Consider the following 121,896-nt stretch of genomic DNA (forward strand, 5'->3'; position numbering starts at 1 on the left):
TTGTGTTGACTCTCATAAGTCAACATTGATATATCTTCATGTTTGTTGGTGAAATTATATATTGATCAAGTGCAAAGGAATCCTTAATTATTCTTCTACCGTGGAAGTCGAGTTTGTTTATTATAGTGAGGCCATGACATAGGGTATTTGATTAAAAAGTTTCATTTATGAGTTTAGACTTGTTAATTCTATCTCTAAGTCATTTAGGATATATTGTGATAATTCAGTCGTTGTGTTCTTGGCTAAGAATAATAAAAGTAAACATATCGACATTAAATAATTAGCCATAAGAGAGAATGTTAAGACAAATGAAGTGTTCATTGACACATTTATACTGAACTAAAGATCGTAAATCCTTAAACAATGGGTATACCACCAAAGTAGTTTAAGGATCATGTTGTGCAAACGAGACTTAGTTCTATTATGTCACCTTTTGTTTGATTTGTGATGTTGTATTTTAGCATACACTTGTCACACAATTATCTCAGGAGATTACAGAAAGGAGATCCATAGTTTTTGTCACACAATTTTACAGCAATAGATCACCTCACAACCAAAAGCTCTGTTAGAGCTTCGTGGAGAAGACGGTCAAAGACTTGGAGACCAACCTCTGTCCCGATCTCTTCAAATTCCTCTCCTTTCCACCTCTCTCTGAAAACCCAGTTTGTTTTCTTCACATCCTCTTCGAGGAACGTAGAAATTTCTGTACACAGATTTGATAATTCGGGTAGTTCACAGTTTAGCTTCTTCAGCTCCTTAACTTCGTTTTGTACTGGTTTCGGTATCCGCTCAGCCGTGAGTGATGACTGATGCGTATTCAAGGATGTGCGGTTGCACGAGCCTTGTCTTCTTGATTTTGATTTTTCTGGGCTTGAATCTTCTTCTGCATAAATTGATTCACGAAATTGTAAGTAAAACCAACGGTGTAATTGAATACCACTGAAGCAAAGAACTCAAAATAGTCTGGACAGCTATTAATGGTTACCAGATAAAAGAAAATCATTCTCTACTTGGAAGGGATGATCAAGAACAGAAACAGGGCTTGAATCCTCTGAGCTGCAGTCACAATCTGATTTCTTGCCTGCTGAAGCTTTGGTCTTTTTCTTCTTACTGATTTTGGTCGCTTGCGGGAATACGTTGTGATCAGTAACGGACTCGAGCGGTTTCCCTTGAAGAAGAACATGAGCAGGTTTTCTGAACTTCTCCCTGTTTTTCTTAATTTCTCCATTTCTCGGATCCCTTCCCGATAGCCTATCTTCGTTCCTTCTCTCCGGTATCTTCTCTTTACAAGATCCAGTTCCTGGACCAGTCTTCTTCTTCCCCTGTGATTCTAATTTTCTTCGGTTTTCTCTGCTCTTTCTATTACTTGCATCTACCCTCCTCTCCTCGATTCCTTTTCCACCCACTTGAGGTCTCAATATCTCTTCTCCTTTGTCCTCACATCCGAAACTCAGTAGCAGAAAATCCTCATTCTCTAGCTGCAAAAATGTAGGAATTTCACGGAAAGAAGTACAACTTTTCAGCCGTCGACGACCACAACGAGCTGGGTCCAGATCAATCCAATTATGGAGGGAATTGGCAGACCTGCTGCGACCGATGGTGTTAGGAGTTCTGGGAACCCAATCGAACTCCGGCATTGACTCCAGACCCATCAATCTAGCCACCAGATTGGGTGGAGGAACTTCAACCTTTTCTTTCGTTTCCTCGTATTGGAAAGGAGAGTAACCCGTATACGTCGTATCTTCAGTCACATGGGAGGAAACATTGTCGCCACACAGAAAACGTCTGAGAATTCCCGAGAGACATCCAGCGGTGGCTTTATCAGTAGTGTTCCCCAAATGAGCACTGGGAGAGAATATCTTCATGTTAAGAGCGAGCAGACGGAAGAAGAAGAAGAAGAAGAATATCGCATAAAGAAAGAGCCGATCTGCGCGCAAATAAAGTAAAAGCTTTGAAGCCTTCGTTTCGTGAATGAACATCCACCAGTAGAAGAGCATAAAAAGCCTGTGATCACTGATGAGCTAAGTGCCTTTCTGCACAAAAGTAAACACAGATTTGAATGAAGCAAAGGAGGGAACAAGGGAGAGAAATGTCGCAAGAAATTCAAAAAGGAATACCAACCGGAAGACTCATGGCCATCAAAGGTCGAACAGAAAAAGAGTAATATTTCCGAACCCTATAATGATTGAATCAAATGGGAAAGGGGAAAAAATCCGAGACGGGAAAGTAGGCGGATTTTGGATTTGAACGAGGAATGGCAACGGAGGTTGAGATTTAAGAATTCAAGATGTGGTGGGCGTGTTGGGGGGTCCAAGCTTTCACATTTGAAGAGCAGCTTTTTTTCCGTCTAGAGGTTCTCTTTAAGCCTTTTAGGGGCATGGGGGATGGGCTAAAAGGAATTTCAGAGAGAGAGAGAGTCCAGGTAGGGGAGGCACCGACATAAGGCAAAATCCTGTTGTCGGAAATCGGAAGTCTGGGCAGTCTGCGCCTGTGTTTGTTGCAGCCGAAGTTGCTGACTTTGGTTGCTGCTGCGCTGCGTGTTCATCCGTCTTAATCAGTTCGTCATCCACTGTATCCGCTTGAATTCGTGCTACCCAGTTGAGGTGCAGGCTCGTCAGTATCTGTCATAACTCATAACTATTTCAGAATTTCGATTTGTTACAGTATATCCTTGAAATATGACAAAACGCCTTTTTTTTTTTTAATCAACAAAGAGTATACTTATGAACAAAACTCCTTGTTCGAGCATTTTGAGTTTTTGATTCTAGCTAGACCTTATTCTCTCTTTCTCTGCATATTCATATTCGTGTAAAATTATGAATGACTACTTAGCTGAATGGATATTTTAACTTCGTTATCTCCCTTGTGGCTCCTCTCAGTGGGAAATTTAGGTTAAGCATGTATTGTTTATTGATTGAGGTCACCACCCTCCCCCAGCCTCCCACTGTGACAAGAATACATAAAGGTTAGAAAATATAATATAGGAAGTTGTGTTTGTTGTATTAATTAGGAACATAAATTTTCTCAAAGATATATTTTTTTCTTGGAGGAACATAAAGAATCAAATAAATATGACGTAAAGGATGCCCACAATATGAAAAATTGGCCTTAGTTGTGGAAACTTCATAACCATGGGGATAACTAGTCAAACAAATCTTGAAGTTGATGAAGATCTCCCTCCTATATCGAAAGGAGCATTAATTGAAAAGATATATGAAGTCGATGCAATTAGAGAGATTCCTAGGCCATACCCTAGAGGTACGGAGTCCTTAAAATGGAGATCAACAAATAGGCTATGCATCATCAAATTTTAAGTTTGGAGGGACTTTTGCTCATTACAGGAAGAGTTTCAGTGATCTTCTAACATTACTGAAAAGTTCATTGAGCTATTAATAATATGACATTAACATTTTTGGAGATTTTTTAAACCCAAAGATGTCAATGCAAAACTTGCTTGGTACGATGCTCTTCTAGAGGTACCTGATTTGCTTAAAGAAGTGAAATCTTGTGCCCCTTGGTTCTTGAACACCATAGGCAAGAAAGATATGTTCATTTGGATGGCTCCAAAAGAGCGGCATGCACGGCCCATATTTAACTTTAACACATTGTCATAGCTTGACACATGATTGTTAACAATGTTAACATTGATTTTGAGATATTACATATGATTTTGAATGAATGTTGTTTGTTATAATGTCATTATAAGACCTTTAATATGATTTTGAGTGAATGTTGATTTATTGAGAGACTTATTTAATGATATAAGTTGTGTTTTTGTGGTTAAGATATGGATATTGATTTGTATTTGATTTTTTTTCATTATAGTGCAATATTCATGAATAATCTAGGATTGCTTAGGATTTTGAAGAGTTGATGATTCTTATTTGTTACAAAAATAATTTAAGTGGAAGAACAACTTAGATTTTTTTATCTTATTGTTGGTCAATAACAATCATATAGTATTATTACCTTGGTGACGGTTGATAGATCAAATTGGACTATCTGTAAATATTTTAATAAGGCATTAGATGTTATTGTTAGATTATTGTTTGATTACTTTAAATAGTTTTTAAGACATACTCATTCGAATATTTTGAACAATGACATATACTAAAAGTAAGGTAAGTATAAAGGCATTTGATGAATAATTTTTTAGGTTAATATCAAATATGTGTTTATATTGATTAAATTTGTGTCATTATGATTATATTGGTGTTATTGATGGTACTCATTTTAAAGTATATATTCCATTTAATCAACAAGCAAGGTATTAGAATTTGAAGGGTTTTTTTATAAAAAAAATTGTAACAGTAGTTTGTACATTTGACATGTAATTTACTTATGTACTTACTAGATGGGCGGGATTAACAATTGATTGACATGTACTAAAGTAAACATTAAGAAGGTGAAATTGACTTTGGGTTCCTAAAAGTAAATGACATTTCATTATTTAGTTTATTTTTACCTTCTATTGTTTTCAATTAGTTCATATAAAATACATTCTTTGTGGTTGATGAATAGTATTTAGTAGATGTTATATATGTAAATATTATAGGGTTTTTTGGCTCCTTATTAAGGGACATGTTACCATTTGCAAAAAATTTGAGATAACCCTCCTAGAAATCAAAAGAATTGTTCAAATTGAATACAATCATCTTTAAAGATAACCGTTGAGCGTACTTTTGGGGCTTAAAAAGTTCGTTTTAAAATATTAAAAGATAATCTTCTTTGTTCTTTTGATATTCAAGTAAAAATTATGATTGTTTGTTATGTCTTACATAATTACATACACAAAATAAAAATAATGATAAAGTGATGTGTCTTGTGGAGAAAGTGATCAAGGTAATGATGTAAGTGAAGATGTTGCTGATTTTATTTATCATAAAGATCAACAAAGAATACTTAAAAGGAAGCATGCAACACAATCATCAAAAGTATCATATTTTCAAGACTTGTTAGCAATTCAAATATGGCAAAATTATTGATTATGGTATTTCAATGAAAGTCAAACATTTAGGTTGTGTTGCACATATACTAATTTGATGAATTTTAGATTAAATATTTAAATATATTAAACTTGTGTTATTTCATTTTTATTATTCAGTCATTTGGAAAACATATTGGACAATGATTCTAATATAATGATAAAAAAATTTACAAGTTCTCCACATTCATATAATTGAAATTAGCATTATATTGTTTTTGCTCCTAAGATAAATAATCAATATATTAATATTGACAATAAATATATTTTGGTAAATTTATATATGAATATGTGCTCTTTTACAAATAAGTGGTTTCTTAATTTATTATTATATTTTTAAAAAAATTAGAATATAATATATAAATGTTACATTATCATTAAATTATAACTACATAGTGTTATTCTTAGTCATTAATATAATAAATTGTCTATTTTTGTATTTATATGATTTCATGATTTTTTATATTTAATTACTAACTTAAGAGTAAGAATTTAGATATTTTTAGATTATAGGATTTCATTTCTAAAAAAGGCTAGAGTAAGAGAGAAGAATAAAAAGAGGAGAAGAGAAGGGGAGAAGATTAGGTTAAGAAGGAGAGAGCTCGAGTTGCAAGATAAGATTTTTCCACCACAAGGAGAGATTGTTGGATTATGAGCCAACTCTCCCTCACTTCTTATTTATAGATGAGGGTAAAAAACCCTAATCCAAGAAAAAAGATAACTTAAAGTATTTCATAATTACAAGTTGTGCCACTCATCTATTTAATTACAAGATATGTTACTTATGCTTCTTCAACACTCCCCCTTAAGCTAGTGCAAACACATATAATATTTCTAGCTTGGAGAAAGTGGTAAAGAGAGGGCCACAATGTGAATTACCGCTTGATTGCTACAATGGAGTTGCATGGACTTGGTCATTTTGAACCCATGTTATGTCATTAATGACTTAAGCCATAATTACTTCTTGTGTGTGCCATGACCTATATTTTGCCTAACACTTGATCTTACCAAAACACTTTGTTTCTAGTTTCTCAAAGTTTCCTCCTATAGTTGTACAATAACCAGAACTGGCCCAATCTGTATTTGCAAAACCTTCGATATTAGCACGTCTATGTCATTTATATAAGAATCCATGGCTTAGATTTTTCTTTAAATCTTGAAGAATCCTCTCCAATGCCATCTAATGAGCCTATCAAGGTTGATGCATAAATTGACTGATTACGCTTATTGAGATTTACAGAATAAAAAATATTTGGTCTCATAATTGTGAGATACATCAGTTTTCCAACAAAATGTTGGAAACTACCAACATTAACATTATTACCAGATTTAGCACATAGTTTTACATTAGGTTCCATGGCTGTATTGACGGGTTTACACCCCAGCATTCCAATTTCTATTAGTAGATTAAGAACATACTTCATTTGAGACAAAACTATGTCGTAACTGCATTGAAAAACTTCTAAATACCCACGAAATATTTGCGTAGTCCTAGGACTTTGGTTTAAAACTCCTTATTGAAATATTTCTTCACATGTAGACTCCCCTAGTGTCACTTCCTGTGATAATAATATCATCAACATAAACAACCATAAGAATAAAACATTAAAAAAATGCTCATTCAAGTGCACCTATAGTTGTCTTTGTTTCTACTGGTACATTCTCCTTTTTAAGTCTTAGTTCTTCACCTTAGATCATTGATTTCGAAACCTTTCAACACCTTACTGGTAAAGTTGGAGATTTATCCTCTTTGTCTCTTTATCCTATGGATAGATTTGTATCCATTATTGATGGGTCCGAAACGAAGGTTCAAGGTAAGGTACTACTACTATATCCTCATCCCTCTCTCTTTCCAATGTTTTATTTGTTCCACAATTTTCATTAAAAAAAAAACAACTAAACTATTCTGTCACTTTTTTTTCTTCTCATTTTGTTTTTCAAGACATCAAGACAAAATAGGTGATTGGTGGTAAGTTGGCATCAAACCGAGCTTGTTCGCGAACATTTCGAGTTTGGCTCGGTCCTGGTTCTGTTCGGCTCGAACAATCCCGAACTCAAGTCGAATTAGAGTTCTAGGTTGTGTTCGTTTAGTTACACGAGCCAAGCTAAACCCAGCCTCGATTCGGTTTGCGAGCTCACAAGTTGGCTCGGTAAGTTAAACAATTTCGGGCCTTCAGGCACTCATTTTCTTTGGGGAAAATCAAAAATGTAGAGATGGGACAAAAAAATCGCCGCTCTCGCCTCTCAGTCTCTCCTCCTCTCTCGTCCACTCTCTACAGCTCCAATTATCTCATCTTCTCTAACAAATCAAGAGAGTTAGTAAACTTACAGACTCTGCTTGGTGGGATGCCCTATTTCTTCTATTTTGTGTTAGTAATTTTCAATTTTTCCTCTTACTTTTTTGTTCAAATAGGTGTCCTGTCGAGATGAGTTGTTGTGTAGAGTTTACTCTACCACTTCGGATCACCACTGCAATTGCTTGGCCAAGCTCACCTATTTCCGTTTCTACCCGCTGTTTTGGTTGGGTTTTCAAAGGTATTCCATGACGGGCTAGCAATGTCTTGCAAGCTGACTTAGTTACTATTTATACTAGTGTGGCTTCAGTAGCTCCATTGAGCAAACTGTTTAAAATTTTCATATGCCTTGATTTCTCTCTTGTATAGAGTTTGCAAATAGTCTACCTATAAAATAGATGTTTAAAAGGCCATGGTTACAACTTACAACAAGAGCGGGGGGCATTAACTTAAAGTTGCATCTCCCATGTTTGTTAAAATAATGGTGGAAGATAGGGCTCAAGCCTACACGAGCAAAGAGAGCCCACATATCAAAGTGTGTTGGAAGATGGGCCCAAGCCCATAAGACCAAGGAAGACCTACACATCCAAGAGATGTGGAAGATGGGGTCAAGGCCCATAGATTAAGGAGAAGGCCTACAAGCCATACAATGATACCAGGATGGTAAATGAAGAGTCATCTCATAGAGGTGGTAATGATGTAATTAGGTTAAAATTCTAGGGTTAAAACCCTAAACCCTAAGTTCAGGGGTATTATTGTAATACAGTAGTTTTATTAATCTATAAATTGTGCTTCAGGGGGACGGTTAGGAAATCAAGTCCATAACCTCTTCTTCCCCTTTTTCTCCATGAGCTAAATCCATGGAGTCTTGAAAATCAACAAATACTTTAGAGGGAAATAGTGCTAAGAGGTGCATTCGATCTTTACACTAAGGCAACAATAAGTCCATGCATTTGATGATATGGCATTTACTTAAAGTTGCATCTCCCATGTTTGTTTAAATCCCTCATAGGGAAATAGTGCTGAGAATGAGAAGTGCATTATGTCTTTACGCAAATTGGCAACAATAGGTAGATGCAGCTGATGATATGTTCAAAACTTCAAGGAACGGGTTACTAGAAGCCAAATAACTTACCAAATATGTACATTTTTTGTTTGCTTTGGATGTTTTTGCATAGAGACATATTTAAATCAAACTCAACTCGAACATAGGGGTGGTGCCGAATTTTAGGTAGAGGTCATGCCAAATTTTAGGTAGAGGTAATGCCAAATTTTAGGTAGAGGTCGTGCCTAATTTTAGGTAGAGGTCATGCCTGATTTTAGGTAGAGGTGGTGCCCAATTTTAGGTAGAGGTCGTGCCTAATTTTAGGCAAAGGTCATGCCTATAAAATATATGCATTATTTTATATACAGTTTAGTTGACATGTATTCTATGTAAGTTTTAAATATAGATTGGAGCTCGAACTCAGTTAAAATTATTGGGCTCGAACTTTATTACAATTTTAGGCTCAAGGCTAGGCTCGGCTCGAGTTCGAGTTCAAAATATTTAAATCAAACCCAGGTCAAACTTAGGCAGGTTTAGGTTCGGCTCGATTCGATGCCACTCCTAGTTGTCTCATTGGACCACAATATTCCATAAGAAGAACTACCATATACATATTGAAGGCTTCTCTCTCCTATTGCACATCACTCACCTTTGGAGTCTCAAGATATTCTCAAGGTACACACTCTGCTACCTTCTCCTGTTGTGTATGGACTTCATTATGACTCTAAACCTATTGCTTTTTTGCCAAGAACGCTTTTCAAGTATTTCTCACTATATTGTGCATTTTTTATCCACTCATCGATTGTCTTCAAGTTGTGCTTCCTCTATCATACCTTCCACTCATGAAGATGGCTCAAAAGATATTTGAATTTATGATGGGGATTTGTGGCATGAATTTAACATAATTTGAAGCCATATGATCAACAATTCAAAATACTAGTTTTCAACCCTCTTGTAAGCCTCAAAAATGATTTTTTTTAGAAACTTGAAACTTCAATTTGAAGAACACTAAAGGAAGCTAAAACCTAGATTATTGAGAATTCAAAATGTTAGACTTGATGTCTAATAATAATAAAATAAACATCATAAAAATAGATATTAAATCCTCCATATTTCCATTATCATGAAAGCCATACATATATCATAGAATTGAAATAAGAAGAATAAAGGGAGTGTACCTTTCATCTTGAAGAATATAAATAGAACTTGAAGTGCACAAGATAACCTTTGATAATTCGTTTACAAGTGATAAGATTGCTCCTGGTCAGCCAGACTGGGTGTGCAAATAGCCTTAGCCTCACTTGTAAGACCATGGAGGAATTTATAGATTTCCAAAGGGTGTGACACTAATGACTATTCATAATGATATATCCCCTTAGGAGAGAGATATCCTCTAATGAGAGATACATCCTCTAAGGAGAGATACATCTCCTTATGCCCAAGGGATGTGTCCAGTCAATGCACCCCATGAATCTACCTCTACAGGGGGATGTGCTGGCCATTATTCCCTGTACTAAACATTCAATGACAAAACATCTAGAAGTGGGCCCCACGCCTCTAATATCATGGTAATTTTATTTTATAAATAATATATTTGAAACCATAATTCCAGCAAACTCCCACTTGGTTTCAAATTCATTTCAAATTCCGATTTTCAAAAAAACATGAAAAATCAATATTGACACATAAAACCATACCATGACCATAGGCATTACCTTAAGCACTTTAATATACATGTGTAGTTAACCCGGGCCTACACAATATATATCTTAGATATCCAAGGCTGGGGAATAAACCAAATCCATACTTGTCAAATTTGCCAGTTCAGCTGTTTCCATTCATAGAATACTCGGACTTGAACTCAGGGTAAAGCTCTATACCAGTTCGAGTATTAGCCACTAAAGTAACTGTACCTAATCAGTACCATAAGCCTGAATAATTTAGACATCCAACCCTACCTTCCTATTGAGACCCTTCTGAATATATATACAAGTATATACCTAATAGAAAACCTGGACATCAAGGCATCTCACCGTCCATAGCATACTCAGTACCTGAGGAGCTCAGGGTAAAGCTCTATACCAGCAGGAGTATTAGCCTTAAAGGAAACTGTGCCTATGCAGTCCTATTGGCCTGGACAATTTAGAGACTCAACCGTCATTCCCTATTGAGACCCTCACATATACACGCACAAGTGCAGACATGATAGGGAAGCTGAATCTCAAGTCATACACTGAGTACTCATATTATCACACAAAAGCATATGCATTCTTTCAAAATCATTCCATGGAATATAAATTACAATATCATGACATACATAGTATTACAAATCATTGAGACCACAATGCATACAAAACAATGTTCTCCCACTTGGTCTCATCAATTATAAACGAATCAAACCCATGTTCCCCACTTGGAAAGTGAAACTGGTCACGGGAAGACACTTGGTTAGTGGATCAACTAAGTTATCTGGAGAAGATATCTTATAAATAACAACTTCCTCCTTCCTCAGCATGTCTCGTATGTGGTGGTATTTCCCTTCGATATGTTTAGCCTTGGAGTGACACTTCGGATATTTCGTGATAGCAATAGCAGATGTATTATCACAAAAGAGAGGAATAGGTCGCTCCACACAGTCTACTACTAGAAGACTTCTCAAGAATTTTCAAAGATAGACAACCTCACTTGTAGCTAAGTTCATAGCCACATATTCTGCCTCCATGGTTGATTGAGCGACACAGTCTTGCTTCTTGCTTTTCCAAGAAATGGCACCTCCGCCAAACATAAAGATAAAACCAGAAGTAGACTTTCGGGTATCAATACATCCTTGATTATCTGAGTCGGAATAACCAACCAATTCCAACTTGTCCGATTGATAAGTCAAAGCATATGATTTTGTTCATTTTAGATAGTGCATTACCCATTTTACCCCTTCCCAGTGAATGAAACCTGGATTAGCCTGAAACCGGCTAAGAATCCCAACAGCATAAGTAAGATCAGGTCTTGTACATATAAGAGCATACATAAAACTCCCCACAGCAGAAGCGTATGGATACTTAGATTCGTCCAACTTATCTTGGAGGCGAGAAGGACAATCCACCTGGCTCATCTTTTTAGTGCTATCATAAGGTATTTTACCTTGTATATAGTTAGACATGTGAAACTGATCCAGAAGAGTGTCGATATACTTCTCTTGAGACAAACTCAATTTTCGCAAAGATCTATCCCATAGAATTTTAATGCCAAGAATATAAGAAGCTTCCCCAAGGTCTTTCATATCAAATGTCTGAAACAACCATGTCTTTATACCTTGGAGCAACTGAATATCATTCCCGGCTAATAAAATATCATCTACGTATAAAGTAAGAAAAGCAATGCGATCTCCCACTGTTTTTATATATACACAGTGATCTTCTGGATTCTAAGTAAAACCATACGCTGAAATTGCTTCATTGAACTTGATATTCCATAATCTTGAGGTTTGTTTCAAACCGTAAATAGACTTGTCCAACTTACACGCCTTTGTTCTATTCTAGGTCTAACAAATCCACGTGGTTGTTCCATATAAATCTTCTCATCCAAATTTCCATTTAGAAAAGAGATTTTAACATCCATTGGAACAACTCATAGTCATAATATGCAACCAATGCCAGGAGAGCTCAAATAGACTGTATTCTTGCAACAGGAGAGAATGTTTCATCATAATCAATCCCGTATTGTTGAGTAAAACCCTTGGCAACAAGACGAGCTTTGAATCTTTCAACTTTACCTTGAACATTTCTCTTCCTTGTAAAAATCCACTTGCACTTAATGGGCTTAACCGATGTAGGAGGATCAACAAGTTTCCAAACTTCATTTTTATACATAGAGTCCATCTCTTCTTCCATTGCCGACTTCCACTTGTCGGAATCCACATCAAGGAGTGCTTCCTCGTAAGTGTCAAGATTAGTAACATCTTCATTCAACCTTGTTCTTTCATAAGTTTCTCCAACATAGGTATAAAAATCTGAAGATGATAGGAGTTGACTAGGTTTTCTTTCTCTAGTCCCTCTTCGAATATCCGTTTGGGTGGAATTCTCGATATTAGAAGGAGATTCAGAAGAAGATATTTCAACATATTCTTCCAAGTGAGACTTCGTACCTAAATCTTCATAACAATCAAATCTATCCTCAATGAATTTTACATGTCTACTTTCAATAATCACCTTCTCCTTGGGATCATATAACCTATATCCTTTCGAATGTTCAGAGTACCTAACGAATAAACATCTTCAAGTCTTAGCCTTCAATTTTTCCTTAAGATCAAGTTTTAAAACATGAACAACACTTACCCATACTTTAAAATGGTTAAGACTAGGAGTTTTGCTTGACCATACCTCATAAGGTGTTTTCTCAACCGACATTGAAGGCACTCTATTTGAGATATAGGTAGTTGTTAATAGTGCTTCACCCCAAAAGGATATTGGCAAATTTGTAAGTACCATCATAGATCTTACCATCTCTAGTAAGGTTCGATTTCTCCTTTCAACAGTACCGTTCTGTTCAGGTGTATAAGGCATGCTAAACATATGGATAATCCCGTTTGACTTGCAAAATTCAGAGAATAATTCCGAACAACTCCACCTCTATCGGTGTGCAATGTTTTGATCTTCCTTCCTGTGGCATTTTTTACCTCCAATTTGAAGGTTTTGCAATAATCTAAGGCCTCATTTTTTCTATGCAGTAAATATACTCTTCCATATCTTAAGCAATCATCTATAAATGTGATAACATACGAATGACCATTACGAGTATTCACATTCATAGGTTCACATATATCAGAATGAATAATATCCAAAATATGATAACTTCTTGAGCCTTTGGATGGAAAGGGTATCTTTGTCATTTTTCCATATATACAACACTCACATATAGGAAAATCATTATGTGAAATATTTTTCAATAAACCTAGTGTCACAAGTCTTGTAATTTTATCCTTGTTTATATGCTCTAGTCATAAATGCTTCAAATACAATTCATTTTCTTTAGTATCCGAAGAAGTAGAAACATTGAACACCATATTTCCACTAAGTTGCAATTTATATAGACCAGAATTTCGAAAACCTCTCAAAATAACTTTATCATCTTGTAACATAAGAAATTTTCAACTTCCAAAGTAAAATGTAAATCCAAGTTTCTCAAGACAAGATACAGATAATAGACTTCTTCTCATAGAAAGAGCATAAAGACAACCTTCTAAATCAAAAAACTTATGATCAACAAGCTTTAGCCGGTAAGTTCCTACGCCTTCCACAATAGCCTTTTCATCATTTTCCTTGTAAATAAAGTTTGTTTTATCCTCAATCTTTCTTAGCTCCTTGAATACCTGCAACTCATTCGATACATGAACAGTTGCACCAGAATCAGCCCACCAACTAAAAAGCTTGATATAAATAGTACAAGTTTCAAGAGATAAGGACTCACTGGTGTTCTCATGTTGCCCTTCTTGCATGGTTTTCAAAGTCCTACAATACTTCTTTATATGTCCTGGCTTATTATAGAAGAAGCAAACACGTTGATTTGCATGTACTTCAACCCTTTGTTGATTGACCTTTTGGTCCTTGAAGTTTTGAAATCGAAAGTTCTTTCCCTTCTTCTTAAAATTCTTTTTCTTCGGCTCCAAAATTACGTTAGCGCTAGGTGAAGGTTTATCTAACTCAATACTTGGATTGAGTCTTTCGGACTGGTTGTCGATCATATTAACCAAATCAAATATAGTCCACTTTGTCTTGGACAAAGAATAAAAATCTTGAATATATTTGAGAGATTTGGGTAAAGAGTTGATAATGGTGACCACTTTAGTTTCTTCATCTATTGGTCTACCATGATATTGTAACTCATCTGCCATGGCAAGCATGTCATTTACATGTTTTCTCACATCAACATTTTCTATGCATTTGGCACGAGTGAACTTTTGCCATAAGTTATTGATGTGAGTAGACAACTTTTTACCATATTTAGCCTCAATCTGGTCGAGAATCTCTTTTGTAGTGGGGACATGAAAATAAGTCATCAAGAAAGTCTCACTTAGAGCCCCAAGAATATGTGACCTAGAAATTTCATTAGCATTATCCCATTCATTGAATTTTCTAAGGTCCTTCTTATACTGTTTCAGATTATCGGGGTAGTTTAATCGAGAAGGTCTTTGAGGAGGAGTATCCACTTTGATAATCTTATCAAACCTATAGCCTTGTAGCATTAAGTCAACCCGTTGTGACCAATTCACATAATTAGTCTCATCAAGTATATTTTTCTTTAGGGACTCAACAAAATTATACATAATTATACAATCATTTCAGCCATCTAGTACTCCTATTTACCCTTTGAGGATTCATGAGAGTTACTAGGCAAATCATTCCACACATGATAAACAACCAACAATCACAAACAAACAAACAAACAAATAAATTAATTCATACTTACCCTTTGGGGATTCATATGAATTAATTTATAATATACTAATCTAATTATACAATTCGCATTACACTTTGGGGATTTTGCTAATCGTATAATAAAAATAGTATAACTCATAAAACAAATTATACTCAAAATAAACACTCACAAAATTAATTTAATCTATACAAAATACATTACCCTTTGGGGATTTTTCAAATTATATAATTAAATTAATTTTTACATACAAATACATAAATATATAACAAGGCATGTAATAACACAAATTATAAATACTTCGAGAAATTATAGCAATGAAATAATTAATAATAAACAACAAACTAAACCAATCAGATATGAACTATTTATAAAAAATCACCATATAAATCTTCATACTTATAGTCTTGGATCTCAAATAGCCAAATAAATTCCAAATAACATGGAAATTTCATTTAAAAAATTTTTGGGTCAAAACTACTCATAAAACACATTATGGCTCATTATATTAGCAAAACCCGGTTTGGTTCATGGTTCTGGGTCATTACCGACCCGAACTGCACAAGCCTACACATTGGCAAGCCTGCACCAGCAGGCCCGCGCATAGCAGCCCACACCAGCAAGCCTGCCCATAGTAGCCCGCACCAGTAGGCCTGCCTGCGGCGCCATAACTCAATAAGCCTAAACTAGGCTTATTTCCTTTCACAAATAAATATCCAAAAAATCAAATATGTAAAAAATATTAAAAAAATAGAATATATCTTTATGATACCAGCAGAGGCATTATTCACTTGTATTTGTTAGACTTGATGTCTAATAATAATAAAATAAACATCATAGAAATAGATATTAAATCATCCATACTTCCATTATCATGAAAACCATATATATATATCATAGAATTGAAATAAGAAGAATAAAGAGAACATACCTTTCATCTTGAAGAATATAAATAGAACTTGAAGTGCACAAGATAACCTTTGATAATTCGTTTATAAGTGATAAACTTGCTCCCGTTCAGCTAGACTAGGTGTGCAAATAGCCTTAGCATCACTTGTAAGACCACGGAGGAATTTATAGATTTCCAAAGGGTGTGACACTAATGATTATTCATAAGGATATATCCCCTAAGGAGAAATACATCCTTTAAGGAGAGAAACATTCCCTAAGGATAGATACATCCCCTCAAGAGATATACATCTCCTGATGCCCAAGGGATGTGTCCAGTCAATGCACCCAATGAATCTACCTCTATAGGGGGATGCACTTGCCATTATTCTCTATACTGAACATTCAATGACAAAATATCTAGAAGTGGGCTCCACACCTCTAATATCATGGTAATTTTATTTTATAAATAATATATTTGGAAACTGAACTGGCTAGATTTTTTTTCTGCACAACCACCTTTCATGGATTGAAGGGTAAATTGGGATTAAAACGATCACTTAAAAAGCTTAAGAAAGAGAAAAATGAATGGGATTTGACCTAACTTAACATAATCACAGCATTAACTCCCGGAGTTTGACTTTATTTTAAGACATCTACAGCCAGTAGCAAATTTTCTGAATTGGGTCATGTGAAGAAGCACATGCTTGTCACGTGCACCCGGAATCCACTACTCGTGGGCTTGTCTGATGGCTTTGTTCGTTTTATTGGCAAGGTTGGCTGTGGAATCTCCTTTCCCTGTATAGATATATAGAGAAAAAACTTGACTGGATAGTCTGCGTTTAATTGCTTTGTGAAGTGAATCATCAGAATTCAGATGCGATTTCAGTGACAACGAAGGAGCCACATCTTAAACATACTCAGTTATTTTGGTACCGTTATTCGTTAGCTCTGAATTTGGGCAGGGGAATCCAAAGACGATGCATTCCCTTCTTACAGAAATTAATGGACGACTGCAAATCCAGCTGTATCGAAACTTTCCGCAATTTACAGCAGAGGACGACTGATACGATTAGGCGCGTCAGAAATTTATTATATTTATAGAAAAACAAGCAGATCTGCCAGTGCTCATTAATGGCGACAATCTGATACAGGAAACGGGTGGATGAAGGTGAGAACGGCCAGGAGAACCCAAAATCCAGAAATGTTACTCTACGGTTCCGGAGGGACGAATCAAATGCGGAGCTATTGCTGGTATTCTACATAGGGTGGCTTCCTGGCTCGCGAACTCGGGCCGAGTTCGAGCTCATTTAAATTAACGGACTAATCTCAACTGAATTCAGGTTCGGCTCGACGACTCATGAGTCGGCTCATTAACGAGTTGAGTCGGCGCGGGAACAGGAGCGAGAGTGAGAGCGAGAGCGAGAGCGAGAGCTGAGGGGGGAAAATTCTTCCTCCCCTTGTCACCACTGAGTCCTGAGTCCCTCCCGTCCGTTGTTGTTAACGCCTCTGTCGCCGTTGACAACTACTTGCTGGCTGCCTCTGTCGCCAGTCACTCGATTTTTTCCTCCCCTCGCCTTTGCCTCTGTTTCCGTTGCAGCCGCCTCCGTCGCAGCCTTCATCCCCGACGATACCGGCCCGTAACCCCCTTCCGCTAAATACCCAATTTCAACCCCCCCCTCTCGCGAAAATGGTTTCGTACGTACATGACTCTTGATGAAATTGGAAATATATTTTAGTAGAAATAAGTTTTTATGGACTATTAGTGTCTTATGTTTTTTGTAAATATTTTTCTAATTGAAAAGTCTTATTAAAAACATCATATAATTTTCTAAGTAAGATTTTTCTGCCAAGATGGGCTAGAAAATTGTATAGAAAATTTTTGAATAAGTATTTGACAGTTGATGTTGTAATACTTTTAGCATGAAGCAATTTTTATTGCAATTTTATGTTTGATATTTTATTTGATTAAAATTTTATCGATAAGTATAGTAATATATGTTTTTTGTAAACATTTTTCTAATTGAAAATTCTTATTAAAAACATCATATAATTTTCTAAGTAAGATTTTTCAGCCAAGATGGGCTAAAAAACCGTATAGAAATTTTTTGAATAAGTATTTGACAGTTGATGCTGTAATACTTTTAGCATGAGGCAAGTTTTATTGCAAGTTTGTGTTTGACATTTTATTTGATTAAAAAATTATCGATAAGTATAGTAATATATTAGATTGATTATTAATTTTTATTTATTTCCCTATAAGAGGTAATAAAATGTCTATTTAACTTTCTTAAGAAAATTTTAAAATATTTTTTGTAATTTTCTAATAATTCACTAATAGTAATAGGATTTTATTTAAAGTTTTTTTTGGAAATATGTATTATAGGAGAAATATTTCTAGTTTTTCCTAGAATATAAATTTCAACCAGGGGCACTAAGGAGGCCATAGTAAATTTATGGCCAGATTCAAAAATTGCAAAACAAGTTAAACAACATTTGGAGTAAAAAAGATTAATATTTGTACATTTTAATCCATTATTAAAATTCAATCCTGAACTTCCCCTATCATTCTTTTTTTAAAATGTATGCATAATTTTATATATAATTTATTTGATATATATTTTATATAGAGTATTAAATATAGATTAAGTTCGAACTCGGGTAGAGCTCGAACTCAAGCTCGAGTTGAAAATATTTAAATCAAACTCGGCTTGAACAAGGTTCGGACTTAGTTGGATTCGATACCACCCTTATGCCCAAGTTTAAGTAGAGATGATTCTTAATTTTATGTAAACTTTATGCATAATTTTATATATAATTTATTTAATATATACTTTTTAAAAATTTTTAAATATATGTTAAAGCTCGATTTAGGTTAAATTATTGGGTTCAAGATAATAATTTTAAATCAAACTTGGATACGGTCAACTCAGCTCAACTCGAGATGCCACCCCACGCACTTATTCCTGCGCTTATTATTTCACGGCAGGGAAAAGGACACCAAATTATGGAAAGATCGGCCTGTGACTCTCCGTGGATGTGGTGAAGATACCATATTTTATGGAATGTACGTCTCAAATACTCTGAAGCGTCACTACCATCCCCTCTTTCAACGTTGCTGCGTCGTCTCTCCGTTCTTCATTGGGAAAACCAACTGAAACCCATATGGTGAGGGAGCCCTAACGTTTACAGATTACGGATACAGGCCCCAATTCAAATGGATTCCCTGGATGTGACCCTCGTTTTAAATTATTTAATAGCCACAATTGACAACCTTTCCGACGCTCACGGAACTGGTTGCGAGGGAGATGGATCCAAAAACCAACCATGTGGCTGTCTCAGAAAAAGAAAGCGAGAGTGGGAAGAAAAAGGCAAGAAGACAACAAGTGTGGCAGCTCTCGTTACAATGAACCTTGACAGAGCTGGATTTGTTCTCTTGGAAGAGGCTGAACCACTGGCCTCGTGGTCCCGCCATCAACTTTATAGCTCCTGTCGCCAAATCATGGGTGCCCACTGTCCAGAACTACAACCATGTTGCTTTTCACAGAAATTACAACTCCATTTTTACTAATCTAGGAAGTTCTTGAGAAACTTTGTGCCCTGAATTCGAGTCTTGAATTTGTTATAATACAGGAATTTAAAAAATAAATAAATAGAAGCGGTGATGCTGATATTCTACCTGTGATTATTTAACCAAAGTGCAGAAAATTTTCTCAATTGCTTTGATTGTCACTTGAATTAAGCTGCAGAAAGTATCTCTTACGGCATTACAATTCCCCCCCTTGCTTGCTCCACTAGAACAACTAAATCTCAAATAAATATAGACTGCTGCATCAGTGGGAGGTGTCGGTCACCATTTACGAGCACCAGCCCCTTCTTCATAAATAGACCAAAAAAGGAAAAAGCTATGGCCTCCAAATCAACTCCCGGAGAAGATGGAGGCAGATCTCTTCTCCAGATTTATCTATCCGCTTCACTCTGTCTTCTTCGCCGAGGTAAACAAACTGGGATCAGTTTGGTAGTACACAACATCCCCTATGTCGCTAACGAAGTGGTCTTGACTCAAGCTTTTAAGCAGGTTTCCTATTAAATTAAATGGAAGAGGACCAGATTTCTTGGGTTCCCGGTAATACTTTCCTAGTACTGGCTTGGCCGCTTTTGTCTACACAGAAGAAGCAAGAATTAGTTGCACTCCTGCGTTCAACGAATGAACTATTCAAAAGTTACATAAAGATTCTTCTTTTTTTTTTTCAGCATTTGAGGAGCCCTTACCGCTTCAATTAAATGGTAGTGAGGAATCTGAGGGAAGAGGTGATGAATGACATGGGTCCCGATGTCATGGTGTATGTTGTTGATCCATCCATAATCACGGTCTACGGTTGTCAGACCTCCTCTTAAATAGCTCCATTCCTGTAAACAAATGACTTCATAAGGAGCCCAATAAATAGAGAGCAGAAAGGGCAGACTGTCCTCTACCCTAAACCCTTTCAGACCAAACTCAAATTGGAATAATCAAGCTAGCTTCAAGACCCAGCAAGTGTCAATTTCTTTTCACTTGCGGCAGTGCAGATTCGAAAAAAGTGATTTAAGAAAACACAGAAACTGCACTGTAAATAATACCTTCCCACGATACCAAGGAAGCTTTTCGTCATGTCCATGGTGATGCAAGTACGTAACAAGGTCCAACCACACAACAAATATCTGTATTTTTAGCAGAAAATTTGCAACAAATATGTTAACTTTTTATCTGACAAAACCTTGGGGCTCAGTCATAGATTTACCGAAACATCGAATTGAACATACCCAGTATGGCACCGCATAGAGCTTGAGCATCGGGACAGGACCCAGCACGACTGCTAATCCCACCAGCAGAGCCACCATCGCCGTCCAGCAGAGTGTAGAGGTCATCACATCTTTCGCTTCATTTGGGTTGAATAAGTCACTATTTGGATCGAAATGGGACCCGGACTTTCCTGGACTCCGCCACCACTATTCACAAGAAAGAAGAGGGCGAGAGGAACTGTGAGCACCATCTTGCAGAAGTAATTAACCTTGACTCGTGGAGAAATTTTTTCAGAAACTCACCAGATAGACCGGGTATGCGAGCATGGGGAAAGGCACAGTAAATCTCATTTTGCGGGTGAGAGGATCTAACTCCTGGTAAATCTTCTTTGGAAGCTTCAAGACCACAAAAGATTTTACAGATTAAAAAGCATATACCGGTATGCACCAGCTTAAGAAAGGAACAAAATCGTCACTTCAACATATTGAGTGGACGAGAGAGAGATACTAACAGGGTGCCATGATTCGTCATTCTCAACATGCCCATGATTCTGATGATGGGTTCGGTGGCTGATTCTCCTGCCGACGATTAAAGAAAAAGGCATAAGCTTTCACATTGGAACCGAAACGTCGGTTTCTTAAAACGCATCATCTTGATTGTAAACTGTCCGAATCCTTTAATTTGGAGCTGGGATAGACTAAATATGAAGAATAGAAGCACAAAGCAAAGGATAGAGAACTCTTACCATCCATGATAAGGTACGAGAATGGAAGAATGCAGCAAATGGCCAACCACACTGTTCAATTTTGGGTTGTTTGAGAAACTACCGTGGCCACTACACAATTAATAAACTCAAAATCAGTCGACACATGCGCAGAAACAGGAGTAGATACATTTGGGCACATGGAGATAACTGTATCTTGACAAGGAAACATGAAAACAAAACAATGCGAGTCACATTCAACAGCCAAAACAGAGGAAAAACAAATGATAACAATCGAAAATAGCAATGAGATGGTATTAAAAAGAAAGGCAATAAAAAGTTACCAGTCATGACCAAGAACGAAGAGAGCCCAGAACATGGTTCCCTGCGCGACCCAGTAAAGCGGCCAGACGAACCAGTTGTTGAAATAGGCAGCGGCCGCGGCTAATCCAAAAACGGCAACCACATCGCGCACAACGTAGCTCATCGACCGCCAGGGATCCTTAACCCAACAATGCTTAGGGATAGCTGCACGAATATCCCCAATACTGAACGGCGGCGAAGCGCTAGGGTCAAACTTGTCGTCGACGCTAACGGTTTTGCCGACCTCCCCCTCCCCGGCTCCTTCATCGTTTAAGGGAGCGAGACGGAGAGGTGCGGTGACGTTCAACCTCCAATTCTTCTCGGCGGAGACGCCCATTCTGAAGGGATCCCACGATGTGCAGATCCGGGAAGAATGGGAGAGTCGCAGTGCTAACTTGGGGCTGGAGCGGAGACTCCTACTTCTTATAATAGTCGGAGGCAGGGGCCTGAGACCGCACTCTGACAGTGTCCAGGACGCCATTAATTCGTGAAATTCGGATCCGGAAAAAGATGAAAAAAAAAAAAACTAGTTGTGCTGTTAGGAGCCAACACGAGGGGGAGGCGGCACAGAGATTTGGGGGAAACCTTCACTTCCTTATAACGGAAAAGAGTATATAAAGAAAACTTGGACGGATTCTGGTTTCTCCACCAATACCTGCTCTCTCTCTCTCTCTCTCCCTCTCTCTTTCTTTCTTCCACGGATCAGATTGAACGGAAATATCTCAGACCACATAACATTTTGTGGTATCGCTCCTCCCGCCTTCGCGGCCCTCTCTTCGGAGGCCATCAAGGATTCATATATATTTTACTTCTGCTTTACCACGGACAATGACCTACTCTGTCCTATGATCGTTTTTTTACCGGTGAGAGCCACATGCTTTGTCAGAAACGTGGACAAACTAAAACTAAGAGAACCACCAAGGACAGACGACAGAGGCGGGAGATCTTTACTTCCAGTGTTAGTTGGCTTTTAGGGATTTCTCTACGTTTTGTAAAAAACGCGTCTAAGTGGCATCTCACGTTACGGAAGGTTGTGGAAGGAGCGCGCGGCACCTGCAGGCATTAAACATGGGTAACTCGATTTTAGCGTTTTTTGTTTCAGACTTTAGGGTTTTACACTTATGATCCACACGGAAGCTTGAGAGATGAGATTTGACAAGCAATACAAAGGTTGGCCAAGTTTACGCCGCTCAAGTGGACCCGTAAGCGAGGACGGTAACGTGTTCGCCGCCACACCGTTGACGGGTCTAGATATTGACTACGGTGTGAAAGTGAAAAGTTCGTCACGTTGCCAAAATTTTGAAACGGACTTACTTTTCCGACCAGTAGTTTTTGTTAAGTTACCAAGTCTAATTAAACACGGACCAAAATTAGGTCGTTCCCCCCTTCCGAGGGATCCCTGACTTAACCTCTTGAAATATTTAGGATATATGGAGTGATGATTGTTTCATTAAGGATAATTTAAAGATTTTACACTTATATTTTGATAGCTCTAATTTTCTCCTAGCATTTGGGGTGCCTTTATTAGGGTTAATTGATGATCATGAGTTATGTATAAGATAAGTTTAAAAAAATACAGAGATAATGATATGTGTAATTTTCTGTTGTAAACTTCTTCTTCATTATAGTGAATGATTGCAGCGGTGGAAAGATAGGATGTAGTTTCACCTTGAGGCAAACCTCTATAAATATAATGTAATCGTGCTTGATTATTTCTTTTTTTACGATTATTATTGTTCTCGATAGTATTGAATGTGTCAAAGATCCTAATAGTTTTTAATTTGGTTCGGATTTTAAATCCCATGAGTTGGCTTAGGGGTCGAATTTGCCCTTTTATTTTGGAGGACTCAGCTAACCTCACCCGGGTTTTAAAAAACCCTTAGTCTGGATCCATTGAAAATTGGTATCTATCTTCAACGATGGACACTCTCGAAGCGTGATCATTGATGTGTGTGAAGCAAGAAGACTGTGTTGAAGACTTCGTGATGAAGGAAATAAGCAAATAATGGAGACGATTGAATCGTGTACCATGTGTTCAACAAAATAACTTAGAGATGATCGCCAATCGTGAAAATCCATGCGAGAATACAAGAATGAACAAGAGGAGCTTTGAGGACCACCTCGATGCTGAAAGTGATGCATCATAACTTTTTTTTCTGAGGCGGAGATGGACAATGTTTTCCTTGTGTTGCTGAAGCCAAGAATAAGTGGACGATGGTTTGTGTGACACCCACCAACATCAGCTCCAGCCACCAGCATTGGTGTAGCCCACGATGACGAAAAGGAAATTCGTTGTCAGAAAGGGAAGAAGATCCAAAATTGGACCAGTCCCTCCCTCAGGGTGGCTGATGTCAAAGTGGCAGTGTCGTTCCACGACGCTTTCGAGAGAATAACTCGGAAGAAAGAAAGACGATGAAGTAGGAACCAGAGTCCTGACTCCTTAGCAATCTTACTTTTGATGCAGGTACTTGTTATTTTTGTAAGACTATTCACGAATCGTCACTTGAGTGACCCTTCCGTTGTCAGTTTTCCATTGATGGTGGTCGCCAATTACAACATTACGGCTTCCCATCGGTTTGGTGGTCTCTTTTGATGGAGAAGAGGTATGCCTGAATGTTGTCATCGACGAGCCTCTGCAATAGATGAGACATTCTGTTCGGTGGAGACGATAGCCGATAAGCTTTGTTCGCCTGAAGTTGATGCCATGTCAGGAGGTACGATTTAAGTTCATGAATTTCATTTATGTTTTAAAGTCCATGATAAAATTTTGATCATTTGGTATCAGAGCTCCACTCTCTGATATGGCGACATTTCCTGGAGAGCGACGCTTTGTGTACGCTTTTCGGTGTCCATTCTCAGGACTCTATGGAGAGCCGCTGACATGCATTGTGCGTCGGTTGGCATCGCTGTCAGACGATGGCAGCCGACGTCTAGCAGAGGGTAGACGGTGGAAGCCGAACGTCCTCTCTGTGCATGGCTAGAGGTTGAAGACAACCTCTAGTGGTCGGAAATAAAAAAAATTAAAACTTAGGTAAGTAAGTTTCATTTAAATAACGAGTCAACTCGTACTGGTTGCGCAAGATCGGGTTAGTTGAGACGAGTCAAACGGGTTGGCGCGACTCAGACATTAAGGGTCGGATCGTGCGGATTGAGTTGGCTCGCCCGTTCCAACTCGCTGAAGCACCCGATAGAGGACCGAGCCTACTCGGTTCTCAAAATCCATTTTATTTGCGCCAGTGCGGATTCGAACCCGCACGCAAGATTTACAATTTGGTGTAGTGACCATTAGGCCATCTGCTTTCATGTGTTATCATTGGATACACATGTAATATTTATTTTAAATTGCAGTAAACTTAGTATATCTATTTTTTATTCAATTTCTCTTTTGATTCATATGAATTGAATATTTTATGCATGTACATATAGTTGTATAATGTGCATATTTAAGTTGAATTTTCAATTATGAAAAATTTTATTTAGGTTTTATGCATTATTTAAGTTGACCCTCCATATAAGGAATTAATAATTGACATTAATTTTAGTCAATTATTTTTATGTTATATTTTGGTATACATTTGAATAATTGAGTAATTTTTACAACATTCTTAATTATGCAAATGTTTAGTGACATTAAGTTTAGTCACATAAAGTTAATGACATAAAAAATTATGATTAATCATGGAGATATAATTATTTAACCCTACAGGGTAAATGTTCTTTTTAAGTGATTAATCAGGATGGGAAAGAAATATTTTAAAAAAAATATCTAGATTGCATATAGGTGTAGAATATTCATTTGCAAACAAATTTATGAGTCCCATTATAAAGAGACATAAATCGCATATGTGTTATAATCTAAGTCTACGGGAGAGATTATAATGACACGTTGATTTATTTGTTTGGATTATTTACATGGGTAAATATTCAAAAAATTTAGATTCATTACATGCTTACCAAATTTGTTGTCTATTTTTTTTGCAACTCTTCAAACTTTGTCTATCCCAACCTTTGATTCCTCTATTGTTCCCCTAAATGGAGAAAATTATATTGAGTGGAAGGAGAAATTACTCCTGTCATTAGGGAGCATGGATTTTGACTTGGCACTTCGAATCTAAGAATGCAAGGTTCCTTGAAAATGATGAGATTAGTGGGAGTAGCCAACATCGAAACTTAGTTTTTGAGGAGCATACAAGTTCTCAACCTGCTCCTACATCTTCGCATAGATTGGTTGTTGATCATGATAATCATCAGGATTCGATTATTCAAGTACAACTATTAGTTGAAGAACCATCTCATCATGAGGATACTCCTATAGATCAGGTTACTCAACATTCTCAACCTGAAAATATTGAAGTACCATTAAAAAGATCTTTAAGAGTTAGGAAACTTGTAATCTCTTCAAAATATGAAGTGTTCTTCAAGAGTCTGATATAGACATTTGTGTTGAAGATGATCCTATTATCTTTTCACTAGCCATGAGTGGCATAAATCAACATTATGGAATGATGCCATTAAGGAAGAGTTGGATTCAATGGCTTAAAACCAAGTTTGGGATCTTGTTGAATTACCTAAAGGGGAAGACCATTGGCTGTAAATGGGTTTTTAAAACCAAAAGAAACTCTTTAGGCAATATTGAAAGATATAAGGCAAGACTTGTAGCCAAAGGATTTACCCAATAAGAAGGAATTGATTATCACAATACCTTATCTACTGTTTCAGTGAAGGATTCATTTCGGATAATTATGGTATTAGTAGCTCATTATGATATGGAGTTACATCAAATAGATGTGAAAACGACTTTCATCAATGGAGACCTAGAAGAGGAGGTTTACATGAAACAACATGAACGTTTTATTTCAGAGGGGAATGCTCACTTTGTTTGTAGACTTAAGAAATCTATATATGGACTAAAACAAGTCTCCCATCAGTGGTATTTAAAATTTCATGATGTTATTTCTTCATTTGGTTTTGCGAAGAATATCATGGATCGATGTATATACCATAAGGTCAGTGGGAGCAAAATAATTTTCTTAGTCCTATATGTAGATGATATTCTTCTTGTTTCAAGTGATTTAAGATTACTACATGAGGTCAAACGATTTCTCTCGATGAAATTTGATATGAACGATATGGGCGAAACAACTTATGTCATAGGCATAAAGATTGATAGAGACAGGTCCCAAGGGATATTAGGATCGTCTCAAGAAGCTTATATCAACAAAATTTTAGAGAGATATCGTATGAATAATTGCTCATCTGGTGTTGCACCTATTGTGAAAGGTGACAAATTAAGTTTGGAACAAGGTCCACAAAATAATTTTGAGAGGGAACCAATGAAAAATATTTCATATGCTTCCGTAGTTGGGAGTTTAATGTATGCTCAAGTTTAGACAAGATCTGACATAGCATATGTAGTGGGAATGTTGAGCAGATATCAAAGTAATCCCAGTTTGGACCATTGGAAAGCTGCAAAGAAAGTCATGCTATACCTTTAGGGGACTAAGGACTGCAAGCTTACGTATAGACGATCTGATCATCTGGAAGTGATTGGATATTTAGACTCTGATTTTGCTGGCTTCCCTGATTTGAGAAATTTGACATAAGGATATGTCTTCTTATTATACGGAGGAGCCATTTCTTGGAGAAGTGCAACGCAATCTTTGATTGCTACTTCAACCATGGAAACAGAGTTTGTAGTATGTTTTGAAGCGTAATCACAAGCTATATGGTAGAGGAGTTTTTATTTCAGGGTTTAAAATTATTGACACAATTTCTAAGACACTAAGGATTGATTACGATAATTTTGCATCGGTGTTTTTGGCCAAGAACAATAAGAGCGGAAGTCGTAATAAGTATATTGACATAAAGTTTTTAGCTATTCGAGAACATGTCAAAGCATACAAAGTGGATCTACCACCCGTAGCTTATAAAGGACATGTTGAACATATTAGACTCAGTTCTATTAAGTAATTTCTGTAATTGAGATTCTTGTTATGTTTGTATCCCAATTTTGTCAATGAAAAAATCCATTAAGTTCATTTATGTCTTCTCTTATTTGGTTGCATACATAAAGTTTAGAGAATGACAAAATAAGGTGATACTAAATGAGCATTATGAAAGTTCATTCATAAAGAAATGACCCACATAAGGTTCTCATTCAAAGGAGATAGTTGCATTGTAATACGTGGAAGGTAATATATGCTCTAAAGGACTTACTGCCACGATTCTTGTAATTTAATCGTCTTTGTTTGAGTATAAGGATATTATATCTATGGAAAACATTCTAGAAGATGTATCAATAATCAATGATACATATTAAGTAGGCGTATAGATCAAGTGGGAGAATGTATGTTGGTTCACGAACCGTCACTTAGATGCTTCACGAACCGTCACTTAAGTGACCCATCCGTCGTCGGTTTTTCATTGATGGTGGTCGTCGGATACAACCTTACGATTTCTCATCAATTTGGTGGTCTCTTTTGATGGAGAGGAGGCTATAAGAGGGGGTCTGGTCTAGTAGATGCATGCCTGAACGTTGCCATCGACGAGCCTCTGCGATAGACGAGACATTCTGTTCGCTGGAGACGATAGTTGAGAAGCTTTGTTCACCTGGAGTTGATGCCATATCAGGAGGTACAATTTCAGTTCATGAATTTCATTTACGTTTTGAAGTTCATGATAAAAGTTTGATCAATTTTGTCATTGCTAAGAGGGATCCGAGGGAAATGAGCCAATGGCCATGTTCGTGCTTTGAAAACAATAGTGTGGCAATTGCAAGATGTGAACCTCCCAACTTTCACTGAAGATCCTACACATCAAGACGATGGGTGCTCCCCTTTTGCTAACATGAAACCTTACATCGAGACGTAGATGAGAAAACTCTGAGTCAACTATTTGCATCATTCAATAAAGGATAAGTGGGTTTGCATATCAGTAATCAAACAGACCTTCGACATTGAAGAAAACCGCTTCAAAGCAACTTACTTTTTTGCTTGGCCCCTCATACCACCAATTGACTTGAGTTCAATCAGACAAAAGCATCTCGGAGGCTTTGACCACTCGAGCAAAGAGACCAAGCAAAGAGAGTCCCTTATGGTTTCAACTACCCTTTTTTGTAAGCATAAGCAATAGTGGTCTTGTTTTGCTTAAGCAAGTACCTTGTTTTTAGCTAATTTTGACATGAAATCAATCTAGTATTATAAACTAGGGATCCACCTAGGTAACTCACTCATTGAATGTAGATATGTCTAATTTGTGCTTAAAATTTTAATGTAAGGCCTACTAATTAGTTAAAACATTGAAATCATAACTCGCTTTTCTTATTCGCTTAACATCTCACATAAACAAAACCTTTTTAAGCTAATTGCTTAGAATAGTGGGTCCACATTGAAGTATGACCCTTTGGGTCATATCCAAGTGGCTTGTGCAGCTTCATGGTGACTAAGCTTTGTGATTTACATGTAAATAACAAACAAAGATTCTTTTGTAGTTTCTTATGTAAATCAAAAGCTTTCTTGTCCTCTTCTTTGCTATAACCTTCTATTGAAAAATAATATTAGAGGTAATTTGGTAATTCTATACTAACTGTAATGCCTAGTAATGACACCATTTTGATCAAGACATGTAGATGTGTCTATAGATGTAATTTGGAGGTGTGTATGTTGAGATATAGGCATGTAAATATATAAGGGAGCATTTATGTCCTTTTACACATTTTTCACTTAAGTTATTAAACCCTGGAAGGTTGTGGTGACTCCCAATGAGAACACTCCCAATTAGCACTCTTTTTGAATTCCTTATCCTCTTTCCTTCTCTTATTTCTTTCTTAATCCTCTTTCATCTTTATTTTTACATGGAGTCAGAGTGATCGACCCTGATTGCAAGGTTGTAAAGGCTTATTTCTCCTCCATTGAAGACATCGATCCCACAAGAAAGGTTCTTTCAATTTTTGAGTTGTCTGGTTAGTAAAATTCTGATCTTTTGTGTTCTTCTCATACCATAATCCTAGGGTTGATGGCTCCTACTACTGATTGGAAATATGAGCAGTTCTATGCTCAGGAGAGAAATATATTCCAAGTCTATGAATTGTATGCTAGATTGTGTAGCCACAAGAGAGATGGAAGATCTGTTGCAAAATACTACAATGAACTATTGGGTGTACTTCATGAAATAAATATTTTCCATCCCTTTACTATTGATGAGAGGGAATTGAGAAAATAGTATGTACAGACGTACAATTACATGTTGCAAAAATTCTAGATGACTCGCAGTCAGAATTTTATGTTTTTTATGATACAACAATTAGCCTTAGATGATATTCCTTCTCTATCCACAATTTATGTTAGTAGACCTGATAGAAAATTGTTGGCCCAAGTGGCTTTTCAAGAGGGGGATGAATTGAGATTATAAATTACATGCTTAAGGTGTGTAATGTAAAGTATGCAATATAGCAAATTCAATGTAAAAAAAATCTATCACACACCATAGGATGTTAGAGTGGTTTCGTCCACTCATGTGAGCGATGGCTTTCCGCACTTAATCGACTAGTCTTTTAGGTCGCACAAAAGAATTTTTTTTATTTATGTTTCCCTATTGGCATTCACCGCCCAAAAACCCTTGCTTGGGAAATTCCATTATTTTAAAACCCTAATAGCTGGAATTTACACAGAGATTTCGTCTTTATTTAAGCCACGTGTAGCTCAAATATATGTTTTTTTAAAAATAAACTCCCTAAGAGATTGGCTAGATTCTAGCTCTAGTTGGCCCTTTCTATTTAGATTAAATAGGTTCTAGATGAACCTTTAACAAAATAAAAACAAAGAAAGGAAAAATCCACTTACACCCGTTTTACTTGGAGAGTACCTTCTCCTTGAAAGATCCAAGCATCCACTTCTTTTTAGCACAATGAGAGTATGTAGGAGCTTGACTATATGAAATGCAAGGCATAGGTAGAGGAAAGAGTTGAGACTATGCAAGGTTGTGGCTCTCTTTCATTGAAAAGCACTTTAGAGAAGATTTATAAGACTTTGAGAATAAATGCTAATGGATCTACCAATAAATGTTCATTAACTTCTCTATGTGAGGTTTGGTGGGGTATTTATAGATACCTCATGCCAAACTAGTCATTGTTTGCCCATTTGTAAAAATCAGTACATTGATTGATCGATCACTATAAAGTGACTAATTGATCAATAGTATAATAACTCTTTTTCTGTTAGGATGTGACCTATTGATCAATGGATTAATCGATCAATATGTTATCATTGGTCCTGAAATGTTAAGTTGATCGATCATTACTAGGGGATGATCAATCAATCAGAGTTCCCTCTGGCAGTCAATGCAAGTATGATCGATCAGTGAACTTCCTATGATCAATCATGCTTTATGTCCATGACTAGTAAAATTATGTCTGATCAATCAACCACGTTGGATGATCGATCATCCCAAGTAACTTTTCCTTACCTGGACAATATTGATTGATCAATCCACATAGGATGATCGATCATGCTTTATAACATGAAATGGTCATGTTCTGGACGATCGATAATCGACTTAGGTTGATCATTCATATTTTATAAACTAGGCCTATGCACTTCTGGATGATCAATCATTAGCAGAAGTTAATCAATCATTCTAGTGCGAATTCAACTAAGTTGACTTTTAAAGCATGGGAATGATTGAATCTAAGTACTCTATCATGTTTTAAAGTATGTGTATTATGTTTTAAACATGTTTAAATGTAATGTATGCCCTGAAACTCCATGCTTAGCATTATACTTTAAGACAAGGAGTTTGGAAGACTCTTTTACATATTGATCGAGTTTTTAAATACATTATTGACTCCTAAACTCTAGTCTTCACATTATTTTCTTTTTCAAGGGTGCTTCTTCAAGAGTTGAGTTTCCATGATGCCTGAGGTCTTGAATTGGCTCAATTATTTTGAGGTTTTAGACCTTAAGATGCATGCCTCTTGAAGATAAACTATAGGAAATACTTAGTTTGCAAATTGTCAGCTCTATTAAGTTTTTTTTATCATTAAAAGCAATAAGGGAGTTAACCTATGGTCAATAATCTCCCCTTTTTCTCTGATGACAAAACCTAACTTGGAAAAAATTAAAACACACACAATCCCTAGGTTCGGAACTAAGTAAATTATACTAATTTTGAATAGGCTCCCCTTTAACCTTTGCATAGTTCTTTTTAGTCATTTGATTTTCAATTTTTGATTTCTAAAGTGCCTAATGAGTTTAGGTCCAGTTTTCCATTTTTTTTCTCTCCATTTTTTGTCATACTAAAAACGAATTTAAAGTAGGCACAAGAGTAAACAAAAGTATTGACTCAAGGCCATTTCATATAGATAAGGAATTCTTTAAAAAAAATTACTTCATGCTTCAAACAACAAAAAATAGAAGTATAGTAGCAAATGTAAGTACAAGGGAGGCAAAAGATGGTCCTAAGGACTAGAGAAGGATCTAAGCGAGAAGAGGCAGATGACTGAGGATGGTCTCAAACAAGCTCTCAATCCTCTACTGACTCTCACAGAGCTTGATCTGTCTAGCCTTTAGTTGTTGTTGTGTAGCAAAAATCGCTACCTGGGTAGCACATACATCGTTCATTGAGTCCTCAAGAGCTTATAGTCGATCAGTGGAAGAAGATATGTCTTCTTCAGTTCTCCTCCTCTTCGCAAACTCATATTGCTTGGCATGAGGCTCTAGACTCATCTTGTCATCAGATCCGACTTGCTATGAAGCTTCTCTTTGAATTGTCTCTTTTTGAACCCATTGACCCCGCCAATTGGCGAAGCCAAATTTTCCAACTTTGGCTTCCCCTATGGACATTTTCTTGTTAATGTCTACAGAATCCTCATCTAACAAGTCTACTCTGCTCCGTCTGAACATAGTTGTGTTGGAAGATGGACTCAAGCCCATAAGCTCAAGGCTAGAAGCCCACAAATCATAGGAGTAGCAAAGTGGTTATTTATGGTATGTTCCATAAGGATGACATGAAGATGTAAATACATTGTCTTATTATGTCTTTTAATCTATTGAGTTGTAACCCTAAGGGATTTGTAACACTATAAATAAGAGAATTGGGAGGTTAGGCATTCGAGCCTTCTTCTCTCTTTGAGAAATTTTCCAGCCATCCTTTCTTCTCCCTTAACACATTCTCTTCTTCCCTTAATTCAAATTCTCCTCTCTCACGTCCTTTTCCTTTCTCCCTCTTCTCTCTCTTCACTCATTCTTCTTCCACATTAACCTAGAGTCCTTCTCATGGGGTCATAACTTCTACATGGTATCAGAGCATGGAGTTTAGGATCCCTATTCAAATAGTTATGTCCTCCATTCAAGAAGTTGTTTATAGAAGGAGTTTTGCTATGAAGAGATTGGTAAAATCTGGTTTTTTTTCCATATTCTCTCTTTACGATTTCTATTTGTTTCTCTCTTCTTGAATGCTTGAGTCATGTCAAGTCAGTTAATCTTCATAAACATTGTGAAGATCTATCTTTTATGACAAAAAATATGTTATAGTCTTGATCAACTTGTAGCAATTACATGATTTGTCCCTGTTTTAATGATTTGAATTCAGTTATCTTTATGTGACATGAATCAAACATTCTTGATTTGGGATTCTAGCATATGTTAATGTCAATTCTATAATCTAACGGTACTCATGGGATTGGGTTATGTTGTTGGATGACCATCATATGGTTAGAATTCCAACATTTACTTATTTTTAGTGTTTCTTTCTATTTTTGAACTTTTGTAATTGAATTTTTGAGTGTTGAAGTATTCCCATGAGTTGAACAATTTTTTGCCAAGAAATTGCTCTTGGTTTGCCAAGAAAGGTTGTGTCTAGATTTACTCTCGTTTTTGTGGTTGAGTTTGGATTAAGGATAAAAGTTGTATCTAATCTCTTCTCTCTATTTTTTTATAAATATAAGAGAAGTTGAGTAGTGGCTGGATTTTGTTATCACTTGACAAAAGCACTAATTTTTCATGATTTAGTGCTTATTCTCGTGAAAATATTCTCTACTTATTTTTTGTGGCTAATTTGGTCTAAGGGTGCTTCAAATTACGTTGTGTAATTGTTATTTGAGCCCTTTGACAATTGACCTTAGCAGTTGATTTGTCTCAACATAGAGAGTGGACATTTGAGTAATAAGAGTGACATACTCCGAATTACTACATTTTCACTACGAGGTCTTTCCAATTACCTCAACTGGTCACAATTGGTACGGAGGGTTCTCATTACTCGTGACCTTCTCGGTCATGTTCTCAAAATCCCTCCTCTGGTTGATGAAGAAGATGAAGTCTACCGTAAATGGGTTAAAAACTATAACATGGTTATCAGTTGTCTTATTAACAGCATAGAAGAGCATGTCGCTAACAATGTTTGGGACACATGTGCTAAGCTCTATTCAAGTACCGCCTCTTTGCAAAAACAAGGAGATAACATTCATGAGTTTTTTACCCGATTTCGTGGCTTTCTCCAAGAATGAAAACTTGCTTAACCATTCTCTATCGACATTGTTGTTCAAGAAAAACAATGCGAGGTCATGGCAACAACTATTTGCCTTACCAATATTAAGCCTTATCTCGAGGTCGCTAAGACTCAGCTTCTTAGTTCCTATGCCCTTCCATCTTTTGATGACATAAGTGTCACATTGTTACGGATTCCTGATCCATCTCCTCCTCCGATTGATGCTTCATCAGCTATGTTCTCTGGTACTTGGCGTACATCATCCCAATTCCGAGGATGCGGCAGAGATACAAGAGGAGACTGCAATAGAGGTGGTCGAACGGATCCCCCTTTCCCGCACTAAGCCTCATGTGTGCACTTACTATGGTGGTTCAAACCACCTTGTGGATTCATGTTGGAAACTCCATGACAAGCTTGATTGGGCCACAACCAATCTAGCCTCAGTCACTGTTGAGAAAAAGGAGGATAAGACTGATTCTCATTCTAGGAATGTGACTATTTCTGGGGAAGATTATGCTGCAATTCAAAAGCTGAAATCCTTATTGGATCAGTCTTCTACTTCACCAGGACCTACTATTGCCACCACCATTGCCTCAGGTATGCTTTCTTCCTCTTCAACCCCTTCCTCTTGGATCATTGACTTTGGGGCTTCCGACCACTTGTCAGGTAACAAACACATGCTTCATTCATTGTCTCCATGTCTTCATCATAAATTTGTCACTATTGCTAATGGTTCCCAAACCAAAGTGTTTGGCATGGGTTCCTCCTCTGTTACCGCGTCTACTCCTCTTCAAGATGTGTTGTTTGTTCCTCAATTTCCGTTAAATTTGCTCTCTATTACTCAATTAACCAAACAATTGAATTGTTCTGTTACCTTCTCACCATCTTCGTGTATATTTTAGGATCTAACTACGAAACAGGTGATTGGTAGCGACCATGAAAAAGGGGGCTTATACTATTTTACTCTTCCACCAGTAGCTGTTATTTCATCCACTACATCCGAGGCTCAACTTTAGCACAACCGGCTTGGTCATCCATCTACCTCGTCACTTCGTTCTTTAGTTCCATCTCTTACATCTTTGTCTAATTTTAATTGTGAGGCATGTCAATTAAGTAGGCATGTCAATTAAGTAAGCATGTTAGGAGTACATATTCTCTTCGTCTTACAACTACTTGCTCCGTTTGCATTAATACATTCTAATGTATGGGGACCTTAAAGTCTCTAACATTTCTCAAGTTCAATATTTTTTTACTTTTGTAAACGATTTTACCCGAGTGACTTGGTTGTTTTTGTTTAAAGAATGTTCATAAATTCTTTCTATTTTTAAAAAACTTTAATGCAATGGTTCTGATGCAATTTGGGAAAAACATTCAAATCCTTAGATCCGATAATGCTAAGGAATATTTGTCTAACGAGTTTAAATCATTTTGTGAGGGTAATGAACTTCTTCATCAAACATCATGTGCCTATACCCCTCAACAAAATGGTGTTGCTGAAAGAATGAATCGCCACCTCCTTGAAGTTGCTCAGGGCCTCCTCTACTCGATGAAGGTACCTTACTTTTATTGGCCTCATGCTATTCTTACTGCATGTTTTCTCATCAATAGGTTACTTTCATCAGTGCTTAGAAATCAAAGTCCGTATTCTGTTTTGTTTCATGGTGAAGATCCGTTTTCGCTTCCTCTTAAAGTATTTGGTTGCACATGTTTTATTCATGATACTTCACCACATAAAAGTAAAATTGATCCTCGGTCTCTAAAGTGTATTTTTTTGGGGTATCCTCGAACTCAGAAAGGATATATTTGTTATAATCCTACACTTCGGAGGTTGATGGTATCTCGAGATGTGACTTTCTTTGAAGACACTTCCTTCTACTCATCACAGGATGCTCCTCCAAGATTTACATTTCCTCCTACCCCTCCATGTCCGCTTGTGCCGGTTAATGAAAATCTTACTTATCCCCCTGAAGCACTGGTCGTCCCCTCACCTGTGGAGTTGTCAGATCCACCTGAGGTAAGTCTTTCTCCTCCTCCTATGTTTGGGCCTGAATTTGTTACTCGGCATATAGCATTACGAAAGGCAACCAGTTCGTGTACTACATCTCATCCAATTGCCAATTTTATGTCTTCTCATCGCTTATCTTCTAAGTGTGTTCAGTTTCTTGCTTCTCTTTCGTCTGTTTCCATACCACAATCCTATTAGGACACCCCAAAGCATCCAGGATGGAAGGCGGCTATGGATGAAGAAATGCATGCACTATATGAAAATCAAACCTGGACATAGGCATCACTCCCAAAAGGGAAAAGACCAGTTGGTTGTAGATGGGTTTTTTCGGTGAAACACAACCCCGATGGGCCGGTTGCTCACCTTAAAGCACGACTAGTTGCAAAAGGTTATACTCAGTGCTATGAGATAGATTATGAAGAAACTTTTTCTTTGGTTGCAAAACTGTACTCGATATGTATCATCCTCTCTATTGCTGCTAACTCATCATGGCCCGTATATCAGCTCAAGGTAAAAAATAAATTTTTAAATGGTGATATACATGAAGAAATTTATATAGTCCAACCACCAGAATATGTGGTTGAGGGGGAGTCCGTATGCCGGTTAAAGAAATCTTTATATGGGCTTAAACATTCCCTTCAGGCCTGGTTTGATAAATTCAGTCAAACATTTCTACGATTTGGCTTTCATAGGTGCTCGGTTGATCACTCAGTATATGTTAAAAATACTATCAAATGGAAGATATTATTGGTTGTGTATGTTGATGATATTATTTTGACTGGGAATGATGCTCATATTATACAAGAAGTGAAGAATATGATATGTCAAGAGTTCAAGATTAAAGATTTGGGTAAGCTCAAATATTTTATGGGTATAGAAGTCCTTCAGTCAAAGCATGGGAGAATATTGTCTTAAAGAAAATAAGTCTTGTGAAGAATAGGAATGAAGGGTTGTAGACCAGTTGATGCACCTATGGGCGCGAATGAAAAGTGTGCGCTACAACTAGATAAGATGTTGACACTGACAAATATCAAAGACTCGTGGGAAAATTGATCTATTTCATGGTTACCAAGCCAAATATAACATAGGTTGTGAGCTGTGGTAAGTCAATTCATGCACAAATCACAAATTACTCACTGACAAGCTTTGGAGAAAATATTATGATACTTAAAATGTGCTCTAGGAAGAAGATTGTGGGCACTTCAATATAGAAGGTTTCTCATATGCAGATTGGACTGGATCACCCGATGATAGAAAATCTACGTCTGGGTATTGTACCCTTGATGGGGGGAACTTGGTCATATGGAAAAGCAAAAAGCAAAATGTGATTGCAAGATCTAGTGTTGAAGCAGAATACCGAGCTATGGCCCACACTGTAAGTGAACTTTTATGGATAAAGACTTTTTTTACCGAATTGGGATTTTATAAAGGAGGCTCCAGGGGCCTACATTGTGATAATCTAGCAGCTATTCACATTACATCAAATCCAGTCTTCCATGAAAGAACTAAACATATTGAAGTAGATTATCATTTTATACGGGAAAAGTTTCAAGCAGGAATAATTTCTCTTAAATATGTTTCATCTCAAGAGCAAGTAGTTGATATCCTCACCAAAATGGTTACATCCAAAATTCTATCTTATATAGGTGGCAAGCTGGGTATTTATGATGTATTTTCTCCTCCAACTTGAGGGGGAGTGTTAGAAGATGGGTTCAAGCCCACGAGCTCCAGGCTAGAAGCCCACACATCAAATGAGTGGCAAAGTGGTTATTTATGGTATGTTCCATAAGGATGGCATGAAGATGTAAATACATTGTCTTATTATGTTGTTTAATCTATTGAGTTATAACCCTAAGGGTTTTGTAACACTATAAATGAGAGCATTAGCTAAGAGGTAAGATGTTGTGGACTCGATAGCAGGACGGGTCACCCAGAGGCGACGAGGTGAGTTGACTCAGACATAAGATGCATGGGAATTAGAGGCCAGAAAAGGGACTTGGGCGTAATTATAATTTAAATTATTTTCAGTCACGCATATGGAAGCCGTAGGGCAACATTGTAATAATTGGAATTTTCTGACTTAACTTAAGGTTTGTGGAACGAATGAAACAGAAAGGAAGAATTAATCGGGATCTGAGTTCTCCCCTTCGAACCAGGGTCGGCGTTCCCCTGGAACCCCCGATGACGGCTCCCGGCGACGAGCCCTAATCGCTCTCCGGCCTCTTCTGGCGGCGCTTGTCTTCCATCATCCCTTTTCGACTTTCCGTAAAACCTTTCCCAACCTTCATCTCCTCAAATCGACACCATAGGTCGTCCCGGGAGGTCTCGGTGGCCAGATTCGACTCTGAAACGGCAAGGTGATCCCTCCCTCCGTCATGTAACTCGAGCTAGGGCCCGGGAACACAACAACTTGGTATCAGAGCAGGCCGAAATGGGAGAACCGTCGAATAGCGAAAACTGGGTATCTACCGTCAGAAGCATGATTCAAGCGAGCCAGGACAAAACCGAGGGACGTCTGGCAATTTTGATGGACAGCAGAGGATCTCAGGTAAATGCTCAAATCCAACAGATTTCTGAAAAACTCGATGAGTTATTAGGGGTATGAAACCCTACTCCTCATGGAGAAAGGAGGAGCCCTGCGGCAAGGCAGGGAGACCACTGTATGGATCATAGTGATCACACAGAGAATGGTGTGAGCTCGGGGTCTGGGGGTGGGACCATCCCTAGATACACTAAGTTGGATTTTCCTATGTTCAAGGGATCCGAGGACCCCTTAATTTGGTTATACAGATGGGAGAAATTTTTCTCCCACCAAAGAACGGCGGAAACTGAGAAGGTTCGAATAGCCACATTCCACATGATCAATGAAGCCCAGCTATGGGGCCATCAACTTGAAATGGAAAATCCGAACATCGACTAGGAGGAATTTAAGGAATCATGCACGATTTGATTTGGTCCGCCTGCTCAAAGTAATCCCTTAGGGGACCTAGTCCCGCTGCGTCATACGGGCACAGTAGAGCAGTATCAGAAGGCGTTTCAGTAAAAATTGGCCAGAGCCAGTTAGATAGTCCGGGTGGACCAACAGGTGGGGTTATTTACTGCTGGTTTATCAGAATCACTGAGGTTGGAGGTTGAGCTCCTCGCGCCCCCTGATTTAGCCCGAGCAATGAACTTAGCCCGCACTCTAGAGGCAAAACAGAAAATCCAGAATCGTAAACCTTGGTCAAACAACAGGTCGGCCCCTAGCAGCACATGGCGATCCAGCACCAGTGCAGGCTCTTCTCCAGTGCCTCAGGCTGCGCAGCCTACGCCGGGATTTATTAAAAAATTATCCAGAGCAGAAATGGAAGACCGCAAATCACGGGGGTTGTGTTATAACTGTGATGAGAAGTATACCTTTGGGCATCAATGCCAGAAACTATTCTGGTTAGAAGGGGAAGATAATGAGGAGGAAGAGCCCATTTCCACAGAATAGGTAGAGGACGAACTGGAACCTGAAATTTCACTACATGCGATAACAGGCCAATCTACTAAAACTATGCAGTTGCGCGTCATCATCAATGATCAGCCTCTCCTCAGTTCGGTTGATTCCGGGAGCACCCATAACTTCATTAACTGTAGTGCAGCCCAACAACTACAATTGCACGTGCATCCTCGCCCTATGACCTCCGTGTCAGTGGCCAATGGGGAGAGACTTCCGAGTTATGGAATCAGCAAGGCTGTCTTATTCTCTGTGGAAGGTACTCAGTTTGAAGCAGAATTTTTAATTATTCCATTAGTTGGCTTTGATATGGTTCTTGGCATTAAGTGGTTGCAAACCTTGGGACCAATCTGGTGGGACTTCACAGCATTAACCATGACGTTTGAGTGGGCAGACAAACAATTACAGTTACAGGGGAGCAAGGCAGATTTTCACCCGCAATTGCATCTACTCCAGAAATAGGCCCCCTGGACAACGTCATTGGAAGATTTACTGAAGCACTATTCGGATGTTTTCCAGGAACCTATGGGACTTCCTCCACTGCGAAGATGTGACCACAAGATTTGTTTGAAGGCAGGCTCTGAGGTGGTAGTAGTGAGGCACTATCGCTACCCTCATTCACAAAAAGATGAAATTGAGCGACAATGTAAGCTTATGCTAGAACAGGGAATCATCAGGAGGAGTACGTCTCCCTTTTCATCTCCAGTCCTCCTTGTCAAGAAACATGATCAGACTTGGAGATTTTGCGTGGATTACAGAGAACTCAATTCCAAGACGGTCAAGGACAAATTCCCTATTCCGGTGGTTGATGAATTGTTAGATGAATTATTTGGGGCCCAATTTTTCACAAAGTTAGACTTGCGCTCGGGGTATCATCAAGTCCGTATGTTTCGTCCAGATATTCAGAAAACAGCCTTCCGTACTCATCACGGGCACTTCGAGTTTCTTGTCATGCCATTCGGCCTATCTAACGCCCCATCCACATTCCAGGCATTGATGAACGAGGTATTTACAGATTATCTCCGCAAATTTGTTCTTGTATTTTTTGATGACATTCTCATATTCAGCAAGTCCTAGCCAGACCATTTGCAACACCTCCAAAAGGTTTTTCAACTTACTCGAGCTGACCGCCTTTATTTGAAGAGAAAAAAGTGTACCTTTGGGCGCCAACAGGTTACTTATTTGGGACATCTTATTACAGTAGCCGGGGTTACAGTGGACCCAGACAAAATTGCAGCGGTTACCCAGTGGCCAGTACCGAGCATCATTTCAGCTTTGCGGGGTTTTCTGGGCTTAGCGGGCTATTACCGCAAATTCATTCAGGACTATGCAGCCCTCGCCGCACCGTTGACCAATTTGCTGCGTAGAAACTCCTTCCAGTGGACTGATGAGGCCGCCACTGCCTTTTAGAATCTGAAAACAACACTGGCGACTGCACCGGTATTACAGCTACCCGATTTTGGGGAAATGTTTATAGTGGAATGTGATGCCTCAGGTAGTGGCATAGGAGCGGTTCTGCTACAAGCCAACCACCCTATCGCCTATTTCAGCCGACAGCTTCCGCTACACCAACATAAACTGGTCGCCTATGAAAGAGAATTGATTGGTCTAGCCAACGCGGTGCGCCACTATCGCCCTTATTTATGGGGGAGATACTTTACCATCCGCACTGACCATTATAGTTTGAAATATCTATTGGATCAGCGTATTTCTACCTCCCCACAGCAGTTATGGGTCAGTAAGTTACTGGGGTTCGACTTCACTGTGGAACATCGAGCGGGCCAGTTGAATACAGTTGCTGATGCTCTCTCCCGTAGAGCTGATTCTTTCTCTCATTTGCATGCCATTAGTCAGCCCACTCCTACGTTGCTGAAAACGATCAAGACCGAGCATAGTTCGGTCTCCGAGTTGCAAGCATTAAGCCAACAAATCACAGCAGGCCACATGCCCTCTGCATGGCGCGTTCGTGATGGTGTTATTACTTACCGGCACCGCATTTACTTGAGCCCAGACTCTCCTCTCATTGTTGTCGTGCTCTCAGCTTATCATAACAGTTATCATGAGGGTATCCAGAAGACTCTTTTCCGCCTCAGGAAGGATTTCTATTGGGATGGTCTGAAGTCCGCTGTTACTGCACATGTCACTGCGTGCACAATCTGCCAGCGCAACAAGGCTGAGCATTTGAGCCCCGCCGGGGTCCTCCAACCCCTCAAGCTTCCCACTCAGGTTTGGTCTGATATCTCCATGGATTTTATTGAAGGTCTTCCGAAGTCATATGGCAAGTCTGTTCTTCTGGTGGTAGTGGACAGGTGCTCTAAGTATGGGCACTTCCTTCCATTGGAACACCCCTACACCGCAACTTCCGTAGCAAAAATATTTTTTACTCACATCGTGCGGCTCTATGGCATTCCCGAGTCCATTGTCAGTGACAGGGACGTCATTTTCACTAGCCAATTCTGGCGTGACTTATTCCACCTATGCGGCACCAAGTTGAATTTTTCCTCCGCCTATCAGCCATAGTCCGATGGCCAGACAGAGGTTCTCAACCGCACCATTGAAATGTACCTCCGATGCTTAGTGGGCGATCGTCCACATCAGTGGGTGGACTGCATTCCTTGGGCAGAATATGCTTACAATACCTCATTCCACACGGCTTTACAGGAGACTCCGTTCCGGGTTGTATACGGCAGGGACCCCCCTCAGCTCCTTTCATATACTCCAGAGTCCACCAGAGTGGACGCAGTTGACGCTGCTCTGATAGAGCGGGATCAGTTGCTCGTGGTTATCCACCTTCGTCTGTGGCAGGCCTAGGTCAAAATGAAGGAGTATTATGATCAAGGTCACCGAGATGTTTAGTACCCCGTTGGTGACTTGGTTTGGTTGCGACTTCAGCATTACATACAGTCCTCCATGGCAGGCGGCAGGCACAAGTTATCGCCCAAATATTTTGGGCCATTCGCCATCTCTCAGCGGGTGGGTGAGGTAGCCTACAAACTCCACTTCCCCCCAGAAGCGCGGATCCATAATGTTTTCCATGTGTCCTTTCTCAAGCCCGTCAAGGGCAGTGATCATCCACGCACCCCATCTCTGCCACCCATGGAAGAAGGTCAGTTATCCCTCATGCCACACCACATTTTAAATGCTCGTCAGAATGCCCACCGCAGGGAGGTGTTAGTTCAGTGGACCCACTCCGACGCTAGCAACGCTACGTGGGAGGACGTTGATGTTTTCCAGCAGGCTTACCCCACGTTCGAGATTGCGGACAACCTCGTTTTTAAGGGGGGGAGTGATGTTGTGGACTCGATAGCAGGACGGGTCACCCAAAGGCGACGAGGTGAGTTGACTCAGACATAAGATGCATGGGAATTAGAGGCCAGAAAAGGGACTTGGCCGTAATTGTAATTTAAATTATTTTTAGTCACGCATATGGAAGCCGTAGGGCAACATTGTAATAATTGGAATTTTCGGACTTAACTTAAGGTCCGTGGAACGAATGAAACAGAAAGGAAGAATTAATCGGGATCTGAGTTCTCCCCTTCGAACCAAGGTCGGCGTTCCCTTGGAACCCCCGGTGACGGCTCCCGACGACGAGCCCTAATCGCTCTCCGGCCTCCTCTGGCGGCGCTTGTCTTCCATCATCCCTTTTCGACTTTCCGTAAAACCTTTCCCGACCCGGGAGGTCTCGGTGGCCAGATTCGACTCTGAAACAGCAAGGTGATCCCTCCCTCCGTCGTGTAACTCGAGCTAGGGCCCGGGAACACAACATAAGACATTCAAGCCTTCTCCTCTCTTTGAGAAATCGTCCAGCCACCCTCTCTTCTCCCTTGACACATTCTCTTCTTCCCTTAATTCAAACTCTTCTCTCTCACGTCGTTCTCCTTTCTCCCTCTTCTCTCTCTTCTTCTTCCACGTTAACCTAGAGTCCTTCTCATGGGGTTCTAACTTCTACAAGTTGTAATCACTTGAGCGAAGGGAATTTCGTCTACTCAGAGTCTAGCAACAATGTTAGCCATCTAATTGGCCATGAAATACCCAAAATTAAGTTGCACCTGTTGAGTGATCACCCACATCCAAAAAATGTCGACTGTAGTCAGTCTCGAATACGTCCCCTTCCTCGAGTTGAGGACATAGGTAACAACCTCCATGATAACTCTTTGGGTCATCATAAGGTCTTTGATTTTGACCTCATAAGAGCTTCCTGCCTGTTGCCCAAATAGTAGGAGTATGGCGTCTTGGATGCTCTGGGGGCAATCATGGTGAAGATCAATCGTCCAATTTTCCTTGACATATTGGATCATCTCCATAAAGGTAGTCCCAAGCAGGTCATTTAGTTCCATGGATTGAATGGAGATGGTGTTCTTCTTCACATAGAAGGATATCCTCAAGTTGTTCGGCACGAGTTCTTCTACCTCAAGATTGTATAGGGATCTTCAATAACATGTTTATATAGAGCAACCTCCTAGGCATGTTGCTCTAGAAGAGATTGATAAGATGTGTAGACTCAAGAAGGTGATATATGGACTTAAGTAGTGTCCTAGGCCTTGATTTGAGAAGTTTGGCCAAGTTGTTGTCTTTCAAGTTCTCTCGGAGTCATTATGATCACTTTTTATTTGTCATGAAACAATCATGTATTGTTGTATTACTAGTATATATATATATGATATTATTCTATTAAGAAGTGACATAAAATGCATTAAAAAGGTGAAAATACATATTTGAAAACATTTCTAGACTAAAGATCTAAGTTCTCTCATATAGTTTCTTGGAATTGAGGTGGCCAGAAGGAAGACACAAAAAATGTCATAGACATGTTACGGGAGTATGGCCTATCAGGGGCCAAACTAGTGGAGACTTCTATAGAGATTGCATAACCTTCATGATGAGCATAGGGATAAACTAAAAAATAAGACAGTGTATCAAAGACTAGTAAAAAAATTGATATATGCCACAGTTTCTTGTCTGGATATATCTTTTGTTGGTAGTATGGTCAATCAATTCATGGACTACCCATGCAAGATACATCTCGAAGTTGCACAAAGGACATTATGATATTTAAAAGGGGCTCCTGGAAAAAGGTTATTTTTAAACCTAATGATCGCATTAAGATAGAAGCTTATTCAAATACAAACTATGTTGGGTCCAAACTTGATATAAAATCAACTATTGGCTATTGTGTTATTGTGTGTTATTGGGAGGAAATTTAATAAGATGGAAGAGTAAGAAATAGAATGTCATGGTTCAGTCCATTACTAAAGCTAAGTATAGAATTATGTCTTATACTATTAGCTAGTTGATTTTGGTAAAGTTAGTGGTTTGGGAATTGAACTTACAGAATGACGGACCAATGGCCATGAATTGTGACAATCAGGCTATTATATTCATTATAAATAATCCAGTATTTAACAAAAGATCAAAACATATAGAAGTGGACCGCCACTTCATTTGAGATGTAATGATGAAAAAAGAAATGGTTACCCTATATGTTCGAACTGGTGATCAAATTGGTGGCATATTCACAAAGGCTTTGGGTAAACATAAATTTGAAATTCTCTATAACAAGTCGGAGCTTAAGAACATCTATGCTTTAACTTGAAAGAGTGTATTAGGAAATGACAGGAGTGGTAATCTGATAATTTTATACTGTCTGTAATGGCAAGTGATGACACCATCTTGATCAGGATATGTAGATGTAACCATAGGTGTAATTTCATGTAATTTGGACATGCAAATGCTAAGTTATAGGCACATAAGTGTATAGAGGATATTTATATCCTTTTACACATTTTTCACTTATTATGTAACCTTGGAAGGTCTTTTTGAATTCTTCTCCTCTCCTCTTTTTTCACTTTCAATCCTCTGTAATCTTTACTTTTTACACCTTCCATAATTAATTACGAGTGGAATCGCACAATTTCTTAGCAACGACCTTCCATTTAAAGAGGCCGCCTCCAGACTCCATAGAACTCTTTGATCTCCTCCCTCTCTTTTAGTGCAAATAGAATAAAAAAGCTTCTTTTAATTTTCATTGCAGCAAACATGCATTACGTACAGAAATAAGCCAAATATACATGTGGCACAATTGCCCTGTGATGATAGAAGGATGAAAGCAAACCTCTAATTGAATTCCTCATTAATCATTTCCCAATCGTCTCCCTCTACTAACAGTAGAGTTCTTCCCGCTGACCCCCGAAATTTGCTTCAGATTCGTTAGAGCATCCTGTGCACACCTCTTTGTATTTGCATTCCCATGCTTAAAGGCTTCCACCAAAGCTTTTACCAGACCTTGATCAACTGAATACGATTGGGCAGAGCCTTCCACTCTTAAAAGCTTCTCCACTATCCATATTAATCTTTCTTGAAGCTCCCCTGGTCTTACCTCAGTGAATAGATTGGTCACAGTATCAATAACATGAAGTTTTTCAAGCACATCAACAGTGCCCCTTAGGCTGTATGGGTCAGATAATAGCGTGGACAGGGCTTCTATTGCGGCTATTTGAACATCTCTACTTTCATCGTGCAAAAGATCAGCTAAAGGTTTCACTACCTGCCCGTTGATCAAGCAAAACCCACTGTTCTCGTCGCACATATTCCCATGTGCTGGGCACAAACAAGGCCCCTTCGAGGCCCTCCCACACAAAAACATGAATGGCGCACAAAACCCACGAGGGAGTTGGGTTTCCATATCACGAGTTGCAGTCAGTAGTTGTGCAGACTCTGATATGTACTTCAGCCCCAGAGCTGCTCTTTGTTTTAGTCTTGGTAGTGACAAAAAGGTTAAATAATCGTGAAATACCTCCAGTAGACAGTTTTCTTGAACTGAACTAAGTATCAGATGGTCTCTACTCTTTGCAAAATGTAGTAAGATCCCAAGAAGCCCTTCTGCCATGCTTGTGGTGTTCTTGGAACCTCTTGAGGAAGTGGATCTTCTTTGGTCTTTGAGAGTAGCAACTGTCCATGATACAAGTCCGGTACCTAATACAGTTTTTACCTCATGTTCGGTCATCGGAAGGTTGGCAAGTATTCGAGCTGCTTCACATCTCACAACAAAAGGAGTTTGTGGCTCCAACAAGGTTTGTTTCAAGAAGGATAGCTTGTTGGAAGCCCTTAGCTCATCGGCCAATGGCTCGGCCAATCTTCTGGAGAGAATGCTTGTAAGCCGAAAGGCATAAAGTCTATGGTTAGCTTCTGGATGTTCAAGAAACAGACTGATGGTAACTAAACCTGCAACAGATCTAATGTGCGCAGCTGCAGATTCTGCAAAGAGACGAAATGAGTCAGATATAGATCAAGTTTGCCTCCCAGAAAAAAATCACATGTGAACCTATAAATGGCAATATTTAAGCAGCCTAAAGCTAACAATTCAAACATTCGTCCCTAAGTGGAGAGTAAAAAACACCATCAAATTTAAAGAAGTCTATTACAACTATGATCAATTCCTGACCATTTTGGGTTCGTCACATGGGTCCTAGTCCACTCTGATCGATTGCTCGCTTACTCCATTGCAGGTAGTGCAATATATATGTGGGTTTAGTCTTAACTCAGGTGGTATGTTATGAAGACCGTTCAACTTTCTCTAACTTAAAGAGAGGATATTTTAGACATTTTGATGGATTTTACAATTAAGTGAGTATTAGGAGTCAAATCCGGCCCCAGTGACAGTACTCTCTTTACTGCAGTGCTCTCTCTCCTTTACTGCTCCTTCTCTTCTCCTTTAAATCCTCTTTAAAATCTTTAAATCAAGTTTTCTAAAGTGGGTAATTCACAATGTGGGGGGTGGGGGGGAATCAATACTCTGTACTGCAAGGCCAATTTTATTAGTGCAAGTTCGGTACAGTCCTTTACTGAAGCTTTTGTATTAATTGGCAAGTTCATTGAAATATGAAGTCCAAGAATGCAACCATAATTGTCAGTTGTGAAAATGAATTGTAAGTAAGAGGAAGTTGAACACACTCATAGAGAAAAGAGTAGAACTTAAGACGCATAACACAACAGACATTTTCTCCCTTGCTGGAAAAATTTGGACATATCAAAACAAAATATGAAACCTCCCATGAGAGAGATGGCTAGACTGCACTTATAGCATTGAAATGCATGACAAATTGGACTACACTAGACAGTACCTTATCACTATATGTCACAGCTAAATTCTCAAGACAAAACAATAAAATAAAAAAAAAAAAAACTCACAGGGTACAAAGGTCAGACTGTCAATTAAAAGGATAATGGATTTTATAATTCAATGTTATGGAGAAAGTATTTCACAAGCTGAAGCGGAAGGACATCAAGTGTCCACTAAAAGCATGATCTTGCACTTACCCAACTTGGAATATGAAATTCACTTGAACTGGGTGGTATACATTTGGGGAAGTATATATAATTTTATAAAAAAGCCTCAACCCAAGAAATTAACCTCATCATGCTCTATTTCTAATGTCCAATTTCTAAAATTGCAATGTGAGATATAAGAAACTGAAAGTCATTCATGTGACTTCTTCTCCTTTAGAAGTCAAATTGGGTTAACAACAAGAAAGACAAATCCCTTATAAAAAATGTAAATGAACAATACCTGATGCTTGAGGAGAAGATACAATTCCAAAAAGGATCTGTAGAACTGCAACTTGACAAGTTGGAACCGCATTGGATAAAACCCCCAAAAGCTTGTGAATTATGACCTCTGATTGCAACATATGCCCTTCATGATCTCCAGCTGCTAGCTCCCAATGCCCAGGCTTGGAGACAATGTTTGCCAATATTACAGCTGCATCTTCATTATGACCTAACAGCTCATCTTGGGTTTGGTTGAAGAGAATATTTGTGAGAGCAGGAAGTGCAGCACAATCAACAAGAATAATGGCATTGTCATCCAAACTTGACAGATTAAGCATTGCTCGCAGACTTGATGCCCTAGCCTCAGCTTTCGATGAGAGCATATTTACAAGTACTTTGGCTCCTTGCCTAGCAATAACCTCCTTCCCATTACTGGGTAAAGTCATGTTCCCAACTAGTGATGCCATTTCTATTTTAATATCTTCATCACCTATATTATGGAATAGAACATGCACAACTCAATAATAGTAATAGTAGAACAACAACGACAACGACAAAATCAATGACATTGAAACATTCTTTCAATTTTCTCCTTATTGGTTTGCAAAAATAGTATTTTAAGATTAAAGGTGAGAAAGGGTATGTTAGCTGAAAAACCTTAGGGAGGAAGAACACAGAGGAGTCCTATGTAGCATAAAAAGAAAAGATTCCTACAAACAATATAGGTTCCCATTTTTTTTAAAATGATAAGTTCATGTATTTTTTGTGGTTATTGTTGATGGTTGTACCTGTCCACTTTTGAAGCTAGTTAACTGAGAGTGAGAATTGTTGTAAATATGAAAGAATAATTCCATGTTAGTTGGAGCTTCAGAAGATCCTACATTTGTTAGTTGGAAAGAGGTCTCTTAACTTTAGTAGCCATTCTGGGAGAAACTGGCCCAACAATAACATGGTATCAAAGCCACTACAAGCCTCTTTCTATGTTATGTGTGATCTTTGTGTTTGTTCACTATGGCCCATGTCTGTATATTCTCCATGTTATAATCCATGCTGTCAATTTAACAAAGAAGTGAGAGGGAGTGTTAGAGGGTAAAAAATTCCAATCCATAGTTGTACATGAGTTCCATTTCTCAAGCCAGTTGCCTTTGAGAGAGTGATTGTGTGTGAGAGAATAACACTACATTATTTTGTGCTTGAGAAGACCCTGTGATTATTAGTGAGGAAGAGGACCTCCAACTTTGGTTGGTCACTTTGGGAGGAACTGGCCCAACTTTCTGAGAAAATTGTGTTGTATACTTTCTACATGACAAAGAATTGCCACTGTAAATCTCTGTAGAGTAGACTCTCCATTTCGGGTGATAAAGTTTTTCAATAATGATGAAATGAAACAGCATTCCTATTGACTTTGTCTGAAGTGAGAAGATTATCTTGAATGAAATTTATTTTGCATAGTGCCAATTCTGGACATTCAGTGTTACTAACAGCAGTTTTATTTTTATTTTTTTAAAAGTGAAACAAACAGCAGAAATTTTAGATGACTGCACTTGCACAAGCACTATTGTCAAATTTCAAACCCTCAATTCTATATATCATCATTCACCAATGGATAAATTTCAAAGCCTTACTTTACATAGCTTGTCATCTAACTAGAATCTCAGATGAAATTCATAGAATTGTTAGATAGTACAATATGGCATCCGTGACATGTCATTACTAACTGTGGACATGTCCAGCAAAAAATGAAGGCACCCTCAGTAATAAGGAAATTTTCTAACTCCAGCCCACCATTAATGCTTTATGTTCATTTGGTATCAGTCCTGCTGCATGGTCGACTCATTATGATTTTCTATTAACAAATTCTAAAGGTTGATATTTCCCTGCTTGATTGATCAAGCAAATCTCAGGTAGCAATTCAGTAGATGAGCAAGTACCATGGCAAATGGTATCCACAAAATGTCCATTATCTGGTGAGACTAAATAGCAATGGACATACCTCCACAAAGACGAGAGAGCAAAGGTTGAAATCTTCCTGCTGCAGCTAAGTGTTGAACATTTTCCTCCACCTTCTCCATGTTTCTTAGAACTTCCTCGGCTAGACTAGATAGAATTGGATTTTCAGGGTTTCCAGTAATGCTAGAGAGCAGAACTAGAGCTCCTTTTTGAGATGCTATTTTTGCACAAATATCCACATTAATTGAGAACTCAGCTAATAATTTCACTGCATACTCTTTCTCCATCTCCAAGCTTCCAGTAAGACTATGTATAGCTAATCGGATCATACCTTCTTCAATCATTATAAGCTGGCAAATCATAAGAAAAATATTCATTTTTTATTTAAAGAAAAGGAAATTCATGATAAAAAAATTTATTTTCATTATTTTATTAAAAGGTGCAAATTTAATGGAAAAAAACAAAATAAAATTCACAGGCCAATAACTGGGGAATTCCAACAACAAAGATCAGGTAAGAGCTAAAGAGAACTATTATCTATAAGCTGTTCGAAGAAAGGTCAATGTCCCTATTCAAGACTTGAGAGAATTCATCACGACCACTGTCCAATGAACAATGGTACTTCAGAAATTCACAATGCAGACCATGGCACTGTTTACTGTTCCAACAGCATCAAAACGATTTGCGGGTCAAGATAAAGAGCTGAATTGGGTTTTAGAAGATATGTTTGTCCCCAGCATTTATGGGGAGCAACTTTTAAGTCTGTTGACGCACATGACAATCAAGAAGAAAAAAACCTTCTGCAATAAAGAACAACCTCACCACCTAGGCTATTCTATTCCTGCAGTTAATATATTTACAATCAGACTTTTGGCTTATGTAACATTCTATAATATGATAAATAGAATTTGGACTGGAATTATCTTCCTTAGTTTGGAACATCAGTTCTTTATCTTCCTTAGAATTTGAACATCAGTTCTTTGCTTCAGTTCCATAAATCATGAGTTCTTTCTACACTCAAATGTCACTGTCATTGATTTTTCTTTCTATTTTCATGCTCTATCAATTTACCTATTTTTAGAGAATGAAATGGAGTTGTCTTTTATTAACTCTGTCATTGCTAAGCTACAGAATTGGCTCCAAATACAAATATTGAAAAGTTCAGAGGTTTTTACAGATAAGAAAATTAGCATCTAACAAGAATAAATTTCCACACCTAGTTAATTATGGATTCTTCAGCCAATTCATTGACAATCAGTTACGTTATTTTCTGCTGTCTTACATTCAAGATATATTAAATTAAAACTTTCAAACTAATGTCTTATTCTATTTGAACATATGCAGCTTCTTAGTCAATAGGAGTTAATCTCAAACTAATAGTAAGCTTTCTACTTTAAGTCAGTGTCTAAGCTAAAGTCATTAGTTCTTTTTTTAATTTAGAAGTTTTGCTTTTATAATTCAAAGTAAGTCCGCATTAGAAATGCTATTTACTCTACATGTCTATGTTTTAGCACTTCTTTTTGTAATATAACTATTTGGTGGGGACACCAGTGTGCCACAAGTCTCACGAGTCTACACTCAGAGACTTTGGGCCCCACCAGGACCCACCACCCCATACTTTTGTAATTTATTATTATTTTTTTTAATTCTCCTGATTTTAATTCTCCAACTCAACGTAAGGCGTTAATTAGGCTCCACAACTTAACATCTATCACGCACCTTTCGGAAAAATGACTCCATCTTTGTTGTGGTAGATCGTTTTTTCCAAGATGGCTTTATCCCTTGTGCGAAAACTTTTGATGCATCTAGAGTTGCTCGACTATTCTTTGATGAGATTGTCAAGCTATACAGTCTTCCTCATACCATAGTTTCTGACAAAGATGTCTGCTTCAAGAGCTACTTTTGGAAAACTTTGTGGTACTTAGTAGGTACGCAATTGAAATTTTCTACTGCATACCATTCACAAACTGATGGTTAGACTGAAGTTGCTAATCGCAGTTTAGGTAACCTATGCCTTGTTGGTGACCATCATCGGATATGTGACTTAATTCTTCTAGTTGCAACAACAATTCGGTGAATAGGTCAATAGGTATGAGCCCGTTTCAAGTTGTCCATGGGTATCAACCTAGGAAACCTCTAGATCTTATACCAAGTCTCCCCATGCTAGGGTGTCTGAGTCCATTGTTTCATTTGCACATCGAGTCCAAGAATTCCATGCTGAAATTAATAAACGTACTCACACAAGTAATGTCCAATACAAAATGTATTCTGATATGTGCAAAAATTCTAAAGAATTTAATGAGGGTGACTATGTCATAGTTCGGATTCGACCCGAGCAGCTACCTTCGGAGCAAGCTCGAAAGTTGCAAGCCCGTATTGCAGGACCATTTAAGGTGCTAAAAAGAATGGGAACTAATGCTTATGTTGTTGATTTGTCACCTGAATTTGGCATTACCTCCACTTTTAACATTGATGACTTGATTGCATACAGGGGTCCTCCATCCATTTCTAATGTTCCATTTTGACCAACTCTTTCTGACTCTACCACTTCGTCCAATATAGCACCCATTCCCACCTCTACAGCCCCTTTGACTCCTTCCCCTCTTCCTTTACCACCATCACAAAAAGATCATATTGATGCTATTTTAGATGAACAAGTGGTTTTCACCAGGAACGGTGCAATTCAACGTTTCTTAGTACGGTGGGCAGGTTGTCCAGATTCAGACAAAACTTGGATTTCTTACGAGGCACTGCAGTAGTAGGATCCAGATTTGTTCAAGTATTATTAGAGCCTCCAAGATGGGGTCGAGATTTGCCTACCCCGGGAGAGTTGGTGGGGACACCAGTGTGCCACCAGTCCCATGAGTCTACACTTGGAGACATCGGGCCCCACCAAGACCCACCACCCCCATATTTTTGTGATTTATTTATTTTATTTTATTTTTGTTTTAATTCCCCTGATTTTACGAGATTTATCAAATAGTGATTTATCTCCTTTTTTTAAATTTGAATTTCAGTTTGTTTCTTATTTAAAGGATTGTAATCAGAATAGTGAGATAGATTATTGATGAATTGAAATTATTTTTTGTTCCCTCCTCCTCAATTCCTCTCTTTTTTCTCTGATACTCCTATTCTTCCCCAATTTCACCATCAACACTGTGAAGATTACGCCGTTCCGCATCACTATTACTAAGTTATAAGGTTGAGCAATAGGTCTCCTAAGTAGCTAGTATTTTGGGATAGAACCGGGCTTAATCTAATAGTGGTATCAGAAAAGGTTACTCAACATCTGTGAGTTGACCTTGTCAACTAAGGTTATGTCGTCCATCACTATATTTTTTCCCCACCCTTCTTTATCCTTTGCAGGTTTTGTGTTAAGCTCTTCGTTTCCCACTTGTTCAACCCCACATAGTTCTTCTTCGGCTCTACCTTGTTCAGAGTCCTTCAATATTCTTCCTTTAATTCCCTGAAAATTCTAGTTTTTTGCTTGAAAGTTTTAAGTTTTTAGTTCTGGTACAACAAAAGTGTCAGTTTCCAGTGTTGCTATGATTGCGGATTAATCTTTTTTTCCCTGTGAAAGAGATTGAAGTAGAGACTGTGATTCTCCAACGTACTTGCGCATGGGCAAAGCCCACAAATGCATTACCAATTACCTCAGACAATTCTCTGACACCATTTACTCCTAGGGCAGGCTCACTTTTTCAGCAAGGATATCTCCAAATCGCTCATGTATACTCCATTAATCCTCAATCTAGCAAGCCTTGTCGCACCTTCCATATCATCTGACAAGTACTTCATCAACTTGAAATCAATTAAATTCCCCTCAATACATCATTGGTCTCAATCAACAACAATGGCAAGGGTAGAAAAAAAATGAGGGCAATCACTCCTTAACTTCTCTTGAGACAAGTATCTTCAACACTATTGATAGGAATTTGTAAACATATCAAGAACGGAGTATACAACACACAAATAACGTGAAAAGCACAAACTAGGCCTCGACTCACACACACATTCTACTCTAATGCCACTATTGTATTAAGGTCCATTCCATCCAAAATGATAGCCACTTAGGAGGCTTATTGCTCAATCTTATAACAAATACTATTCCTTAACACTTTTCAGTATAAGACTTTTTTCCACTCAATACTTTCCCTTACTTCCACGCATACAATAACGGGCCTAAGACATGGGTACAAACTCCTAACAGAGCATAGAAAACACAAAAAACATAGGGAGAGACAATTGGGTCTCGGCCCACACATATATCCTGCTCTAATACTACTACTGGATTAATCTAGTTTTATCCCAAAATGACTAGCCACTTAGGAAGCCTAATGCTCAACCTTATAACCCAATACTATTTCTTGACATTTTTTAATGTGAGACTTTTTCCTACTCAACAGTAACTTTTAGAAATGGTGGGTCTAGAGAGATCAACTGATCAACAATAGACTAGTTTGACCACCCGCTTTTTCTTCTGTCACTCTTGAGAACTCTCTTTCTCCTTCTTCTTTTGGTTTTCTCCTCATATTTTCTCCATTTTTATCTCATTTTTTCTCTTTTTCTTCCATTTGTTCTTCTCAAAGTTTACATGGTATCAACACCTTAAGGTCTGAACCATGTTCTTTCAATAAGAGATGAAGTTAAAAGGAAAGGTATTAGAAGAATAAACCTGCAGTCATAGATTTTAGTTTTCCATCATAGAATCTTTTGCAACAATTCATTATGAAAAGAAATGTTAGAAATAAAAGAATGAGTAAAACACAGAAATGAAGAGCAGAAGCAATCACAACACAAAAAGTGAGGTGTGGAAAGGAGGCATGTCAAACTGGTCTTTCAATAACTAGTGGACCTTCTTAAATTGACTTTTTATTAATAAAGTTTTGAGTACAAAAAGGAGTTCTAAGACACTCAGAGATAGAAATTAATTAGGATCCTAAAGTTCATTAACCTTGATTTTCCAGAAGATGTTACTTTTTTTTATAGTATGTAATTCAGAAGCTGACAAAATAAAACCCTATTAAATGTCCCACTCTGTACCTCTCATCTTCTACGAAACTGAATAAAACACAAGTTTCCATCTAATAGAATAAGACTTCTAATAGAGTGGTAATTCTTCAGTATTGGAATATTACCATTAGGCAATTGTTAAAGTCCTCTACAGAAATATAAAAAATTTCTACTGTCTTTTCTTCTCATCAGACAAAAATACCACTAGGTTGCATGCTTGATACGAATTTCTAGAATGAGTATCAGGTCCAACTGTTTAAGTTCTAAAAACAGAAAAATGAATGCAAATCAAATAGGTGAATAGTACACAAGCCTTAAGAAATTAGAGCCCACATCCACACCTTGCTCTCACTATCCTTCGCCAAGCTAAGTAGCGCCATAAGAGCTTTGCTCCTCAAGAGAGAACCGATACTCTTTGAAAAGTTCTGTAGCATCTTCACAATCAAAACAATAATACCTGACTTCCTTATCTTATACCTAGTGAAAGGGTACTCTTCTGAACAATTATAAATATTGTCCAATATGCGTTCAACAGAATCCACTGAACAGGAAGAGTCCTCTCTAAGATACTCCAACGCTGAAGTAACCTGCATATCAACATTTCTGTCAATCCACTCTTCAATTGCTCCAGCCAACCCAATGTTTGGTTTCAGTGTCAAACTCCTAAGCACCTGTCCAGTCACAGGACATGTTGGATCTCGTCCATCCTCAATGCACCTATCAAACCAATATTGAATTGCAGTTCTCTCATAAGTTTGAAAAGACTCAAGAACCACAGGATCTTTCATCACTTCTTTGGTAAGTGGGCAGAGGAAGTTCTTAAAAGGTGGGATATGTGCATCCTCTTCAAACTTCTGATCCATAATCTGGCCACCTGAATTGGGAGTGATTGACCAAGTTTCAAATATTTTCTCCAAGGACATCAAAATCCTACGCTCTGAGATGGAACTGGATCCAGAAAGATCAGCTTTCAGGAGTTTTATCTGTTCGGCCAATTCATTGTAATTCTCGGAGACAGTTCCAATAGCCCGTGCTAAATCCATCATAATGGCACTTTGAACAGCTTTACTAGTTTCTCTGCCATGTGCCTCCTTCTGCAGGGTGAAAGAGAGCCTCTCTTCATTCTCTGTCACCTAGAACAATAAGCAAAAATTCTTAGAAAAAGATAAAAAGAGACACAATAAATTGCACTTCTCCAATGATGTCACTCAACTTTTGTAAAACATGTGCATTATAAAAGTGAAAATGAAAGGAAAAACAGGAAGAACATGTCCCCTTATTGAACACGTTCTTCCATCATCTTGCACCAAAATAAAACTAACAAAACATCACGTTTACAGAAATACCTAGGGAGCAGGTGCTTCACCTTTCATTAGTAACTCAAATTACATTTAGAATTCCTATACAAAGGAAGAATCTATTGTGTTCCAATTTGACAGGAACTCCAAGGATTACCCAGAAGATTTGCACTCAGTGTATAAGTTTAAATATTCCCATAAGTTGTAAAAGCATTTTATGGATTAAAACAAGATCCTCGTGCTTGGTATGGTAAGATCTCTGAGTTGTTTGTGTTTAGTCGTATGACATCAAATTCAGGTCTCTTTGTTAAATAAGGAAAAAGGTTGATTAAGCTCACCATACAATTCATCGAAGTGGATGATCATATACTCACAAGAGAAGATGTGATTGAATTTCAGATTATTTCAGACAGACTTCCACTAAGGATAGAAATGAAGAAAACTGTTAACTAAGTTCTGTGTCAACAATGTATCTCAGATTTGTAATGCAAATCAGTGATGGGGAACTACATCTATTTCTACACCAATAGTTGTAAATTCCAAGTTGAATTAAGATGCAGGGGAGAGCCTCAAGACTAATGACATGTATCGCCAGTTGGATCAGAGTCTGATTTAGCTGACTCTGACCCATCAGATTGCTTAAGTTTATGCAAAATCAGGGAAAGCCACAACTTGAAGTAAATTGACATATCTTATGGTATGTGAAAAATCAGAACAAATTACTCTATTAAATTGGTTGTCAGAATCTAAACTAAATATATCTAGCAGAAAATCCAGTCCTTTCATGCCCAAATATAACACATTGGAGTCTGTAATCATTTTATTAGAGAGAAGCTGTTGAAAAGTGGCATTGAGCTACTTCCAAGGGGTTACCTTTCTCAAAGCTCTCTCAAATTTATGCAACTATACAGGATCCACAAAAATGTGGAAATGAGGATCATGATTGACTCTCGCAAGCTCTGAAGTGCTTGGAAACATTAGAAATTGGCATTTTGGGTTTAGCGCCACAAGGAGTGGGGAGTAGAAGATATGAAAAGAGCCTCACTTCTACTTCATTTATTGCAAGAGCCATCTAAGAGAGCTGGTTCTCGTGGGCCTATCCCTACCACATTTCAAACTCTAGAACATGCATGAAGCGGTCAACTTTACTCGCATGTGCTAATTCTGTCTGGTTCAGTCACCTTGCACCAAACCCACTGAAAAGTTGCATGGAGCTCACTGAAGCTTTCCTAAGAGGGCAAAAAGAAAAAGGAGACCAGAAATGCGGAGGCATCCGTAAGCACCCTTTGTTGTCTCTGACATCAAAACAGTCTTTCTTCTGCACACTTTTCCATCGCATTCACAAAATTAAAACGAAAGGGAAGCGGTTAACTTCGCCTTTTTTTTGGTGTTTTCAAGCTCTTAAGCATTTGTGAGAAGAATAAACACGTAGAATAAATGTAAACAGGACCGGAAAGAACCAGAAAAAAAATGCACAAGGAAAAGCATTTCCAATAAAGAACTTGTAATCTTGTATAGCAGAGGCCAAGAAATGTTCTTCAACACATTAAATACGTTATATTTGAAGTAATTTTGTCTCTTCGCTATCTTTCTGCGTTCTAACTTTGACATAAAGAAGGACGAAAAACCAAACAAACATTTAGGCCGCTTCAAAATTAGCTTGACTTACTTTGAATTCCGACTGCTTCATATCTTTGGACAAGTCTTCGATCTTCTTCCTCAGATCGGAATTCCCAACCAACTCCGAATCCAATAAAGCTAGCCATCTCCCTATCGCCACCGTTCTTTCCTGAAGTGATTTGGATAGAGATACACAATTTATCAAAACGTATATCTTACTTTTTTGGCGGTACACAGATAAAGACTCGTCCGATAGCGTCAGATCAGAAGCGATGCCTTTAAAGGCAGTGTGAACGGCCGGCGACGGATTCACCTGCAAAGATCTCACGAACTGGTTGAGGAGGAGATGCAACCGCGTGGCATAACTGGAGAACCGCTTGGGAATATCGAAGGAACAATTCTCAAAGGAGGAGGAGATTTCAACGAGGGAACGATTGATCAAGTCGACCGCCGGCGAGGAGAATCCGGCCGCTGATGCCATTTCCCACCGAAATGGTGGCGGTTTGGCATCCAAGAGGCTGGCGAATTTGCCAGGGGGGCCTAGCTCGACGGAGAGTCTAGTTTTTTTAATGTAAAACGCGTAAAACTGAGCTTTGTTTTACTAAGCAGAAGGCGTAAGACTTGATCCAGTCTGCTGTTTATCTCTCTCCGGCATCATTCCAAAGCGAGTTCGAACTTCGACCTCCTGATTCCAGACGCGACCGAAACCATAAAACACGAATGAAAAGTCAATATTGTGGGTCCAACTAGTACTTTGTCCTCTAGTGACCTGAAAAGTTGACCAGATATTTTGACTTTTCATTTTTTGACTTAGGAAGAATCTGAACCCAAAAGTTTTGCCGTATCGGGTACTGTTCTGTGTTAGTGGAACTGTATGGGCCCTTTAGGATACCCAGTACGATTTTTCCGGATTACCAAATCTACCATAAGGTCGATAAGTGAGTAGGGAAGGAGAAAATACCCCCTCCGTCTTAAGCTGTACCACGTATCGGGTCAGATTTTTAGACTGATCTTATCGGCCGACACGGATAAGAAACAGATTTTACTGGACTGTGTAGTTTGTTTTTTTTGTAACTTGCAGTCTCCGTGAGTTCGGAACCTTATTCGGCGGTGTCAGTTCACTGGACCATTCCCGGTCGGATCCGGTTCCCGGGTCCGAGGGGCAGCACTTCCTAAGCATGTAATGACATCATGAGACGCATGAGTTCGGTGTGTTTAGATGCTAACGGACAAGGTAAAATACTGCAAGTAGACTCTGGTAGCCTAATCGAAACCGGAAGCCTATCGACCGGTGAAAATCATTAAAGTTTCTCGAGGCTTTTGAACCGTTTAGAAATTAGTGACGATAATGTAAATAATATCATGTTGCCTTAATCTAATCATGATTAGTGTTAAGTATCTTTACGTGCTTCGGACAACTGAACTCTTGTCAAAAAGAAAAAAAGCGGTCCCGCTGGCCGTAGTGGATAACACGTGTAGAAGTCACTCACTTGCATCTCTTTTGCCTCGTACACAATTTGATTTTGATACAAAAGTTTCCTAAATAGAAAATAGATAATTTTTAAAAATTTTAATGCTAGGGCATTTGTTGTCATTAGAGAAAAATAAAATATATTTTTAAAAAAATATTAAATTTTTAAAAAATATCAGTTCTAAACAAATTAAAAAAATATATGATCCATTAAACTCTAGGGATAAATGGGTAAACTCTGGTGATTTATAACGTAAGAATATAGGTGTTATAAAATTTATTAACTATTATTAATTATAATCAAATTATAAATTTATAAAAATATTATAACAAAAGCGATTTATATAGTTAAATTATTTTTATTAAATATTATTTAAAATACGCTATACTTTTACCCGTTTTAATTTACTAAACTAAGAAGTATGCGGGTAGTGATTTAAATCCTTATGCGTAAATTATATTCTATACTTTGTAAGAAGGTAAAGTTTAAAGTAATTTTCACCGTTTTTAGGGGTGTCTGGAATTTGGGTGATTAACCAAAACAAAATTGTCCGCAATCCGCATAGTCAGCCTGCTACGGGCTTGAATGTCAAAGGTTCTTGGAGCTGCCGAAATTACCGGCCCGCAGGCTGCCAAATTTATCGTTTCCTTCACAGACGCTTTTTCTTCAATTCCTTCTCTGGGGCCCTTCGGTACCTGAACAGCCTTCTCCTTCACAGCTCTCAACGAACCAAAAATTACATGGAAACAATTATAGGAGTAAGAAAACCTTTTAATCGATGAAAAATAATTCTGCTGATTGAACACCAAAAGATTCATCTCACGATGTTCGCAAAACGCCTTTTTAACAAGGCCTCAGGCCATCAGGTTACGTAATCTCGATCTCTCTCTCTTTCTTACCATATATAGCTTTTTGTTCGTTTCTTATGGATTTTCGATTCTTTCTCTACTATGAGCTATGCACAGTTTTCTGTTTTGATTTGGGTTTTTGTTGTGAGGGGTAATTTTTGTTTAAGTTGAATGGAGTTGGTGAGAAGTGATTGTTTGATGTGTAATTTCTTTTCCTTTTCTCTCATTTCTCTTCATTTGTCTCCCTCCCTTCAAGTTGAAAAGTTCGTAATTTCTATAGAAATAAACGTTATACATCAATTGCTGAAGACTGTTCTATAGCGAAAGAATGCTTGGCAGTGAGCTAAACATTTGTGTCTTTGGTGGGGTGGGGCTGTTGGTAGTTGAAAAGAAAGCATCGATAGGTGAGCTTGGGACTATCATAAAAATGTAGACGGAAGTCCACTCATAAGGTTGAGTTGCTAAATTTGTGTATATGAGCGTAAACTATGCCAGTTTGGATCGAGGTGCTACACTTATGTTTTTTCATTTCTAATTTGTAAAACGGTGTTGATGAAATGTTAAAAAACATATTTGAGTTTATCAAACATTTCTTCTGCAGTTTGACTCTGATGAATCTTTTATATTGGCTAATGTTGTTTCTTTATGCTATTTGCTTAACAACGAAATACTAATTTGTTTTTGTAACTTTTTGTTACTGGAAGTGGTTACTAATTGGAAGAGCAGAGTTAAGGAATTATTTTGGATGTCACAATTTTAAATGCAAAGGTGGCAAATATCCCTACACTTCTTGCTTTCACATCTCTTATTCAGAATGAGTTGGTCAGTCAGCTCTGCTTCACGACTCTTTGGATTAGGGCCTGTAATGATTCTTTCTGAACCTTTGGCTTGGATTTTCTAACCTTCAGCGTAATTCGATCAAAACAGCTTTGCAAATTGGTGGTTTTTGAAGTATCATCTACATTAGAGATAAGGAGTGTGTTTATCTTAGTAGATAACTTTGTAAGGCAAAAGATTATTATAAACTTGGACAGTAGAGAATGACAGAGATCTTTGTCATGGTGTCTAATTCTTATAGTTTCTCAAACCTCTAAGAATAAAAACCTACTTTTTGAATTCTCATGGATCAATTAGTCATGATGACAATAATATCTGTTGTGAAGATAGTTATTCTTACTCTGCATATGATCCTATCTTGAAAGTAGTTTCTAGATATGAAATAATTGCTAAATGAGTTTTTCTACTATATAAGGTGTTTAAGGTGTTTTTATTCAAAGAGAAGTTTGGGCGTTTTTGACACTTATCCTTGTTTAGATTTTCAAACAGAACTGATTCTCTCTGTAAATAAGGTTTCTTGAAAGCTAGCTATTCTCAAAGCAAATTGTCTATCTAAACAATCCCATATACCACTGAAATAAAAGATTTTAAGCTTCATAAAAATTTCCAACACAGAAGTGATATAGACCCAAAACATTAAATTTTTTTTGACAGAACATTTCCCAACTTGGTTGACTGACACCTAGTTTTGATGTCAGAAGACTACAGTGTTTGGTCTTGGTGATAAAATTCGATTTGTACTATGTACCTGATCCTATGTTTGATAGGCACATCTGGTGTTCTCAAGCATTGATGTAAGAAGCATACAAGCTAATCTTGGTGCTGTGGTTGGTCTTCAATCTGGTTTAACAGGGTTCAATTATTTGTTGAACTGGTGCATTGTCATAATACATAGGAAATAAATGTTTTTCTGTTAGCTTCAGTTTTTAATAGATATATATTTTTCTTTGTTATCACTCAAGTCTTATTGTAGATGTTTTATTGGGAAACATCCTCCCATCTCACACTCTCAATGTTATATGCTTTTTTATTTTTTGTTCTTCTGGATTTGTAGCTACTCTTTCCCTAAAGTGCTCGTTTTAATAAAATTTTCTCATCTTTATAAAAATATAAAAATGAAAAGCAGTAAGGCTCTACCTTACTGAATTGCACTAGTTGACCCAGCCAGCTTTCTGTTTGAACTGGTTAGCACTGCAAGCTTAGCTGGTTTTCAAAAGAAAACGGATTTCTCCATGAAAGTAGCTGACTGATCTGCTCGGTCTTTGAACACTATTTTCAAGAGATAGGCTTAAATTACATCATTGATAAGTTATAGACATCCCATGCCACCATTCCACCCAAAAGAAGGGGGAAAAAAAGTGATCCTTTGGACATGATCATGTAATTAATTTACCTTTTTTTTTTTTTTGAGAAAAGGTGCATTTTTATTAAAGTAGCCCAAAGGGGGGTTTTCACAATGAGAGAGTACTGAGAGACTCCTCCTTAGCAAGAGCATCAACAACATAATTGGTAGATCTACGGACATGTGTTTATTTACAAACAACAAGATGAGACAAATCCTGAATTTCAAAGAAGGTAGACCAATGATGCCGAGGAGGATATTTGACACCAAAGCACCGAGTAATGACATTACTAAAGTCCCTTTTAATGTGAGATGCCCTTGAAATTTGGTCCGAAAGATCCGAGTGCCTGAAGCTCAGCAGAGGTCCAGTCGAAAATACCAAGGGGGCCAACATCTGTCCCTAGAGTCTCCTCCAGGGCATTCCTGAAAACTCCCCCAAAGCCAGAGAGATTAGGATTATAAACCGAGGATTGTCAAATTTTAGTTTGATGCAGCCCAACTTGGTGGGAGTCCAAACAACCTGAGGAGGGGCTTTGACAGGTTGGGAGAAGGCAGCAAGCTGCACCCAATTACTTCTGAGCTGATTGCAAGGAATGTACTCAAATAACTCTAGGAAGGCAAGACAAGAGATAATAAGATTGAGAAGCTGGTCCGCCACCGTGTTCGGAGAGGAAGAAACTTGCTGGAATTGCTGCTTGTTCCTCTCATACCAAATACCCCAAGGAATGAGAGCAAGGGAAGCTTTGAGCATGATTTTTCCCAAGAAAGGAAGAGGAAGATCCATGCCTAGGCTGACTAGGCCACCAAGCGAGTTGGGGAAGCACAACAATATATCAAAGAGCTTGAAGAAGAAGTTCCACATTCGCTAAGAAAATCTGCAATGCATGAATAAATGATCTATTTTTCACCAATACAGCCACAAAAAGTAAGCAAGATGAGCAAGGAATGGGGGGACCCTCGACGGATGAGGTTGACTTTAATTAAGATTTTGTAGTGCAGCTCACTCAAAAGGAAGGCTTTGATTTTTATTTTTATTTTGGGGGGGGGGGAGGAGGAGGGGGTGTGCACGCAAAAAGAGACCAAGCAGAAGTGGCTAAAGGAACATTGTTGCTAGGCAACGTGGCAGATTATAGCAAGAAGCCACAAAGAACTTCCCATTTGGGTCGAGGCACCAGATTATCTTATCAGCACTGGTTTGCTTGATGTAGTTTTTTTTTTTTGAAAAATGGCGAACTTTTATTAAACCAAGAAACAGCTAAAAGCAAGCAAGTGGGATCCCAATTAATATTGCTTGATGTAATATTGATAAAGGAGGAGAGTAAGGTTGCTGAAATCAACAACTTGAACATCATTTAGCTCTCTCTGGAAGCAGGGACTCCAATTAATATTCTACATACTGTTATTGGAGATGAAACTAGCCAGCAGAGCATTCTAATTTCTGGCCAAATAATGAAGATAAGGGGAGGTGATCTTCAAGGGTTCATTGTGGAGCCATTTGTCAAGCCAAAATTGAATGCGATTACTACCACCAGCGCAGAGACAAATATTTTGGTCGAAGAGCTTGAAATTCTTGAATAAATATCCAACACGACTTGGTGAGAAGTGCCTGCTTTATGTGATGAATGGTTCTTGTGCCCAATCCACCATTCTTTTTAGGTTGGCTAACTTCGGCCTGTTTCACTAAATGGTGTTTGAGTCCTCTGGTAATCCCTTTCCTAAGAAAATTCTGCATAATTCTTTCAATGCTTTTCTCAACATGGAGGAATGAGAGAAAGTAGGAGGGTATGCCAAAAAGACTGGACTAGATCAAGGTAAGTTTGATAGCCTTCGAGAGAAATCTTCCCTTCCAAGTTGAAAGACGCACAATGAGCTTCTCAAGAGATTTTTGTTGAGCCAAACCCATGAATATGGAAGACCCAAATAAATACCTGGAAAAGAACCGGAACAAAGTTCCCAACAAGAAGCCAAAATCACTAGAGACAAATGATCCATGTTGAACCCATATAAAGTTGTTATATACCGATTTATTTTCTGCCCCAACATGATCTCAAAAATATGAAGAAGAGCCTTAATGCACCCAATTTGCTCCATAGGCCTCTCACCAAAGATGGTAGTGTCATCCACAAACTGGACAATGGGATTTTCTAGACTGCCATCTGCAAAGATTTGGGCTGATCCAGCTGAGATTTCTGGCTTATCGGAAGAGACTAGTGAGACCTTTAGTGACAATACTAAAGAGCATGGGGGATATTGGGTCCCCCTGCTTGAGACTCTTGGAACCACAAAAATATCCTCACACACTTCCATTAAGGAGAGAGTAATTTATTAAGGAGATATAGCTTTGCACTCAACCCCTCCATTTGTCACCGAATCCTGTGGCTTCCAACATACCATCTAAGTATTTTCTGCTGGCCCAGTCAAAAGTTTTTCGAAGTCTAATTTCTGCATAATATGCAACTTATTGCACCAATTGAAGCAATCAAGTACTTGGTTCACTTCCGTTGCTGCATTAAGAATGATCGGATTCTTCATGATGGAGCTCTGCACTTTACTTATGATGTAACAAAAAATGGTGTTGAGCCTTTTTGCTAAGATGTGAGTGATGATCTTTGTATGGACCAGCAATGAGGCTAATGGGTCGGAAATCAGCCATCTTTCAATGTTTTTCTTCTTAGGTAGAAAAGCAGTGAAGGTGGCACCCAAATTTTTGAAGGTTATCATTTATGAAAAAGTCAGCCATCATCTTTTTCCACATCCTCAGCAATAAAAATCCATGCCGCTCTGAAGAATTCTCTGTTGAACCCCTCTAGACTGGGTGCCTAGTCTTGGGGCATCGTAGTGACTGCTACTTCAATTTTCTTTTTGATGAATGGTTACTCTAAGTCCAGACATTGGGAGCTAGACAACTTTAAGAGTGGAAGACCTTCAAGAAAAGGCTTGTTGGAGCATTCCTCCTTGTAGAGACCTACAAAGAAGCTCAAAATCTCATTAGTTATTGCTGATCTATCAAAAGTCAGCTCGTCTTCGATTTGAAGCAAGTTGATTCTATTAGATTGACGCATAGTAGAAGCAATGGACTAGAAGAAATGGGTGTTGCATCTCCTTCTTTCAGCCATTTCTATCACTCTCTTTGCTTCCATTTAATTCGGTCATTATTAAGCATATTTTGAAGAGAATTTGAAGCTACAATGTGGTTGCAAAATTTGGACAACGTGAAGGGTCTACCTTCTTCAGGGTTGTCTGGAGCATCAAGTTGTAGCCGCAAATCTTGAACCTGAGTCAAGAGAGAGGTGTGTTTGATCTTGGACCATTATCTGAGTTTAGCCTTTAGGTGCTTAAGCTTTAGAGCTACAATGCCACTAGTGGGACCAGCAATCTCATAGTCTTTCCACCAGGATTCCATAAGGCAATAGCAACTCTTATACTCTTGCCAACGATTCTCAAACCAGAATGTCTTATGACCCTAGGAGCTTGATTTCGTATCAAGAAGGATTGGCCAGTGGTCCGAGATTGCCTTTCCTAGCACTGCGATAGAAGAATCGACATGAAATTTGGAGCCAAGACTCAAAATCAAGAAAGTGGTCAAGCTTGGAGAGAACAAGAATTCTTTGCATGTTGTTCCATGTGAAGGTCTTCCTAGAGGTGGGGATTTCCACAAATCATATGCGCCGAAGAAATCTCAGAATCCGCACATGGAGGAAGTAATACAGAGGGCAGGAGGAGACTTCTTGTTGCAAAAACGGATGGCATTAAAGTCCTCGACGAGAAGCCATGGCAGATTCCAAGAATCAAGGGCATTAGCGAGCTCCTCGGACAGCTCAGGTCGGCATCTATAGCTACTCAGACCATACACCAAGTCACCAAGAGATGCCAGCTGCCTCGTCCATGAATTTGATAGTAAGAGAGAATTCATTTATGATTACTGTCGAACTGTCAAGCAGATATAACACCACCCTATCCCAAATCACTAGGATGCCTCCAGCTGACCCAATTGCTTCCAAAGCAATCCAGGCAGGCTAGGGATGTGCTAAAGATCCCTCAAAATTGCCTCAAATATCACACATGTTTTGGTATGCTGAAGGATGATCAATTGGGCCTTCCGCTTCTCCAAGGCAGCTATGATAGCAAATCCTAGTTTAGATTTGCCAACTCCTCTGATATTCCAGGAGACAATAATTATTTCTGACCCTTCTTTTTTGTTGTCACTCTTTTCTTGGACACTTTTTTGCTCATGGAAGCATTAAAGTTTTCCTCAAAGTCAGCCATCTTGGCCCAAGTATCCTTGTCATAAAGCTCTTTTTTTGGTTCATTATGGATTCAGGAAGAGAGCCAGACTGAGATGCTGAAGTTTTCGAAGTGACTTCGCTGGTGGAGCAGTCTTCCGGTCTCACATTATTAGGCAAACCACTAACTACCTGCTCATGTTGGAGAAAATCAAAGTTGTCTGCTTTAGTTTCACCCCACTCTTCATTGCAGATGCTGGTAGCAGATAATTACTTAAATTTGGCACGCTTGGCAGAGTCATTCTTTGGGGAAGAGAAATTTTTTCAAGGAAGAGCAGTCGCTGTTGGAAGGTGAGAAGGCCATGATTTGTCCAAGGTCTGTGGTGGGGGAGTGATTGGGCCGCAGGGAGTGAGAGTTGGCAGAGGTCTAATTGGAGATTGGTTTCATGGGCAGGAGGGGGTGTGTGTGGTGGGCTTAGGGGTTTGGCTGTCGGAGGGGGTATACTGTTTCTATTTCAGGTTCACTTGTGTGACTGTTAGTGCCACTAAAATATACTTAATTACAAGAAGACATGGAATAATTCTCTCCCTGCAAATTAGTGGAGAGAGGGGATGTCTGTCACCGATGAAAGAGTGGGGGATAGCTGTTGCTTCTAATGTCACTTGGGGAGTTGGGAGGTATGGGTTGGCATTGAGTTTGGCTGTCGGAGGGGGTATACTGTTTCTATTTCAGGTTCACTTGTGTGACTATTAGTGCCACTAAACTATACTTCATTACAAGAAGATTTGAAATAATTCTCTCCCCACAAATTAGTGAAGAGAGGGGATGTCCGTCACCGATGAAAGTGTGGGGGATATCTGTTGCTTCTGATGTAAGGACTTGGAGAGTTGTGTTTATGGTAAAATGCAGAAGCGTCCACTATTAAGAGTAATAGAGACCAGCATGTTGGTGGATACAGAACACATGTTGACACGTGTTTCTGGGCAATTTTATAGTTGCAGGGATGCCAGACTCATTAAAAACAATTGGGGTGCATTTTGGTGTCACCCTGGGTCTTTGGGGTTTAAGGACTACAGGGTTTGGGTAAAACTCTGGTAACAAAATTAGACTGGTGAATCTTTGTCTAGTCTTGGATGAAGCAGACTAGCAATTCCACAAACTTGACGGAGAAAAGGGTACATTTCTTTAGTTGCAGATGACCTATTAGAGAAGGATAAGATTGCTCCATTGTATGTCACTTGGATATGTATTCATTAGTTACTTTCATGGCAGACAGTCTAGTTACTCTAACATGTCTAGGTTCAGTGTATTTTGCAAGCCATTATGCTCCTCTAGAACTAATTCTTGTTCATATGAATTCTTGTGCATGAAATAGTCTGTGCAGCACTAGCATGGTTGCTGATATTGGCAACAGAAATGATGGAATCAGTTAAACTGGAGTTCTTTCATGGACTAGAGATCTTTTTTCAGTTACTTTTTGAATATTTTTGCTTGTTTGGTGTTTTGTCAAATTTGAACAATGAAAAAATGAGATTTTTTTTTTTTCTGTTCTTGAGATATATGAGTAGAAATGTTTTCAACATCATGAGGGTGTGGGAAGTGGTTTGAAGTTTGAGGCATTCTTTTGCCTGATCTGTTGGATTTAGTGACTTCTAACTTGCAATATCTACTAACTCCAAGCCTTCTTTGTTGTTATTTAATTCAGCATGACACACGCCAACCACACATTGCATCAGCAGATTTGGATCCACGAATGTCTGTCCATTATGGTATTCCATTCACATCTTCCACTTTGGCTTTTGATCCAGTCCAGCGGCTCTTGGCTATTGGGACACTGTGAGTTCATCAGCTATCTATGTTTTGTAATTGTACTGCATGTAGTAATTTTGGACTACAGTTAGCAATTGTTGTGGAAATGAATGAATGATTCACTAGTTGCATGCATGAGCCCTCCTCCATTCTGCTCCGTCCCAAGCTATATCACCAAGTACCTCCTTTACTTCTTTCTTGACCAGTTCTACCCCTGTTATTTTGTTTTTTTCTGTATCTTTCATGCAACTGATTGTTGCCAAGGTATTCCACATTTGTTGTCACAATGAGAGTTTATGGAGAAAAATTGTCATTAACAAATACTAGTGAGCTGACTCTCTCTGGCTCTCACCTGCCCATGCTCCTGATTGACCGGCCTTTGGAAGCACATATGTGAGCTTCAGCCACACCTTGATAATGACTTTACCATACACTTCCAAAGTGGAGACCACAGTTCCTGTGGTCGGACACCTGAGTGGGAGACCAGCATCTCGTGACCACTTTTCCACCATCTTCACATTGATCATAGATCAAGACATAACAGTGTAAAGTTCATATTATGTTGTAAGTGCTAGCTGCAATTAGGACCTAAATCTGTTTGAGTGCATTAAGAGAAAATGAAGTTATAGAAATATTTGACCTCTTGGCTTTACCTTATAACTGTTAGAAAATCTACTCAAGTGGTATTTTGGTCCTTTCACATCAGCAAATGTTTCTGAAGTCTAAATTATCTTATTCTACATGTTTAGTTAAGTCACTAGGTTTAGTTTCATGTATTTTGATTTTGTCCATTGGGAGATATAAGGGTTTAAATGTTTTAAGCATGTAAGGGTATTTTTGTACTTTGACTACTCTTCACTTAATAAATAGTAGAGGGGGTCGAGCATGACTCCCAATGAGACTCTTCTCAATATAGACATCTTCTCCTCTTCTTTTTCCTTCTCTCCTTCAATTTCTCTTTTCATACTCACTTATTTTACAATTTCACATGGTATCTGAGCAATGAATCACCTTTATTCTGTTTTTTTCAACTCCATTGAAGATTGCACCACCTTAGGAGGAGGTTTCTCGTGGTTTGTGCCCCAATAGGTCAACAAAAATCAAATTTTCTTCTCTCTTTCTATCAAAACCTTAGGTTTATTGGCCACTACTGCATTTAAGAGTAGTTATTGATGAGATAGAGTCCTGGAAGGACTTCTGATTTGGGGAAATTCCCCCTTTACCTGGTACACAGCCCAATACTGGGCTCCTTGACTACATCATCTCCTTGGAAGGTGACGTCAGCCTTAATTGCTGCTGATTTGTGATCTTTGAGTGTACAATTACTCTCTATTGGTGGAAATTGTCTCAATTTGGGTTCAATGCAGATTGCATAAAAACCCTAATTTTTGAGAAGTGGGCTCACCTACCTTTTGCATCTATCCTGTTGGTTGAAGTTATATTTGCTTAATCGGGCCTATTCGTGGTACATATGGCTGATTCTGGTGAGGTATATTCTTCGTCAAGGGAAGTTGTTGATTATGATGAGAAAGATACTATTGTTATCACTTCGGAAAAACTGAATGGGTAGAATTATCTTAGCTGGTCAAAATCTGTATGAATGTATTTAAAGGCCAAGAAAAAAATCAAGACATATCAGAGATGACCCTCCTGTATCTATGAATGATGATTGGGATGTAGAAGACTGTCAAGTTATGACATGGATTTTAAACGATGTTGATTCCAAATTAAGCAATCAAATCATAGATTGTGAAACTTTGAAAGAGGTGTGGGTGTTCCTCGAATCATTGTGTGCACAAGAGAGCAATCTATCTCGAGTGTATGAGTTATATACAAATTTCTTTGGTTTGAAGAGAGGTTACAAAGTATTACAGTCAATTTTTAGGGGTATGGCAAGAGATAAATTTCTATCATCCCTTCACTATTGATGAAAGAGAATTAAGAAAGCAGCAGAACCAGTTGCTGGTTGCTAAATTTCTTGATGACCTGGGTTTGAATTCGATGGAGTAAAGGCACAATTATTTGCTTCTAATGATGTGCCTACTTTATCTACTACATTCAACAAAATTATGCATGCAGAAACTATTATTGTACCCGGGGTGCAGAAGGAGTTCAGATGGTGGATGCCTCTACACTTAATACTTCTAGTTTTACAAAATCTTCTAAAGGTCGTAACAATATCAGTAGAGGCAAAGGTAGAGATTAACCTGGTCGAGGTCGAGGTGATGGAAAATCTGGGAGGCGAGGTAATCCTTGTGGTTGATTTAACCACTTCTAGATAAGTGCTGGATCAAGTTTAGTAAATCAACGTAGGCAAACTTGATTATTTATGATAGCCGGGAGACTCCTACTAAGGTGGTAAGCACGGGTATACCAGGGTCATCTGATGAAATGCACCAACTACTACAACAACAACAACAACAACTAGTACAATGTATGACTTCGCTCTCAGTTGCTTCTTCCTTAGCATCTATGGCTTAGACTTCCACTCCAACTTCACGTTGGCTAGTTCAGGTATGTCTGCTCTTCACGTGTGTCCATCGTCCACCTGGGTTCTTGACTCAGGAGCTATTGCCCCTATGTGTCATCTTATTTTTCGAATTTAGAAGAGTCATCTGATATTAAGCATGTTACCTTGGCTGATAGTTTTGGGTCATCAATTCAAGGAGTCGGTATAGTTGCCCCTACATCATTCAGATCTCCTATTTTGTCTTATTTGTTCCCAAGTTTCCTCTTAGTCTGTTGTCAGTTAGTTAGTTAACAAAATTAATAAATTGTTCATATTGTTCATTAAAGAGTTATCCTACCCATTGTGTTTTTCAGGATCTCGTGACGAAGAGGATGATTGGTTTCACGCCTAAGAGGGGTGGAATGTATTACTTGGAGAGTCACTCACTCGATAATACACTATATGCTTTACACTTTGCAATCTCACCTCTACAGTGACATTTATGGTTAAGTCATCTCTCTCCGGCAAGATTGGTTTAACTGTTTCCTACAGTTCCTTCCAGTCTTTCATTTCGGTGTGAGTTGTGTTAGTTGGGCAAGCATCACTGGACAATATTTCTTGTATCTCATCACAGGAGTAGTCAGTTGTTTGACATTGTTCATTCTGATGTTTGGGGTCTTTGTCCTGGGACTACTTTATTTGGTTATAAGTATTTTCTTTCGTTCTTTAATGATTTCAATATATGTACTTGAGCGTATCTCCTTTAGGAGAAATCTAAGGTGTTTGATGTATTTCAAAACTTTTATGAAATAAAAATCAGTTTGCCACTTCTATTTGTGTACTTCGTACTAATAATAGGCTGGAATCGATGAATTAGGAATTTGATATCTTTTCTCAAAGTCAAGGGCTTGTTCATCAGTCATCTTGTGTGTTTACTCCATAACAAAGTGGAGTAGCTGAGTGTAAAAATCTCCATCTATTGGAAGTGGCATGTACCATGTTATTTCATATAAACGTACCCAAGTCTTATTGGGGTGATGCGGTCCTTCCTACGTGTTTTCTCATCAACAAGATGCCTTCTTCTTTTCTTAGGGGTAAAATACGTATATAACTTTTACTGCCTTTTGTTCCATTATTTCCTTTATCTTCACGTGTACTCGGATGCTTTTGTTTTACACGTGTTTGGTCCATTTAGAGATAAATTGTCACCTTGTGCAGTAAAGTGTATTTTCCTGGGATATTCTCGTACACTGAAGGGATAAAAATGATTTTGTCCTTCTACGATGAAAGCATTTGTATATGTTGATGCAACATCTTTAGAGGGTAGTCCCTTCTTTGCATCCTCCACTATAGATGTGGTTCCTTCTTGTACTACAGGTATAGAGTTAGTTATTCATACACCTGTGGACGATGGTCCTTGACCTTAACCTAGTGTTATTGTTGAGAAACCACTGCAGGTATACCATCGGCGATGGGTGCCCTCACCTCCGACTATAGTTCCTTCTCTTACATCAGATAAAAAAATCACTTCGTCTACAAGTCTTGAAGTATGTAATTTATATCTTCCTATTGCTCTTCAGAAGGGCTTTCAAAAAGGTACTTGTCATCCATTGTCAAATTTTGTTTCGTTTGATTGTTGTCTGACTAGTACAAAAAGGTTGCATTGTCTTTATCATCTTGCACTATTCCTTCTTTAGTGTAGGCTGCTCTCTTCTCTCCACATTGGAAGCAAGCTATGGATGCTGAGATGGAAACACTGTTTGATAAGGGGACTTGGTGGTTGCGTGATCTGCCCTCAAGTGCTACTGTTGTTGGATGTAGATGGTTGTATATGGTGAAATATAAGGATGATGGATCTACGGAGAGGTACAAGGCTAGACTGGTAGTCAAAGGCTACACAAACCTATGGAATTGATGTTTTTGAGATGTTTTCTTCGGTTGCCAGATTGTCCTTTGTCTGATTTTGGTTTTCTATAGTTGATACCAGGGGTGGTCATTGTGTCAATTTGATATAAAAAATGCTTTGTTGTATAGTTATTTGGAAGAGTAAGTGTATATGAAGCAACCTCTTGGGTATGTTAATAAAATTTGCAGACTCAAGAAAGTAATATATGATCTCAAATGGAGTCCACATGCATGATTTGAGAAATTCAGCCAAGTTGTCATATCCATTGGATTTTCTAGGAGTCATTGTGTTCGTTCATTTTTTGTCCTGAAGCTGTCATCCTTTATTGTGGTGTTATTAGTATATGTGGATGATATCATATTGTCTGGCAGTGATGTGATAGGTATTGAGGAAGTAAAGACACATTTGGTGAACATTTTCAAACTAAAGATTTTGGTTCCCTGAAATATTTTCTGGGGATTGAAGTGGCAAGAAGCAAGGCAGGTTTTGTGTTGACATAGAGGAAGTATGTCACAAATATGTTGCAAGTGTATGGATTATTGGGTGCCAAGCCTCTTGAAACTCCAATGGAAACTGAACTTGATCTTTATGATGATCAGAGTATTGAACTCAATGATAAGACGATATATCACCGTCTAGTTGGCAAACTCATATATGCTACTATTACTCGCCCTGACATCTCTTTTGTTGTCAGTGTAGTTAGTCAATTCATGGAATAACCATGCAAAATCCATCTGGAAACTGCACAAGGAATCTTGAGATATTTGAAAAGGTCATTTGGAAAGGTCTCTTCTTAAAGCCTCATAATCAGTTGTAGAGGTCGTGGGCAAGACTCCTCTACTAACATGTCAGGTATGAAGTCCTTGTTTCAATCAATTAATCCTTCACAGTCCTATTGTCATGTGGTTTTGGCTGATGTTTCTTCTTCCCCAATTTAGGGGGAGGGTACTGTTCAACCCACTTCTAAAATGTCATTGGATTTAGTTTTGTTTGTTCCTAATTTTTCTATTAATTTACTTTCTGGTCAGTCACATTATTAACTCTCTCAATTGTTCAATAACATTCTCTCCTACATCATGTGTATTTCAGGACTTGCAAACGAAGAAGATGATTGGTTTAGGACATGAGAAAGACAGGTTTTACGTGTTGGATGGTGTATCAACTTCGACAATTATGGCGCTTACTACAAAAGACGCTCCATTTTTGTGGCACATGAGGTTGGGGCACCATCACCAGCAAAACTCCGTCAGTCCTTTTTGTCTTTACCTGTTGATGTTTCCTTTGAATGTGAGTCTTGTCAACTCGGAAAATATCATAAATCTAGTTTCCCAGTTAGTTCTTGTCATAATTCATGCCTGTTTTAGTTAATTCATTCTGATGTATGGGGTCCATGTAGAGTCCTTAGTCCATTTAGCTTTAAGTACTTTGCGTCTTTTATTTATGATTTCAGTCGGCTTATCTGGTTATATCTTTTACGGGGAAAATCTGTGGTCTGGTATTTGTGAAGTTTTTAATGAAATAAAAATTCAGTTTGATGCACGTGTTAGTATCTTTTGTGTTGATAATGCCTTGAGTTTCTCAACCAGCAATTTGTATCCTTTTATTTGATGTTGTCCTTCACATATTTGGGTCTACATCTTTTATCCATTCTTTCAGTCCATTTGTGGACAAGTTGTCTCCTCGTGCTATCAAATGTGTCTTTTTTGGGTTATTCACGTCATCAAAGGGATACAAAAGTTATGATCCAATCAAAAGGAAAATATATATTTCTTCTGATGTCACATTTTTTGAGAACACTCCATACTTTGCATCTTCAACAAAGCCTCAATCTGAACCTTATATGGATAACCCGGTACCTATTGCTGTTATGGATACATCTTCTATAGGATTCACTCTACCACTTTAGGTTATAGAAGACGTTCATGTCGTCTATTGCCTGCTTCAGCACTTGCAGACTGTCCGGCTCATAAGCTCGCCTCTCAAGACCAGCCATCTTCCTCTTTGCCTATAGGTCCCACTTCAATTGACTTGGATCTTTCTATTAGTCTTCGGAAAGGTAAAGGTCTTGCATTTTTCTTCCTATTTCTCATTATGTATGTTTTGATTTCTTATCCATTTCATACAAGTTCTTTGCTATGTTGCTGTCCTCGTCCTCAATTCCTCATTCAGTGCAGGATGCTATAGCTTTGCTTGAGAGGAAACGCGTTATCGATGAGGAAATGAGTGGGGTATGTGTGAAGGAAGAAGTGTATATGGAGTAATCTCTAGGGTACATTGCTTAGGGAAAAAAAGCTAAAGTGTGTCGTTTGAAGAAAATTATGTATAGGCTTAAACAAAGTCCAAGGACTTGTTTGAGAAGTTTAGCAATGTTCTGACAAGATTTGGGTTTTATAGAAGTCATTGTGATCATTCAGTTTTCGTATTGAAGAGGAAGAAAGGTATTGTTATTTAGAAAGGATTGAAGAAGTAAAACAATATTTGGTCATACAATTTTAGACCAAAGATCTAGGACACTTAAGTGTTTCCTTGGCATTGAAGTAGCTCGGAGTAAAAAGGGAATTATTCTTTCTCAATGAAAATATGTTGTTGACATGTTGAGTACATATGATATGTTAGGTGCTAAGCCAGTGGAGATCCCCATAGAAGTTAACGCTGGTCTTCATGATTCTCATAGTCCCATAGTCAAGGATTAGACCTAGTACAGACGCCTAGTTCATAAGTTAATTGTGCTGCAATCACTAGGCTCGATATATCCTTTGCCACAATTGGTACATGTAGAAGCGGCTCATAGTATCTTGAAATATTTGAAAGGCGCTCTTAGAAAAGGCCTACTGTATACCCAAAATGATAAGATTGGTGAATTGGGTTACTCTGATGCAAATTATGCTGGGTGCAAGATGGATAGAAGGTCAACTACGGGTTACTGTTGTTTTTTTGGAGGTAACGTATGAGCTAGAAGAGCAATAAACGAGTTGTTGTGGTCAAACCTAGCATAGATGTTGAATATAGGACAATGACTCACACAGTCAACGAACTTATGTGGGTTAAGTTTGTTCTTATCGAATGTAGTTTTTTTGTTCCAGAACCTATGACTATGAAGTGTGGTAATCAAATAACTATTTTCATAGCAAGTAACCCAAATCTTTCATGAAAGAACGAAACAAATAGAGGTTGCCTGCCATTTTATTAGAGATACTATCATGCTAGGGTCACTTAGAGCAACTTGGAGATGTATTTATGAAACTTCTTAGAAGGAAAGAACACTTGGGATTTTGTAACAAACTAGGACTTTTTGATATCTACTCTTCTGCTTGAGGGAGAGTGTTAACTTACATTGGCAGGGGTACTTTGGTTTTTATTCTTTGTCATATAAGTGTCATACTGTACCAGCAGGATATTTTCATTTCATATGCCTATGTTTCAATTTGTATTAGAATCTGAGTTGTATAGAGAGAGACCTATGGTATTTTGTTCGTAAAGGCATTTTTTTGTCCTTTGACCTAAACTCACTTAAGTGGGTAATAAAGAGGGATCAGTCTCAATTTTCGAGACAGATCAATGCAGCCTTCATTGCTTCTTTTTCAGACTTTCTCTTCCTCCCTTCATCTTTTCCTCTTCTACCTTCCTATTTCATCTATTTTTGCATCTTTATCAGACTACACAGGTAATATCCTTCTTGTATTTTCTGCTTCTTTCAGTCTGTGATGCCATGGTGGTGGAGTTGAGAGCCCCCTTCTAGGATCTTCAGCTGTACATGTAAAGGTTCCCTTCACTATGGAAGAGGATTTAGCTGTAATCATTAGATGGACCTGTAGATCCGAAATCCCCTGGAGGTCTTTTGCTTTACTTTGATGAAGTTGAAGATTTGTAGAGATCTGAATAGATCTTGGCTTCAGACTCCTAAGGGCCTCAATGTCATTGCAGATGCACCAGCTCAAGAAGGGTTCCCCCAACAACATCTCTCTCCCCCTTTAAGCTTTCCTTCATTATCTTTTTGCATTCTATATCATTTTGCTTGGGTTAGGTGTAGTTTTCTCCCCCTCAAGCCTTCTTACGGAATCTTTAAAGAAAAATGTATAAGAGGGCAGTGACTATGGTGCCTTTCTTTGTTTTTTATTTGTTCTTTTTTCAAGTTGCAGTTGTGCTTGTGTGCTGGTACAAATTTAATCTGGTTCCATTTGAATGTTGCAGGGATGGTAGGATAAAAGTTATAGGTGGGAATAATATCGAAGGGCTTCTTGTGTCCTCAAAACAGTTGCCATTTAAAAATTTAGAGGTTGGTACTCAGGGTCATGGAATGAAAATAATTCACTAAGTTTCTTCTGGGTTCTGTCACTGCTGTCATGTCTGTGTCCCATAGTCACTATTTTCGTTTTTATACTCGCTTGACTTTGTGATCATTTTTTCTTTTGTTTTTGGATGGGTAGATGTTTGAATTTTTGTGCGTGAAGGTGAATCTAATTTTCCCAAGAAGACAATATAGTGTGGGATTTTTATATAATTTTTTTATCAGATGGCGACTCTACTTACTCATTCTGAAAAAAGTGGAAATATATGTCCTTTTGAACAGTTTCCTGATTTTCTTTGGTAAAATCCACTAAAAATTTTTGGTCCAAATTATTTTCAAATGTTTAAAGTATTTTTTGAATTTGCAAACGTTTACAGTTTGTTTGTTTTTTTGTTTTGTTTTAATGTTGATTATACACACACTCACCTCCTTATTCCTTAGTAAGGCTAGAACTGAAGACCTCTCACTAGAAAAAAAGAAGAGAAAATAGAAATGACCTCTGGCTTTCATAAATTCACATACTAAATCCATAATATACAAATTAAATTCATAATTGTGTTCTTAATTTGTGACTTTCCTGTTTACAGTACTGTTAACTTTAATCTTGTAAGGCTTTGCTGTTTATTCAACCTAAAAAAACTTATTCACGATAAATTAATGTAATCTTTATCAGTTTTTACACAACCAAGGGTACCTGGTGAGCGTCTCCAACGAAAATGATATTCAGGTACTTCCCTTTTACTTATTCAACTAATGAATTTACTCTTCTGGCTGCACACTGAACTTGTTTTATTGTGTTCTATCTTAATAGTACTAATTGTTACCTACAAAATTTTGGCATAATCACCATTTATGCATGGCTCAGTATTGGATAACTACATACATACAGGTAGGCAACGTATGGCCGGTATTCAGTTAGTTCTTCGTGCCATGTGTTTTACTCCTTTTTTTTTTTTTTTGAAATGATACTGAATTATATTAAAAGGCTCAGAAGAGCAAGATTACAAGATGACCCTTGACTAAAATCTATTTCCACTTTTTGTTCCATCCAAAACCCTAATGCAGGTATTTCAAGAATCCATCAAAACAAGAGTCTGACAACCAAACAATGCATCAAAAGACACAATAAAAACACACAAAACTAACAAAAAGAAAAACCCAACGAATTGAAAACCCAAAAAGAACCTAAACAATCAAAACACTAAACACACAAAAACCTCCAATCCATTATATTCAATTTCAACAGAAACACTGGTCAAAGAACAAAAGGAGAAGCTACTTGCCTTTGTGGCTCCCATATGCGGCGTAACGTTCTTTCCCAAGAAATCCTTTTACCTCTAAAGCGATTGAGATTGGTCTCCAACCCTCTTGTATGTTTCTCTTGCCTTCTTTTCTTTTCTCTCTCTACTCCGCTGCTTTGGTGAGTTCTTAATGATACGTTCTTGGAATGAAGAAATGTGAACTCTCACCCATGCGGAGCTGCCTGATATTTATAGCCTCCAGTGGATATTTCAATACGTACACGGCTTTCGATGACGTGTCACGAATATCTTTAACATTATATTGTTCCAAACAAAGAGAAATTGCTGGGAGGTTCCAAATTTAGTTAATCTATCAGCCAAGGAGTTGGCTGATCTAGGAATGTGATTTACTCCTTAATAATTGCATTTTTTTTGGAAATGCATAATTGTATATTAATTTGGACAATTCTCTATCTTCAGGTCTGGGATCTGGAGCGTAGGTCTTCAACTTGTTGCTTACAGTGGGAATCTAATGTTACTGCATTTTCCATAATTCATGGGACTCATTTCATGTAAGCCATTGTAAAGATTTTCCTGTACAGCTCTTATTTTTAATCAAATAAATACCTTTACATTGCAGCTACTCTTTTATATAGGTGTGTTGGGGATGACAATGGGTTGATGTCTGTCTTGAAGTATGACATTGAAGAAGGGGAACTCTGTAGGTTGCAATATCAAATACCTGCAACCCTTATAGCTGGTATTGTTATGGTTCTTTCCATAAACATATTTTTACATTTGCGTTCATGAAATACTTCTTAACTTGTTCTTGTAAATGCAAAATATCTACTGTTCCTTAATGCTTTAAATATTGCTTTTTGGTATTCTCCCCCAAAGATGTGTTTCCAAAATAAATGTGCAACTACCCGAAGATATGTTTGCCAAATAGATTGAAACTTCTGTAATTAAAAATTCTTAGATGGGCTCTATAAATAAAATTCTCTTTTCCATCAGACATCCTTCTTTTTTTTGTAGATAGTCACAGAAGATGGACGTAAGCCTTTGCAGTGTTTTGAAATTTGTGCTGTTTTGGCATTCACTGCTGTATATCTCTACTTCGTGTTCTTCTTCTTCTTCTACTCTCTTCCTCTCTTTCTGATATCATTATAAGTTTCAAATGTTAACATCGTCTAACCATGATCACTCTCAATCTACTTTCACAGAAGCAGCTAGTGTTTCATTGCCAAATCATCTACCCATAGTTGGAATTCTGCCACAACCTTGTACCTCTGGCAATAGGTGAGGTAGATGTAAAAAATAGTGGTATTTATATACTTTCCCATATGATGCTCTTCTGATTTATTATACCTGAAAACCATCCAATGAAATTTTTAGGTGCATGCATTGTGACTTGTTGCACATGAAACATTACATATATATCTGCTTTTTTCTTCTTATTGTACTTTTATGCAAAGTTCATTTTTTATACTTGAATTGCTAACAATAAGGTAATTTTTTACTTTTATTTATTTATTTATTTATTTATTTATTTTCTGAATGCAAATCTCAAACTTGTTTTCCTTCTGCAGAGTGATAATTGCTTATGAGAATGGACTGATTATCCTCTGGGATATTTCTGAGGCTCGTCCCCTTCTTGTTAGGGGCTGCATGGATCTCCAATTGAACGATGATAATCTGCCAAATAAGACTTCTGACAAGCTTCAGACCTCTTCATCTAGCTATGAACAGGAAAAAGAGATATGCTCACTTTGTTGGGCATCTGCAAATGGGTCTGTTCTTGCGGTTGGGTACATAGATGGGGATATACTGTTATGGAATATTTTGTCTTCTTCTTCCTTTAAAGAACCTCAACAAGCTGAAGTTTCATCTAATAATGTTGTTAAGCTAGAGCTTTCATCTGGAGAAAGAAGGCTTCCTGTCATTGTTTTGCACTGGGCTCCAATTAGTAAGCCATGCAATGATCGTGGAGGCTATCTTTTCATTTATGGTGGGGATGAAGTAGGATCTGAGGAAGTTTTAACAGTAAGTTCTTGAGTTGTATTGCTTTTCATTTCAGTTAGTCAAGGATTGACCTTAGCAATCATTTCGATGACACGTTTTCTACTGGAGTAGAATTACCAAAATTTGATGATCTATAAAAGTTAACATTTTGATGATATCACTAAATTTGTGTGAACTGAACTGTCTTCTATCAAATTGAAACAATCTTCTGACCGGTATGATTAATGGGAAACATTCTTTTGTTTCTCTATGTCTTAGATTCAGGTCATAATATGGTTTGTTCAAGGGGTGTAATTACTCCTGGATAAATGATATCGTGCACTATTTACTTCTAATCTTTTTATCCTTCCGTTGTTTTCTTTAAATTCGATTTGGCCATTACTTGGCTGTTATTTAGAGTTCTTGACTAGAGTAATCAGCGGGTCTTTAGGAGGACAATGAATACCATCAGCATGCTTCAGATAGCCACAGGGCGAATGAAGGGTAAACTTGTAGCCTATCACATACATCTGGTGATGCTTTGAAGAAAAATGTGTAAGATGTTGTCATTGTTGTTGAAGTTGTAATAATCTCACCTTTCCTTCAGAAGGATACATAAAAGTGAGTGTTTATCACTGTAGATGATAAGGCAGTTATTTATTTCATAATATGCAACTTGATATGAGTAATGAAATAGGGAAAATTGATATAATTAAGTTACTGATGGTTGCCCTTAAATAGCTATTAAATCATGCATAAGAGATGGTCGAAGAAGAAATCATACAGATGAGATGGGGTTTTATTGGATTGATTATTTACTTCTGATTATTTACTTCATATGAATTTTACAGATATTTTTTCTTTGAGAATTTTACAGGAGTTTAGACAATTTTTACCTTTGAAATGCATCAAATAAAGTTAGGTGCTCTCTAAATAGTTCAGGGAATATTGCTCCTTTACCCCTGTAAATTAATATGGTAGGAGAAAGTAGACACAAAAGTGCTACTACTAAAAACGACGGATGCAAGAAGGATCCCTGGAGTTATTCCAGGATTCTTAGGTGTGGTCAACGTTGATTGGATTGAATAAATCCATCAATCCAAGGTGACTCTAAACTGGCCGAAATGGCAATAAAAAGAAATTGGATTACCTGTGCCATTGGATTAACCTTAAGTTGCGCATATTGAATGACAAGTCTCTTATGTTGAAAATTCTTGGTGATATACGATACATATCGTATGGGCATTTTTGTTTTTTAATAATTGTTTTAGTTTGAGATAAACTGGTGTTGCCCAATAAGATATGTGGCACTAAGTTGCCCACCCCTGGTGAGCCTTTGGGTGAGTCAAGTTGGGTCTCTGGGTCTCAGATTCTTAAAAGCATAACTCCTATGTTGAGGGGTTTTTGTTCATGACTTGGCTGCAAACATTCATCTGGTACACTCTGCTCCCTTTAGCCACGCAGCTTGACTGAGGCTGAAGTAAGAGCTTTGCTGCTGAGGTTAAAACTTCACAAAAATGATATTTCTGACCCTCTTGTGGTCGAGGGTGGTTATGTGATTATGATCCACTAGACCTTGGAGAGGAAATCCCCCAGGCTCTTCCTGCAGAACTTTGATGGGATTGAAGACATCTATAACTCTTGTTATTTCTTTGTCTCATACTCCTAGAGGTGGCAATAGTCTCCCCCGTTCCTTGCCTAAAGGTGGACCTCCTATAACCTTCTTGTTGGAACATGAAAAGATGTATCTGATTGATCACTGCTTGTGTTCTCTAGGTGTCTTTTTTTTTTTTTTTAACCTTCTGTAATTCTATATAAGGTGTTAAATTACATAGACAGGGGTATTTTGGTCATTTTATTATATCTGATAAGTGTCATATTATATCAGATATATTGTCTTTCATGTTATTTGCCTATGTTTCAATTTATGTGAAAATCTGAGTTGTATAGAGAGAGATATGGAGTGTTGTAATTGAGGGACATTTTAGACCTTTCGTTTGACTAACAAAGCAGCCTCCTTTGCTGCTTCTCTCAAACTCCTCTTCCCTTTTATTTCTCCTCTTCTAACTCCAAATCTCTATATTTTCTTGATTTTTATCATGGTACCAGAGCGTTAGCATCAATTCTTGGGAGTTTTTATACCTCTCTCTCCATCCCAAAGGCAGAAATCAGATCAATCTCCTCTGGTAGGACAAAATCATTGTTTTCCTTTTTCTACTGCCATAACTTCCTTTGGTTGATGGCTACTGCTATTTTTTGAGTAGTTATAAGGCCCAACTGTCTTTGGAAGTTGCTGAAGCTTTTTAGCCTCATACCTGCCTGCGTCATCCTTCCTTTGCTGAGGTCAGCATGCCAAAAGTCAATTTTATGCTATGTTGAGAGTATCATTGCTGGAAATTTGGTTTAATTGTGAAAAATAGGTGATTTGGGGAGAAAATAGAAGAGGAAAAAGATCAAATACTTCGGACCTCCCATAGGAGATACACCCAAGTGACTCTATTGAAATCATCAATGAACAACACAAAATACTTAAAACCAAATGGGTTATGAACCCAACATGGACCCCATACATCAGAGTAGACTAATTCAAACAACTTGGTGCTTTGACTAGAACTACCTAGGAAACTGAAGCGATGATGTTTTCCCAGCTGACAGGATTCACAATCAAATGAAATATCGGCTGGCAAAGAAGGAAAAGATCGGCGCAACTTAGCTGGTGAGGGATGTCCCAAGCGCAAATACCATAAGTAAGAAGAATATGCAGTAGTGAGAGCTACAACTCGAGAAACGGATACATCATCCAGCATGTAGAGCCCTCCCTTCTCATGTCCTGAACCAATCGTCCTCTTCGTCTGCAAGTCCTAGAAAACACAAGAAGTAGTATAAAAAGTTACTGAACAGTTTAAGTATTTAGTTATATGACTCACAGACAAGAGATTAATTGGAAACTTTGGCACAAATAAAACCGAATCTAAGGATATTTGTGTAGTAGTGTGAACTATACCCTTCACGCTTCATATTAAAGAACTTCACATGTAACTCATAGATCCTTGACAAATTACTTTCTTAAGACAAAGTGGAAGCCAATGTAGTCCACATTGCCTTAACAGTACTGTAACTCAAAATCTCATCACTAAATCTGGATTCCATACTGTTGACCAACCAAGTCATTACTAAATTATCTTCTGGCTCCCAATCTTCACTAACAGGTATCGGGGGATCATCATTTATATATTTTTCCATTCTTCTGGCTCTCAAATACATCAAAACTGATCTAGATCAGTTTACATAATTCGATCCATTCAACCGGATCGTAGTTATCTGAATAGACTAAGAGAATTTCACATCTAAGCTCTCAGCAGTTCTTTGGACAGCAACCCGTGTGCTGGAATCAGCCATTAAATATCACCAAACACTACAATTCAGTACACTAGAGCGTCAATTAACCAAAGGGAAACACTTTCCCCAAGTTTCTATTTTTCATAATTGTTGTGCAAGATTTGAAGGGTGTGCCCTAATTGAGGTGTGGGACCTGCGTGCCGTAATTTTGGAACATTTGGAGTGAATTTCTATTGAGTTTGGTACTTCCTCTGATTAGTTCATTACACTTATTGGCCATTTTTGTGACTCCAATTGGTAGAATCGAGCACTCAAATTGCTGCATTTAGACATTCAGTTCTGAGGGTAAGGATTCTAGATCCATTTTGATAATGTTTATTAAATTGAATGGGTCCAATTATGTGAATTGGTCTAGGTTAGGGCTCACGTACATGAAGGCCAAAAAGAAGGCTAAATACATAAGAGATGATCCTCCTATACCTATTATTGAAGATTGGGAAGCTGAGGACAGCTGGGTCATGACTTGGTTAGTCAACAGTATGGAACCTAGGTTAGTGACCAGATTATGACATGTGGGACAGCCAAAGCAATGTGAGATACTCTGTCTTTTATCTTGTCACAAGAGAGCAACCTTTCTCGTATATATGAGCTATTTGTCTAATACTTCAACATGAAGACGGTGATTGTACAATAATTAACTACTTCACTGAGATGAGAGGTGTACTGCAAGAAATTAGTACCTTTCATCCATTTATTACGAATGGTGAAGACATTCGAAAGAAGGAGAATCAGATTCAAGTTGCTTGGTTTCTTGATGATTTTGGATCATAATATGATTCCATAAGGACACAACTATTGGCTATTGATGATACCACTACTCTTGAACATACATTTAATAGAGTTATACAGGCAGAGGGAGTAGTGGTAGGCAAGGGTGAGGAAAATACTCGACCATTTGATGCAATAGCTCTCAACCTTCATCTTTCATATAATAAAGTTGAGAATATAGGTTGCAGAAACAGTAGTGGAGGGAGAGGAAGAGATTCTTGTACTCGTGGTTGGAATGATAGATGTGAGAGGAGATGTATTCACTGTGGTAGAAACAACCACTTCTCTAAGAAATGTTGGGAGAAGTATGGTAAGCCAACTTGGGCTAACTCTGTTGTGATTAGCCATGATACATCTTCCCATTTTAGACTTCAGGATGACATACAGTAGTTGATTTAGCGGTTGGATCAGTCCAAAATTGCTTCTACACCAACCTCTAGTACCACTATGACCGAATCTTCTACTATAGCAAGTGCCACAATAGCAAGTACAGGTATGACTGCACTGAATGTGTCACATTCTCCTCCTGGATTATTGATTCAGGAGCTTCTACTCACATGTTAGATATGAAATCTTTGTTCTAATCAATTAGTTCCTCCAAGTCTTATCGTCATGTGGTCTTAGTTGATGGTTCTACTTCCCCGATTTAAGGTGAGCGTACTATTCTTCCTACTCCGAAAATGTCATTAGACTCTGTTTCATTTGTTCCTAATTTTCCAATTAATTTGCTTTATGTTAGTCATATTTCTAAGTTGAATGGTTTTGTAACCTTTTCTCCTACTTAGAACTTGAAAACGAAGACAATTGATTCTGGACATGAGAAAGACGGGCTTTATGTGCTAGATGATGTTTTTACTCCGACACTAGTGGCATTGTCTGCAAAGGATTCACCATTCTTATGGCATCTGATGTTAGGGCATCCATCATCAACAAAACTTTGTCAGTCTTTTCCATTTATCCCTATTGATGTTTCTTTTGAGTATGAGTTTTGTCAACTGGGAAGGCATCATAGATTTAGTTTCCCAGTTAGTTCTGGTAATAGTTCTTGTCTTTTTGAATTAATTCATTCTGATGTATAGGGCCCATGTCGAGTCTTGAGTTCATTTGGTTTTGAAGTATTTTCCGTCTTTCATTGATGGCTTCACCCGGGTTACTTGGTTGTATCTTTAAGAGAAAAGTTTGAAGTTTTTGATGTATTCGTGAAGTTTTATCATGAAATAAACAACTAGTTTGATGCACGTTTTAGTGTGTTTTGTACTAATAATGAGTTTGAGTACCTTAATCAACAATTTACATCTTCGTGTGTTTATACTCCCCAAAGAAAATGGGGTTGCCAAGCATAAAAATTGATATCATTTTTTATTTTTTATTTTTGAAACGATGTTGATTTTTATTAAGACAAAAGCTCAAAAGAGCAATTTACAAAGGAGGGAATCCTTCCCATACAATGAAAGATTGCTGGGAAGTTCCGAATTTTGCTAATTTATCAGCCAAAGAATTGGCTGATCTAGGAATGAGATTTCAATTACAATGCGTAGAAGATAAAATGTTAGCAATACTATCAGTGATGGGCCAGTGGCGCCAAGGGGGAAGGCTGTCTTTGGAACACTAACTAATAACCGTCTTCGAGTCACCTTCAATGATTAACTTGTCATGGAGACGATCCCTAAATCGATATCATCTTGAATTAACCCGTATTTTATTATTTCATATGAACGTTCCTAAATCATATTGGGGAGATGAAGTGTTGACATCTTGTTTTTTTATAAAACGGATGCCATCGTCTGTACAACAGAATTGTCTCTTCGTGCTGTAAAATGTGTGTATTCCCGTACTTAGAAGGGATGTGAGTACTATGATCCAGTTAACAGGAAAAATCTCTTCTGATGTCACTTTTTTTAGTCCACTCCATATTTTGCTTCTACCACAGAATTTCCTTCAGTGCCTTATATGGATAACCCAATTCCTATTTCTATTATGGATGCCCCTCTTGTAGGTCATTCTTTACCACTTCAGGCATATAGCAGATGCTCTCGCTATATATTTCGTCCACCAACATCAACAGATTGTCCAACTCGTGAGTTCCCTTCTCATGGCCAACCATCTTCCTCTTTGCCTGCAGGTCCTACTACCTTTGAGTTAGATCTTCCTATCAGTCTCTGAAAAGGTAAACGATCATTCACTTCTCATTCGATTTCTCGCTATGTCTGTTTTGATTTCTGGTCTCACTCCTACAAATCCTTTTCTATGTCATTATCCTCTTCTTGTGTTCCTTGTTCAGTGCAAGATGCTATGACTTCACTTGAGGGGAAACGGACTATAAATGAGGAAATGACTATAAATGAGGAAATGAATGTATTGGTATCTAGGGGTACTTGGAGCCTATGCGATCCTCCTTCTAGAGCAACTGTTGTTGGATGCCTTTGGATCTATACTATCAAGTATAAGGCTTATGGGACTATTGAGTGGTATATGGGAAGACGAAATACACATACATTTGTTGCAAATGTCTTTGAGACATTCTCATTGCTTGCTAGACTTACTTCAGTTCAAATATTGGTTTATGTGGCAGTGAATCAAGGGTGACCGTTGTTTTAGTTGGAAGTGAAGAATGCCTTTTTATATGGAGATTTGAAGGAAGAAGTCTATATGGAGCAAACTCCTAGATATCAACTGCTAAAGTGTGTAGGTTGAAGAAAGCTACCTATGGGCTGAAACAAAATCCAAGAACTTGGTTTGAAAACTTTAGTAGTGTGGTGATACAATTTGAATGAATATGGTATATTAGGTGTTAAACCTGTGGACACCCTTATGGAGGTGAATGCTAGTCTCCATGATTCAGATAGTCCCTTTGTTAAGGATAAGACCCAATGTAGACAGTTAGTTGGAAAGTTGATCTATGCAACTGTAATTAGACCTGATATATCATTTGCAGTGAGTGCAGTGATCCAGTTTATGGAGAATCTGAGGTTGGTCCATTTACAAGCAACTCATCGAATCTTATAATATTTGAAGGGAGGTCCTGGAAAAAGCCTCCTGTATACTCGGAATGATATAATAGATATATTGGGTTACTCTAATGCAGACTATGTTGGGTGAAAAATGGATAGGAGGTCAACTATTGGTTACTATTGTTTTGTAGGAGGTAACCTAGTGAGTTGGAAGAGCGAAAAGTAAGTTGTGGTAACCAGATCTAGTGAAGAGGCTGCATGCTGAGCAATACCGCTCACATTTAGTGAGCTCATGTGGGTCAAGTCGGTTCTGGTTGAGTTTGGTGTTTCTGTTCCAGAACCTATGACTATGAAGTTTGATAATCAAGCTACAATTTTCATAGCAAGAATCATGTGTTTCATGAAAGAACAAAATACATAGAAGTTGACTGTTATTTTATTAAAGAAGCCAATCTTGCAAAGAAAAGTGGTTACTTTGTATGTGAAGTTTTCAGAGTAGTTTGGAGATGTGTCCACGAAACCTCTTGGAAGGAATACACACTTAGGATTTTGTGACAAGCTGAGACTTTTCGACATCTACTATCTAGCTTGAGGGGGGAATGTTAAATTACATAGGCAGGGTTATTTTGGTCATTTCCTTATACCTGATAAGTGTCATAATATATTATATAGCCTTTCATGCTATATGCCTATGTTTCAATTTGTGTGAAAATCTGAGTTGTATAGAGAGAGATATGGATTGTTGTACTTGAGGGGCATTTTAGGCCTTTCAATTTTTTTCAGTTTAAGTGATTATAAGAAGGTGAGTCTCGATTTCAGTCATTAACAACTCAGCCTCCTCTGCTGCTTCTCTCAAACTCCTCTTCCCTCTTTACTTCTTCTCCTCTTCTAACTCCAAATCTCTCTGTTTTCTTGATTTTTATCATAAAACTCCTTACTAAAATCTTTCCTCTTATCATTCTTTCATTCTTTTTCCATCCTTGAGAAAATTTCCTCAAAAAAGGCACGTTCTTTACTGTGGCAGACGATCAAATGCAATGTGTTATGCTCTCCTTACATGATATTTAATTCTTTGGCTCTTTTGCCCTCCTTACATGATACTTAGTTCTTTGGCTGTTATGCTCTTCTTAGATGATATTTAGTTCTTTGGCTGTTTTGCTCCTTACATGATATTTAGTTCTTTGGCTTTTTATATTAGTTTCTATCATATAATAATGTGATTGGTTCCTTTCTTGCCTCATTATTACAGGTTTTGAGTGTTGATTGGTCTTCTGGCATAGAAACCTTAAGATGTATGGCCCGTGTCGATCTCACACTGAATGGATCTTTTGCGGACATGATTTTGATACCAAATTCAGGCCCACCTGAGAAAAGTCCTCCTGCTGCTCTCTTTGTGTTGACAAACCCTGGTCAAGTGCATGTATATAGTGGTGATAGCTTGTCCTCTATGTTGACCTCCCAACGGGAGAAAACATCTTTGCATGCAGAGCAATTTCCTGTTGTAGTACCCACTCTTGAGCCACATATGACTGTGTCTAAGCTCAGCATTTTATCACCAGGTGCAGACTTGAAGCTTCTTGTGGAGGTAAGTTCCAGACAACAAAAGAGAAGAAAAGTAAAAATGTAAAAAGCAAAAGACTTCAAAATTTCTTGCTCTTTTCATTGTGTAGATGGCATCTGCTACAAAGTCTGCTGGACCCCTGTCACTTTCCATGAATACAAATTGGCTTTTAACTGGTGGTGTACCATGTGAATTGTCATCTGCTAAAGGCAGTGGGATCGAAAGGTTATACATAGCAGGTTATCAGAATGGCTCGACTAGGATATGGAATGCCACAAGTCCAGTCCTGACACTTATGCTTGTTCTAGATGGGGAGGTTGGAGCTTCATCATTGAAACTTTACTATATATCCATCTTTCAATTTGTTATAGCCGATTCGTATCAACTAAAGTATGTTTTGTGATTTAGGTACCCAGTATCAAAGTGGCTGGTGTGAGTGCTCCTGTGTCAGCAGTGGACTTCTGTTCTACTTCTATGAGCTTAGCTATTGGCAATGAACTTGGTCTGGTCAGGAATACTTGTTTATTTTTCTCTTTTTTCATCTTATGATCTACTTCATAGCATGTCCTTTGTTCCAATTTTCACCTGTATCCATGTTGATTTGTTTAGGTCCGTGTTTATAAGCCATGCAGTAATCCTGGTGAGATGAATTTCCACTTCCTGACTGATGCTCAACGTGAAGGTGAATTTAATTTATATTTTATTCCTTCAATAACTGTTGTTGCCCAACATGTCAGATATTCATTCCCTTTAGATGCAGGCCAATTTTTTTTTTTTTTTTTTTTTTTTTCAGGGCAGCTTCATACCCTCCTGTTGTATCATTGTACATTCTTTCTTTAATGAACTTTCTCACTTTAACAAAATTGTTGTCACCTAACATGTCGAATCAGGACTGTCCAGCATCTGTTTTATTCACTAGTTCTTGGCTCTTGTCAAATTCCGTGGACGGAAGCAATGGTTTTGCAATGAATAATTGGTTCCAAAAATATAAGTTACAATAAATGGCAAATATATAGAGGACGTTGTTAGACCTTGAGCATGGAACTGTCATACATTAATACATGATTAACTTTCAAGCTATTCATTTCTTCTTTCTACCTTCCATGTTCTTAGACCCTGTCATTTGGGTGATGGTATTTTGCAGTTCAAGTCATCCATCAGGAAAAGGGTTTTTCATGCACAACAGCCATTTTAATGCAAACTTCTGCCGTCAAAGTCCTTCAATTTGCAAACTCAGGCTCTAAACTTGCTGTGGGATTTGAATGTGGCCAGGTATTATCTTTTTTTTTCCTTCAGGTCTTTTGCTTAGTGATTAAAGTTTCTCTTAGATTATTAATGAACTTATCCTTATTCCATGATTTTTTATTACAGGTTGCGGTGATTGATTTAGAAAACTCTTCAGTTTTGTTTCGGAAAGATTGCATTTATAGTTTGAACACGCCAATCATTTCTGTTGTTCCCTGTGGGTATACACATATTAGCAACTTGATAGCAAGCAATCCAATTGCAGAAGACACTAGAAGTCCAGATGGATTACAGGAAGGAGTTCTATTTATTTTGACCAAGGATGCACATATTGTAGTTATTGACATAGTAACTGGTGACATGCTGAGTTCACAATCTTCACGATTCAAATCAGGGTCCTTGGCGATTTCCATGTATGTTATAGGCAAGTGAAATTCTCTCATTTTTGTTTATCATGAAGGAAGATTTTTACAATGGGCCACATCATATTTCTCTGGGAACCTTGGACTCATGGAACTGGAAAATCCCAACCCAAAAACTGAAAAGCCCACTCGCAGAAAACAGTGATTTCAACTAAGGACCTTAAAGAAATATATTTTGGATGTTACCTGGTCAAGAAGCAAGTTCCTCTTTTACCTAATATGCTCCAGAGGTCATATTGCAAATTGCTTCCTTCATTTAAGTTATTGAGCATACAGAAGGCTAATGAACCTAAGTATCTACATGCTTTCACAGGCAGTATCTCGTTTTCGTTTATCATTTTTATCACGTTGTGGACAGTTAATGCTATTCATCGTGTTAGGACTTTCCTCTTTGGCAATCCGTACATGGTTACATGGAACCTTTAAGATCAATGCTTCATGGTGATCAATCTTAGTCACACCATATTGTGATGCCAGCAATTCAACTCAATGTATTTATATGCTTAATCTTTTGAGAAGTCTCATTCTGATCATATGTTATTCCTCCTTTCGTGGCCTTTTACGATCTTAGGTAATAACAGCGCAATCTCTGAGGAGACATATGAGAATGATCAGCAAGAAGAAAATGACTGTCAATCCAAGCCTCCCCAAAAAATTCTTCTAAATAAAAGTGCTTTGCAGGAAGCAGAAGTACAGCTGCAGGTGGAGACTTTACCAGAACCACTTCTATTTCTATGCTGTGAGGAGACACTTTGTTTGTACACTTTACAATCTGTCATAAAGGTGTGCTTTATTTTTATTCCTCATTCAAATTTGCTAGTGGCATCTTCTCTCTTTATTAATTTAGAGCAATTTTGTTTACATTTAAGGGTGACCAAAGGGTACTTCATAAAGTTAATCTAGAGAAAGCATGTTGTTGGTCAACGATTTTCAAGACAAAGGAAGAGAAGCACGGAGTTGCCATACTCTATCAGTCTGGGACTCTAGAAATAAGGTAAACTCTAATTGCTTGAAATATTTTATTATTATTTAGTATATAAAGCTCCTATTTACTGGCTTTTGACCAAGAATTTATGCATCATGATCATATTGGAAGAACAAAAAAGATTTAAAAGTCTCCATCTCTCTAGTATATTACTATGCACACTCGAAGGTTGAAAAAGAATTCCAACCCTCGGGTTTCTATCTCTTCCTTCAGTTAAGTTAGAACTAAATGTCAAAAAGCAAAAAAGAGTATTCTCCTGTATAATATAAAAACATGGGCCTGTGTTTTCATGTGTGGCTGTGTATCTTATTGTGGACTTTCAAAAGACGTCTCACATTGAAGTAGCAGATCATTGGAACAATGGTCCTCTGCTGCAGTTTTCTTGTACCTTTTTTTCCCTCTCTCTCTCTCTCTCTCTCTCTCTCTCTCTCTATATATATATATATATATATATATATATATATATGTTAGCTAATGGCTATTCATTACATGCCAATTGCAAAGTTTCATATTCAATTATCATCTGATTACAATATGCTTCTTAAGGATGTGATTATGCACGTTTCTGTTGGTCCAACTTGGACAGGTCTTTGCCAGACTTGGAAGTGGTGGGTGAAACATCCTTAATGTCGCTGCTGAGATGGAGCTTCAAGACAAACATGACCAGAACAATGGCTTCCTTGAACAATGGGCAGATTGCTTTGGTTAATATTCTTTCCTGCTCATGTTCTTTCTAGCTCTACCTTATATCATTTTGCTTGCATATGAAACTGTATACATACTGTGAAGAAAAAAACAAACTCATCCACCAAGCTATTTAATGGGAATTGATGTGGGAAACTAATGACAATACCGTGATTTTATTCTTTATCAATAGAAACAATGGCCCAATATGAATTTGAAATGTTTTATGTATGGCTGCATAGGTAATTAGGTTGCTTGTGATATTCCTCCCGCTTTCATGGTATGCTGTCATCTATATCCTTTAGATGAAAAAAGAGGAAAACATTTTGCGTTGTTTCTTCCCACTAAACCTTTTTTTGTTTCCAAATACATTTTCCAAAGTGCACCATCTTAGTTATTATTGAGAATAATCCTATATAGGTCAAGTCTGAAAAATTAGCTATGAAAAAGGCTGTTAAACTTTGGTTAGTCATTGTGGGACCTACTTTTACTTGGTATCTGTTGAGTGGGAAAAAGTCTCATATTAAGAAAAGTTAAGAAATGTGATTGAGTTATAAGGTTGAGCAATAAGCTTCGGAAGTGACTAGTTATTTTTGGATAGAATCAGATACAACCTAATAATGGTATCAGAGCAGGATGTGTGTGTGAACCAAGACCTAGTTTGTGCTCCCAGGTTATTTGTGTGTTATGTGTTTTATTGGGTGGAGTTTGTATGTTGTATACTCCATTGGGAGTTTGTGTTGATATCTTAGGCCTGTTATGTGTAAGCTTGGATGTGAGAGGGAGTGTTGAGTGGGAAAAGTATCATCTTGAGAAATGTTAAAAAATATGATTGGGTTATAAGGTTGAGCAATAGACCTCCTAAGTGGTAGTCATTTTGGAATGGAACCTGGCTTAGCCCAACAATATCAAAGTAGCATGTTTATTCTATGGGGTCAACTTGACTCCTTGTCTAAGTTTGTTCCCTGCTTATGTTACCCACATCTTAGGCCCATCATCTGTTTTTTAGGCCTGACATGAGAGAGAGAACAATAATCTCATAAAAGTTAAAATTTTGAAAAATCCTACGGTTGTTTGGGAAAAGGCTTTCTAATTTCAGTCAGTTACTGGATAGACCTAGACCGAACTTTGGCACTAGTTAATTATATTTTTCCAGATATGGTCAATAACCTGAAGATTTATCTTGAAGTTGCAAAAACTTTCATTGATTGTTTGAGCTTTTTCCTGATTTAATTTTGAGCAATTTGCAGGTAAATGGATCTGAACTGGCCTTCGTTTCTCTTTTGGCTTCTGAAAATGACTTCAGGTTTAATCTTCTTGTGTTAAGCTACTATTTAATTAGTCTACTACATTTCAACTTTGCAATGTAGATTCTAGCGGTCTGTTCTTTGTTCATAGGATCCCAGATTCATTACCATGCCTTCATGATAGTGTTCTTGCTGCTGCTGCGGAAGCTGCATTTAGTTTGTCATCAGCTCAGAAGAAAAAACAGGTATTTTTTTCTTTTAGAAGCAATTTTATTTATATTTTCATTTATTTATTATATTTGTTTTAAGCCAGCAGTTTCTGTTCTGTATTTAACCTCCGTCTATGCAGACCGTGGGTCCAGGCATTCTTGGGGGTATCATTAAGGGATTTAGAGGAGGAAGGGTGGATCTTACTGGGGATAATACAGAATCTATGGTACAGCAACTGGAGAGCACATTTTCAAGGGCTGGTCTCCCAGATCTAGCTTCTACTGTTGCAGTTGATCCACACTTTGGAAATCTTAGCATAGGTTTGTGGGCTTTCTTATTAGCTGACTAAGGTTAATTAAACAGTCGGAAGCATCAAATACTTTAAAAAAACTGAACTACCCATAAGTTGGAAATGATACAAACTTACCTATAATTCTTACTCAGTCTCTACTCTCATTCTAGAAAGACTATTATTCTTCTAGGTAAAAATCTTATTTGACCACTTTGATTTTATCCTATTCGAGCAACAGATAGCCCTTAGGATTAATTTAGTCTGTTGGCCTTTTAAATGGAATAGGATAATTCTTCTTTTTCTTTAGGAATCCTATTTTATGATCTAGATATTCTATGATAGGTATTGCATACTTGGGTGTATTGCGATATGTCTCGCGAATAATCTGTTACATCTTGGATATTGTACGTGCCAATATAGTACACTACGTGATATATTGAATTTTAATAATTTTTAGTTTGAGTCACAAAGATACAGCATGATACTCTATACATATCGATTAATGAGAATCTAGTGCACATTATTGATATGGTCACCCGTATTCGATACTAAGCTTCAAATAAATAGAAAAGGTTATTTAAAAAAAAATGGAAAAGGTCACTTTTCTGATGAATTATCCAAACTTACTGGAATAACCTTTCGCTAATTACCATAATTCAACATGTGTCTGATCTGAGAATAGTGCATCTTTCTGAGATTTTCATTTCAATATGTGAATATCACTTATAGATGACATTGAGATTGATGATCCACCGGTGGTATCTACATCTCAGAGAAGGAAACATGAGACAAGAGGTATACTACTGTGCACTTTTCTTCTTCTTTCTGTGCACTTTAACTACATCAACTTATGTATGCTTGCTTTATGACAGATGAGGAAACAGAAAGACAACAATTGTTCCATGGAGCAAGTGGCAATGTAAAGCCAAGACTAAGAACAGCTCAAGAGATAAGAGCTCAATATAGAAAGACTGAGGTAAGTACTCCTTTGAGGAATTGATGCAACCTTTCAAAACTTTCTAATTTCTGACTTTACTGGTATGCGTTCCAGGATGTCTCTGGGATAGCAGCAGATGCAAGACACAAGCTAGCACAGCGGCAGGAAAAGCTTGAGGTAGGATTTTGTAAATATGGACATGAGGACAAAAGATGAGGAAATGTCCACTATCTAATACTCATATAGCCAGCCGATTTGTTGGTATTTACTTTATGATGAGTTGGTATGCTGAAAAATTCTGTGGGACTACCTTGCTAGATGAGTGGACTTAGTCCTAGCTTAGTTTTTTGTATGACTTGTGCAAACCTTAAACAGCTGCAATCAGGAATCCATAACTGCTGTTTACTTCTGATTAGTTGGAATTTACCTTATATCCACTACAAGATGTGATTAGGCTTTTGGTGTGCTCCCTCAGGCTATGCTAAAGTCGTCTAAATGTGCTTCGTTACCAGATTTCTCCTATTTAGATAGGATTGCCTCCTGATACATGTTTTTTCTATCTAAAGCTCTTTTTCTCCATAAATCCTGATACTTTGCTAGAACAACGTAAGAACTCCTCCATACGGTTGTACCATTTGACTTTCTTGAGTCTCTTTAAATAAATCTTTTTTTTTTCCTATGTCAGAGGATTAGTAGACGAACCGAAGAGCTGGAAAGTGGGGCAGAGAGCTTCGCATCGATGGCAAGTGAACTTGTTAAGACAATGGAAGCACGGAAGTGGTGGCAAATTTAACGAGCTTTATATGCTGTTACGAGTGCCTGCGTATTTCAAGATATTCGACCTGCCAGAATATTTGCAATTTGAGAAGCTATAGGCGGGATGAACTGAATTTCTGTTGCACTGGATATAGAGCAAAGGTTTAGCAAGTTCCGTCAGAAATTTCGTATTGACGGGTACTGCTGGATGCTTGTAAACTGAAGTGGTGACTGTTGATCCTTGAACCGGACATTCCATCAGTGTTGTATATTTTATTCGTCACTTACTATTTAAGATCATCCTTGTACAGATCATACTGAACATAATTGAGAAATAGAAACTGATAACTTTCATGTGTGGCGCTTTCATTTCATTTAGTAGATATTCATTTCCAGGAAAAATCTTGTTCTACAAGTTTCTCTATGAAAGGTTAAAAAGGAAAAGAAAAACTAGCCGTTCAGATTTGGGGGAATGTTCAAATTTGAACCTCTTGGGCTTAAGAGGGTTCAACTTTCATCTTACATAGGTTTGAGATGTTGCGTGTTGTTTCATGCATTAATTGATCTTGAACAATATTTTTGAGGATTACATTGAGAGAGTCCGTCAATAGGTGTTTCTTTTTGTAAGTTGAAGAATTTGTTTACTTGTTATTGGAGTGGAAAATGTATCTTTGAAGCTGAGTGTGTTGAGGAGGATTTTTTGTAGGGGAAGATCCTCTGGGGTTTGCAGTCAATAACTTGATTTTGGACTAATTCCTTTATCAGTTGTTGTAGCTCTACCACTCTTTTAAAGTCTTTGTTTGTTCGATCATGATGGGATACACTACTTCTCGGAGGAGTCAATTCCAATGAGTTTTCTTTTCGTGAGAGAACTATTGCAAAATTCTTCGTATTGTTTTATTAAATTGCCAACACCATGAGGCTTGAAGGATAATACAGATTTGTTGCAGATTTGTTGAGTTTTGAAGCGAAGTTCTTCATTTACAACTATTGTAGAAGGACGTGACTTGCAATTTCTTTTTCATTAATCGAGTGACTGGACCCGGATGAGTTGTTACTGCAGTGCTTGAAGGAACTTATTTCGCTCTAATGGCTCTATGATGGATTGTGTGTTTGACTACCTCCTCGCGGGTTTAGGCAAATGACAACTAGATTTGTTTTCCTTGGATTTGACCGGCTTAGATTTGAACTTGCCACTTTGAGATCATCACTTTTTTTTGTGCCTCGAGATGTCTTGACGTTGAAGTTGATTTTCTTTATGGGGAAAGAGATGAGAGGTAGAGATTGTCCCACGAAGTATGCAAGGTGATTGTTTACAACACGATAATACCAAAGAAAATCACAAGTACTTTTAGGTCCTAAATCCAATGACCCTCTGATTCAATCTCCATGACAAGTTTGGGCCACCTTAGTTTTGATGCTTAAGTAATCTTCCATCGTTTAGATGGGAATTTTGGTCTTACACTTACGTGTGATGGATTTGAGTTACAACAGAATGACGACATGAACGATCTGCTTGTAACTCCAAACCAAAAATTTGGTGGGTAATAGTAATGTAGCAATCTGACCTCTTAGGATTTCTTTTTCGTCCTTATTTATCTCTCTGATTCTTATTTAGCCATTTGTTCAGCTGCCCCAAATGGCCAAGGAGCTCATTACTTTTTTAGAGCTGAGGGTGGTTCAATCACCCTACCTTTCTCTCATTTAATAATTTTTTTTCACCAAATCTTCATTCCATGAGATTGAGACACGTAGCACGATCAGAGTTTTTTTCCTTAAGATGTGACATATGGCAGAGCAAAGTCTTTTATTCCACGAGATTGCGACATATGGTGGAGCCAAGTTTTCATTCCTTGAGATCATGACATGTGGCAAGACTAAGTTTTTTGTTATGTGTTAGATGATGTAAACCATGTTATGTCAGATAGAGCTTTTGTTAACGCCATGCTTCACTTATTTGTTAACACTAATGCTCTATGCTTTGACTTTTGGGAGCTTCGACTTTAACCATCGGTCAACTAATGATCAAGTTCCTTCGATTTGGATTATTGATTGATATCGATGATAAAAGGCATCAATCAAGGTTATTTTGGTAATCAAATTTCTATGCTTACAGGGGGGAGTATATTACTAATTATGTCAAAACAATGAAACAAGATGACCTTCAGCTAAAACGATTTGTTCAGCTATTCAGATAATCAACACAATTGTGTTTCTCTAGTCTTTGGTAAACACTAAACCTTTCATATCCTCTTTTATATGCCATCTTACCTGCTTATAAGTTAAAAGACGCAACAAACCGTCCCTAAGTCTTCTGAAAAAAACAGCAACTGCCAAACATTCTGCATGCTGTTTTAAAAAGGCACAAAACAGTTTTGTCCCCTTAGGCTTCTAGTTTTGATTTCAGGCCTCAAGGTTCCAATTAGTGGATCCTTTGAAAAGAAGAATTTTCCTGGGTCAATCTTTTCACATATGAGCAGAGGTGGGGCAGTGGAAGGCCTTATTTGATGGGCAGACCATTTACGCATACGTAGCCTTCTCCCCTTTTGAGGCATACTAGTTCTCAACCCATATTTGCATAATTGACCACCTAAAAATCAGTCAGATTATCTTGAAGGAAGTACCCATATCAAATAAACCAGTGGGATGCCAAAAAAAATTCTTGGAATGGTAACTATACAACACAAAAGTTTTCGTTAGTATCAACCAAGCCCAAATAATTTTTGAGATACAAGAGTTCCGAACTGCCTAGTTAATTAAGTTTGATTTCTTTGCTTTGCATCTCGATACAAGTTCATGCTTTAGGCCCCTTCACTTCAGAGTGAACTTCTCCAGACCAAACTGCAGGCTACAGGCCCATCGCCTCTATGACTAGAAACCTCCCAGGCCATCCACTACTCTTGAATTGCCAATTCTCCTGCTAATGATATCTCTCAACTCGAATTCACTGGGGAACCTGTGTTCCTTCAGTTTGGAGAAAACCTGCACAATAAATGGAGGACAATAACTGAATGAAAATCAATGGCTTTCTCATCATCAGGTCTGTGGTTGCAGCATAAAAAAGAAAAAAAAGTGCATAGGCACTACTATAAAATATGTACATAGAGAGATTTAGAATGCTACATGGATTGCTTACCAATTCACCATTGTGGTAAACTTCAAAAGCACCAGAACTCTGGAGAAAGTTTTGCACAACGTTGCCAAAAAGCCAAGTGCTTGCAATAGCGCCAAATCTGTTTGATCGCAGAGAAAAGTACCAAGCAGGTGGAGTCATAAATCCTAATCTTGGAAAAATCTGCTCACCAGCAACTATAATTGCCATAACTCCCACTTGAACAACAGGGATTGCTTTGCCGAGAAGACGTTTTGGAAGAGTTGGTGGGTGATTGGAAAGAATAACATCAATCCCAGGAAAAGAAGTTTCCAGCATTTTTTTCATTGTTACAGCAGTTCCCCTGGCAAAAAACAAGCTTAATATCTGTAACAATGAAAATATCATTCTTTATCTAAAACACACATAACTCTTCTTACTTTAGAATCCTATACAGCTTAACCTAATGCAGACAATCTGTCAGTTGTCATAAAAGAAGATACAAAGTAAAATAATTAATTACGGTAAAAGTAAAGTAACCAACAATATGACAAAACAATACCAACCATAACTGAGCTTAAAAGGTGATTAGAAAGGATGAACTTCAAAGACTTATCTGCCCCAAATGTATCTGGTAATTTAACTGGTATTAATTCAGTAAACGATAACATCTGGCTTAAAATTCAAGAAAGACGTTTAACTGGTTGAGATCTGTTTTTGGAGTTTCACTCCACCCTAAATCCGTGCTAGGTATATCAAGTCTGTGACCCACAGAGGAATAGCAAACTTGAAAGAGTCAGACTATTGGCAGAGCTTGGTAGACTAAACAAAAAGGGGTGGAAGGGGAGTCAATCTACATAATAATTACTGACAGATTTACCTCCACCAGACCAACAGCACAATAAATCATCTACTAAAATAGGGATGAAAACGGATCGGATTCAGTCTGGATCCGATCTGATATTGGATATCCAGATATCCAATATCCGAATATCCGGGAAACTATCCGACTTTGGATAATCTGAATCCGATCCATTTGAATGGTATCTGGATCTGAATTCCTGTTATAAAAAATAAAAAAAAAATAAAAAAAATCTAAAAAATTAAACAAATAGTAAAACAAGAAAAAAGTGGGACATGTGCAAAAAACGAAAATTCATAAAAAAACAGAACAAAAACCAAAAACTAAGCTGTTGTAACAACTTAGCTTTGCGATGATATCAATTGGAGAGCTTCAAAATGGAATGAGCAAGTGGGCAGGCAAGAAACCCAAGTCACATGAAGCATAATCATTTAAATGAATTCAAAATCTTAAAAATAAAAAAAGAGGACTCAGTCACCAAGACACACATCTTTGTTCACTATGTCTTCTGATTCAAAATCTTGGTAATGAAAAGCAAAGCCAAGCCTAATCATGCAGCAAATTGTTTCTTTTCTACAGGTTATAAAAGAAATTTCTAGAGCCAAAAAAATTAAATGATGTTGCATTTCTATGGGCATACCTGAAGAAGATCTAATAAACTAGACTGCTGGTTTTCGATCTGCACAAATTGTTTACGGATTAGGGACAGATCGCCACCTTTTTTACTTTCTTGAGATTCTTCCATCACATTATTAACCACAACAGTAGATTCTGTAATCTCTTTGTCATATAATGGAACCACACGCAATTGTGACTTCAACCCACCAAACCTGCGTGTTTTCTCAAGAAAGGGGCTTGTTTGACATCAGGATGTACTTGTGAGTTGTGTCTCTTGTAGAAATTGATATGGAGTTTGAGAGAGGGGGAATTGCCAAATCAGATCATCGATGTGATGCCGTGATGCTAGGGTTTCGTTAAGGGGAGAGGAAAGTGAGATGAGAGGGAGGTCAGGGGGAAGTCAGCAATGGCAACTAGACATTAGGGTTACTCATTTGCACGATGGATGATGGCAAGGGAGGTGAGACCAAGAGCAAGAGAAAGGATAGAAGGGGGAAATGAAGTGAAATGGAGGAGTGTTGGCCTCGGAGGGGGGGGGGGGGGGGGGGGGGGGGGGGGGGGGGGGGGGGGGGGGGGAGGGAATAGGTTTTCCCTTTTTGGATCCTGATATTTACCAGATCCGGTTGTATTTCGATTTCAGATCTGATATTTTCTATTTCTGATCAGCATATTCAAATAGGATTGAAAAATCTGAAATTTGGATATTATTCAACATATTGGATTCGGATTCAGATCCGTCAATACAACAACTGATAGGCACATGAGGTTCATTCAATAGATCTAAGAACACTGCAAACACAAAATTATATAACAACACATCAAAAGAATTTTTTTTTTTTTTGAATGTTACATAAAAAAACACTGGTACATATAATATATATATATATATATATATATTTCATGTTTCATTCTGTAGCTCACCCATAACCCTATCCATGCCTCGCCTCCCAACAGATTTGGTTTTTCAACCTTATTATGCCTCTCAACCCCCTCCCCATCCTACAACAAGTTCAATCTTCAATCTTGTCCCTACTTTGCGTCATATAGATAAAACATCCAATTTGAAAGATTTAAAGGTGTATAATATAAAAAATAAAAAAATATAATATAAAACCCCATGGGGTAGGAATTATGGATGGCAAAACCTGTCCCCACCCCAAACTTGTGCACCCCCGTGGGTCAACTAGTAATGGACGTGTTCTGTTTCCCTTATCAAGTAAGCCACAAGCTGCAGGTTTTTGATGCCATCTTAGCAGTATCATCGTTCAGTCCATATGTATCAGTCAGCAAGCAGTATTTTTAAAAAGAATTACTTAGCAAAAAGGGCCTCATAGTAGGCGGCAGGACAGGTTCCTTGTGAAACCTGCCCAACTGCTCTCTTTAGTTGGGGTTCAGATCTACTGGTACATATGTATTAACACAGGGTTTGGTCACTTTTAATTCATATAGAGAGGACCATGGGGACCCATTTCTCCCTTTAAATGGGTCCCATTCAAGCAAATCTGATCTCCTGCTATCCTCAGGAACAAAGCAACAAACTTTGCATGTTCAAACCACATGGATGGTTACTCCGAGAGCCAAAATTTGGGGTCTCACTTATAACCGAACCTAAAGACGTTGGTACTACGAATTTCCATAGAATGCAATGTTTTACAGCAGATAACATTAAGACCCTTAGGGTAAACAATCTGAATTTCACGTGACAACTGAACTCAGATTCATCCATACTTGCATCATATTGGTGATAATTAAAATTCCATCTCGATGAACTGGAAAACAGAAAAAAGTCAATCACCATTTTTCCACAAAGAACCAAATAAGCAAGATAAAGAAAGAAAAACCTGTAAGAACAAGAGGAGCAGAAACTAAGGTTAATTGTAGTCCCAAAACCAACTCCACCGCCGAAGGTCTGTTGAGTCTGCGTAATGCACGGATAGAAATTTAATTAAAAAGGGGTTTGGCAAAGAGAGGTCGAAAGACGTAATCCGAGAACTGTGGTATCAAAATATACCTGCGTAGGAAAGTCCGGTGTCTCTTTAATAATAGGTGGCGGGATGTGTTGTTGATGGCGGTGATGGGTTGGCTTGGAAGGCGGGGGAGAGAAGAGATTGATAACATCTGAACAGAACAGAAAGAGAGGTAACCCTACCAGAAGCAATTGGACGCGATCCATGGTTGTAGAGGGAGACGACCAACGGGGAGAAATACTGATTTCTGAATCAGAAATTACTAGGCTCTGCGGGGTTTCTTTTGAGAGGATTTAAGCGAGAGCGTTACCGAGACCGACAATTTCTCTTCTTTTAGGTGATCCTCACGGATAGCAATCGAGCCCAATAAACCCTAATTTCTAAGAATCTGAACGACAGAATGAGGTTTGGAGTTTGAGCAAGAGTTTGGGTTTGCCGGACCAAACCAGCCCACGAGCCTACCTGTACCACAGCAGCCTCCGTCGCATAGGGACCTTTAGTTATTGAAACTAATATATACTAGAAATAAAATTATTATCATACCTGTGTATTGGTCCATACAGGGACAGAAGGCGACAACAAAAAAGCCTGTGGAGAGGTCAAAGGTTCCCTTTGAGAAAGGTTACAACCAAATGGACTGGTTGAGCCCTGACATTGCTGGTAACCATCATCTGCTTATACTAAAATTATGCTATGCTTCTCCTTTTGTTTGTTAATTGATATGTTTTAGACTTTCTTTCATACATTTATTAAATATAAGGTGCTAAATAGTTATTTCACTAAGCAGCTTACTATGTACCTAGTTGAATAAAAATTTCTTCAAGTTTGTCATCACATTCTTCATGATATAGAAGATTATTCTAGCAAATGAAGGACACTTTCATAGATGCGGATAGAGAGTTATAGTCATAGGGTTTCGTTAAAATATCAATTTAGGGGTATTTTGGTCATTTTATATATCATGTTTTTATCTTATATGATGTCTATTAGGTAAACAATGTCTTTATATGCCTATGGTTCAATTTTCATTCATTTTAGAGGTGTGTTTTAGTATATGTAAGTTTATGTTTTGAGTGGTTTTTGTCTTTTGTATAAAAAGTACTTAAAAGAGGTGTGTTTTAGTATATGTAAGTTTATGTTTTGAGTGGTTTTTGTCTTTTGTATAAAAAATACTTAAAACCCTAATTAAAAGAAAAAGGGTGTGTCCTTTTTTAGGCACACACTTCGCATAACTCCCAAGTCCATCTATCAACCAATGTTTTCATCTCAACATCCATAACTTTTTTCCAATGAGGAAACAAGAGATCATCAGACACTGAAGAAGGAATAGTGCATGTGGATGTAAACAAAACAAACTTACGATATCTATGAGATAATGGATTCAAAAGAGACAAAATGAGATAGAGGATGGTGAATACCTTTCCTAACACCCTTGCGAAGAGCAATAAGAATGTGTAGGTCACTTACCTTAGGATCGGGGACAATGCAAAGTCATGGCCCTATATGAGAGAGAGATCTGGAGCAGGATGAGATGGTGCATGTTTGTGCCAATATACCTAAGGTGGTTTCTCAATAGGGACAACATGTGTAGTCTAAATACATTCATCAACTGGAATATGAATGATAGGACTAGAAACTGACGGAACAAGAGGAACTGTCTCAGAGACCTAAGAGATTCAAAGATTGATACATCCTAAACAAATGTAAGATTTGTAGATACAAATATTTTTCTCATAGATAGACACAAATATTTGTAACATTTTTGTGTTTGAGAGTATCCTAAAAGATATACTTGATAGCATGAGGAGAATTTATTTCTGGATGATTTGAAAGCATGAGTAAGCCAGATGCAGCCAAATACACAGGGTGGTATAGGAAAAAGGGGTATAGTTGGTAATACGATATGAATAGGAATTTTACCTCAAGAAGTGATGTCGACATTCTATTTGTCAAAAACCATGCAATAAGTATATCATTGTCCCAATATGAACTAGGAACATTCATATGCATCATCATAGTTTGAGCCATTCCAAGTAAGTGACCATTTTTATGTTCAACAACTCCATTTTTTTTGTAAAGAGAACAAACAAGATATTTGATGAATAGTCTGTTGAGATTGACAAAAGGAGTTAAACTTCCAATTTATAAACTCAAGACCATTGTTTGTAAGCAACACATTGATTGTGGCTACAAACCGATTCTTTATTTCATTATAAAAAAGTTGGAATAGATCAAAAGCTTCAAAATTTTCTCAAAGGAGATAAATCCAAGTACATCTACTAAAATGACCACCGAATAAAATAAGACCAAACTTACTAGTCACAAGACTAAGACCCCAGACATCTGAGTGAACAAACTCAAATAATTTGCTTGTCTGATGAGATGAAACTGGAAAGGAACTCTTGTGATGCTTGGTCAGTAGACTTGACTCTCATTGGAAAGAAATGTTGAAAGGAAATTTTGGAAATACTTGAATCAGCTTTGCATGTGATGGATGACCTAGTTTGAGATGCCATTATAGAGGTGAATCGGTTGTGTCGCTCATGTAGCATATTATCTAGTATGTAGTTGTCCAAATAATAGAATCTTCCTCTCTCATGAGTGGAACCGATCATCTTCCTCATCACAATATTCTAAAAAACACAGTGAGTAAGATAAAAAGTTAAAGAACAATTCATAGACTTTATAATTTGATTGACAAACAATAAATTTAAAGGAAATTTGGGAATAAGTAATGCAGACTGAGGTGATAGGAAAAAAAACATGAGTAACATTTTCCTCTCCTTGTACTAGTGAAACTGACCCATTAGCAAGATTAACATGATTAATGAGCAGGGACTCCTTTAAGTCAAGTCAGAAAATAACGAAGACATACCTGACATGTGTTTAGTAGCTCCTGAATCAAGGACCCAAGACGGAGAATGACACACACTAAATGCAGACATACAATTGGGAGGAGAAGTATGAGCTAAGGATGCAAAGGGAGAAGTAATGGAGAGTTGTGTGATACGTCGAGCAATTTGTTATTGTTGTTGAATTAGTTGTTACATTTCATCTATGGCTCCTGGTGTGATAGATGTTGTAACATCAAGTACAGGTGCAGTACCATCATATCTAGTAGAATTTGTCCATGCAAGCTTTCCAAAATTTATCCAATATTTATCAGAATAATGATTAGTGCGTTCACAATGAATACACTTTCTTTCAGATTTGCCATCCCCACAACCTCATCCTCAACATGAGTTGTCTCTACCTCTACCAATCCATGTGTGTCCTTGGATGAATCAGTGGAATCAAATGTAGTAGCTGATGTAGTAAGAGCTTTGCCTTCACCTATTTTTGCATCTTTTCATGTCTTCGGCACAATTGTCTTTTCAACTCTCATTACGCTATTAAAGGTAGTATAGATGTTAGATATTTCATGCGAGGCAAAGACATGCACCTTAATTCCATCAAATTCAACACCCAAATCATCAAGGAATTTTGCCACTAAAAGCTGATTTTGTTGTTTCCTGAGTTTTTGTTCATCCGTAGTATATAGATGATAAACATTAATACTTGCCAAATACCTAGAAATGAATTGTAGTGCTTTGTCACTGTCCTGTTTCCTCTTTTCAACCCAAAGAAATTAGTATATGATATGCCCTTGAAAACTTGCTCCCCTGAGCATATAAAACTTCTAGAGATAACCACATAACTTTGGTAGTCTCAAAATTCGTCATCTGGTTTTGAAGAGAATAATTTATATTGTTGACAATCCAAGTTATAACTTAGTTGTCTTCTGTTTTTTAATCATCATAAGGAGGAATGGGAGGTCCATCCCTAATAAATTTCAATTTTTTTCTACCTTTTAAATACTTCCTAATTGATTTGGCCCAATTTAGATAATTATCACCCTTCAATTTTTTGGTTGTAATAGTTGTAATGTCCTTCCCATAAGAACCTAAAACGTTTTTAGATGGGGTATACACTTCACCAAAATCAGCCATAATACTTGTATAAGAATACAAATTTTATCAATTGTACCTTCCAAATTTTTTATAATACTAGCCTAGGTGGACCCCACCACATAGAATTAGGGTTAGGGCAGTTACTATGATGTGCTCACTTCAAAACTCACAAATTATAGCATAGACTTCAAAATCCATATCAAATAACCCAAATAGTCAACAATTAGGGTTGACATTAGCATATGATATGGATGATGTCGGCACAAGCAAAAGAGGGAGTTGGCGCCCTCCCACGACAAGCAAAAAAAACCTTTTTGGATAGTTTAAATCATAATGAATTATCCTAGGAATTGTCGAATCAGTAACCCTAGGGTTATGACAGAGAAAAAAGAAGGAAAAATTGAATTTTTACCAACTAGTAGCCCAAAAACTTAAAGGAGATCCTTCTTTTATGTAAACCTCGACTTCAAAGGATGATAAAGATTGACAAAAAGGTCTTCCCAAAAATGATCTACTACTCTGATACCATGAATAAAAATAAAGAGAGAGAGAGAGAGAGAATTTGGAGGAAAAAGCTCTAAAAACCCTCATCCTATTTATACAAGTGGATTTCATAAAATTACAATAATGACTCTCACTTTAAGTGAAACCTTAATCTTCTTATATCTCCCATTCTACGTGTCTTACATACATGAAACTTGAACTATAGACATAATTTAACATAGGGAACATGATTACCTCAAGATATGAGAATGGGGATAAGATGAAATAACCTAAATACCCTTATACTAGTTTTTCAACAAAGATAAACGCCTATAACGCTCGATCGCTCAAATGTAGGTGACTTGAGCTTCTTATACCTCTTGAATTTTGTTGCAGTGATAATGGTTTGGGCTTGAATGGAATTGACTCAAAAGTCAATCCAATAGAAGATTGATTTCTATGGAAGAAGTTAAGCAACACTACAGGAGACTCTATTTGGACTGTTTTAAAAGGTCGTGTGCAATATTTCACTTGGAGGTAAATACTTCAGATTTTCAGTGGCTCTGTGTTTTTTGTCAATCTTTCATGCCTATCATTTTATTTGGTTAATGGATTAGGCTAGTTATGGAAAGCTTAAATTTATTTACATATATTTTGTTGTTAGAAAAACATAGATTTCTTGTCTTGCTTTGGACTCCAATTTGCTCAGCTGATGATCGTCTGCATCAGATGGATAGACTGGATAAGAAAGTGAGAAACATTTAGCTATTGTTCAACGATAAGAATTCAAAAGCCAGCCTCCTTTTCATAGGAGTTACATCAAAGCTCCTTTCTATTCATACACTTGCTTGTCTAATCGTCACAAGTAACCTTTCATTAGTCTCTGGAGCTCCGTATACGCAGGTAAAAGGCGGTTGTGAGTCTCCATTAACAACTTGCGACATACCTCGGCATTCTCGGTCTCCATTACACTTGCTTGTCTAAATGCTTGTCTTTGGCAGACATTTTATTTATTCCTTTCTTGTCTGCACATCTGATGGTAACAGTAGATAAACTAATTCACAGGGGACCTGCAATTATTAATTAGAATACTGTACTGGTAATAAATTAAAGCATGGTCAAGGCAGATTTATAGATATGTGGGACGATTCCTCTGGTTGGCTCTGTACCCTTCAGGCTCCACTAATCTGAAAGAAAGAGCCTGAAAGCACCGAAAACCTGCCCAGTTTTTTAATACAGAAATTGCATTCCCAACACCTTGATCTTCGGCGAGATTATGATGTTTTGAACTTTTTCTCTTTATAAATCGATAATGTAGCCATATTACTGAAATTTGCTCGAACATCATCGACGTTTGGATACACGTTTGCCACCTTATTGCACTGGCAGATTGATAACATAATTTAATTATAAGTGCTTCAACAAAGCATTGTAGGCCGACTTCTTTGTTCCTTTGACAATCTGTTTCGTTTCTTCGATTATTATCCGGCTTCTTCACGTCTGCACCTCTCCACCGACTATATTCATGGCATTCTCAGCCCACAGCCACCAGCTCCTCCCCACGACTACCCCAGCGCCGCCGCCGACTCCGTCAAACCAATCCCATCAACTCTCGGCTACTCCCGACGCCCTTTCCTGTCTCTTCCTCCGCCTGCCGCCTACTCTCTCTCTCCCCACGCGCCGTCGCCCCTCTCAGCTCAATACAGCCGCCACCTTACCCGTCATATCCCTCAAAGAGAACCCTTCTCTTCACGACAACCTCGTCTCCCAACTGGGCTTCTTCCAACTTACCGACCACCATGTCCCTTCGCAACTTGCCGACGCAGCCGAACTCGAAGCCCAGTCTCTCTTCCTTCGTCGTGACACCAGCCACAACCTTTCCTGGCCCCATGGCTACGACGACGAGGAAGACGAGTACGGGGAGTCCTTCTGCTTCGACCCGACTGCCCCTGATACCTCCTCGTTGACGTCGCTGGGTGAATTCGCGGTTGCTCTCGAGGGAGTCGGGTTTGAAGTGGTGGAGGCGCTATCGGAGGCTGCGGGCTTCGAGAACCCCTTTAAGGAAAAATCTAAGGCTCGCAGACTGTTGTGGGTTTCCAAGTGCGGCGGAGATGGTATCACTCCTCACTACTCCGGGAGGTTGTATCCGTACGTCGTTGCGCTGCAGTATCAGATGAGGAAACACAAGGTTTCGTTGTTGGGCGACTCCGCTTGGGTTTCCGTCGATCCGGAGGCAGCTTCCATCCTTGTTACCATTGGAGACGTAGCTCAGGTAAGGCTTTTCCTGCATTAATTAGTATTGTTAACAATATTTCTGACGACGATAGTCGGATGAAAATCTGATCTTGGGGAATTAATTTGTTCATCAGAAAAAGTTTGAATTAATGTTTTTTAGATCTCTTGAGTTCTGCAATCAAGACCTGTTTACAGGATAAACAACATCAAAATATGAATAAAGTAAACATTACTGGTGACATTAAGCCAATCAGTAGCGCAATTTTGGGTGTTGGGTTGCAGGTTTGGAGCAACGGGAAGCTAAAAAAAGTCAGAGGAAGACCTCTGGTAAATCATGGGGAAGAATCGGAGTCATCTTCAATATCGGTAACGTTGCTGCTGAGTCTCCCACTAGAGAGCGTCGTTTCTCCTCTACCATTGGCGGCTGATAAGAAAGTCGAGAACAGAGACGAGGAGGCGAGCGAGGACGACAAATTTGCTACATTCTCCTTCGAGGACTACGCTTGGAGAGTATACCACGAGCGACTCCCTCTTAAGGATACGCTTGACAGATATCGCATTTGAAACCAGAAAGCTGCATTCCAGTCATGTGAAGCTATTTTTCTTCTTTTATTTAAGCTTGATACAGGCTACTTGATGGAGGAAGGGATCATATCATCAGCAATTAAACAGTTTTTCTTTTGTTCCTTTTCATAGTATTCGAGGTGAAACGAGAAACCCTTTTGTTTCCAACGCAAACCCTAGTACCATTCTCACCTGGGTACTCACATTAAAAGAGAGCTGTCCAGCTCTTTCGAGGACCTCATTTAGCAGGTCTGTTTGAAGCAGCTGAGGTAGAGAAGGAACAAAAAGGCAACAATTTCAAAACAAAAAAGAAAGCAAAAAAAAAAAAAAAAACGATAGCCTATTCTGAATCTCCTCAACTGGTTTTTGCATCCTACATTTCTGCCTATAAAATATCTTCAGAACAAAGAATTAAAAGCACTAATAACTTTTTCATGTGGTAGAGTTAGTCCTTGGCCTCCTCAGCTTTCATCTTCTTCTCCCACCGCCGCTTCTGAGAAAGTACAAATAACGCACCAAAAAAACAAAGGAAGAAAACTGTTAGTTTGTTTGATTTATATATGTAATAAAATTTTTAAAATTCCCAATAATTGTCAAAAATCAGTCTGATCATTCTGAAATTACACAAAGATACTTGCATTTTATTGATGGAAAAGATAAATAGAACACGTGCAATTCATGTGGAGTTGAAGATAAGATACATTCTTTTGCTTTATTGAAGTTATAAAACCTTTTGCAGAAGATGTAGTTGTCAATTTGAAGAATTACAGATAAAATATATTGAAACAGAGTAAAACAAGGGAAATGACAGAGTATGCCTTCTCTGGAGGGAGTTAGATGATGCTGATCCCTATAATCAGACAGTTTTCACTATAAAAAAAATATAAGAGAGTTTGAAGAATATTTATTCTAAGAACCGATGACTCGAGTAAATAAGCGATCATGTCCATGACACAAGCAAATAGGCAATCATGGTCATGAGAAGTTTAAGAACTTCAAGCCAACACTAGTTCGAAAAAAGTGTAGCAAGGGCATAGATTAGCATTGTCCAAGCTATTCTTTCATTTAACAATATTGCAGCATATCACAGGATGGAAGATATTATAGAGATCATGTTATTTTTGTCTGCCATTCAGGTTATAGATGGGTAGAAATTGGTGTTTTCACCGCACCAAGGAGGAAGTCAAGCTTGTGACCCACTATTTCTTTGTTAGGAAAAAAAAGATCAATTCTTCCTAGTTTCTGTTCTTCAGATTACAGAAAGTTATTTTCTAAAATGCCTGTTTATTCTTTACCTTCTAAGACCCAGGCCCTCCATTACCTCTCATACTATCATTATTTATCTAACAACCACACAGGATGCCAACAAAAGTCCACAGTCTTTTGGTGGTTTTGCAGGTTTGTGAACAGTGCCTGAATGCTTACTTAGTCTTAGGTGGTGAGGTAGTCACACAAATGCTATAGTTTTGTAGAGACAAAATTTGACAATGGGAAAGATTGAAGACAGATATTTTTAAGCCTGTGATGAGAATTTGGGTGCCCTCAAATAGAGAATAAATTTCGTACATTTGTTCCTAGAGGGGTTGACACCAAATGCAAAAGGTCCCACTTCCAATGTCTTAAATTTTTGCTCATTGGAAAAGGAATTTGAATTTTCATTCCTCCCTTCATTTTCTAATTATTTGCTCACTGGATGATCATCTTTGCTACTCTTAAAAGGTAGTCACAGTAGTTATAGTTTACCTTCACTCTTCTTCTTATTATTTCAATGGTATTTATCTTTATTATTAGTACCATTACTACTACACACAAACACATCAAAGACAAATACAACAGGAAAAGAAAATGACTTCCATCTATTTTGAGTAACAGAGGGGGGGAAAGGGTTCCTACTAAGAGAATGGTGTGCATGTAAAACCTATAAATTTGTACTTCATTGTTCTCGCTCTTGTTATTTTTTAGTTTGTATGAACAATAAATTTTGAAACACGTTCCTTGTATAAGGTTGTCTATGTAAAAATCAAGCATTTGAATGTGTCAAAAACAAGGAAAATCACAAACCAAAAAGGTCTCTCTGCCTGTAAAAAATAGTTTTATGAAATAAGATGGCAGCCAAAACCCAAAATCATGCTGGTAGTTATGTTATTAGTATGAGAAAACAACAAAGGCAACGCCGAAGAAGGCAAACAACAGACTTAACTAAATTGACATAGATAATACTATTTTTCAATTCAAAAGCTATTAACTTTAAACGGAGAAGTGAAAAGTTTAATTATAACGAGTGATGGACACTGACCTTGTAATCCAGTAGCATGTCCGGCATTTTCTTCATCAACTCAGCAGTATTTGCCCTCCTGAAGTGAACAAGGAGAAAAACAGTAAAGACAATGCAAGGACCTCACAACCGCAAAAAATAAAAAAATAAAACTCACTTTTCTGCTGCAATTCTATCGCACTTATGTCCCTTCCTCTTGTTCCTCATCTCGCCCCTCGGCGGATCGTACGGCCAATCTCTGAATTAAAGATTAGAAAGATCAGAAAAGGGGGGAAACCATAAAAAATATCCCCAATTGGAAGAAAATCGCAGAGGTAATGAAAACGTACTCTCCCGCAAGTAAGACTTCTTTACGGAGTCGAGCGCGTCTACGACCGCTGATACTGAGCGGCGTCCAGGCACCCAGCTTCCAGTATCCCCAGACACCCTTAGCGAGTTCATCTTTGCATTTGGCGAGCTTCTCTCGCCACGGGTATTGATACCCTCCGATCACTTTTGATGCCGATTTCGCTGCTTGACCTGCCATCCCTCTCAAACTCTGAAGAGAGCAAGGACTATGCAGACTGAAGTACACGGCCACATACACTCTAGAGCAGACTTAAGGGTGCAAAAATTCGTCAAATAAGAGAGCCCCCGATGGTGTGTGAAATCGGTTCTGCCGACGGTGAACGCAGATGAAGTCTCAGCCCAAAAGACCCTGAAAGTCTAGGTGATCATGCCTACATTGAATATTGTGGGACAAGGTCACTTGGTTGCTGATCATATTGGTCACCCTAGTCGTTTGAACCCGAATGTAGAAATTTGTTGAGCCGGGGGTAGCTGGATTACCCATGTCATGTGGTCCATGACATTTTCTTCACTGTGGCACATAGCAACTTGTATTTCTTAAATTTAGACTTCTAAGTGATCAACACAATCAGTAAACCCGTCTATATACTATCTAACTTGTTGGAAGGATGATAATCTCAAGATCCTCTTTCCACCAATTTTCGAATGGAGAAAAGAACATTCAAAGTCTGAAAGAAAATCCAAGTATTGAATCCAAAAGGCCAACATTGGAATGCGGCTTTGGCATTTGAATGCTGAAAATAAAAAGCTTGACACTCGAATATTAGTGCAACATTTTAATGTTGTTGATTAGAAATACGAAAGTGGTAGATTTATCGCATCGTTTTGGCCAAGCTCACTTACCAAAACTTAGTAAGTAATCTACCATTGTAATTAGTAACTCAAGGTTTTGATGGATTCTACAATAGCACAAAATATCCCTTTTAAAACCTAACGATTCTATTTTAGAATGTTATAACTTTATTTTTAATTTTTTTGTCTCATTTCATACTAGAGAAGCTTGACGTCGTGACCACAACCATTTTCCAAAGCATTTCATAGTTTGAAATCATCTTTGGGGGGTCTATAATCTCAGTCCATCGATCTTCCAAAAAGTTAAACACATTAGAGTTTTTGTTTTTAAATCTTTCATATGTCTTGGGTTAGACTCATGCCTAGTAGTTGTCAAATTATATTCCATTGTCTACCAAGTCTAGTTGAGATTGGATTTTCAATTCTTGTGTTGACAGAGTTGATTTGTATCTACTAAGCACAAGTTCTTAGATTTTAAAATCATTTTCAATCATAAAATAAATTATCTTGAGTTGTACTTTCAAACATTTCATGTGATTAAGTTGCATTTACAGGGGCAAATACAATAGAGTATATGTTTTGAATCCACGATTGTCTTTGAATGATCTTTGTGTTGAACTTGAGCATTGAAATTCTTAGTTAATTTTCAATAAATCTATTTTTGGTGGTATTTTCAAAAAAAAAATCTTGGCAATGAAGTCATTTAAAAATTGAACTTAGATTTTCAAATATTTATTGGGTTTGCAATTTGAACTTTAATTTTTAAATCAAGTGGATTTACTTACCCTTGAGTTGCTATCATATTTGAATGGGCATATTTTATTTGTATTTATTATAGTTATATTAGCTTTGAAGAGACATTAAATGTACTAGAATTACAAGGAAGACACCCTTTCATTATAATCATTCAAGCCTTTTGTGGGCCATATAAAAATTTGAACTCACATCAATTGGGAAGTTGTTGTGGTTGTGATTTGGTTGTTTGTTTGCCATGAATTGGGTCCTCACAAAGTGAAAAACATTTGTTACCTATAGTTGTTGAAATATCCTTTATTGGATCTAGGCTTGGATAACCTAGTTGAGCTTTTACAATCCCTTTTGTGAATAATTGATGTAATTAGCTTTTGTGGCTTCATCGTTGTAGGTGTTATTGAGTTTTTTACATAGTGGATTTAACTCCAAAGCATAGAGACATTTTGGGAGTCGATCATAACTTGAGTTTAGGTTATGAACCATTACAACAACATAAGTGTCTATTGTAAGATTTGCCTATTTGCTTTCTGACAGCGGCTAACCAATACAACCCAATAAACCGATCTGTTAGGTGCGGAAAACTACCGCCTACAAGAGTGGACGAAACCACTCTGACACCCACCCCACCCATTCTCTACCGCCTCTCACGGGATTCGAACGCAGGACATGGCGTGCTCAGCTCTGATACCATAACAGCGACTAGCTAATACACCCCAATTAACCGATCTATTAGGTGCAGAAAGTTACCGCCTACAAGAGTGGACGTAACGACTCTTACACTTTCTACTCTAAATTTACATCAATTTGTAAATAAACTATCTAAAAAACATGATAAAATTAGATTTTGTGATAAATTTTGAAAGAGTTTGAAAAATTAGCATTAGTGCACACAAACTTTGTTCCTCTCCCTCTTTAGTTTTGTGTCTTATGGGACCTAACATGACTTTAATTTAGGTGCATTGTGATCGCATTTTTCACTTCTAATTATGTGTTTTGGGGGCCATACCGATGTGCTATGATATGCAATTGGGGATCTTGTGAGGAAATTTTGGTGGTAAATGAAGGTGATGTTTGGAGAGGGAAACAAACCACTAAACTTTACGAAGTCTAGATAACAACAAGCTTCCTTACTTCAAATCCAAGAAGCTTTGATAGCAATAATAAGTTTGAATACAAGGGTATTAATGTACAAAAGGATCAGATCCATGAAGATGTGCGATCGTAAGTTCAATAATAAGAAAAATTACAAGATTTAAGGTGATATGAGGCCCAATCTCTAAAAAAGTCCTCTAATCTTATCTCAACACACTAATTTGATCCAAGTCTTGCTTAATCTAACGGATGTATTGGAGTTCCCTGGTTGACTAGCCTTAATTTTGCAACTGGCCTCTACTTAATGCATGATAAGAATATTTGATCTCATATTGCTTGCAGGGGCGGCTCCAAAGATATGAGCAAAATAGTGGTAAAAATGATTGTTTGTTGCTACTTTGACTATAGAAACTCGATAGGCTTTTGGATTATGAATAATTAGAGCTTTCTTTTCTCATGAACAAAGCTTCCACACACTAAAACTTAGATTGTCAATTGTGTTTTGATATCAAATCTCAAGAACTTAAAAATGCTGTTTCTGAGTACTTATTCACACAAAAAAAAAAAAAACAAGGATATTCTCACAATAAATCGAGAAGAAGTCAATGGAAAAATATTTTGCAAAAGGAAAAATCCAGGACAGAGTATAGAAGATTTTTTTTAAAATCATCCACTATCCCTTATCCACGAGATTCTTTTATGGGTGACCCTTTGCAGAGAAATTCCAAGGTGCATATCAGTTAATCCATTAATGTGGAACAGATTATACAATTCAAGATGCAAGTTATTGATCAATTGGGTTTTATCTTTTATATTTAGACGTAATCTGGTCCAGAATCCAGGTGTCAACAGAGACGGGGATAAAATGAAGAATTACGATGATGTTTGGTAAATGAGTACTCAACAGGAACCAATTGAAGGCCTCTGTACAACAACTGACGAATCATTTGCATTAGACGAAACACTAGAATTCAGAGCTAACTGCAATATCAAAGAAGATAAACTTTTCTCAAGGAGAAAAATCAATTATATAGTTATTACAGAACGAAGAAATGAATTTTGGGTTTACAAAACGATTTGTAACTGATCCAAGACAAGCGTTTACTTCACTTTTTCCAGCCAAAAAGAAAATTTGCAAAGATTATGACGACTTTTGATCTCCTTATGAGGTTTCACATCAAACACCTTCGTGGAACTATATGCGGCTTATGTCACGACCAAACACTAACGTTGTTGCCCAGTTGATTGCAACATAAAACCTGTTCCTCCAGCTTACGACACGAGTGAGATATGCGGATCGCCAGATGAACCAACTCAAAAATCCTGCAAGAGACAAACCTTTGGCTTCCTGAGGAGGAGGAAAAAAAGTTATGTTAGGTGCCGATACTGGGCCTGGTTCACTTGTGGCCGGATGGAAGCTGTGACAGAATAAAACGATAACTGACCTTGCTCTGTCTAAGATCTACGAGAGCTTTGTAGCTGCCAACAGATGCCATACTACCCATATGTTTGTAAACAAATGGATCTCCTAAGTTTACATTATTTGTGGAATTTGCATGCCCTCCATCTTTAGCAATCCGATTCAGTAGACCAGCTAAATATTTCCCTTGTCTTTCTGCCACCTAGTTTAGACAGACAACACACCGATGGCTTAAAATTTTGAAACTAGATGCTGCACAGAAGCACATCATAAGCTAGAAAAGACCAAAATAATTTTTCATTAGTCCTTACTATCTTCACAGAACTCAAGGACATCAATGAACAAATGAACAAATGGTATCATTCACAACATCTCCCAGGAGTAACAAAACAGAGATTTAGTATAAATAATGTTTAAGATATCCCTCGAACTATTGAACCCAGACAAGTTGTATACTGTTAGAACACTACAAGAAAAGATGCAATAAGAAATTCTTAGCAACTCATATTTTGCCTCTTTCCAATCTATGAAACCTCATTGAATCAGTGTCTCCAGTCATATTTTATTGAAGAACGCAGGCAGTCAAACTAAGAGGTTACCAATATTTCTCATGCCCACCACATCCACACTGGCGATCCAGTAGATTAGTAATGAGGAGTCACAAGATGTTTCACTTTATGAAGGTCCTCTTACTCACCAAAGAGGTAGTTCAACTATTATAAATAAAAGTTTTGCAATAGCTGACATTGAAAAGATACAAGATACGAACTAAAGAACAAGGAACAGAAAGAAAAGTGTAAATTAAAAGTAGAGTCAGCAGTTAACCTGGGCCAAAGCTGGAAGTACTGGTTTACCAGTACTTTCAAGAAAACCACTACAATCACCAATACAGAACACGTCTTGCACAGAAGGAACACGCAACCATTCATCAATACCTATCCTGTTAAGATATAAGGAAACGATTAGACAACACTCCACTTCACTTGTGTGAGAAATGCATTGATATAGATTTCAAAGATAAACAGACCAGATCCACCAACTGAAGGGCACCACAATGCCCAATTTCCAACATAACCACTTGAATAATTGTACCATCATGTTTTAACTCTTATAATGAGATTTTATATCTGATCAGATTGGTTCTTATAATCAATAAGATCTTCAAATTGTGGTCCACAGACGCAGTATCCTACAATTGACAGGGCCAAACTTAGCATGAACAATCCACTGAGAAAGGGTACAGGATTCTTTTCTAGGGGAGTAGGTATAATTGGATAAGACCCAACTTTAGGGATGTACCTTCCACCTGGTGCCTTTGGGAACTCTAGAGATCTTACAAATGGAGAGGCACCCACACCAGTAGACCACACTAGCAAACCATATGGAACCTCTGTGCCATCATTAAGAACAATCTTTTCAGGTCCAACATCCTGCACAACTCCTTGAACAAGGCGGACTCCTGACTGGGGAAACACAGAAACACATATGCTTCATTGCCAAAAGGAAAAGAACAAGTTCTGTCATCCAAATAACCATAAAAGAGATAAATGAGGAGGACACATTTACCAAGAAATGCACTGAAGATAGTACAATTACTTTTCCAGGGAAAATAGTATAATGAGTTGAGGACACCATGTAATTATAAACTATATGATGAGAAGAATTTGTGAAGGTCATCTCTTAAATAATACAAAACACAAAATTAAGCATATCGCATTTCGGACAAAAATCAGCTTTTTAATCTCAAGCAGTCACAAGCTTCTCACCTTAGTCAGTTGGTCAGTGGCATAATGTCTGAGGCGAACATCAAATGAAGATAATATTTCATTTGCCTGCCATTACAAGGAAAAGAACAGTTATGATAGTGCATTGAACCCTATAACAATTCAAAGAAAATGGAACACTATGTACAGGGAGAAACACAAGAAATAGAAAACCCTGTAATAAGATAGTTAAAACATATATTAAGTTAATTCACTATCAATTTTTGCTATAGGAGAACCTCAATTAAAGTCACATGGATATAATCTTTAACATGTGCATATCTCTGTCTGACATCTCTCATGATGAAGTCACTGAGTTCTCCACTGAACTCAACACCTGTTGGACCTCCTCCAACAACCACACAGTGTAAAAGTCTACTTTTCTCCACGTCGGAAACACCTGCATTTAGCAAAAGTGCATGATTATGAATTAGCTTAAGTTAGCTCTTTATTCTCCAGGTATGCATACCGAAGGTTGCATCAAATAAAAAAAGTCCATAAATGCACAGAATTAATTAAGAGCCACATAACCAAATAATTTGATAGTAACCCTTCTGCTAGAGCTATGACATGAAGAGAAAGGTGAAGCCCAATAATGTTTAATGAGCTATGATATGAAGAGAAATTGAAAATTAATAAGGTTTTCATATTCACTATTTAATAGTGTTTTAATATTCACAATTTTAAGATCAAAATGATCATTTCCAAAAATTAAAATCAGAATCAGAATGAATAGCATATTGCATCCTCATGATTGCACTACCTGGAAGCTCAGACAACATTAGATTTAGTAGAAGCTTTCTCCGTATCTCTTGAGCATGAGAAACTTCACGAAGAAAGATCGCATGCTCTTTCACGCCATTGATTCCAAAAGTTGAAGCCTCAGCTCCTGATGCAATAACTAACTTATCATATGACACTTCAAATTTCCACGGCTGCAATGAGTCTTGATCACCTCCATCAGTAACTGACTTGCAGTGCACCTTAAACAAAAGAAAAAGTGAAATTGGGATCTGACTACCAAACTTCATGAGACTCCTTTACTCATTTTCAGTATATATCATTAAAAATGTAGTAAATATATATATATATATATTAGCTAGCAACACTCACAAGGATTCAATTGTCAACTGAAAGCAATGAATGATTTGCCAATCAAGGTGCAAACAAGTACAGGGAAAAGAAAAATTTTGGAAGGTAAAAATAATAATAACAAAAACAGAAAATCTTATGCTTCTTCATTTACAATCATTTTGTCAATTGAATGGGGCAATAGACAAGCATCATGAGAATTCAACAAAAAAGAGAAGAGCAAACCTACGGGTGAGCTATATGAAGCAACCAAAATCTTGTTTAGACATCTAGAATGAGATTGGACATAATTGTTAAGATGATCTCCAAATCATTCTTCAATTACCCGTCCACAGACCAGACTCATAGCACAACATTACGAGCCGAAATTCAGTTCGCTCAGACAGTCGATTCCAAGATTAGATATTTGTACCCGTTACAATCTATAAAAGGAAGTGGATAAATGCTGTAATATTTGAAGACCACAATTATTAAAATCTGGCAATCAATTTTTACCCGAATCGATCATTGCATTCGAATGACCTAATAATGATTTCTGCCATCGCATAAATGCCACAATCATCAAACTTAATACTGCATGGATATAACCTAGCACGCTCTCAAACATAAAACAGAGTAAAAGGCTGCAACATCTACAGCTGCAGCATAGAGACATTTTCCACTTCGCCAAACTAATCGAATCCAAAAAGAAGATTTGAGAAGGATAATTAAACCATCGAGAACTAACCACATGCTTATCAGTATCAATCCCGCTACAGTTAGCAAGGAAGAAATACGAGCCAGGTTCTCGCGATATTGCGGGTTGAATCCTACCAATGGGCTCGGCGACTGATCGAAATTCAAGAGTACCAACACAAGTGGAAGCCAGTAGTGGAGTGAACACCATGTGATTCCGAGGCGACACGCAGACTACGTCGTAGAGCTTAGTGTCGATACCCTTTAAGAGGCGGCATCCCGCCCACCCGGATCCTAGAACGACAATCCGTGGCTTCTCGCCGGGAGTTGTGGGACCCAGAGAGGATCCAAATTCTATCCCACTGGGCGGGTTCGACGCAGTCGTAGTTAGAGGTGAAGAGATGAAGTGCAAAGAGGAGAAGACAGCAGGAGAGAACGGATTCTGGGATTTCAGCAGAGACCTAACGGAGGGTGATTTGACAAGATTTCTGAGCCAAAACATGTCTGCTGCTGCAAATCTGCAACTGCCAGTGGTGGATCGACGATCTTCCTTCAGTTCTTCTGGATTATGCGTTTTCTAATCCGGGAAATGAAGGCAGAAGAGTACGAAGCGAGGAAAAATGCCCCACAGACTACAGAAAAGAACCCGCCAAAATCCTAATAAAAGAGATCCACGTAACGCTGGTACGTGGTGGGTTCTGAATGTTGAAAAACCACCCGTCATTGTCCACGCCATCGAATGCAGGCGGCTGCGCAGCGCAGCCTGCGCTAATTTCCGCAGATGCTGGATCTAAGACTAATAAGAGGTTATATCCATTCAAAGAATGTTCAGCATGAACAAAGGCATTCTCGTTGCAACATTCGGAAATCGGAATATAACCAATTAACTTTACCTCTTTAACCTCTGATTTTCAGATGCATCGGGAGTTTTTAATCTTCAATAAATTATGATACCTCTTCCAACAAAAAAATATATTCCATACCCTCCAATGGTAGATTTTGGTGAAAACAATTCCTCCACGATCAATGATTAGAAAAGTACGATGTTTATGACTGGGAAAGAAGCCTCACAAACTTCAGTCTAGACATTTTTGGATATTCCTCAACAAAATAAAGCAAAATTTAGCAGTTATCACTGAAGGGTACACAAACTTGGTGTAGAGTACCCTGAGACATGTGTCAACATGAAAGGATTTTTCCATTACAATTTCTCTCACTAATGACCTCCCCCCCCCCCCCCCTCGTGGCTACAAATTGTTAAAATTTGTAGAAGGAGCCTCAATCTCAAGGGTGTGGGATGAGACAATGAATTTGAAGAATTATTCTTTGCTCTCTCGCTCTCTTCCACGTGTGGTTTTTCTTTTTTTGCAAAATCTCTTTCTATTTCCTCTTATGCGGAAAGTGATTTGCCACCTCAGACATACCCGTGAGAAAACATTGTTTTGGCAAGGAGATATACATCGACATTGAAATTACTTTAGGGGGGGTTAGTCAACAAACTAGAAATTTGATCTTCATCTCATGCATTTACATGATCTTCATCTTCAAAATGGGTGTTAGTGTGGACAAGTTCATGTTCGAAGATGGTGTTAATATAGACAAGTTAATCTTCATTTTCGAAATTTAAAACCATTGATTTTATTAATTATAAAAATGAGTTAATTAAACCAAATGTTTGAGTTAATAATATTTTAATTATCACTACTAAATCACTAATACAATGGAGTAAATAAAAAATAAATATGATTAATAAATAAAAAAATATTATATTAATAACATAAGATAGATTTTTTTCATGGTATTAATTACTAATATATTTTCACAAAATTAAAAGTAATTAATTAATCAAATATATATTTTAATTATATTTTATTTACCAGAGACTTAAATATGAAGTTTAATATAGTAATAAAATTGATATAGTGCTGGGTTGTTGGGTTGCGTTAGGCACTGAACCGATGCCACATTAATTTTTTCCTAACTTAGGAAAATCAAATTTTCCAACAGCGTCTTCTTCCCACGGCTCCGAAAAACCAGAGATCACGACAAACAAAGAAAATCAATACAGGTAGCTAATCAAGCTCCAACCGAATTTACGGAACAGATCAATACAACTTGTCCTCAAGCTCGAAAGTAGGGTTTGTATCCCGACATCTCCA

The 121,896-nt window shown here is 37.8% G+C and overlaps 9 protein-coding genes across 10 annotated transcripts; 3 read left to right on the plus strand and 6 right to left on the minus strand.

The window, feature by feature from the left end:
* Positions 1-431: 431 nt before the first annotated feature.
* Positions 432-2,558, minus strand: LOC137942432 (uncharacterized). Its single transcript, XM_068788070.1, has 3 exons — positions 2,122-2,558; positions 986-2,033; positions 432-883 (listed from the first exon to the last, which is right to left on the minus strand). Exons 2-3 carry the CDS (start codon positions 1,995-1,997, stop codon positions 543-545), a joined length of 1,353 nt encoding a protein of 450 aa, XP_068644171.1. The 5' UTR covers positions 1,998-2,033; positions 2,122-2,558; the 3' UTR covers positions 432-542.
* A 16,781-nt stretch (positions 2,559-19,339) lies between these two features.
* LOC137936078 (omega-3 fatty acid desaturase, chloroplastic-like) lies at positions 19,340-22,248 on the minus strand. Its single transcript, XM_068780613.1, has 8 exons — positions 21,471-22,248; positions 21,169-21,258; positions 20,935-21,001; positions 20,726-20,818; positions 20,444-20,629; positions 20,261-20,341; positions 19,913-20,050; positions 19,340-19,802 (listed from the first exon to the last, which is right to left on the minus strand). Exons 1-8 carry the CDS (start codon positions 21,968-21,970, stop codon positions 19,614-19,616), a joined length of 1,344 nt encoding a protein of 447 aa, XP_068636714.1. The 5' UTR covers positions 21,971-22,248; the 3' UTR covers positions 19,340-19,613.
* A 20,117-nt stretch (positions 22,249-42,365) lies between these two features.
* LOC137943078 (uncharacterized) lies at positions 42,366-42,809 on the plus strand. Its single transcript, XM_068788772.1, has one exon. It carries the CDS (start codon positions 42,366-42,368, stop codon positions 42,807-42,809), a length of 444 nt encoding a protein of 147 aa, XP_068644873.1.
* A 2,681-nt stretch (positions 42,810-45,490) lies between these two features.
* On the minus strand, positions 45,491-58,528 carry LOC137942433 (U-box domain-containing protein 43-like). The gene is made up of 5 exons (XM_068788071.1): positions 57,933-58,528; positions 55,307-56,098; positions 49,996-50,302; positions 48,022-48,492; positions 45,491-46,709 (listed from the first exon to the last, which is right to left on the minus strand). Exons 1-5 carry the CDS (start codon positions 58,362-58,364, stop codon positions 45,586-45,588), a joined length of 3,126 nt encoding a protein of 1,041 aa, XP_068644172.1. The 5' UTR covers positions 58,365-58,528; the 3' UTR covers positions 45,491-45,585.
* A 1,451-nt stretch (positions 58,529-59,979) lies between these two features.
* On the plus strand, positions 59,980-96,123 carry LOC137942437 (lethal(2) giant larvae protein homolog SRO77). 2 transcript variants are annotated; one of them, XM_068788074.1, is made up of 24 exons: positions 59,980-60,221; positions 68,312-68,442; positions 76,962-77,046; positions 77,732-77,785; positions 78,780-78,871; positions 78,956-79,059; positions 79,523-79,598; positions 79,889-80,342; positions 88,668-89,003; positions 89,089-89,295; positions 89,388-89,486; positions 89,589-89,661; positions 90,124-90,251; positions 90,351-90,648; positions 91,218-91,429; positions 91,516-91,640; positions 92,218-92,335; positions 93,566-93,621; positions 93,714-93,807; positions 93,912-94,092; positions 94,794-94,859; positions 94,937-95,040; positions 95,116-95,178; positions 95,687-96,123. In XM_068788074.1, the coding sequence occupies exons 1-24, from the start codon at positions 60,180-60,182 to the stop codon at positions 95,792-95,794; spliced, it is 3,306 nt and encodes a 1,101-aa protein (XP_068644175.1). In that variant the 5' UTR covers positions 59,980-60,179; the 3' UTR covers positions 95,795-96,123. The 2 variants fall into 2 exon arrangements, with proteins under 2 accessions (XP_068644175.1, XP_068644176.1); XM_068788075.1 differs by lacking the exons at positions 59,980-60,221; positions 68,312-68,442; positions 76,962-77,046 and adding an exon at positions 77,870-77,947 and having other exon boundaries at positions 77,753-77,785.
* Positions 96,124-98,346: 2,223 nt separating this feature from the next.
* Positions 98,347-102,763, minus strand: LOC137942438 (selT-like protein). The gene is made up of 4 exons (XM_068788077.1): positions 102,340-102,763; positions 102,170-102,246; positions 98,894-99,212; positions 98,347-98,739 (listed from the first exon to the last, which is right to left on the minus strand). The coding sequence occupies exons 1-4, from the start codon at positions 102,499-102,501 to the stop codon at positions 98,629-98,631; spliced, it is 669 nt and encodes a 222-aa protein (XP_068644178.1). The 5' UTR covers positions 102,502-102,763; the 3' UTR covers positions 98,347-98,628.
* A 5,485-nt stretch (positions 102,764-108,248) lies between these two features.
* On the plus strand, positions 108,249-109,527 carry LOC137936141 (1-aminocyclopropane-1-carboxylate oxidase homolog). The gene is made up of 2 exons (XM_068780701.1): positions 108,249-109,000; positions 109,246-109,527. Exons 1-2 carry the CDS (start codon positions 108,254-108,256, stop codon positions 109,525-109,527), a joined length of 1,029 nt encoding a protein of 342 aa, XP_068636802.1. The 5' UTR covers positions 108,249-108,253.
* Positions 109,528-109,620: 93 nt separating this feature from the next.
* Positions 109,621-112,476, minus strand: LOC137942714 (uncharacterized). Its single transcript, XM_068788449.1, has 4 exons — positions 112,132-112,476; positions 111,960-112,040; positions 111,824-111,881; positions 109,621-110,020 (listed from the first exon to the last, which is right to left on the minus strand). The coding sequence occupies exons 1-4, from the start codon at positions 112,326-112,328 to the stop codon at positions 109,973-109,975; spliced, it is 384 nt and encodes a 127-aa protein (XP_068644550.1). The 5' UTR covers positions 112,329-112,476; the 3' UTR covers positions 109,621-109,972.
* Positions 112,477-115,765: 3,289 nt separating this feature from the next.
* LOC137942439 (internal alternative NAD(P)H-ubiquinone oxidoreductase A1, mitochondrial-like) lies at positions 115,766-120,572 on the minus strand. The gene is made up of 8 exons (XM_068788078.1): positions 119,790-120,572; positions 118,734-118,953; positions 118,210-118,370; positions 117,974-118,039; positions 117,507-117,670; positions 117,033-117,147; positions 116,233-116,409; positions 115,766-116,135 (listed from the first exon to the last, which is right to left on the minus strand). The coding sequence occupies exons 1-8, from the start codon at positions 120,237-120,239 to the stop codon at positions 115,983-115,985; spliced, it is 1,506 nt and encodes a 501-aa protein (XP_068644179.1). The 5' UTR covers positions 120,240-120,572; the 3' UTR covers positions 115,766-115,982.
* Positions 120,573-121,896: the final 1,324 nt, after the last annotated feature.

The sequence above is a fragment of the Aristolochia californica genome, unplaced genomic scaffold, assembly GCF_029961685.1.
Source record: "Aristolochia californica isolate CCGP_79_NKW_82.1479 unplaced genomic scaffold, dmAriCali1.0.hap1 SCAF_10, whole genome shotgun sequence".
NCBI lineage: Eukaryota > Viridiplantae > Streptophyta > Magnoliopsida > Piperales > Aristolochiaceae > Aristolochia > Aristolochia californica.

Bases quoted from the DNA above. Each gene is read 5' to 3' on its own strand.
- LOC137942432 (XM_068788070.1), bottom strand. From the start codon at position 1,997: ATGCTCTTCTACTGGTGGATGTTCATTCACGAAACGAAGGCTTCAAAG. The intron at 884-985 runs GTAACCATTAAT...CAATTTATGCAG, and splicing joins GAATGATTTTCTTTTATCTG to AAGAAGATTCAAGCCCAGAA.
- LOC137936078 (XM_068780613.1), bottom strand. From the start codon at position 21,970: ATGGCGTCCTGGACACTGTCAGAGTGCGGTCTCAGGCCCCTGCCTCCG. The intron at 21,002-21,168 runs GTAAGAGTTCTC...AATCGTCGGCAG, and splicing joins CTCGTACCTTATCATGGATG to GAGAATCAGCCACCGAACCC. The intron at 20,051-20,260 runs GTATTATTTACA...ATTTGTTTACAG, and splicing joins TTCCTTGGTATCGTGGGAAG to GAATGGAGCTATTTAAGAGG.
- LOC137943078 (XM_068788772.1), top strand. From the start codon at position 42,366: ATGGCAGGCGGCAGGCACAAGTTATCGCCCAAATATTTTGGGCCATTC.
- LOC137942433 (XM_068788071.1), bottom strand. From the start codon at position 58,364: ATGGCATCAGCGGCCGGATTCTCCTCGCCGGCGGTCGACTTGATCAAT. The intron at 56,099-57,932 runs GTAAGTCAAGCT...TTATTGTTCTAG, and splicing joins TGAAGCAGTCGGAATTCAAA to GTGACAGAGAATGAAGAGAG. The intron at 48,493-49,995 runs GTATGTCCATTG...TCCATAATATAG, and splicing joins GCTCTCTCGTCTTTGTGGAG to GTGATGAAGATATTAAAATA.
- LOC137942437 (XM_068788074.1), top strand. From the start codon at position 60,180: ATGTTCGCAAAACGCCTTTTTAACAAGGCCTCAGGCCATCAG. The intron at 89,296-89,387 runs GTTGGAGCTTCA...TTTGTGATTTAG, and splicing joins TGCTTGTTCTAGATGGGGAG to GTACCCAGTATCAAAGTGGC. The intron at 93,622-93,713 runs GTTTAATCTTCT...CTTTGTTCATAG, and splicing joins GCTTCTGAAAATGACTTCAG to GATCCCAGATTCATTACCAT.
- LOC137942438 (XM_068788077.1), bottom strand. From the start codon at position 102,501: ATGGATCGCGTCCAATTGCTTCTGGTAGGGTTACCTCTCTTTCTGTTC. The intron at 99,213-102,169 runs GTTTTTCTTTCT...GTTTTTTGCCAG, and splicing joins TGCTCCTCTTGTTCTTACAG to GGGAACTGCTGTAACAATGA. The intron at 98,740-98,893 runs GTAAGCAATCCA...TTTATTGTGCAG, and splicing joins TTTACCACAATGGTGAATTG to GTTTTCTCCAAACTGAAGGA.
- LOC137936141 (XM_068780701.1), top strand. From the start codon at position 108,254: ATGGCATTCTCAGCCCACAGCCACCAGCTCCTCCCCACGACTACCCCA. The intron at 109,001-109,245 runs GTAAGGCTTTTC...GTTGGGTTGCAG, and splicing joins CCATTGGAGACGTAGCTCAG to GTTTGGAGCAACGGGAAGCT.
- LOC137942714 (XM_068788449.1), bottom strand. From the start codon at position 112,328: ATGGCAGGTCAAGCAGCGAAATCGGCATCAAAAGTGATCGGAGGGTAT. The intron at 112,041-112,131 runs GTACGTTTTCAT...TCTTTAATTCAG, and splicing joins GAAGTCTTACTTGCGGGAGA to AGATTGGCCGTACGATCCGC. The intron at 110,021-111,823 runs GTCAGTGTCCAT...GTACTTTCTCAG, and splicing joins ACATGCTACTGGATTACAAG to AAGCGGCGGTGGGAGAAGAA.
- LOC137942439 (XM_068788078.1), bottom strand. From the start codon at position 120,239: ATGTTTTGGCTCAGAAATCTTGTCAAATCACCCTCCGTTAGGTCTCTG. The intron at 118,954-119,789 runs GTTAGTTCTCGA...CTTTTGTTTAAG, and splicing joins TTGATACTGATAAGCATGTG to GTGCACTGCAAGTCAGTTAC. The intron at 118,371-118,733 runs GTAGTGCAATCA...TGCTAAATGCAG, and splicing joins AATGTTGTCTGAGCTTCCAG to GTGTTTCCGACGTGGAGAAA.